The 125150-nt window shown below is 31.8% G+C and overlaps 1 protein-coding gene across 1 annotated transcript; it reads left to right on the top strand.

Moving 5' to 3' along the window:
- The first annotated feature begins 22613 nt into the window (after positions 1 to 22613).
- On the top strand, positions 22614 to 122814 carry LOC145266457 (uncharacterized). Its single transcript, XM_080122136.1, has 15 exons — positions 22614 to 23191; positions 30813 to 31323; positions 78402 to 78484; positions 79776 to 79876; positions 80556 to 80789; positions 82170 to 82276; positions 86407 to 86543; positions 87824 to 88020; positions 92081 to 92227; positions 97719 to 97895; positions 100391 to 100708; positions 105257 to 105500; positions 111365 to 111537; positions 115349 to 115502; positions 117300 to 122814. The coding sequence occupies exons 2-15, from the start codon at positions 30912 to 30914 to the stop codon at positions 117513 to 117515; spliced, it is 2700 nt and encodes an 899-aa protein (XP_079978262.1). The 5' UTR covers positions 22614 to 23191; positions 30813 to 30911; the 3' UTR covers positions 117516 to 122814.
- The last annotated feature ends 2336 nt before the right edge of the window (positions 122815 to 125150 follow it).

Here is a 125150-nt window from a genome sequence, read left to right as displayed (position 1 = left end):
TATGCACTGAATTCTACAGAAAACCCGCCAGCAAACGCCTCTTCGTACATTTCAAATCTGCACTACCTCTCAAGGACAAACTAAACTACGCACATGCCGAAATCTCACGCATACAAGACAAATGCACTAACATCTCCGACAAACATACACACACTAACAATTTCCTACAGACCCTCTCACTAAACGGCTACCCTAATACGATCCTATCCTCACTTAAAAAGAAAAAACGCAACACCCGACCCTTCTCTAACAATTGTTTTCTAAAACTACCCTTCCTCAGTGACAAAATCTCATCTTCAATCCGAAAAGCCATCCGCAGCGAGGGACTCAACATTCAACTCATCCACACTGGATCTACTTTAAGACAACAGCTCAACCGAAAACATCCATCGCGTACACCTTCCCCTTGTTCACTCTCTAATTGCCCAATATCACACACAGGTTTATGCTTTAAGAACCACGTTGTTTACGATCTACAATGCGCTAAATGCAGTGCATCTTACATCGGAAGCACTACCAGATTGCTTCACCACCGCATTAAAGAGCACTTAAACATTACTGCTTCGTCGTTCTATAAACATATTCGCACTTGCATTAATTCAGAACCAGACTTTCACATCAACATTCTTGCTTCTTCAAGAAACGTAGGTCAACTTCGTATCCTCGAATCTTTAATTATTTCAAAAAATACTCCCACACTAAACAATAGACTGGAATTGAGCTCCGCTTTTATAATATAAGTTTAAAACATAAGAAAAACAATAATTAAAATAAAAAAACAAACAAACCTTGCTTGAATAGTCATCTCCCTTGATTCACAAACGCAACAAGTATTTCAAACATCAACTGATTTATTTTAACGTTTTCCTAATGTCATTTTTTGCTCTATATTTCACGGTATCACGTGGCAAACTCTGCGGCTGCTTTTCCAATTTTGAACACTCTTCCGCTGTCTTCTCTTGAAAAAGGACTAATAAGTCTGAAATATATTGAGATTTATAACACCATTGAATACAACAGAAAAAAAAAAATTACTGTTGTTTAGAGTTAAAATTTGTGTGAAAAAGAAAAAACAAACAACAAAAAAAAAGAAATTTATTTCTTTTGTTTTCATTTAATTTTACTCTATATAAAAAAAAATCTCGCATTGTTCTTGGCCTTTAATTTTACCTTATATATATATATATATATATATATATATATATATATATATATATATATATATATATATATATATATTCTGTTAAAAAAATTGTAATTTGCTTTTCTGCAGACTGTTTTGTGTTTTGTAAAATTGTATAAGGACTTTATTCTTATGTTTTTAAAAAATGATAGAATACCTGACAAGTTCAGACATAATAAGTCCCTTGGGTAGTAAGTAAAAAAATAAAATTCCTCCTGATTTTTTTTTTCACCTCAATAAAAGGGCAATGTTGATTTCCTTTCTCTGTTATGAGAAGCATGAAACATTGGGAAGGAGCGTTTTCAAAAAGGAATTGATTTACTGTATTTTTTAAGGATACTCCAATGCTTTTTGGCTGGTGAGAGCAGCATTAGATGCACAGTTGTGATTCCAGTTCAGAAATCACCAGATCGAGTTTTGTTTTATTGTTCTTGTTTTTGGTTGACTACCAAATATCTGCTGTTTCATAAGTTATGTAATATGCATGTGTATAATTTATGTAATATGATTGTATGATTTATGTAATATGATTGTATGATTTATGTAATATGATTGTATGATTTATGTAATATGATTGTATGATTTATGTAATATGATTGTATGATTTATGTAATATGATTGTATAATTTATGTAATATGATTGTATGATTTATGTAATATGATTGTATGATTTATGTAATATGATTGTATAATTTATGTAATATGATTGTATGATTTATGTAATATGATTGTATAATTTATGTAATATGATTGTATGATTTATGTAATATGATTGTATGATTTATGTAATATGATTGTATGATTTTGTAATTTGTGTAACAAATGACAAGTTGGGCATGGGAGGTATGTGATACTATTGACGTTCATACTCTCAAGTATTAGGAAGTAAAAATAAGTGAAAATAAGTTTATCAGTAGAACAAAGGTATAGGAAGTTGTTCACCAAGGCACACAAAGGCAACTTATAATGGGATTGCTAATCGAGATGTACCAATGATTGGAACAAAAGGATCGAGCAATAGAGGCCGATATATTTAGGGTTAGTTACAAACAGTTTTATGAGTGTCAATGAGTTCTGTGACAGGAACATTTTGCAGACAGTCTTTGGTTTGCGACGGTTGAAGAGAGTTTGGAGTTGAGGTGAGTTTCCAGTTAGACACAGTAGAACACTGGTTGTGGCTCAGAACAAATCAAAATGATCTGACATCAACTGATAAATACGGCCTCGATAGTAGACATAGGTGCGAATGTTAGTGCTTAGTAGGTTGTTTCCTGCGATGGTGTCACAACTGACATATGCAGAATATAATGGAGTTTTTTTTTTATTTCTCTTGAGTTTTTGTTTTACTATGTTCATTTTTTATACTTTTGAACTAGTATGCCCCTTCAGCAGTCGGTAATGTAAGAGATAACAATACGACCAGAAGAGATGAAAAAGAAATCCCCAGCATTCATGATAAGGTAAAGGAGTTGATATTGTTTAACTCTTCTCCCTACACTTCTCTCAATTTTGACTCTTTTAGTTGAAACTGATTGTTTTGGAAAATAGTTTTGTGCTGCCCTCTCTCCACACGTACAAGTGACCGTGACATACAGGTTGGGAAATTCATTTCAATTTCAGTTTTTGTTGCCATTGCTCACTCACATTCCTAGAAAAAACACTAAGAGAAATTGGAATCAAAATGAGGATTAACACTATACAAAGCAAAACACTGATAAAATATTAAGAAAAATCAATAACAGATACACTGAACAAGAATAAAACTGAGTAAACACAGCTAGAAACGGAATGAACATAGCACAAAACCAAGGGACCCGAAACTGCCTCGGGAAATCACAATCTGACACCCTGCATCCATCCTTTCCTCTGCAATTGAGCTGATATGAACAATGAATTTCTATACTAGTCAAGATATGGCTGAGATATGTAATATCTCAAACTAGGCTTGTAATGTAGAACTATGTCAACCCCTGATGTCTGTGTCATAGTTTTCTTCCTTTTGTCTTTATTTCTACAGGTGATTGTCATTGGTTTACAAGTTGTATCAAAAATTAAAAAGATTCACACAATAAAAATATGAACACAAATCGATAGTGTATTTGACTTGTTGGTAACAGGCATATATGAGTGTGTGTCGTTTTGTCTGGGAAATCCTTTTTTTTCAGCACTCTTTGCTAGTCATCAAAATTGATTGCATTTGTTTCTCTCCTCAGCCCACTATCTCCATCGCCCTCTGGCCAACACTTAATGATCAAGGCACCATCCAATCTGGGAGTTCAATAGATTTGTTGACCTCTCTTTTGTCGTCTATCTATCTTTATTCTTTATCACTTTCCTTTTTTATGAATCATTTGTCAATGATTTGTCAACATTCTCTGAGGTCCTGACAGGAGGAGGTAATCCATAATATCAGAGAAGACAGACAGCCAAGATAATAAAGTGATCTATATCCGGTTATGCAAATGATGGTTGTGCGTGACCAATCAGTGACATTTTTAATTTCATATAAGCCCATGTATTTCGCCTGTTCAATCAACTGGTTTTCCAATGAATTTGTGCTCAGTTATAGTTAGTTTCTATTGTAAGCTTGCTCCCCGGTGTTTGATTCAGGAGGTGTTCACGAAAGAAAACTTTTAAAGAGATTGTCAGATTTGAAAGCATACAGTAATTACCCAGAGAAGAGATGAATTAAAATGAATCAATTTCAAAGTTTCCCTCAATAGTTACGAGGAAACAGAAAAATGTTAGGAGTCAAAACATGTGGAGAATAAAATATTCGGTTTCCAAGCAAAATGGATGCAAAATTTCATGGCCATGAAAAGATATGTTGCAAAGAACAAACATCAAAATGTGAAAATGCTTAAGGCTATGAATAACCATGTATACAAATTTAAGTTTTATGAACAAAGTAGAAGCTTAATCTTAAAATATTTTCATATTCATTTTTTATGAAAGTAAAGAATTTCTTTCAGTTTTAATATACACACACACAAAATCATTTTCTTTCGTTGAAAAAAATCAAGAACGAAACCAAAACTAATTCATAAAAGACCAATTGACAAGCACACACACTTTTTCTTAGCAATTAATTTTGTCTTAGTAATTTCAAGTAATAAATAGGAAACAAATGACGAATTGATAACCATTTAAAAAAAAACCAAAGCCGGTAATTGAATTATCTATTGGGAGCCATATTATATGAAAGACTCTTCTTTCATATAATATGGTTTCCATTAGCCAAGGATAAAATTTTAATAAGAGATGATAAAAAGATAAAAAAAAAGAAATGAAAGAATTTTTTTCAGTTTTAAAATAAATACAAAAAATTCTCTTCTTTTGTTGAAAGATTACGTTTGAAGTTAAAAGTTGAAAAAATGCTTAAATCTTGTTTTCCAAAAGCCAAAAAAATATGTTTGAAAGTCACTGATTAAAAAAAGGAAGTCAAAACTAATTGAAAATTGAAAAAAAGAATGGACTCATGTAAACTTTTTTTATCGATCAGTTTTGTCTTTTTTTTCATCAATTAGTGTTTGATATGGATTAGTTTTGTTTCAATGATTTCAAATAATGAATAAGAATTAAGTTGTGAAGTACTAGCAAGCAGACTAAAATATTACTAGTTACAAATGAATTGACATTAATTTGATTTGATAAAGAGTCAAGTCATCAGTTACTTTTTAACTTTTAACTGCAATACGGTGTGAAATTAATTATTTTCATTCGTTGTTTCCCGACACCATCACTGGCCGTGAAACCTATAGCACAAACAGCTCTCCATAAAGCTAGCAACTTTAACAGCAAATCAGTTTAGGAGCTGGGAGCACTCTCATCTCAACTTGATGAGAATCAAGTCATCGGCATTCCAAGTCGCTGTTATGGACCAGGGGTGGCTAGCAAGCAGGCTAGAATATTGCTAGTTACAAATAAATTGTAATTAATTTGATTTGATAAAGATTTCAATAAATACAAACATTTAACTTAATTAGCTGATAAAAGCCGGAAAAATAAAAAGATTGTCGTGGTGTGCCACTCCCATAAATCAAAACACTCATATATCATTTAATTATTGGAATTCCACCTGACCACCTGATGAAGGCCAGAGGAATAGTTGGCCGGAACGTCGTGAAACAACAAATATAAAGATGAGGATAGTCTGCAAATAAATAAATAAATAGATAAAACATTCATGGTTGAAACCTGAAACTCCCAGAAATATTCTACAATTATGCATGTTAAAATTAGCCACAACTTTTTCTTAACAACAAAGAGAAAACACAAAACTTCATTTTCCATAAACTAAACAAAAACAAAGGATTATCATTCCAAATCTAGATTAAAATACAGTTAATAAACACCGAAGAAACTATTAACTGTAAGTAATACGGTATGAAATTAATTATATTCATTCATTGTTTTGCCTCACCATCACTGGCCGTGGAGTCTGTATCGTAACAGCTCTCCATAAAGCTAACTGCTTTCACAACAAATCAGCTCAGGAGCTAGGAGCACTCACATCTCGACTTGACAAGAGAAGTCATCGGCATTCCCAGTCTCAGTGGAGACCAGGGCTGGCAAAATGAGACGCTCACTTCATTCTCTACTGCTGCTTGTCTCCTGGGACTCCCCCTCACAGCCTGCCACTCCAGTTCCTGAACCTGCTTACTTCCAGCGACTCCAGCTCATTCTTGCTACTTCCAGCGACTCCAATGGCTCTTTAGCTTACTCTTGCAGCTTCCAACTCACTCTTGCAGTCTCCAGCGTACTCTTGTAGCTCCCAGTTACTGCAGCTTACTCTTGCAACACTCCATCTCACTCCTGCAACTTCCAGCAACTCCGGTTTACCTCTGCAATGACTCCAGTGCCTTAACCTCACTCCCACGGTTCTCCAGCTCACGACTGCAGTTCCAACATTGACGTCCAGCAACTTTAACTACCCATACCATTGCCTGTAACAAGCAAAGCATGAGGTGATATATAAAACCTATTTATTACCATATGTACACACACATGGATTACTACAATAAAGATGGCATATTTTACTGCATGTGTAGAAAGACCCGAATGTTATTTTGTTTTCTCCCAAATGACATCACTTTGCCCAAATATGTTTCACATACTTTACACCCTTTCACCTATAGTTCAGAATTTCATTTATGTGACAATAGTCTTTTAAGTTTGATCTTAGTTATCCCACCTCATCTAATCGTTTCTCTTATTGGAGTCGCATGCTCGATATCCCCCATTTCATTTGTTGTCTCTTTATCAGAAATTAAACCCTCTGGAATACTTGCCTTCGAGGTCAGTGGAATTATCCACTCTGTGTCCAAATTTTGATTTCTTTTATGTGGACTTGTTCTTTCATTTTCTCAAGCTCTATCTGAGTCTGGCTCTGTCCGTTTCTTTACATGGTCCACATGTTGCCTTACCACTGTCCCCAACTCTAGTCCAATTTAATATGAAACTGGACTTGTCCGTCTCCTGACCACTTCTTTTTTCTATCTTGCTCCTGTATAGAAATTTTTTGCAAAGTTTAATTTGCTTTCTCTAGATTATTGTATAGTCAGACATATATTTGTCATGATACATTTCTTTGTATTTTTTGGTGTTTCCACATGCAGTCCCTCACTGTAGTTTCTTGCGAAATGATCCAATGTAAAACTGTCTTTATTTTAAGGAATTTCCCAATGAGGAAAAGGTGCAGTTGCTGGTATTTGATTGGTTTCTTGACCCTCATAGCAATTCCTCACCTTAAATTCTATTTCCTGGTTTAATTTTGGTCACCAAAAATAGGTTTTGCTCAGCCCTTTAATTTTTACAATTTCTGAATCTTCCTCATGGAGCACTTTCTATGGGTAGTTTTACTTGCTTTCCCCACAGCAAGCATTCTTCCACAATTCCCAATTCATGTCTTCTATTGAAGTAAAGGTGCAAATCTTCTGTACACTTGTCTGATCATCCATTTTTTACACCTTTTTGTCCACCTGGCGATTTCTTGGTATGTAACATGAGTTTGATCCAGGAATCCTAGCAGCATGATATGCTCCTCTGGTGTGGGTACTTCTTTCAGTTTTGCAGGCCTGGCCAACCTACTCAACCCGTCTGCATTTCATTTGTTTCCCTTCCCAATATTCTAGCTGGTATGCATATGTGGATAGAATTACCATTAAATGTTGAATTCTTGCCAAACTGATCCCTGAGATTTTTTATTTTGTTTAAAATATCCCAAAAGCAGTTTATGGTCGGTATATAATGGGAAGAGCCCTCCACACAGATATTTGTGAAACTTTATCACCCCAAAAACTACTGTCAATGCCTTCTTGTCAATTTGAGCATAATTTTTTTCCACTGGTGCTAGAGTCCTTGATACAAAGGCTATTGGTTTTTCGGATTCAATCTCCATAATGTAAGATAGTACAGCTCCCACCCGATGTGGAGAAGCATTACATGCCACTGGCACTGCTTTATTTGGGTCGAAGTGCACCAGCACTTTTGGGAAACTTAATTGTTCCTTTGCTTTTTTGGATGTTTGTTCTTGTTTTGACGTCCACTTCCATTTTACTTTCTTCTTCAATAATTGAGGCAACGGAGACAGAATGTTTGAAATGTGCGGATATATATAACCTCAAACTTTGCTAATATTTCTTTCAGTTTATCTTGGTCTGCCTCCTTCAGTGTCTGCACCTTGAAAATCTCCTTCCATGGCAACTTCACGTGTTGCAGCCAGTTTCTGCCCAGGAGTGTGGGTAAATCCCCCTCCACTACAATTAACAGTAGTTCTCACCGATGACTATCCAACTGCACCGGAACTTTCATTTGTCCAATTACATGAATGCAACTTCCTGAATAAGATTTGAGATATACTTTTATGGGCTCCAGCAAGGTTTTATTGTTTATTTTTTTTCCACGTCTTCAATCTCATTATCATTACTGATGCTCCTGTATCTATCTGCATAGACACCCCCTTGTCACAAATTGATATCTACATGATAGGGGTCCACTTTTTCCAGTAGCGCTCTGATTCTATTTACGATATAAACTTCCTCAGAACTATCCGAGTCTGTGCCTCCCACTTCTATTTGTCTCACCGAATTCTTTTTCTTTTAACAATATCAGCAGGATTCTTTTTCATGTTTAATTTAAAACATTTATTCATTATGTGTCCTCATCTCTTATAGTATTAGCACGTGGCATATATCTAAAAGGGCACTTACTTGCTTCGTGTCTTCCCCCACAATGGGTACACGTTTTCCGATCCTCCCTCTGATCTGGGCTCATGTTTTATATTTTTGGTTCGTGGTGCAAAAATTTTGCTTACTTCCACTTTTTTTCTTTGAATGTCATGTAAATGTTTGGAAGCAAACTCCATATTGAGTGCTACATTTAGAACCTTGTTAAACGTGATTGTGTCGCCTCTGCAATGTTGTCATCATTTACTACAACTAAGAGTTTGTCTCATAGCATTTCATCTAAAAATGTTTCAAAAACGGTAATTTTCACACATGTTTTTTAATTCGGCCACATAATCTGTGGTCAACTCGCCCAGTTGAGGTTTCTTGTATAAAATTTTGTTCTCTGAATAATCACAGACGGCTTCGAGCTAAAATAGTTTTGCATCAGTCTAACAAGTTTGTCAAATTTTTTGTCTTTTGTCTTTTCTGGAGCTAATAAACTGGACATTTGTTTATATACTTTACTGCCACAAACTGACAAAAAATGGCATGTCTTTTTTTAACGCCTAGAATGCCATTCACTTCGAAAAAAATGTCCCAAACGTTCAATATATTGATCTTATTCTTCATTTGAACTATCAAACGCTTCCAACCGATTGAATGTAGTCATAATTCATTCTTTGTTCGAATCTTCGTCAGCGATTTGTAATAAACAAACAAAGCACGAGGTGATATATAAAACTGATTTATTACTTATTATTCATTTGAATAAATTTTTTAGTGTACATCATTCATTTGAATAAATTTTTTAGTGTACATCATTCATTCGAATATATTTTTTTTTGTGTACATCAATTCAAATGAATGATGTACACGAAAACAATTATTCAAATGAATGATGTACACCAAATACATTATTCAAATGAATGATGTCCATCAAAAAAAATTATTCAAATGAATGATGTCCATCAAAAAAAAATTATTCAAATGAATGATATACACTAAAAAAATTATTTGAATGAATGATGTACACTAAAAAAATTATTCGAATGAATGATGTACACTAAAAAAATTATTCAGATGAATGATGTACACTAAAAAAAATTAGTCAAATGAATGATGTACACTAAAAAAAATTATTCAAATGAATGATGTACACTAAAAAAATTATTCAGATGAATGATGTACACTAAAAAAAATTATTCAATTGAATGATGTACACTAAAAAAAATTATTCAAATGAATGATGTACACTACAAAAATTATATAAATGAATGATGTACACTAAAAAAATTATTCAAATGAATGATGTACACTAAAAAAATTATTCAAATGAATGATGTCCATCAAAAAAATTTATTCAAATGAATGATGTACACAAAAAAATATATTCGAATGAATGATGTACACTAAAAAAAATTATTCAAATGAATGATATACACTAAAAAAATTAATCAATTGAATGATGTACACTAAAAAAATTTATTCAAATGAATGATATACACTAACAAAATTATTCAATTGAATGATGTACACTAAAAAAATTTATTCGAATGAATGATGTACACTAAAAAAATTTATTCAAATCAATGATGTACACTAAAAAAATTATTCAAATGAATGATATACACTAACAAAATTATTCAAATGAATGATGTACGCTAAAAAAATTATTCAAATGAATGATGTACACTAAAAAAATTATTCAAATGAATGATGTCCATCAAAAAAAATTATTCAAATGAATGATGTACACAAAAAAATATATTCGAATGAATGATGTACACTAAAAAAAATTATTCGAATGAATGATGTACACAAAAAAAATTATTCAAATGAATGATGTACACTAAAAAAATTATTCGAATGAATGATGTACACAAAAAAAATTATTCAATTGAATGATGTACACTAAAAAATTATTCAAATGAATGATATACACTAAAAAAATTATTCAATTGAATGATGTACACTAAAAAAATTCATTCAAATGAATGATGTACACGAAAATAATTATTCAAATGAATGATGTACACTAAAAAACATTATTCAAATGAATGATGTACACTAAAAAAAATTCATTCAAATGAATGATGTACACTAAAAAAAATTCATTCAAATGAATGATTTACACTAAAAAAATTTATTCAAATGAATGATGTACACTAAAGAAATTATTCAAATGAATGATGTACACTAAAAAAAATTATTCAAATAAATGATGTCCACCAAAAAAAAAATATTCAAATGAAAGATGTACACCAAAAAAATTTTTCAAATGAATGATGTCCACCAAAAAAATTTATTCAAATGAATGATGTCCACCAAAAAAATTTATTCAAATGAAAGATGTCCACCAAAAAAATTTTTCAAATGAATGATGTCCACCAAAAAAAATTATTCAAATGAAAGATGTCCACCAAAAAAATTTATTCGAATGAATGATGTCCACCAAAAATATTTATTGGAATGAATAATGTCTACCAAAAAAATTTATTCGAATGAATGATGTCCACCAAAAAATTTATTCAAATGAATGATGTACACCCAAAAAAATTATTCAAATGAAAGATGTCCACCAAAAAAATATATTCAAATGAATGATGTCCACCAAAAAAATTTATTTGAATGAATGATGTACACTAAAAAAAATATATTCAAATGAATGATGTCCACCAAAAAAATTTATTCGAATGAATGATGTACACCAAAAAAATTTATTTGAATGAATGATGTCCACCAAAAAAATTTATTCGAATAAATGATGTCCACCAAAAATATTTATTGGAATGAATAATGTCTACCAAAAAAATTTATTCGAATGAATGATGTCCACCAAAAAATTTATTCAAATGAATGATGTACACCCAAAAAAATTATTCAAATGAAAGATGTCCACCAAAAAAATATATTCAAATGAATGATGTACACTAAAAAAATATATTCAAATGAATGATGTCCACCAAAAAAATTTATTCAAATGAAAGATGTCCACAAAAAAATTTTTCAATTGAATGATGTCCACCAAAAAAAATTATTCAAATGAAAGATGTCCACCAAAAAAATTTATTCGAATGAATGATGTCCACCAAAAATATTTATTGGAATGAATAATGTCTACCAAAAAAATTTATTCGAATGAATGATGTCCACCAAAAAATTTATTCAAATGAATGATGTACACCCAAAAAAATTATTCAAATGAAAGATGTCCACCAAAAAAATATATTCAAATGAATGATGTCCACCAAAAAAATTTATTTGAATGAATGATGTACACTAAAAAAAATATATTCAAATGAATGATGTCCACCAAAAAAATTTATTCGAATGAATGATGTACACCAAAAAAATTTATTTGAATGAATGATGTCCACCAAAAAAATTTATTTGAATGAATGATGTCCACCAAAAAAAATATATTCAAATGAATGATGTCCACCAAAAAAATTTACTCGAATGAATGATGTACACTAAAAAAATTATTCAATTGAATGATGTCCATGAAAAAAAATTATTCGAATGAATGAGGTACACAAAAAAAATATATTCGAATGAATGATGTACACCAAAAAAAATTATTCAAATGAAAGATGTACACCAAAAAAGTTATTCGAATGAATGATGTCCAGAAAAAAAAATTATTCGAATGAATGATGTACACCAAAAAATTTATTCAAATGAATGATGTACACTAAAAAAATTTATTCGAATGAATGATGACCACCAAAAAAAATTTATTCAAATGAATGATGTACACCCAAAAAATATATTCAAATAAATGATGTCCATCAAAAAAAATTATTCAAATGAATAATGTACACTAAAAAAATTATTCAAATGAATGATGCACATCAAAAAAAAATATTCAAATGAATGGTGTACACTAAAAACATTTATTCAAAGAATGATGTCCATCAAAAACATTATTCAAATGAATGATGTACACTAAAAAAATTTATTCGAATGAATGATGTACACCAAAAAAAATTATTCAAATGAATGATGTACACTAAAAAAATTTATTCAAATGAATGATGTACACTAAAAAAATTATTCGAATGAATGATGTCCATCAAAAAAAATTATTCAAATGAATGATGTCCATCAAAAAAATTTATTCGAATGAATGATGTACACTAAAAACATTATTCAAATGAATAATGTACACTAAAAAAATTTATTCGAATGAATGATGTCCATCAAAAACATTATTCAAATGAATGATGTACACTAAAAAAATTATTCAAATGAATGATGTCCATCAAAAAAAATTATTCAAATGAATGATGTACACAAAAAAATATATTCGAATGAATGATGTACACTAAAAAAAATTATTCGAATGAATGATGTACACTAAAGGAATTATTCAATTGAATGATGTACACTAAAAAGATTTATTCGAATGAATGATGTACACTAAAAAAATTATTCAAATGAATGATGTCCATCTAAAAAAATTATTCAAATGAATGATGTAAACAAAAAAAATATATTCGAATGAATGATGTACACTAATAAAATTATTCAAATGAATGATATACACTAAAAAATTATTCAATTGAATGATGTACACTAAAAAAATTTATTCAAATGAATGATGTACACTAAATAAATTTATTCAAATGAATGATGTACACTAAAAAAAATTATTCAAATGAATGATGTACACTAAAAAAATTATTCAAATGAATGATGTACACTAAAAAAAATTATTCAAATGAATGATGTACATTAAAAAAAATTATTCAATTGAATGATGTACACTAAAAAAATTATTCAAATGAATGATGTACACTAAAAAAAATTATTCAATTGAATGATGTACACAAAAAAAATTATTCAATTGAATGATGTACACTAAAAAAAATTATTCAATTGAATGATGTACACTAAAAAATTATTCAAATGAATGATGTACACTAAAAAAATTCATTCAATTGAATGATGTACACTAAAAAAATTATTACAAATGAATGATGTACACTAAAAAGATTATTCAAATGAATGATGTACACTAAAAAAATTATTCAAATGAATGATGCACATCAAAAAAAATTATTCAAATGAATGGTGTACACTAAAAACATTTATTCAAAGAATGATGTCCATCAAAAACATTATTCAAATGAATGATGTACACTAAAAAAATTTATTCGAATGAATGATGTCCATCAAAAAAAATTATTCAAATGAATGATGTCCATCAAAAAAATTTATTCGAATGAATGATGTACACTAAAAACATTATTCAAATGAATAATGTACACTAAAAAAATTTATTCGAATGAATGATGTCCATCAAAAACATTATTCAAATGAATGATGTACACTAAAAAAATTATTCAAATGAATGATGTCCATCAAAAAAAATTATTCAAATGAATGATGTACACAAAAAAATATATTCGAATGAATGATGTACACTAAAAAATTTATTCAAATGAATGATGTACACTAAAGAAATTATTCAATTGAATGATGTACACTAAAAAGATTTATTCAAATGAATGATGTACACTAAAAAAATTTATTCGAATGAATGATGTACACTAAAAAAATTATTCAAATGAATGATGTCCATCAAAAAAAATTATTCAAATGAATGATGTACACTAAAAAAATATATTCGAATTAATGATGTACACTAAAAAAATTATTCAAATGAATGATATACACTAAAAAAATTATTCAATTGAATGATGTACACTAAAAAAATTTATTCAAATGAATGATGTACACTAAATAAATTTATTCAAATGAATGATGTACACTAAAAAAATTATTCAATTGAATGATGTACACTAAAAAAATTTATTCAAATGAATGATATACACTAAAAAAATTATTCAATTGAATGATGTACACTAAAAAAAATTATTCAAATGAATGATGTACACTAAAAAAATTATTCAAATGAATGATGTACACTAAAAAAATTATTCAAATGAATGATGTACACTAAAAAAAATTATTCAATTGAATGATGTACACTAAAAAAATTATTCAAATGAATGATGTGCACTAAAAAAAATATTCAATTGAATGATGTACACTAAAAAAAATTATTCAATTAAATAATGTACACTAAAAAAAATATTCAATTGAATGATGTGCACTAAAAAAAATATTCAATTGAATGATGTACACTAAAAAAAATTATTCAAATGAATGATGTACACTAAAAAAAATTATTCAATTGAATGATGTACACTAAAAAAATTTATTCGAATGAATGATGTCCATCAAAAACATTATTCAAATGAATGATGTACACTAAAAAAATTATTCAATTGAATGATGTACACTAAAAAAAATTATTCAATTGAATGATGTACACTGAAAAAAATTATTCAATTGAATGATGTACACTAAAAAAAATTATTCAATTGAATGATGTACACTAAAAAAATTTATTCAATTGAATGATGTACACTAAAAAAATTATTCAAATGAATGATGTACACCAAAAAAAATTATTCAAATGAATGATGTACACTAAAAAAATTTATTCGAATGAATGATGTCAATCAAAAAAAATAATTCAAATGAATGATGTACACTAAAAAAATTATTCGAATGAATGATGTACACTAAAAAATTATTCAATTGAATGATGTACACTAAAAAAATTATTCAATTGAATGATGTACACTAAAAAAATTTAACTGAATGAATGATGTCAATAAAAAAAAATTATTCAAATGAATGATGTACACTAAAAAATTTATTCAAATGAATGATGTACACTAAAAAAATTTATTCGAATTAATGATGTACACCAAAAAAAATTATTCAAATGAATGATGTCCATTAAAAAAAATTATTCAAATGAATGATGTACACTAAAAAAATTTATTCGAATAAATGATGTCCATCAAAAAAAATTATTCAAATGAATGATGTTCACTAAAAAAATTTATTCAAATGAATGATATACACTAAAAAAATTATTCAATTGAATGATGTACACTAAAAAAATTTATTCAATTGAATGATGTACACTAAAAAAAATTCATTCAATTGAATGATGTACACTAAAAAAATTATTCAAATGAATGATGTACTCTAAAAAAATTATTCAAATGAATGATGTACACTAAAAAAATTATTCAAATGAATGATGTACGCTAAAAAAATTATTCAATTTAATGATGTACACTAAAAAAATTTATTCGAATGAATGATGTCAATCAAAAAAAATTATTCAAATGAATGATGTACACTAAAAAAATTATTCAATTGAATGATGTACACTAAAAAAATTTATTCAATTGAATGATGTACACTAAAAAAAATTATTCAATTGAATGATGTACACTAAAAAAAATTATTCAATTGAATGATATACACTAAAAAAAATTATTCAATTGAATGATGTACACTAAAAAAATTATTCTAATGAATGATGTACACCAAAAAGAATTATTCAAATGAATGATGTACACTTAAAAAATTATTCAATTGAATGATGTACACTAAAAAAATTTATTCGAATGAATGATGTCAATCAAAAAAAATTATTCAAATGAATGATGTACACTAAAAAAATTATTCAATTGAATGATGTACACTAAAAAAAATTATTCAATTGAATGATGTACACTAAAAAAATTATTCAATTGAATGATGTACACTAAAGAAAATTATTCAATTGAATGATGTACACTAAAAAAATTTATTCGAATGAATGATGTCAATCAAAAAAAATTATTCAAATGAATGATGTACACTAAAAAAATTATTCAATTGAATGATGTACACTAAAAAAAATTATTCAATTGAATGATGTACACTAAAAAAAATTATTCAATTGAATGATGTACACTAAAAAAATTATTCAATTGAATGATGTACACTAAAGAAAATTATTCAATTGAATGATGTACACTAAAAAAAGTTATTCAAATGAATGATGTACACTTTAAAATTTATTCAATTGAATGATGTACACTAAAAAAATTTATTCGAATGAATGATGTCAATCAAAAAAAATTATTCAAATGAATGATGTACACTAAAAAAATTATTCAATTGAATGATGTACACTAAAAAAATTTAACTGAATGAATGATGTAAATCAAAAAAAATTATTCAATTGAATGATGTACACTAAAAAAATTTAACTGAATGAATGATGTCAATCAAAAAAAATTATTCAAATGAATGATGTACACTAAAAAATTTATTCAAATGAATGATGTACACTAAAAAAATTTATTCGAATTAATGATGTACACCAAAAAAAATTATTCAAATGAATGATGTCCATCAAAAAAAATTATTCAAATTAATGATGTACACTAAAAAAATTTATTCGAATGAATGATGTCCATCAAAAAAAATTATTCAAATGAATGATGTTCACTAAAAAAATTTATTCAAATGAATGATGTCCATCAAAAACATTATTCAAATGAATGATGTACACTAAAAAAATATATTCGAATGAATGAGGTCCATCAAAAAAAATTATTCAAATGAATGATGTACACTAAAAAAATTTATTCAAATGAATGATGTCCATCAAAAAAAATTATTCAATTTAATGATGTACACTAAAAAAATTTATTCGAATGAATGATGTCAATCAAAAAAAATTATTCAAATGAATGATGTACACTAAAAAAATTATTCAATTGAATGATGTACACTAAAAAAATTTATTCAATTGAATGATGTACACTAAAAATTATTCAATTGAATGATGTACACTAAAAAAATTTATTCAAATGAATGATGTACACTTAAAAAATTATTCAAATGAATGATGTACACTAAAAAAATATATTCGAATGAATGAGGTCCATCAAAAAAAATTATTCAATTGAATGATGTACACTAACAAAAATTATTCAATTGAATGATATACACTAAAAAAAATTATTCAATTGAATGATGTACACTAAAAAAATTATTCTAATGAATGATGTACACCAAAAAGAATTATTCAAATGAATGATGTACACTTAAAAAATTATTCAATTGAATGATGTACACTAAAAAAATTTATTCGAATGAATGATGTCAATCAAAAAAAATTATTCAAATGAATGATGTACACTAAAAAAATTATTCAATTGAATGATGTACACTAAAAAAAATTATTCAATTGAATGATGTACACTAAAAAAATTATTCAATTGAATGATGTACACTAAAGAAAATTATTCAATTGAATGATGTACACTAAAAAAATTTATTCGAATGAATGATGTCAATCAAAAAAAAATTTTCAAATGAATGATGTACACTAAAAAAATTATTCAATTGAATGATGTACACTAAAAAAAATTATTCAATTGAATGATGTACACTAAAAAAAATTATTCAATTGAATGATGTACACTAAAAAAATTATTCAATTGAATGATGTACACTAAAGAAAATTATTCAATTGAATGATGTACACTAAAAAAAGTTATTCAAATGAATGATGTACACTTTAAAATTTATTCAATTGAATGATGTACACTAAAAAAATTTATTCGAATGAATGATGTCAATCAAAAAAAATTATTCAAATGAATGATGTACACTAAAAAAATTATTCAATTGAATGATGTACACTAAAAAAATTTAACTGAATGAATGATGTAAATCAAAAAAAATTATTCAATTGAATGATGTACACTAAAAAAATTTAACTGAATGAATGATGTCAATCAAAAAAAATTATTCAAATGAATGATGTACACTAAAAAATTTATTCAAATGAATGATGTACACTAAAAAAATTTATTCGAATTAATGATGTACACCAAAAAATATTATTCAAATGAATGATGTCCATCAAAAAAAATTATTCAAATGAATGATGTACACTAAAAAAATTTATTCGAATGAATGATGTCCATCAAAAAAAATTATTCAAATGAATGATGTTCACTAAAAAAATTTATTCAAATGAATGATATCCATCAAAAACATTATTCAAATGAATGATGTACACTAAAAAAATATATTCGAATGAATGAGGTCCATCAAAAAAAATTATTCAAATGAATGATGTACACTAAAAAAATTTATTCAAATGAATGATGTCCATCAAAAAAAATTATTCAATTTAATGATGTACACTAAAAAAATTTATTCGAATGAATGATGTCAATCAAAAAAAATTATTCAAATGAATGATGTACACTAAAAAAATTATTCAATTGAATGATGTACACTAAAAAAATTTATTCAATTGAATGATGTACACTAAAAATGATTCAATTGAATGATGTACACTAAAAAAATTTATTCAAATGAATGATGTACACTTAAAAAATTATTCAAATGAATGATGTACACTAAAAAAATATATTCGAATGAATGAGGTCCATCAAAAAAAATTATTCAATTTAATGATGTACACTAAAAAAATTTATTCGAATGAATGATGTCAATCAAAAAAAATTATTCAAATGAATGATGTACACTAAAAAAATTATTCAATTGAATGATGTACACTAAAAAAATTTATTCAATTGAATGATGTACACTAAAAAAAATTATTCAATTGAATGATGTACACTAAAAAAATTTATTCAAATGAATGATGTACACTTAAAAAATTATTCAAATGAATGATGTACACTAAAAAAAATTATTCAATTGAATGATGTACACTAAAAAAAATTATTCAATTATATGATGTACACTAAAAAAATTATTCAAATGAATGATGTACACTAAAAAAAATTATTCAAATGAATCATGTACACTTAAAAAATTATTCAATTGAATGATGTACACTAAAAAAATTTATTCGAATGAATGATGTTCATCAAAAACATTATTCAAATGAATGATGTACACTAAAAAAATTATTCAATTGAATGATGTACACTAAAAAAAATTATTCAATTGAATGATGTACACTAAAAAAAATTATTCAATTGAATGATGTACACTAAAAAAAATTATTACATTGAATGATGTACACTAAAAAAAATTATTCAATTGAATGATGTACACTAAAAAAATTATTCTAATGAATGATGTACACCAAAAAGAATTATTCAAATGAATGATTTACACTTAAAAAATTATTCAATTGAATGATGTACACTAAAAAAATTTATTCGAATGAATGATGTCAATCAAAAAAAATTATTCAAAATAATGATGTACACTAAAAAAATTATTCAATTGAATGATGTACACTAAAAAAAATTATTCAATTGAATGATGTACACTAAAAAAAATTATTCAATTGAATGATGTACACTAAAAAAATTATTCAATTGAATGATGTACACTAAAGAAAATTATTCAATTGAATGATGTACACTAAAAAAAGTTATTCAAATGAATGATGTACACTTTAAAATTTATTCAATTGAATGATGTACACTAAAAAAATTTATTCGAATGAATGATGTCAATCAAAAAAAATTATTCAAATGAATGATGTACACTAAAAAAATTATTCAATTGAATGATGTACACTAAAAAAATTTAACTGAATGAATGATGTAAATCAAAAAAAATTATTCAATTGAATGATGTACACTAAAAAAATTTAACTGAATGAATGATGTCAGTCAAAAAAAATTATTCAAATGAATGATGTACACTAAAAAATTTATTCAAATGAATGATGTACACTAAAAAAATTTATTCGAATTAATGATGTACACCAAAAAAAATTATTCAAATGAATGATGTCCATCAAAAAAAATTATTCAAATGAATGATGTACACTAAAAAAATTTATTCGAATGAATGATGTCCATCAAAAAAAATTATTCAAATGAATGATGTTCACTAAAAAAATTTATTCAAATGAATGATGTCCATCAAAAACATTATTCAAATGAATGATGTACACTAAAAAAATATATTCGAATGAATGAGGTCCATCAAAAAAAATTATTCAAATGAATGATGTACACTAAAAAAATTTATTCAAATGAATGATGTCCATCAAAAAAAATTATTCAAATGAATGATGTACACTAAAAAAAATTATTCAAATGAATGATGTACACTAAAAAAATTTATTCAAATGAATGATGTCCATCAAAAAAAATTATTCAAATGAATGATGTACACTAAAAAAATTTATTCGAATGAATGATGTCCATCAAAAAAAATTATTCAAATGAATGATGTTCACTAAAAAAATTTATTCAAATGAATGATGTCCATCAAAAACATTATTCAAATGAATGATGTACACTAAAAAAATATATTCGAATGAATGAGGTCCATCAAAAAAAATTATTCAAATGAATGATGTACACTAAAAAAATTTATTCAAATGAATGATGTCCATCAAAAAAAATTATTCAAATGAATGATGTACACTAAAAAAAATTATTCAAATGAATGATGTACACTAAAAAAAATTATTCAAATGAATGATGTACACTAAAAAAATTTATTCAAATGAATGATGTCCATCAAAAAAAATTATTCAAATGAATGATGTACACTAAAAAAAATTATTCAAATGAATGATGTACACTAAAAAAATTTATTCAAATGAATGATGTCCATCAAAAAAAATTATTCAAATGAATGATGTACACTAAAAAAATTTATTCAATTGAATGATGTCCATCAAAAAAAATTATTCAAATGAATGATGTACACTAAAAAAATTTATTCAAATGAATTATGTCCATCAAAAAAATTATTCAAATGAATGATGTACACTAAAAAAATTATTCAAATGAATGATGTACACTAAAAAAATTTATTCAAATGAATTATGTCCATCAAAAAAATTATTCAAATGAATGATGTACACTAAAAAAAATTATTCAAATGAATGATGTACACTAAAAAAATTATTCGAATGAATGATGTCCACCAAAAAAATTTATTCAAATGAATGATGTACACAAAAAAAATTTATTCGAATGAATGATGTACACTAAAAAAATTATTCAATTGAATGATGTACACTAAAAAAGTTATTCAAATGAATGATGTCCACCAAAAAAAATTATTCAAATGAATGCTGTACACTAAAAAAATTTATTCGAATGAATGATGTCCACGAAAAAAAATTATTCGAATGAATGATGTTCACCAAAAAAAAAAAAAAACAAAAAGAAAACGACAAACAACAGCTGTGCTATTCTCACAGTGTCAGCAGAAACTGCGTTTGTTTTTTTGTTTTTTTGTTTTTTCAATTTTCTGATCTTTTTGTTTTTGCTGTAGATAGGGGATTTTAGCAGATGCCAGACATTTATCTATTGTTCTACTTTTTAAGAATTTAACCTCATTTTTAAGTGTAATTGTTTCTGTTTCTCTTGCATTTCGTTCACTGGGTATATTTGCCAGGTAGTTTTGAAAAATATTTTTGTGTTAATCTGTTTGTTTCTATAATTACTGGAATAATGGAGATCTTCCTAAGATTCCATTTTTTTTAATGTGATATATAAGTAGTTGGATGTCAGGTGACTCACACTCTCTACTTCTATGTGACAGTACCTGCACTTGTTGTCATTATTGAGACCACTCATTTTCTTAAAACCATTGTTCATGAGCAGCTATTATAATCCTCTCCTGATCATAGTGAAGCGAACCTCTTTTTAGCCCATCTTATGTGTTTGAGGTGGTTAGTTAGAATTGGACACCTGAATTCACTCATAAAATAATTTAATTGGCATGCTGTTAGCGGTCCCATTCTTTTAGTATTTTGCAATGGAAGTTCGTGATTTTTTTCATTTCCGTAGCAGACTTGTTTTCTTATTCTTAAATCATTCCATTGGTTTAAAATCAATTTTATTTACAAAATATATTTAAAATTACATACAAAATAAGGAGAGGAGAAAAGAAAAAAAAACAACAACAAAATAAACCAAAAAACAAAACAAATCAAAAGCAGGTTAATGACACTCTACAGTTTTTCTAAGAATAATACACCCACCTTTTCTGGTTTATTTAGTTGATTTGGTTGGTTTGGTTGTTTTACAGCATATCAACCCTTTTCGGGTTATTTAATGCCAAATCCAAAGATTTTAAAGAAAAATTTTTTAATAGAATATATTTGTTGTTTTCAAGTCGGTTTCTATTTAACCCATAATTGGGACCCTAACAGGTACTAACACTCCGGGTCAGATTGGACCTGGGAGCAATGGTAATTAAAGGGTGGCTTCACACTCCCCAAACCCCACAAGCTGGGGCCTCACTACTGGATATAGTTTAAGGTCATATCCAGGACCAATCTGCTTTATTTAGAACCGGAAACAAACAATTTAATCTCTAAGTGGAAGTGGTAGCAAAAGAAATAGGATGCAGTTATGGAGTGGATAGTGTACAAAAAAAAAATAAAATGAATAAAAAATAATCAAGGGCAAGGCGAACAACGAAAGTGGTGTGTGAGCATCTAGTAAGATCTCTGTTACCCATATATGGAAACAGATGTAAGACCTATTCACTCAATTAGTCTCAATCAGAATGGGTTCCAAAAGGATCCAGAACCATATGAAGCATGTCCAGACAAGCTCTTAACATGCACCCACTTTTTATTAACCCTAAACGTCTAATTTTAACCCTAAACTGATATTACACTTTGATCTCGAGTATCTGGTGATATTGAGCCTGGCCTAAGGTGGGTAGTCTACTTGTGTTAAATATGTCTCTGAGTCTGCATACTTTCTTGAAAAATTTCATTTCTTTTCTTTTTCTCTTTTTTCTTTTTCTTTTTTTTTTTTAGGTATGAGTTACTATGGACACGCTGATGACTCCCTCCCCATTTCTCACACATCCTGGGGGGTAGGTATAGCCGCTGTTGTCTTCTTTTCTTCTTTCTAGTGTGTTATTTTTTTCACAATTGTGCTGTTCTTGTTCAAGTTGATACCCGCCTAAAACGCTGTCCGTTTCTCACCCGGTAAATATATTTTGATTCTCAGAAATCTATCCTTATAATTAGAATACAAAAGTTGAATCAATGTTTGTTACCTAAAGTATATTCTAATCACACAAATACATGCTAAAATATATTCCTTAGTTCCATGATTGAATTATGTTTCAAACAATCATTTCAATTCTTATAATTAACTGTAATTTATAATTAACTGAACAAGTCACCGATCTTTCTCTTTACTATTTATGTATTTCCCTCGCCCTTTCTTATTCGGTTGATTCAACGATTATTTAATATTTCTTAATGTCTCTATAAGCATTTAGAGAAAAAAGTTTCTTTCTTCAATGTAGGTATTTAACTTTCATATACACCACAAACATATGTGTAAATTAGATGGCAAAATAATAAGGCTCTTTACTTCTAAAATAATAATAATAATAATAATAACAACAACAACACAAAATGCATGCTAAAATATATACTTTAGTTCTGAGATTGAGTTACATTTGGAAAAATCATTTTAATTGTTATAATTACCTGTAATTTATAATGACCTGAACAAGTCACCCACCCTTTCCTGTCTTTGTCTCATTCCTGTCAACCATTCTTTAAATATTGTAATATGTCTATGTGAGCATTCAAAGAAACAATGACTGATTTCTATGTGTTGCTTCTTAATTGTTTTGTTTTGTCATCGAATTTTTATAATGTGTTCACGCATATTATAAACAATAGATAATAAAATATAAGTTTCTTTACTTCCATCTTATCCATAACAATAATATGAAGTAAAAAATTTCTTAACAGATTTGTCACAATTTATGATTTTTTGAATTAAATCAAAATAGAATAAATAATAAAAAGTGTCACATGTATCCATTTATTATTATTATTATTATTATTATCATTATTATTATTATTATTATTGCACTAGGAGTTTTCACACAAGCCATCAAAGATGTCTCTTTGATGGAGTTCCCTGGAGTTTGAGTGACAACAAATCTCCCCAGATTTCTAGTGCTCTCCACCTCTTTCAATAACCTTTGCAAAAGAATTTGCGTTATCGCAACAGCCATTTACCACTGATTTCTCGTTGGCATTGGTGTGCACTGGAATTTGGTGGACAATAAGCCTCTCCTAGCGTTTGTAGATAATGTGTATTAGTCTCTGCATTTAAACGTTTTCCTTAATATTTCAACCGTTTTCATTATTGTTATTTCTCAGCAATCCTCCTGATTCAAATCTTTCCCATTATTTATCAAAGATTTTTGAGATTACTGATAGTGTTCATACTATAATTGAGATTAGCTTGACTTTCTTCATCTTCCATATACCTTTCAGCTCTTTCGTCAGTTCTGTGTATTTCCTTCTCTTCTTGATGTTTCTTTTGTACATTTCATGCTGAAACAGTGGAATCTACAATCTGGTAGGATTTTTCCGTCTTCTTAACTAAATATTATGACATCTGATCTTCTTGCTTGGATGGGGTTATCTGTTTGAATACCCATGTCTCATAAAATTTTGTGACTTCCGTTTATAAGTACTGCTGCTGGTCTGCGCTTTTACCATTTTTCTTAGTGTTCAAGATGCAGTTGCTTGAATAATTCTCAGTGTATTACTTTCTCATTTGATCGTGTCTATTCTTTTTTGGGCTAGTTTGCTGTATTCGCTTAATATGTGGTTTATTGTTTCTTCTCTTTGTCCTCAGAGTCTGCATTTGCTGCTTTTTTGTGTCTTGTTAGTCTTTGCTTTAATTTGGTTGGTTCTAATCATGTTATCTTGTGCGGCTGTTATTAAGGATTAAGTTTCTCTGTTTTTGTGTCCTCTTCATAGCCATGTCCAAGTGTTTTCATTAGTCTCATATTTTGTCATTCTTAAGAACCCCTTGTGTAGCTGTGTTGCATACTGTCTTATTAAATGTTCTTGTTAGTAAGATGTAATATATTGTTGTTGTTGTTGTTGTTGTTATGTTCGTCTTAATAGAGTCTTAGAGGTTCATGTTGTGTGCAGATATATCGCGTATATATAAAGAGAGAGACAGTTCTGTATATATAAGGAGACATATTATGAGATAGAGACAGTCTTATATATAAAGAGACAGGGTACAGGCTAATACAGGAGAGCCGAGCATGTAATTCAACAAGAGGAGATTTATGATACACTGACAGATAGACAGAGAGATAGTGCGTTTGGCATTTACGTTTGACAGTTGTACATATAATATAAACACATTACCTTTCTCGTTGGAATGATGAACACAGAAAGACGGCAGTTATAAAAACATGTTGATAGTTTATTCTTCGACCAGTCGGAAATGATTCTGTACTTCAGGATTCAAAGTTGTTTCATGGTTCCTTCTAAGCCTCCCGCTTCCAAGAGGGTGGCCTGACTCTAACTGAGAATCGGTCTGAACCTCTCTGCTTCTCTGATCTGACTGATCTGCCCGATCTGATCTCACCTGATTCATTTAACTAAATTCATAACTCATGATGTCATTGCATGACCAGCACATGCATATCAGACACATGGCATGGCATGCCTTCTCAACCTAATTCACGTAACTCACTTTACAAATAAAATTTTCCATTGTCGTTTTTAAATTCCTTATTTTAATTTCATTTTTATAACAGAAACAAAATTCATCATTACATTCCTTTTTCAATAAACATATCTAACTATTTTGTGTGAGTTAAACAATGGTAATAATAAACAGATATCTAACTTTTTTGTGTGAACTAAACAATGGTAATTCTGCATTCCATTTTATAATAACATTCTGTGTTTATTTTAACTTATGATTGGAATTCTCAATTCCAAATCTAGCTTCGCAAGTTCGAATCCTTGACTATCCTATTTCATATTTACTCACTTACAAGAACAGGCTGCTGTTTGTCTTTCTATTTTTCTTTTTTCATCTTATCCCTTGCCTTTCTGTCATGTTCAGTTTTCTAGTTTCTCTTGCTTCATTAATTATCCTTCCAGTGTCCTGCATTATGTATTTTTTTAATTTTCTTTTCATTCACACAGTCTTCTAGACAAAAGAGTCATGCATTGTGCATGACCATAAGTTTTCTGGTCTTCTGGTCAAGATGCCTCAGTTCTTTTTTAGCAAAACCCATAAACTGCCTCATTATCATCATCATCATTATTATTATTATTATTATTATTATTATTATTATTATTATTATTATTATTGTTGTTGTTGTTGCTGTTGTTGTTACTAGCAGAGTCCGACCTTAACATTTGACTTTGACCTTGAAAAACAATGTGCACCATCCCTAGGTCAAAGACCATCATCATGTCAGGTTTGGTTATGATTAGTGGTATGGCCGGTAGGAGAGTTGTACACACACACACACACACACACACACACACACACACATATATATATATATATATATATATATATATATATATATATAGAGAGAGAGAGAGAGAGAGAGAGAGAGAGAATTTTCAGAATATATATATATACTTATGGGACCTGTTAACCAGCATTGTCCGGTGGAAGCCTGCCCCCCCCCCTCACAAAAAAGTAAACTACGGTTGCTGTTGGTGCCCACTGCCATCCCTGAACAATTGCAGACACTAGCGGCTGTGGCTGAAATGAAATAATCTGCATTCACTGGCGATTAGTGCTGGTTTGGGGCGATAACATGCAGGTACTTAAATTAATCTCAAATTTAAAAAAAAGCAATTAAAGGAATGCATAAATCAGTATAAATTAATAAAATTACGAAAAATGGCCCATTAGAATAATAATGGAAAGTAGAAACAGAAGTTTTAGAAGTTAGGGATTCCTACTGTTTAGCAGTCGTAGTTATTTCCGTTTGTTGTTCAAGTCTCCCTTATCTTTTCAACTCTTCCACAAATAGTATTAAATTAAATTCCAGTTTTATGTTGTCTTTTTTTAGTGTGTAAAACAAAACAATTACGACTTTTTCACTTCACTTTGAGTATTGTCATGTTCAGAATGGCGTTTGGAATAGACATCTCAAACTATCCATGTTAAGAACGGCTTCTGGAATAGACACCACCAACCTCCCTATCTTAAAAACAGCGTTCAGAATACATACCCCAACATCCCCATGTAAAGAACGGCCTTCAGAGTAGACAACCCCTTTTTATTTTTTTTTTTGGTGGAGAGGTGGAAAAATAATTCACCCAAATTTAACCGTGATAATCATTGTCAGCAAACACACCCGCAATTGGGGAGTGGCAGTGTCGGTAGGAGAGAAATAGATTTGTCCCACGTGCATATAAACCTGGCAGCCAGTGAATTACAGTGCATAACACAGGTCTTTATATCTCTATAAGTACTTGTCTCCACAAAATTTGAATGAGATTTTTAATCAGCGTAGTCGAAAACCTTTAAAAGTCGTCATTCTAAAGAAAATTGTGGAGGTGGACCTAATGTACAAATTTACCCTACCCATTAAAAAAAGGTTAACGTGTGCGCAATGTCGAGAATCCAGTAGATGATATTGCTGAAACATTTATTTTTAATTCGGTGACGATCCTTAATAGATTGCACAGGTTTAAATAAAGTATATTTAAATGAAGTACATAAAATTCAAAACGTAATTATGTCTGAAAAAAATATAATTAATTACTGGAATAAATGTACAATGCAAGCGAGCGACAGAGAGAGAGGAAATAAATGTTTGTTGTTTTTTCTTCGACATCACTGTGAAAAAAATATAAAAAGCAAGTGAGAGAAAGAGAGTGAGAGAGAGAAAGAGAGGAAGAAAGAGAGAGTTGGAAAGAATATATACAGAGAGAGAGAGAGAGATAGAGAGAGAAAGAGAGAGAGAAAGAGATGAAATGCAAACCTACGCACTTAAATGTAAGAAAATAAACGCAGTAATTTTCTTAGAGGTATCATTGTGACGCCACATTTGAATGGTACATTAGCGTTAGTTTAGCATGTGAATACGTTAATTTGGAATATAGCAATGGTCAGAGGTCTGCTAATCAGATTTAGCGGAATTAGTCTTGAGAGACTTTAATATTTTTGAATCAGAAAAGGGAGAGATTATGTTATGTCGATTAGTTTATAATCCAGACACAAAGGGTATCTCATATCTGCTGAAATTACAGAATACCCCCCGGTGATGACTGATAATAGTAGGAGGACTTGTTATTAAGAGGGAAAAATTGTAACTACTTCATATAAAGATGGTTGCGATTGTGATGATGTTGCTCCTAGGATGAAATGTAGGATTTTATTAGAACGACTAAATGTGTCTAAAATGGTGTTCTACAGTTATATAAGATAGTGGTTAATAGTCTAGATATAATAAATTTGTATGTGGCATCTGTTGTTGCAAACCTACGGTACTTTGGTCCAGAAGAGAGTTTCTACAATCAAAAAATTATATATATATATATATATATATATATATATATATATATATATATATATATATATATATATATATATATATACTAGCAGGAAGACCCACTATTGCTGGGGATATGAATGAGGATCACTACTATGTACTTTTTCAGTGTAGTCATTATGTAAACATGCACATATTTAGTTGCATGTTTATTGCTGTGCATGTGAATAACAATAAGAAATGTTCGGGAAGGAAGGGGGGGGGCACAGAAAAATGAAAACTTTTCCTATTTTATGTTTAGGCACCCACAATTTTATTTTGCTTTGGAGGAAGACTGAATGTTTCAGTGAACGGGGTTTCATGCTGAGAGATGAAGACTGAAAATAATGTTCATGAATTGCCTGTGGAGAAGCTCTTTTGAGTGGATACTAGCTAGCCGTTATCTCAGGCGGATATTTTGATGGCTGAATAAAGATGACCAAAATCTAAGCTTACTAATCAAAAGTGCATACATTCCAGAAAAGGGCAGACAAGTTAGATTTGGTTCTTTAGGCGTGACAAAGTTAGTTTGGTTTGTTGGGATCAGTTGGATTTGTGTACCTTTCAGAGAGAAATGAACTCTTAACCTTCAAACCTTGTGTTTCTCATTTGCAAGACTATCATTCAATCAAAGAAAACGAATACCATGATACCCACTCCTCAAATAATTGTTCTTGTCGTTTTAATTGGAGGAAGAATTATTCAATTGCAACACTAACTGAGCCATCCAGTTGACACTGCAACGAATATCGTAATCGTGCATCAACTTTGAGTTAGTACAACGATCACAATCTGTGCAGTGGACATACATGGTACACTCCCATAATTATACCATATTACGTTCTTTGTTTTTGTTTTTTTTGCCCCCCCCCCGTTACCTTTTGCCCTGTAATATAGTTAGAAGAATCTGAATTGCTGGAAAACTCCTTGAATTAGTGTTTTATACACATGGTTTAAATTTCATGAAAATAAGTTCTTTACATATTTGAAGTTTTATAGAAGTTTTGTCCCAATGTGTCACTTAGAAGTCGGGGAGGGGAGCATATAGATATTTGACGCAGAGAGAATAACACAGAAATTCAAGGTCACTTCCCTTGTTTGTTCCAAAAACTAATACATATGCTTTAAATTTCATAAAAATAGTTTATATGTCAAGTTTTAAGGAGGTTATGCACATCATAGCGCCCTTAGGTTAATAGGTCACTTAGAGATTTGGAACTACTTCCATTGTCTTCCCCAGAAAAGTTTATAAAGATGGGATATTTGTAAAGTTTTAAGGGGTTATACTCCCATAGCTCCATATGAATGCACTTAGAGATTCATTTTTACACTACTACCAGGGGTTTTCTACAAAATGTTTTATACTGTTTGTCTGTTTTATGGAATATCAAGCAGTTTGGAGATTATTTAATTCTTAAACACAATGCAATTAATCAAAGAAACATAGGACTGAATCAACAACTATGCTATACGTTATGTGGCCTCCCTTTATTGACTTTGTTAATTGGAAAGTATGTCATGCACTTCATTATGTGTGACGTTGTTTCTTATTGTTATGTGTCATGTAGCCATTATCTTTGTTGAAGAGCTTGTAACTTGCCAAAAAATAATACATATCAAAACAAGACTGGAAATCTGGACTTTGTATCTTTTGGTTGTTGATCATTTTCACCAATGAGTTAGCACACAACATAAACTCAAAATTAAAATTGTTTTCATGTTGTTTAACTTTTATTGGCCTTTTACACTCATTTATTTATGCCTAACTAAAGAAACAAAACGTATAATGGCCTTGCTTTTCAGAATTCAGTTTTATTCTTCCGATTCACTGTACATGGAACACTAAAGTTTTGTACAAAGAACAATTGGAAAATAATCAGCATAATTCAATACAAAATTTGCATAAAATGTTTTCCACTAAAATATGTTGTTCCCAAAAAGCATGGGTCATTTATTGTCCTTTAGCGCATGCATACTAATCTGCATTTATTCCCTTTTTACCAAGTTAGACATAATAAAAACTCCAAATGAAAAAGATTGGTGTTACTTAACTTATATTGATGTCTTTTACGCATTTTTTTTATGTGCAACAGATTCTCTACAAGATCCTCTCGTTTTTTCAAATTAAGTTTTACTTTCTGTCACTTTCTGATTAGTTCACCACATTTTTTTACATATTCCTTCAACAAAAGACCCGTTTAATTTACCCCAAATGCGATGAACATCGAATTTCACATTTTCTTTACCTTTCTTTCTTTTAACAGATTTGCCCTTTTTCTTCTTGTGACCAGAAATCTTTAATTTGAAGAATTTGATGCCAACTTTATTTTATTTCTGCTGCACATTCGAGATATAAAAAAACGATGTCTGGATTGGTAATCTCTCGGAGTTTATCCCACATCTCCAACCGGACTGATCTCTACACTTCAAGCTCCATGAGGTCCTCTCTACCCTCGACCATGTCACCATCTCCAAGCAAGAAAACCCCACTGAATTTACCCCAAATTCGACACCCACTATCTGTCCGTGCTGAATCAAAAGCAAGTGATCTGGACATCAGAGGTTCTCAATGTAGTGCAAACTACCAAACTCATCGTTCTAATGTGCAGGAATCTGCGCATCATCAAGAGGAAAATTCAGAAAGTTTTTGCCACACTGACACACAAAAACCTAAAGAAAAACGCCAAAACGAGACGCCATTTTCAATAAATTCCATCCCAGAGGGCGTTGAAGTGACGTTTGGGGACCCCAAAAAAATCCGTTTGCCCGTATTTGGTAAGTTGAACATTTCTTTTGGAAGAATTCAGATGTGGAGAAATATGCTGTAAATCAGATCCTATATTTTTTAGGAGGTCCACAATCCTGTAATGTCCTATAAAACGTGTTGTATGTCTAGTAGTAACAGGGTATGTTCCTTTTAGGCAAGAACGTCAAACGCGCGTGTGCGTGTGATTTTAACACGACTATAATTTCATGGTAAACCCGATTGTCAAAACATATTAGTAGAGAAGAACTATGATGAGTCATAGAGACAAGGAAACAAGTGTCTGGGGATAAGTATAATCTCTGTCTGTCTGTTTGTTTCTCTCTCTCTCTCTCTCTCTATATATATATATATATATATATATATATATATATATATATATATATATATATATATATATATGCACACACACACAAACACACACACAAACTTCCCTGTCGTTGGAGCCCTCTAGGAAATGATGGTTTTCACCGAGCATAAAAGCAATATTCATCAGAAAAAAAGAATTGGTATTTTTTGTTATCAATATCATAAAAATGTAAAGAAATAAAGATTTTCATTTAACTATGATTTAATTTCTTCAACTTCCAACACACAGTTTGGTTAGTAGAACATCAGACCATCGAATTTGATTTTTATTTCCAATTGTATGAGTGTTTCTCTAATTCCTTATCTCTGTTTCTCACATGCAGATATAATTTTGAATGGTTCAAGTACTTTCCCAAGAATTGAAGCTTGATTCTTTTATTTTTTACTAGCAGTTCTGCTCGGCTTTGCTCGGACCCTATGTACTGTTCATAACTTTATGCTCATATGTATATATATATATATATATATATATATATATATATATATATATATATATATATATATATATATATATTAATAAGTTTGACTCATGCCCAGGTAACCTACACCTAAAATCTCAAGTGTTTAGACACAAAATTGGGTGAGGAGTTTGGTAGAGTCTGCAAAAGTCCATTCTTCTAACTTTGACCAAAACTGATTAAAAAGCTTGCTGCATGTTTGAATACTCTTTTTGTAAAATTTCAAATGTTTAGATCCAAAAATTGGCTGAATAATTTGCTAGAGACCTCAAAGGTAAAATCTTTTGAACTTTAACCCCTTGGCAGCCAAATTTTCGGCCAAAAACCGATTAAAAAGCTTGCCCTAATATTGAATAGCGTGTTGGTTATCTCTGGGTGTATGTAAATTTCAGTGTTTATATACTGTGTGTACATATATTGCAGAGTGTATATTGTCGGGTGGTTATTTATCGGGCTTGTGTATATTTCAATAATGACGAGGATACAGTTTTAATAAGGGGGTGATATTTATACTGAGTGCATCACGATGATGATGATGATGATGATGATGATGATGATTATTCTTTTTACATCAGAGGGGGAAGATTCATTATTTAATGATGATGGGAACGGGACAGACAGTTAACACTTGAAGCGTGTTGCACAATGTTCATTTAGAGATATGATAGACAAAGACATTTACTTTTCATTTTCCAAAGGCGACAACGAAGAAAAGTTTACAAATAAATGATGATTCTTTATTCTCCATCCGGATGATTGATGAATCAGGAACGCAAGCTCATACGATTACATGGTCTCATCTTCTCCCCTTCGTCTCCAAGGGGCATCAGCTCCCAATCTGATTGACTCGACTCTGACTCTTTACTACTCTCTACGACCCTGTCTGCCTAACTGACTCAAATCCATCTCAATATATTAGGAATTCCCTTTCCTTTATGACGTCAGAGGCGTGTACAACAATGTTATTCCTTCACGTATTCAAATTACACATGCGCCTAATCACGTTTGATAACAAAAAAATTCCTAAATGAATTGTTTCAATTATAAACTATTTATTTCATCATTATCTAACTTATATTGTCCATTCTTTTAACTGACATCATTAATATATCCAGTTATTTCTAAGACCAATGAACAATCGGCTGCATTCCTAGAATTGCAATATGTAATTGCTCTTAACTTTTGAATGCTGAGTTCAAATTTAACCTTTTCCTTTTAACAAATATTATTTTCAACTTAAACTACGTTGTTCCTTTAATTACTGGGGCCTGTCCGCTTCCATGTAACACTATGTCTGAATACACTTTATGTAAAATTTCAAATGTTTAGACTAAAAATTGGCTGAGTAATTTGGTAGAGACCGGAGAGGTCAATTTTTTAAAAAACTTTAGCCTCAATTTTGACTCCTTAACATTTATTGTTTTGGGCTCAAATCAAATTAAAAGGTTTGATCCATATGCATCTAAAATTTCAAGTGTTTAGACCCAAAATTGGCAGAGGAGTTCGGTAGAATTTTCAAAGGTCAAATCGTTGAACTTTGAGCACTTGTCAGCCAAATTTCTGACCGAAAACCGATTAAAAAGATTTTGCCAAATTACAATTACTTTGTGTTTGATTTTCATAAACCAAGATGGATGTATTTTAAATCCAACATGTGGTTACTTTTCGTAACAAGTTAGTATATTCAGAATATCTTAAATAGTATGTGACTAATCCCTGTGTCTATTGTATATGGTTTGTTTTCAAATCTCCGAAACAGTGTTTCATGGTAAAGAGATGATGACCCCTAAAATAATATTAAGACTATCGTGAATTCTTGGAAGCAAACAAATACCGTAATTATAAGAGATTTATTGACTTACAAGCAATATAGTTTACCAACGAAGCACTTAAGATTCATATTTTAAATTTTATATTTAATTTTTAATAAAGTTTTAAAGGTCGAATAACTATTAGAAGACGCATCAACTTTATGATAAAACCACAAGTATTACATGCCTACAGAATATTTTCACTGTATTATTGTAAAACAATTTGTATGCCATTGTTATTGTTCGACAGCGAACAATATTATCCAATCGGTGCGAAAGCGACGCAAAAACAAAAGTTTATCCTACGAATTCTTTGTAATAGTGATGATGAGTAGAATCAGAGTAGATACTATATAGGGAGTGAAAATACGACTACTTACCTCTAAAATCTGTAAACAAAGAGAAAACCTGAGCAGAATAAAACGAGCAAAAGTAAAAAAATGTTTTCTAACAACACAGATCAATTAAAATTACCAACCGAAGATTTATGTGTTTTTTGTTGCCGAAATTATCTCATACAAATCTAAAGGGAAAAAAACTAATTTTGCTTATTTTATAAAACTTTTTTTTACGAATCTGCAAATATTTTCTGAAGAATGTTTTAATGCGTATACGTTTCTTTTTGTTGTTGTTTTTTTTTTACTAACAGAAATATCTCGTTTAAACAAAGGTATCACTCTGAGAGGTATACATCATGTGGGATGACCGTAGATTTGTATTCTGGAGTACACTGGCGGAGAAAAATAGCACATGCCGCCATGAAATGATAGTTAAGGTAGAGCGCTTCCTTATTCGGCAGAAACGAGAATTAGGTTGTTATTCAAAATAAGGGTTAGGGTTAGGAAATGTGCGATGTTTTTTGAGGATCTGTGCCGAGTTTGCCGAGATTCCAGTTTGATATATTATATAACAAGTACCTTGTGTAATTGTGGGTTGACCTGTGCAGAAAATGTAAGTAGGGGGTTTCTGTTTTGATCCCCAAAACGTAACGAGTATGGATGAATCTATAGTGATTGATGGGATTGATGGCTAGGGAATACGAGGGGCCTAAGAGTTACCAACACCCATGGGAGAGAGAGGATCAGAAGAACCTTAGACGAGATGTCAAGTTGTGTGGTGAGAGGAAACTGGACCTCTGATTAACTATGACAAAAACGTTGCTGGAGAAACAGCCGACATCGATCGTAGGAAGTAAAACCTACACCCAGGAAAAAATATCATGGGGCCAGGAAGGAGCTTTCCAGTTTAAATAAAATAGGGGAGCAGTCAATGGGCGATGAGTGTCCCAAGAAGAAGAAATAATAATAATAATAGGAATAATAATAATAATAATAATAATAATAATAATAATAGGAATAATAATAATAATAATAATAATAATAATAATAATAATAATAGGAATAATAATAATAATAATAATAATAATAGGAATAATAATAATAATAATAATAATAATAATAATAATAATAATAATAATAATAATAGGAATGGAGGGGGACTTACCTTTTTAGCCGAGGGGAGTTGTGAGTAAAAACAAAATCTAACATGAATTCATATTAATAGGAAGAAGGGATGCAGTAGAAAAATCTAACATCTATGAATTCATATTAATAGGAAGAAGGGATGCAGTAGAAAAATCTAACATCTATGAATTCATATTAATAGGAAGAAGGGATGCAGTAGAAAAATCTAACATCTATGAATTTATATTAATAGGAAGAAGGGATGCAGTAGAAAAATCTAACATCTATGAATTTATATTAATAGGAAGAAGGGATGCAGTAGAAAAATCTAACATCTATGAATTTATATTAATAGGAAGAAGGGATGCAGTAGAAAAATCTAACATCTATGAATTCATATTAATAGGAAGAAGGGATGCAGTAGAAAAATCTAACATCTATGAATTCATATTAATAGGAAGAAGGGATGCAGTAGAAAAATCTGCGTAGATTTTTGAAAAAGTGTTGAATATTGGATGACCCAATTAAATGAGAATACAATGGTGACACTGCAATATGTTCACATGTTATTGAATATGAAAGGTTCAACGGTAGAGAGGTGTATTGAAATGGGAAAATAGTTTAGTGAAACAATAAAATAATTGCGGGGCACTTATATGCTCAGTCCGTTAAATCCAAAGTAGCTGAGCAGCGGCTTGGTTCCCACTAGTTTTGGCAAATAGCAAACAGAATCCTGAACAGAAGCGTGTGTTCTATCCCAACCATCATCAATGGACATGAGGTCATCTCATCAGCATTAGACAAAGCCAAAGTATTTGCCAAGAACTTTGCAGCTAATTCTAACCTATGCGACCAAGGCCATCAACTTCCCGTATTTCATCAACCACTCGTATTTCCACCTGTAACAGACAACATGCTATGCGACATACAATTATCTGTACGTGATATTGCCAAGCTAATCAAGAACCTTGATTCTAGTAAAGCAACTGGCCCTGATGGCATTCCAATTATAGCGTTAAAAAAAACTTAAACCAGAACTTGCTCCCATACTTAAAAAACTGTTTAAGCGTTGTCTTAAGTAGAAGTGGTTCCTAACACGCTGGAAAACGTCATCAGTATGCCCTGTATTTAAGAACTCAGGTGATGGGTCATCTCCCTCTCAGTACAGACCAATAAGTCACCTGTGCGTCATGAGGAAGTTGTTGGAATCTATATTAAATAAAGAAGTAGTTAACCACCTCAGCAGAAATAACCTTCTTAGCGACATGCAATAAGGCTTCCTTTATAGAGCAATTGCTCTTGACATATCAAAGGCCTTTGATAAGGTATGGCATAAAGGCCTACTTCACAAGATCTCCAGCTATGGTATAGCTATAAATGTCTTCTCAATTATTAAATAATTTCTCTCTGATAGGCTCATAAGAGTAGTGGTTGATGGGCAGAAATCAGAAGCTCACAGTATTAATGCTGGAGTCCCTCAGAGGTCCATCCTGCGCCCAACTCTCTTCCTGATCTACATCAATAATCTCCCAAAACACATACTTAGATAATTCGTTGTCATTTATGTTGATGACACTACCATCTATGGCAACACAACAAAGGCTGTAAATGACCAAGTCTCTGATTCTCTCTCCTCTGATCTTGAGTGTGTGGTACAATGAGGGAAGACGTGGCTGGTTGCTTTTAATGCATTTAAAAACAAGCCTCTATCTTTACATCATCAACGCTCTGATCCTCATCTTGCATCAATTGAAATGGATGGCTCTCGTCTTGGGGAGGCTCCATGTTTTGACAATCTTCCGGGCTTGACCTTTACTTCCGATCTGAAATGGAACACGTACATCAAATCTGCTGCAAAGGTCGCTGGAAAAATGGTGGTATCATTCTACCGCTCCAGTAGATATCTCACTGCTGATGCAATTCTCTATCTATATAAAAGCCAAGTACCTTCAAGGATAGAGTACTGTTGCCACATCTGAGCAGGAACTGCTAAAACCAGCTTATCCTGCCTTGACAGAGTACAAAATAGACTTTGTAGCTTAGTGAGGGATCCCTTTTCTCTTCTCTACAAGCTCTTTCCCACAGAAGAGACGTTGCGAGCCCGTCTTTGCTTTATCGTTATTTCCATGGCAAGTGCTTGTTTGAGCTCCAATCTCTGGTCACCCCTCGCCAATCTTTTACAAAAACACCCGTTTAGCTGAAACCACTATCAATAATTTTCCCTACTCTTTATCTATGCCTAAATCAAAACGTAAATTCCATGAACAAAGCTGCTTTCTCAGAACTGCACACCTGTGAAACTCTCTTTCATTTGCCTGCTTCCGAGCTGATTACAATTTGGTTGTCTTCAAGTCCAACATAAACAAATTCTTGATGAATCCAATTTACCAAATACCCATTACTATCGATTACAATATTATCTCATTGACTACTGTACACTCCATAACCCTTATCCTCGAGTGACATCCGAGCCTTGATAATGTAGTGACTCCTATGTACAAAAAAAAAAAAAATACAAGATTGGAACTGAACCAGTTAAAAATTTGTGTAATAAGAGATTTTGGAATTTTAGTCTCATAAACAAAAGTTAAGGTAATTAACAATAAAAAGGATGACCTTGACGTAAGACTGACCTGGTTGGGGATATAGCGAACAAAGAAAATGAGTTATGATAGATTCACGGAACAGACCAGGCAGTTGGTCAGAGAGTTAATTAAAGAGCGGACGGGATCAGTTGAGATTGGAGTTTGGATTGAAAGAGATTTAATCTCTTGAGGTCCACGGAATCGTTCAGTGAGCCAACTCATACAACTCCCAAAGATATGAAATTAATGTTATATATGAAAATATAACTTCGTGTATCGCGTTTTCCTTCCTAGGGAAAGTTTTTTTTTAATCTTACAGACTCTTCAGTCAAATCCGCTCAGTGAAAGAAGGTATGTTTCCCTTTTGTCTGATGTGCCCCATGGAAAAGACGTTATTCGTCCTGTTAAACGAATTGCCCCTTGTTATGTGATATGTCCCGTTTGTTGAACTGTATATGAAAAATTATATGTTTAAACACCGCACACACACGAGCACCCACAATTGAATATTATAAAACAAAGAAAAGAGAACATTACATATATACAAATTGACCCGCATACACACGCGCGCATACATATCAGAATTCACTCAGTATTTGGAAGTTGTAATTTAATAAAATGACATCCCATCTTTGTAACTTATTTACGGGATGGGTATGAACACCTTTTTTTTCGACCCCCAAAAATCGACAATAATGGTTTTTTGATTAATTTATAGAATGGATATTCTTTCATGAATAAATCTATGAAATCTTTTTCACAGCATACGTTATTGCGAGTCCCTCTTCTTAATTTGATTTCTCTCCGCATATAATAAAACTCTTGAAGCATGATTATGAAGTTTTGTTACTCCATCTTCAAATTTGTGTAGCAGCACGACCCCTATGCCATAATCATTTGCATCTGCAACTACAATTAATTCCTTTTTCGGATAGTAGTGTGCTAAAGCTAGATCTGATAATAAGCACCTTTTTATTTTATGAAATACGTTATCGTATTTTCTCGTCCAGCACCACTTCTTATTTTTACGCAACAATTTATTTAATGATTCTCTCAATTCGTGCATATTAGGAATATATGAATTGTAGGAGTTTGCTAAACTAAGAAATGATTGTAGTTTAGTTATGTTATCCGGAATAGGCATATTTTTTTATGGCTTCCGTTCTTTTTGGGTTCGGTTTTCTTCCTTCATGATCGATTATCTGGAACAAATATTCGATTTTGTTCATTCAAAAGTCGCACTTTTCAAGTCCAACCTTTAACCCGTATTTTTTAATTAGTTTTAAAAACTTCTCGGACGTGACTTTTGTTTTCTTCAAAATTTTTCACTCGTTATGAATATGTCCCCACCTAACATCTTTTATAAACAGAGTAATCTATTTTCAGGGTGTGTCAGGATTTTCCACTATATTTTTAAAATGACTGTACATACGCCGTGTTGCTCGGCAGCCGTTTCATTTTAATTTTCTCTTTTTTAAACCAATTGATCAAACGATAACATAATATTTAACTATTTAAACCCCATTTCTTTGAATTTCATTCAATAATTAAATGAAAAGAGCATGAAACTTTAATCTCACCTTTTATGGCACGTGAAATTAATAAATGATGATGATGATAATGGTGATGATTTTTTAGAGAGGGATCCTAACATACATACGCACACAAAATGAACGACAAACAAAATGAACGACAAAACAATGTAGGTAATAGGAATTAACCTGTAATGTTTTCGTTTTAAAAAGCAACTATAAACAAGGCCCGAATGTATTACAACATTGGAAGTTTTTCAAGGGTTTTTTATCCAACGATCCGGTCAGACTGTTGGCGAGTTTGCTCTGCACTAACGCTCCCGCAGATTTAGTACCAGTCGTCCGCTGTATCTTTCCGCATTCAATGGCGTAATCAAATTCTTAATTCTGCCAGGTTCACACCAATCTTCGAGCCGGCCAACATGATGCTGTTTAATTTTCGAACCAGGAAGTTACTTATATAGAACATTGTTTGTTCTAGCCTTATCAGTGATGTGTTACGAGCAACATCTATATATTCGTAGTAAGTAAGGACAACCGCCGCGGCGCCGCACGAAAACAACGAAAGAGTTTATCCAATTACCTACACCATTTGGTAAAGATAGAAGAGAATTGTATAATATCCAAATGAAGACATAAATAGTTAAGTTCTCTCAGCCCTGAAATCTGTCAGTAGTTATATTCAGGTGAAGACAGTCGATACTTGAGTGTTCAGTAGACAGTGGCGAGAGTGAGTGAGTGAGTGAGTGTGCGTGTGTGTATGTGTGTGTTTGTGAGTGTGTGTGTGTGTATGTGCGTGTGAGAGAGAGAGAGACAGACAAACAGACAGATACAGAGGGGGTATGCTTTATATCTTCAAATATTTATTCAAAGTGTTTAGCTTGATTGTTTTGTAGAGAAAAAATTGTTGTTTTTGTTTTTGCCGTTGCAGAACATGATTGAGTTTTACAAACGGAGAGAAAAAAAAGAAAACAATAACATCAATGTTTAGTGCATTTTTGTTCAGGAAGCTAGTATTTGAAGACAGTTTGATTTGTTAACACCAGTAAACAGAGAATAAGTGGCACGAAACAAATAGATTGAAAATCCATCCAAAATACTTAGATAACTATTGTATGGACGACGAGAGTAGGGACGAGTATTATCACGCAAGAATGCAAGTCCATACAAGGAAGCGATGAATTCCTGATAAATTTGAAAAACGAAGATGGACATTTAAAAGAAACGCACAATCAACAATAGAAACGGCTTTTAAATAAAACATTAATAGCTGCACAATGGGCATCAAAACTGATGAAAACCAAAGCAGGATATTCAAAGCACGACTAGTGACAAAGGTTAGTCTAAAAACTACACGCAGATCCAAAAAACACACGCTTGTTTGCAGTTAAAATGACTTCCAATACAAATGCCGATGCAAATTTCAACGCAATAAAATTTACAAGTTCAACAATTTGACGTGAAATCAGCATATCGGAATGCATCAATGAAAAGGGAATTGTGCAACGGACGCAAAGGATTTGAAATAGAAAATAAAAACTAGGATAAGTGGACTATATATATATATATATATATATATATATATATATATATATATATATATATATATATATATCGCATAATCACGTTAACATGCTGGCTCCCATTTGGTCACCGAAGTTAAACAACGATAAGCTTGGCGAGTACAGAGATGGACGACCATTTGAGAATGCTATACGCTGTATGCATTATGCTGGGACGTAGAACTTTCGAGATTTGTCTCTAGGGCGTGTTTAAAACTACTAGAAGAGGCGCTCCCTAAGTGTGCGTTTAGACATGGATCTAAGAGAAAAAAAACTCCGATTTAAGATCAGAGATCTACTGTCTGCAGCGATGAATTGCACCGACTAAGATTAGCCGTTTTATAGGAAAAGTGTAGAGGGTTCTATCCAAAGCCTTCCCTAGAAACAAATAATTTTGTGCAGATTTCGGACAAATATATATAATGGACTCCTCCATCGATTTCAATGTATGATGTTCACACATCAATTATGTGTGAACATCATACTTTGAAATCGATGGAGGAGTCCATTATATATATATATATATATATATATATATATATATATATATATATATATGTATATATATATATATATATATATATATATATATATATATATATATATATATATATATATATATATATTAAAGAAAGATTAATAATGTTCTGTTAAATTAATTATGATGATATTTAAATTCTGGTAGAGTATTCGTATTTTATTAAAGATCTGTGGATTGTATTATTCGAAATCATTTTATTGTATTAATATCATTTTATTGTATTAATATAATTTTATTGTATTAATATCATTTTATTGTATTAATATCATTTTATTATATTAATATCATTTTATCATATTAATATAATTTTATTGTATTAATATCATTTTATTGTATTAATATAATCTTATTGTATTAATATCATTTTATCATATTAATATCATTGTATTTAATTAATATCACTTTATTGTATTAATATCATTTTATTGTATTAATATTATTTTATTCAATTAATATCATTTTATTCTATTAATGTCATTGTATTATATTAATATTATTTTATTGTATTAATATAATTTTATTATATTAATATCATTTTATTCTATTAATATGATTTTATTGTATTAATATCATTTTATTGTATTAATATCATTTTATTATATAAATATCATTTTATTATATTTATATAATTTTATTGTATTTATATCATTTTATTATATTAATATCATTTTATTATATTAATATCATTTTATTATATAAATATCATTTTATTGTATTAATATCATTTTATTCTATTAATATCATTTTATTATATAAATATCATTTTATTATATTTATATAATTTTATTGTATTTATATCATTTTATTCAATATCATTTCATTATATAAATATCATTCTATTACATTAATATAATTTTATTCTATTCATATCATTTCATTGTATTAATATCATTTTATATATTTATACAATTATCTTGTTATTATATAATTTTATTCAATTAATATAATTTCACTATATTAATATGATTTTATTATATTAATATCATTTCATTGTATTAATATAATTTTATTATATTAATATCATTTTATTATATTGATATAATTTTATTATATCAATTTAATTTTATTATATTTATATCATTTTATTGTATTAATATCATTTTATTATATTTATATGATTTTATTGTATTAATATCATTTTATTCGATTAATATGATTTTATTGTATTAATATCATTTTATTTTATTAATATCATTTGATTTTATTAATATAGTTTTATTGTATTAATATCATTTTATTGCATTAATATCATTTCATTGTATTAATATAATTTTTATTCTATTAATATACTTTTATTGTATTAAAATCATTTTATTCAATTAATATCATTTCATTATATTAATAAAATTTCATTGTATTAATATCATTTTACTGTATTAAAATCAGTTTATTGTATTAATATCATTTTATTCAAGAATTATCATTTTATTATATTTATATTATTTTAATGTATTAATATCATTTTATTATATTAATATCATTTTATTTTATTAATATTATTTTATTATATTAATACCATTTTATTATATTAATATCATTTTATTATGTTAATATCATTTTATTGTATTAGTATAATTTTATTGTATTAATATAATTTTATTATATTAATATCATTTTATTTTATTAATGTAATTTTATTGTATTAATATCATTTTATTACATTTAATATAATTCCATTATATTAATATCATTTCATTGTATTAATATCATTTTATTGTATTAATATCAGTGTATTGTATTAATATCATTTTATTCAAGTAATATCATTTTATTATATTTATATTATTTTATTGTATTAATATCATTTTATTTTATTAATATCATTTTATTTTATTAATATCATTTTACCATATTAATATCATTTTATTATATTAATATTATTTTATTGTATTAATATCAGTGTATTGTATTGATATCATTTTATTCAAGTAATATCATTTTATTAAATTAATATTATTTTATTATATTAATATCATTTTATTGTATTAATATCATTTTATTTTATTAATATCATTTTATCATATTAATATCATTTTATTATATTAATATCATTTTATTTTATTAATATCATTTTATTGTATTAATATTATTTTATTATATTTATATCATTTTATTGTATTAATATAATTTTATTATATAAATATTATTTTATTATATTAATATCATTTTATTGTATTAATATCATTTTATTATATTAATATCATTTTATTATATTAATATCATTTTATTATATAAATATCATTTTATTGTATTAATATCATTTTATAGTATAAATAACATTTTATTATATAAATATTATTTTATTATATTAATATCATTTCATTATATTAATATCATTTCATTGTATTTATATCATTTTTTTGTATTAATATCATTTTATAGTATTAATATCAGTTTATTATATTAATATAATTTTATTATATTTATATCATTTGATTGTATTAATATCAGTTTATTATATTAATATGATTTTATTGCATGAATATCATTTTATTCTATTAATATGATTTTATTGTATTTATATCATTCTATTATATTAATATTATTTTCTTATATTAATATCATTTTATTATATTAATATAATTTTCTTGTATCAATATAATCTAATTATATTAATATTATTGTATGATATTAATATCATTTTATTATATTAATATAATTTTATTGTATTAATATCATTGTATTATATTAACATCATTTTATTATGTTAATATACTTTTATTATATTAATATCATTTTTTTTGTATTAATATTATTTTTATATTAATATTATTTTATTATATTAATATCATTTTATTGAATTAATATCATTTTATTCTATTAATATTATTTTATTATATTAATATCATTTTATTATATTAATATCATTTTATTATATTAATATCATTTTATTGCATTAATATAATTTTATTTTATTAATGTCATTTTATTATATAAATATCATTTTATTTTATTAATGTCATTTTATTGTATTAATATCATTTTATTCCATTAATATAATTCCATTTAATTAATATCATTTCATTGTATTAATATCATTTCATTGTATTAATATCATGTTATTGTATTAATATCAGTGTATTGTATTAATATCATTTTATTTAAGTAATATCATTTTATTATATTTATATTATTTTATTGTATTAATATCATTTTATTATATTTATATTATTTTATTGTATTAATATCATTTTATATTATTATTATCATTTTATCATATTAATACCATTTTATTATATTAATATCATTTTATTATATTAATATTATTTTATTATATTAATATCATTTTATTGTATTAATATACGTTTATTTTATTAATATAATTTTATTTTATTAATATCATTTTATTTTATTAATATCATTTTATTCAATTAATATAATTCCATTATATTAATATCATTTCATTGTATTAATATCATTTTATTATATTAATATCAGTGTATTGTATTAATATCCTTTTATTCAAGTAATATCATTTTATTATATTAATATCATTTTATTATATTAATATCATTTTATTCTAGTAATATCATTTTATTATATTTATATTGTGTTATTTTATTAATATCATTTTATTATATTAATAGAATTTTATTGTATTAATATACTTTTACATTATTAATATCCTTTTATTGTATTAATATCATTTTATTATATGTATATCATTTTATTGTAATAATATTATTGTATTATATTAATATCATTTTATTATATTTATATCAGTTTATTGCATTTATACAATTTTATTCAATTAATATCATTTGATTATATTAATATCATTACATTATATTAATATTATTTCATTGTATTTATAGCCTTTTATTGTATTAATGTCATTTTATTATATTAATATCATTTTATTATACTGATATCATTTTATTATATTAATATAATTTTATTATATTTATATAATTTGATTGTATTAATATAATTTTATTGTATTAATATCATTTAATTGTATTAATATCATTTTATTATATTATTATCATTTTATTATATTAATATGATTTTATTGTAGTAATATCATTTTATTATATTAATATCATTTTATTGTATTAATATGATTTTATTAAATAAATACATTTTATTACAATTATGTCATTTTATTATATTAATATTATTGTATTATATTAATATCAGTTTATTATATTAATATAATTTTATTGTATCAATATAATTTTATTATATTAATATTATTGTATGATATTAATATCATTTTATTATATTAATATAATTTGATTGTATTAATATCATTGTATTATATTAACATCATTTTATTATATTAATATCATTTTATTATATTAATATCATTTATTTATATTAATATCATTTTTTATATTAATATTATTTTATTATATTAATATCAGTTTATTGTATTAATATCATTTTATTGAATTAATATCATTTTATTATATTAATATCACTTTATTAAATTAATATCATTTTATTGTATTAATATCATTTTATTGTATTAATATAATTTTATTGTATTAATATCATTTCATTGTATTAATATAATTTTATTTTATTAGTATAATTTTATTGTATTAATATCATTTTATTCCATTAATATCATTTAATTTTATTAATATAATTCTATTGTATTAATATCATTTTATTGTATTAATATAATTTTAATGTATTAATATTATTTTATTCTATTAATATCATTTCATTTTATTAATATCATTTTATTCAATTAATATCATTTCATTATATTAATATAATTTTATTGTATTAATATCATTTTATTCAATTAATGTCATTTTATTGTATTAATATCATTTCCTTGTATTTATTTCATTTTATTATATTAATATCATTTTATTGTATTAATATCACTTTATTATATTGATATCATTTCATTGTGATAATAGCATTTCATTATATTAATATCATTTTATTATATAAATATCATTTTATTCTATTAATATCATTTCATTGTAATAATACCATTTCATTGTATTAATATCATTTCATTGTATTAATATCATTTTATTATATTAATATCATTTTATGATATTAATATCATTTTATTGCATCAATATTATCATCATTAACTTTAAGTCTTTTGACGTTTACAAGATAAACAATAACTAAAGAAAATATTTTCTCCTTGATTTAAAATAAATGAAAAAATTCTATATAAAATTAATTATAATCAGCAGAACCCGTGGAAAAACCACAGAATAAGAAATATATTTTATCAACAAATAGGTTTTGATAAAACCGATATTTTTAATGATAACGCAAAAAATAACATGCACAAAATATAAGTTTATTAACATTTCTATGAAAATAGTGTCCATTGTATTCGAAATATAGAATTGACTCAAATGAAATAAATTAATAAGTTCTATTAAATAACGAGAAAGTTATATTGTGCTACATACTTCAATACAAATAATAAAATCATATTATAACAGATAATTTTTATTTCTTCCATCAGTTTAGCACTTCTTGGCAGACAATGTTCCCTTTTTTACATAACGTTTCACTGACTTCTTTCTTCGATGACGAACCACTGCGCCTCGAAATTACTAAGAATTCATTTCTCACATCTTTACAAAAATGGTCATATATTATTGTAATTATATTCGAAAACGAGGCTACATCAAAAAGAGGCCACTCTGATATTCTTGTTCGGAGTTGCCAGATTGGTCCTTTTAAAACAAATTTCGCGAATTGTCGGCCTATTTTTTCAAAGCAGTTTGAGCCTTCAAAAATTGTATTCGGCCTTTTTCAAAGGATTAAGTACAGACAAAGAACAGAACAAGCACACTATTATAGAGATCGATACTTAATGTACACAAAGAAAGAAAAGGTATACCATGCATTTGAGATTATGTTTCAATTGTGTAGGTTTTAATGTCTCACATTCAACGATCAATTTGGTACCGTGCCAATATCAGAGCTCCACTAAAGAAATCATTATAGTGCTGAAAACAGAGCGACTTAAACTGGAATAATTTATTAGACATGTTTAATAAACAAAAGTTATTTTAATCAATCACCATGAGACGTTGGTATATATTATACAAAATGAGATGATAAATATTCAATTATAATACGCATTTCTTTGTTCTGGGAACAAAGAAATGCGTATGCATTAATACGTTGACACATAGATAAGTTATATATATATATATATATATATATATATATATATATATATATATATATATATATATATATCCATGGCGATATCATTCGATATTATACATACGTATATTTAAAAACACGCAGTGGGGTTTGTATATAGATTATTATGACAACATAGCACGTATATATAAGACATACATGGATGTGACGGTATGTAGCAAGTGTTCGTGGGAACTGAAAACTGCGAGCGTTCTCAGAATCATCAGCACGCACGCAGGGAATCGGGAATTCTCCGGGATAACGTACTGATTGGAGATTGGTCTGGGGAACAACCTACCCTACCTATCACTTCACTGTATAAGCGCATCCCCAGGCCAAAATCAGTGAGTTGGAGAGTTGAAGCTGGGTCTAATCGAAGTGTCGTCACCACACCCCTTCTACTGTCCGTCGCTACCGCAAACCATGGAGAGTAAGATTCAAACGTGTGTTTTGTAAGAAATCAACACTGGACAATTGTATATAAGTTATATCATATTTTTGCAAATTTGACTTGAATTAACTCGTAGAATAGAGACATCTGAGTTTGTCTTTCTTTTGTATGCATGAAAATCTATTCACTTCCAGCGTGATACGGCATATCAACCCAAAGGTGAAATCGACACTGACCAACTGACCAACGAGGTCCCGCTGCGCCGAGAGAACTTGCTGAGAATTCCCTAAGAAAGGCGATCAGGACGCATGTGTGAGGGTTCACACCTGTTACCAGTGACCCGGAAAGGTCACATTTGGTGACCTGTGACAAGGACCCGTTCACATCAGAGAATAACTTACATATAGTTGTTATATGATGTTCGAAATAGATTATTGCTGAGGTAAGAACAATCAATCTCAATAGCACATGTCTTAATAGCGTTTTAAAAAAATCCTCGCTACCTTTACATATTAGATTAAGATTAGTTTCATTCAATTAGAACACCACACACTCTTGTTTTTTTTTACAAAGGAGTCATCACTTATCAAGGCCCAGAGGTCACTCGAGGATAAGGGTTAATAAGTGTACAGTGGTCAATGGGACAGTGACGTAGTAATCGTTAGTAGTGGAAATTTTGTAAATTGGATTACTGAAGGGGAACGGCTCATCAAGAACTTGTTAACATTGGACTTGAAGACGACCATATTATAGGCAACCGGAAAGCAGGCAAATGGAAGAGAGTTCCACAGGTGTTCAATTCAAAGAAAAAGCTTTGTTCACGGAATCTACGTTTAGGTTTAAGCATGGATGCTTTGTCTCATATGTTTTATTTTCATATATAAACTCTACAGTCACCATTTATCAAAGGTTAATGAGTGTCAAGATAACATGGTGATCATAAGTGATGGCTGAAATTGCGTAGAAATTAATTGTTTAAAAGGACGGCTCAACAAGAATTTATTTAGATTGGACTTGAAAATAACCATGTTATAAGTTGGAAAGAACCTCCGTGGTATTGTATTTCAAAAACAAGCAGTTCAAGAGAAAAAAACTTTGCTCATGGAATTTTCGTTTAATTTTAGGTCTAGATAGAGACTAAGGGAAATTGTTGATAGTCGTTGTAGCTAGGCGAGTGTTTGCTGTGAATGTTTTACAGGGATGGGAAAACATAGAGTTGAGCACTTGCCATGAAAATAACGATAAAGAAGGGATACATTTCTTCTGTGAGAAAGAGGTAACAGGGAGAAGAACAGGATATCGCTCACTAGATTTTGAATCAGTTTTGTACCCTGTTCACGTTAGAAAGGCGGTTCGCTCCTCCTCAAATGTGGCAACAGTACTCCATTTTATGACATGTTTACTTTCTTCTTCCCATTGGAGTCGTCTGTCTGAAACCGAAATTATATCATTACTTCTAATAATTGTTCTATTTTGTTTCGATTTCTAAGCCGAAACTATATTATCGTTTAATGTTCAATTCAGTTTACTCTTTCAGACAAATGTATTATCTTTCTAGTCAGGTATATTTATATATTTCGTATTATTTGGAATCTCCGCACTACTGTTCTCATCTTCACAACGTTTCGGTTGATGCAACTTCCGCCCTTCTTCAGGTCGAACTCAAAAATGTTTCTGTCGAACTCGGGAATTTCAACGGAATTTCGAACGGAACCCTTTATTTACTTCACGGGGTAGCATGTTCTCGTGTTATAATTCGCAAGTGTATTTTTCGGTCGCTCACACTGAGAATTAACCATTCAAACTTCAGGAGAATATCACTGTTACAATTGTCCGCAAAGAGCGGGGGGGGGCAGTATTTAGAGTACGTAGAAAAAATGTACCATTTGCCTCATCGGAGAAAATTAAAGAGGAGCTTGAAAGACTTGAAAAAATCGGCTTCCTATCAAAAGTTGAATTCAGTCAATAAGCAGCTCCTGCCGTCTATCTCCAAAAAACGTCAAAAGGCATCCGCGGTGGTAGGATTGGCGAAAACAAACAAACAAACAAACAAACAAATAAACACACACACACACACACACACACACACATACACACACACACACACACACACATACACACACACACACAAGATGATTTACATAATAGCAGAAACAGACATGCCAGGAATTCTGTGAAAACGTCTTGGAGTAATCGCAGTCGAATGCGTGATCGTGGTCGAAATTTTCAAAATAGATTCACTCCACAAAAATTGAAAACGAACGGCCAGTAACCGATTGTCTCTATTAAAATCCAGCTTAAAGGAAGTGTTATGGGAACTTACTAATTCACTCATAATGGACTCTGCTAACCATTATGCAAATCGCGAGGTTAAAACTCTCGTGACGAAAAATAACATGACCTAACGCGAGACTACAAACCGTGTAACTTAACAGTCCGAAATACAAACACACTTTCTTTGTATTCCACTTTTTACAGTACAAGTTTTTCTATCTAAATCCGTTTGTTCGAGTCTTTTTTCATGAACCTTTCCCTTTCATAGGGCCACAACAAACACCAAATATTAATTAATTTTGAACTGCTTAAAAAATACTTTTGAAAAATAAACATTCAAGTAATTCGCTTTAAATCGTTCATCTCTACTATATATTTGAATATTGTTTTATTGATTCAAATAGGAGTAACCTATTTTGGTGAGACTACAGGAGTTATATATATATATATATATATATATATATATATATATATATATATATATATATATATATATATATAAGCAGGCCCCTTCAGTTTTGGACAGACTGTGGATACCCCCGAAGGGTTGCTTGCGCGTGAAATGTTTGTGGCAGGAGGTGCGCAATCTCCAACCACACCTCTCCTGAGATGATATTGCTAAACAGTGAAGTACAGGACGACTGGAAACAAATGCCGAGATAAGCGGAGGGCACATACAGCGCCTAGCCTTCCCAAATGGTCACCCAACTGGTACTAACCAGACTCAACGTTGCTTAACTTCGGTGATCTGACTAGAAATGGTGTATATATATATATATATATATATATATATATATATATATATATATATATATATATACTAGCAAAAGTACCCGTCGTTGACTGGTTTCAAAAACAGCCTACAGAAAATGGACTCTGATTTATGAAAGTATGATAAGTTATGAAAAGGAAGGGTTGTAAAGAGATAGCTTCGAATTCGGGGTATCAAAACCAAAGCAAAATATGATGAAAGTAAAAATAAAATAGATAAACCATAATTTATTATACCATACCTGTTCATACTGAAACACTTATCACAATATTCTGTGGATCTATATTAAAAAACCTTGTTAAACTTTGTGACATATTTCCATTCTATGGAGGTCAGGCGCGAACGAACGCCCCATAATTTTATTATACCATATTTCTTCAAACTGAAACATAATTATCAAAGTATACTTACGCAGATAGATATGAAAAGTCTTTATTAAAGTTTGTGCCTATTTCCATTCTATGGAGGCCAGGCGCAACGCAGACCCCACAATTTTATTATACCATCCCTATTTAAGTTAAAACATACCTATCAAAGTATTATTATGTACATCTATATCAAAAACACTTGTAAACGTTTTTTTTTTTTTAATTTTTTATTTCCATACTGTGTGGACCAGGTGCGTGCGCAGACCCCACAATTTTAATGAATCATCATTATGCCAGATCAAACATACCCATTCCTGTGTCTCGATACATCTTCTATCATTATATGTGATCAGTTTTCTATAATAGTCAACCATATATGAGCCTATTCGTGACCAGGTATTTATTTGCTCCCCCACCGAGCAAATTAGGCCCAAGGCCGATTTTTAATGTAAGGAGTGAAGGGGAAATGGGGACCAACTCCCCGGGGAGTAGGGGAGCTGGATAGTGACAGTTGGTATGAAGGGTTGTCCCTATATTGACCAAGGTCTTATCTGTTGGGTCGCCCCCACATAGGGTCTTTGCTTGCAGTATCTGCCGGAACAGATACTACACTTTGATCTTGGCCCGAAGTCCACGAAGGTGGCCTGTTCGTGACCCGACACACACAGACGTTCAGTTATATATATATATATATATATATATATATATATATATATATATATATATATATATATATATATATATACGAAAGTATAGATTTATGCGTAAACTTTAAGTATTTACTTCAAAAGTGCTCAATACGTAGGTAGAGCTAGTTAGTAATTTATAAAACTATATATATATATATATATATATATATATATATATATATATATATAAAGCCTATGTATCGCTTTATTGCAGGTCAATATTTTTTTATTTTGAAATTGCTATGAAACGCAGAGATAAGATGCTTTATGTCCCTGATTTTTGTGACATTTTAACAAATTTGAAAATTACGCTAACTTTTCTATTTTCTGCTAATTGTAAGTGTGTATCACTTTATTGCAAGTGTTTAAAATGTATATTTTCGGTAATAGAACAATATTCAAACTACATATTTCTATTTATATGAAATAAAGAACATATCCAGTAACAGTATTAATCAAAAACAAGCATAAATTTCACATTTTTTTTGTTTAGGGAAATGTTTATTTATCAACATAACTCCCATGCTTCAAAATCACTTTAAATAGCCTCTTGTCAACTGATGATGTCAATCGACGGATTTGAGATGATGTGATGCTATAGGAAACTTCCAAAATCATTCTCCAAAGTTCATATTTCAATGAAAATTGAACAGCTCCTTCATAAACTTTCATCTTTATTATTGACCAGAGCTGCTCAATTGGGTTTATATCTGGAGAACAAGGTGGCCATATCATTAAATTTTCTCCACTAATGCCTAATAACTTAATGTTGTATAGCTGGGTGTTCATATTGTGGAAAGACGGATACATGTAATACAGTGAGAGGGGAAGAAGAGAGAGGGGGTATTTATACATTTTACTGTCTGTGGTTTTTATAACATATATTTAGAGAGGAGGGTTATCAGTTCTTATGACAAAGAAAGGAGACAGTCATTACTTAGATGGAGAGGGGACACATTTCTTAGATGAGTTATACACAAAGTTCATTATAACGATGAGTGGGAACAAAGTTCATTAAGATGAGAGGACACAAAGTTCATATTAACGATTATTTCACATTACATTCAATTTGGTAGAATTGATGACACAAGACGCAGTTACAAAATATGGTGTGTTCTTTTATTACATTCAACCGGTCGCAATGATGATGACATCCAGGAATTCAAAGTCGACTACATGATTAAAACTTCCTCCCTCGCTTCCAAAGGGACCCTCCTCTGACCAATCTCAGCTCTGTCTCCTATCTTCGCCTCCAACTCTGTCTCCCGTCTGTCTAACTCATCTTCGACTCTAGTTCCTATATTGAGAATTCATGTCTGCCATAACGTCATACGCATGTCCAAAAACGTGCATGACCCACGTGGCCTGAATATGCGTGCTTCGCACATGTCTGCAGACAAAAATTCTTACTAACCTATTTTTAGACCTAACAATTTTTCAATATGTTTTTAATTTTCTATTGTTCGTTCTTCTAACTGACCTTATTTTAATTCCGTTTTCATAAAAGAATTGAACAATCAACATATCTAAACTATTTTATGTCAAAACTGAACAATCGAAATTCTACATTCCATTTCTGACCCTATTTCTGAACCTTGCTTACAAGGTTTGAACCTCGGTCTATCTAATCTCATTTTTACTCAACTAATGTTTTTCTTACTTACAAGAAAGGGACCTTTTCTTGTAACATCAAGATAGGATGTCATAGCCTTGGCTGAGTGGGATGGCGCATTGTTGTCCATAAAAATCAATTTGCGGTGAGGCACCAATGGAAGGTCATCAAGCCATGGTGATAGATGCTCATTTAAAAATAAAATATAAGACTGGCTTGTCAGTTTCACACATTCTGGCACTCGAAATGCTCCAATTAGTTCATCATAGATTATTCCAGCCCATAACATGACACATCTACCTCCCTATTGACGACGGAATCGATGAGGGTGAAAATTCAAGAGGACTCCAAACTTTAGCCCACCCATCTGGTCCATCAAGAATTGCTCTGGCCTCATCAATGAAAAGAACATTTTCAAAGATGGTTTCCATGTATTTCTGAGCCCAAGTCAAACGTTTTTATTTATGAGTTTGGTTTAAAAGAGGTCTTGCTATGGTCTTAATTCTTCTTGCAATTTCGTTTAAAACATTGCAGCGTGTCTTTCTGGGCAAGGAAGGTATTCCAGCCTTGTCAAATATAGCAGCACTGTTGCTACCCGGCTGCTTGATGAGTTGACGGCGAATTTTTTAAACATCACGAGCAGAAACTTTCTTGTGTCTTTGTCCTTCTTTGGTTTGATGTTTTGATTTTCAACGAATAAAGACAATATTCTTCAAACTCTTCCAAGCTTCTTGGCTTGATCTATGAGAGATAAACCTTCTGCAAGGCTTGCAACAACACGTTACTTTTCACTAGATGTCAATCGACCCTTTCTAGGCATTTTCGGAGACCTGCAAGAAAGTGATACACATTTAAAATTAAGAGAAATGAGAAAAATTGGCATAATTTTCCAAATGCTTTTTCGAATTGCACAAAAATCAGGAAAATAAAGCACCATGTTATGCTCTTCCAATGTGCGAGGGGCGTGCAATAAGTAATGCTCCTGACCCACTTCCCATAGCAGTAGAGCAACGAAACTTGGCACAGTCATTAGACTTTCTCTACATGGGAACCACCCAGAGTTATGCATTTCTCCCATCGTGTGATGCAGCTCTGGAGACCGTTTTTGTAGAACACCCCAAGTTGGTCCTCCAACAACGACGTGACTTCAGAAATCAAGGCTGCATCATCTAGGAAACGCTTTCCTTTCAAAAACAACTTCATGGCTGGGAAGGGGAATGCCGAAAGTGCAAGGTCAGGAGAGTAGGGAGGATGGAGGAGGATTTCATAACCACACGCCAGTGCTTCTGATCTGGCGACATGCGAGTTGTGGACCGGAGCGTTGTCCTGCAGGAGGAGAGTACCTTTTGCTGATCTTGCCCCGCCTTTTGATTTTGATAGCTTCCCTTAATTTCCTCAAAAGTGGAGCATAATAGGCTCCTGTAATTGTGGTACGCTTTGCCAGGAGATCTGTCATCACTACTCCGTCCTGGTCCCAGAAGACTGCGAGCATGACCTTGCCAGCGGAGGGTTGCACCCTTGCCTACTTTGGAGGTGGTGAGTCCAAGTGCTTCCACTGCATTGACTGGGCTTTGGTCTCTGGATCATAGTGATGGACCCAGATTTCATCCAGTGTAACCAGTCTTTTGAAAAACTTTGACTCATCTTCTTGGCACATCCCCAAATTCATCCTCGATCACTCGACGCGTTCTCGCTTCTGGAATGGTGGGAGCAACCTGGAAATCCATCTGGCAGACACCTTATGCATATGCAAATGGTCATGAATGATAGTTTCCACAGATCCTGTACTAATCTTGACATCTTGGGCTACTTGGCGAATAGTAATGCGCCGATCTTCAAAAATGGCAGCCTCAACTTGACAGAAAGATGCCTCATCAATGGCAGAAGGGGACCGAGCAGGTCTGGGAGCTGTTTCCGCAGACTTCCGGCCATGTGTGAATTCACGATGCCAGCGTTTTACAAGGTCATATGATGGGGCATTATCACCATAAGTTTCTTCCATTTCATCAAAAGTCTCCTGTTGTGTGCGTCCTTTCAAATACAAAAACCGGATCACTGCTCGACATTAAACAGGCTCCATTTCACACCTGACTCAGTTCAAATACCAGTTAAACAGAAACCACAATTAGTTCAGAGCTGTAATTTGCCACATAACCCGTAGAGATATAAATCATTGCACATGCAAAATTTCAGCTAGATCAGACAACTGGAAGTGGGCCAGGGCATTACTTGTGTGTGTGTGTGTGTGTGTGTGTGTGTGTGTGTGTGTGTGTGTGTGTGTGTGTGTGTGTGTGTGTGTGTGTGGCATAACAATAACCCGTTTTGATGAGAACGCAAATAAAAATGTTTCGCATTTATTTATTTAACAAAATCATTTTATTCAACTCGGTGGGCAAATAAGACAATCTCTGTTGCTAAGTATTTTGGTTTTAAAAGTAAATTTTCTGCCCGAGTAAATTTAATACGTGATCATCATGAGTATTAGGCGACGCCGTTCCCTGTTCTTGTCATCTATGGAGCGTCTCGAAGCTTGTACCCGCTTGTCGTAACACCAATTTGATCTGTCGTGTGTTGTGTGTTTGCTAGCGATTAAGTAGATAATGGCCCACTCAGTAAGCAATCATCTGATCTGTTATTGTAGACAAAAAGAAAACAGAAAACGGCAAAAGATTAATGTGTTGCAAAGTTTACACTCGTTAGCTTTAAGGTGTCAAAAAGTAGTTTTAAAAATTTTGTAAGCTATCATGCGATCTCATTGTAGGCACATATAACTAAAATAATAAATAACATATATAACTATAAAGTTGAGATTTTTGTCGCCCTGACATTGATATTAAAAGCATACTTGTTCTATTTAAAATCATTAAAAAAGACTAATATACGCAGTTACGGATATGCGAGCTACTTTATGAAGGTTAACTAATTTGCATATTCCTTTGAAAAATGAGCGTAAATTAATTACTTTTTTTTTTTTTTCTTATTAGACGATTGGTTTTATTTCACTATTACGTTGATTTACATTCATCCAGTTTCTAAATTCTGCATAATTGCGTAGAATTTTAGATGGAAGCCTTCTATCACATGGACATATTTTAGAATATATCTATATACTAACAGACTCTCCGGCGTTGCCCGGTCGTAAAATACGCTTAAATATGATATTTTAATTTATGCAGATTTCGTATTTATTATTATTGAATTATTATTGAATTATTATACTATAGTACCGATTTCGAAAACTAAAAAAAAAAATAAATAAAAAATAAAATAAAATAAATGACTTCGGTGCCATCAGATAGAATTGAAACCAAAACAGACAACTATCCATCCTCATTGCTGCTACACCCATATATAATAAAAGAACTTACGTTGTTTAACCTATGAATGTAGTTTTGTGTATGCAAACAGGTTTATTCGATTACTTCTGCGAAGGTCAACTGTTTTGCTTTCAATTTTGACCCCTGAACGACAATTTGCTGATTTTTAGCCCGTAAAATAGCGGTTAAACGGTCAAATTTAAAAAAAAGAAAAAAAAAAAGAAAAAAAGACCTTGTTCTCGCGTAAAGTCGACCGTTTCTTTTTCTGCGCATGCGCTGATTAACCAACGTTATTTTTTGCAGTTTTTGTATACGTATGAATTTAGTTCATACGCTAACGGAGAGCCATGTTTTGGTTTCGATTCTAACTGATGACAAAGAAACAGTTTTTTTTAAAAAAAAACTTTTGAAATCACTAATATATATTAGATATAATATAATAATGAATAGAAAATTAGCTCTATAATAGTAAATACGAAATCTGCATAAATATACTATTTAAGCGTATTTTACGATCTGGCAATGCCGAGCGGCCAGCTAGTATATATATAAAAGTTCCATTATCTGTGTATGTACAAAACGTCTCTAATAAACTACTCTCTGAATATTTGGTTTACACACTTGAAACTTTATATAGAGAGTATTTAGACCTCGGGACTTTCGATTTAATTTTTAGTCTATAAAATAGCTGCTAAAGGGTCAACGTTAAAAAAGCAGTTGATCTGCGCAGGTATAAATCGACAAACTTCTGAGCATGCATACGTATAGATTTTTAGCTTCAACTTGATTAATCTTTAGCGTTTTTATTCATCTAGCGATAGTTCACACGGAAACGAAGAAGGCTTAAGCGCTGAATGTTTGGTTTCAATTCCAGATGATGGCACTGAAGTCTTTTTTATCATTGGTCTATTGGTCTATCTAGGATTGGGCTCTATGCTCACCTGAGGACCCACAGAAGCCACAACGGAGGACAGTCTTACTCGGACACGAGTGACCGCCGATGATGATGATAAATATTGGGTACAATATAATTAGTAGAGAATTTGTTCTATAATAATAAATGCAAAATTTGTATAAATTAAAATATATTAAAGTGTATTTTACAACCGGGTCATGCCGGGCGGCCTGCTACAGTTCTTTATATATATATATATATATATATATATATATATATATATATATATATATATATATATATATATATATATATATATATATATATATATAGTGCAACACTGCAACACTTTGTTGAAATTCAAAGACTTACTTTTTCTTTTTTATAACTCGTTTATTTTCTCCTGGATTTCTTTTTCATTACAGCCAGCTGTTTCGTTAGCGGGAAGGCAATTTTACGATTTATGTGTCCATAAAAATTTCCTGTCGCCATCAACTTTTTCAGATGATTTTTCCATTTGATTTAATATATATATATATATATATATATATATATATATATATATATATATATATATATATATATATATAAGGCTCCATCATATGATGGAGTCTCCTGTTGATTTTCGATGTATAAGCTCCACCATAACAACTAAGTTTTTCGGAGATTCATACAAATGATTTGTTTATAGTGGTGAAGGTTTTGTGAAGAACCAACCACTGTTTTTGATATAACTGCTAATTTAAGTCGGTGCAATCGCTGCCACAAGTCAGAGGGTACATAGTTGACGTCAGGATTTTATATCATAGTGTTTCTTGTCCTAGATGCATGTTTTAGGGTTTATCTCTCCCAGTTGATTAAACGCGCCCCCAGATATCAACCTGAAAATTTCTACGTCTGGCACGGTACACACAGCGCCTAGCATTCCCAAAATTGTCACCCATGTTGTACTGTCCAGACGCATTTGTTGCTAAACTTCGATAATCTGGTGGGCATCAGTGTTTCACCGTGATTATATATATATATATATATATATATATATATATATATATATATATATATATATATATATATATATATATATATATATATATATATATTCAAGCAAATGTTATTAAATGCAACGGAGACACTTTGCTTAATGATTATTTTTTTTAATTTTTCAATTTTCCATATATAATTATTTTTATATCAAAATCAAAAATATTAATAAAAGTTTCATAGTTGTTGCTGTCATGAGCGCTTTCGATTCACCCACGAATCATCTTCAGGTGTTGAAGAAAAAGTGCGAAGGAGCGGAAATGAGAATTCTAAGTGAACACTAAAATATACAGTAAACGGCGTTAGGTGATGATAAGTTAAAATATACAGAGCCGATGAAAAGTCGATTTAAAATATAGCTCAATAAAAATTCGAGTATTAAAATCAGCTAGTTCGTAGACACTGTTAACAAAGTCCGTCCACTACGAACTGCGCAAGATATTTTAGAAGGTTACTGTATTTCTCGAATTCGATATCATTTATAATGGGTTCAAGAATTTTTAATTTTTTAATATTATTTTCATGTTGTATAATTTTTATGTTGTCAACGAGGACCTTTCTAAGATTGGAGGAGAGACAGTTATGTTCTTTTACCAAATGTTTATATATAGCACTAGTATTATTTAGATGCATGGTTATTCGCCGGGACAACGTTGTCGTTGTATGCCCAATGTATGTATTATTTTCGGAGTTACATTCTCCCATAGAGCATTCGAATTTATACACTGCATTGGTTTGTTCCAATGTTTTTTTTTAAATAATTATAGTAATAATTATATATCTATAATATAAAGCTGAATGTGCGCACGCGCGTGTGTGTGTCTGATGAATATTTTAAAAAACTGATTACATAGAATGATAGAAGATGTATCGAAACACAGGAATGGGTATGTTGATCGGGCAGAACGATGGTTCATTAAAATTGTGGGGTCTGCGTCTGCGCCTGGTCCACAAAGTATGGAAATAAAAAAGTTAAAAATTAAAACCCTTCCTTTTCATAACTTATCATACTTTCATAAATCAGAGTCCATTTTCTGTAGGCTGTTTTTGAACCCAGCTAACGACGGGTACTTTTGCTAGTATATATATATATATATATATATATATATATATATATATATATATATATATATATATATATATATATATATAATTTAAAGGAGATTAGAACAATAGTCTAAAGAGCTGAGTTTATTTTAATGTAACAGTGAAATTACTAGTTTAATTAAAATACAGGAAATAGAAAGTGCTCGTTGTAATTTAGATATATAATAAGCTCGATAGTTAAATGTCCTAGAGCTAATTCAATATTATATATATATGTCTTTATATAACACACACACATTCAGCTTTATATATATATATATATATATATATATATATATATATATATATATATATATATATATATATATATATATATATATATATACCCCATGCCAGAATTATATGCAAATCAATATCTTTGTTTCAACTCCGATGGTTTTCAATGAAAATTTGTTCAATTCAGCACGCTATATGGCAACACTAACACAAGCTCAGATTTATAATTTTAAGATAATATTCACAGTAATAAACAATTGGAAGCCATTTTGGTGACTTGCATTTTTTTTTCAGCGTGCCAACTTTATATGCAAACCAATGCTAAAATATGGTGAAGTGCTAAAAGATCATCGAAACATTGATTATTCTAGGAATTTGTAAATTGAGAACAACAATAATAAACAAACGACTTCAATGTGGTGTCATAGTACAATCAATATCCTGTTTAATTGCCATTTTTGTTGACAAGAGCAAAAAGCCTTTGGTACACTGAAGATGTCAAACTTTCGATTTCATCTGATGAAATGTCTTTGGCAGCAGTCAGAATAGCATTCCAGAGGTCATCCCTGGAGCTGTACTGCCTTCCTCCGGAGTAAATATTTTGTTTCAAGATGCTCCACAGATTTTTGATGGGATTTAAATCTGAGAACAGGCTGGCCATCGCATTATTTTCCCATGTCTGGCAAAAACTCTCTCCAAATATTCAGTGGCTATCCTTGCAGAATGAGACGATGCATTATCATGCATGAATACCATCTTTTTCCGGAATGCCAAATTCTTCTTCTTGTGCTAGGGTTCCAAGTGTTTCTTAATGAAATAAATGTTTGGCGGTAATTTTCATTCAATCGGCGACTTTGAATGGTCCTACCAGCTCATTGTCAATGATGGCAGCCCAGAACAATACACCACTACCCCCTTGTTGACGCCTGATCTTTGAGGATGTAGACCTTCATTATGATACCATCCTCCCCTCCACCCATCGGGTCCATCAAGGGTCGCTCGATACTCATCTGTGAACAAAACAGTTTGAAAATTCACCTTCATGTGATCTCTTACCAACTCCATTCTCTTTTTTGTGTGGATATCCTTCAATTGAGGGCGGACCTCTGGCTTTCGAAATTTTGCAATCGCCCTCAGGATACGGCAACGAGTTGATTTGGGCACACCAGGAACGCCAGCTTTTTCAAAAACTTGTTTGCTAGTTTCAAGTGTGTTACCGTGAACTTCTCTCTTTATCTTGCTCATTGTTCGACGTGACAGATATGATTTCTTACGAATTTTCCCTTTGTCAGAACGTCCGTTGAGATGTTGACGGTCAGTACAATATTTTTTTATTGTACGATGATCACGGTGTAATTCTTTGGCAATTTCTAAGGTGGAAATCTTATTATGGAGCCTTTGAACAATTTTAGACTTCTCAACTTGACTTAAAGCACCTTTACTACCCATCTTGCATATAAAGTTTGCACGCTGAAAAAACTGCAAGTCACCAAAATGGCTGCCGTTTGCTCGCTATTGCGCAGATCAGCTTAAAATTTTAGATCTGCGCATGCATTAGTGTTGCCGTATCCCGTGCAAAGTTTCACGAATTTTCATTGAAAACTATCGGAGTTAGAACAAAAATATCGGTTTGCATATAATTCTGTCATGGGGTGTGTGTGTGTGTGTGTATATATATATATATATATATATATATATATATATATATATATATATATATATATATATATATATATATCGTTAGTCAAGCAGTTTGTTCCTTGCTAATGAAGTCATAGATGGCTTCGTGGCCGTGTTCGAATCTCCCGACCAAAGGTATCGTGACTCTCTACACTGATGATTCTTGAAAAGATTAAATACTAGTGTTTGTAGGTAAAAAATAATAACAATTCTGATTTCGTTTATGGACGTCTCTCTGGAAAGGGATGGGATTCATTTCCAGAGGATTTCCCTTAATCCCGGCTTCAAACCAGGAGCTTCAAAGATCAAGAGTGTTCCTAAGGATGTTGGTGGTATCTATAATGGCAGAGGTTTGAAGGCCACGTAAAACATCGGGGATTTGTAGTTTTTTCAATTGTCCTTCCAGACGACTTGATACTACTCCTAGTGTACCAACTACGACCGGGATTATTTGTGTTTTAACCCCGTGTATACGCCTTATCTCCAAGGCCAATGGAGCATAAATGCTCCACTTCTCATTCTCCTTCTCTCTCACATTCCTGTCCCAGGGTACTGAGAAGTCTACAATCTGCCAGTTTTTTGAGACCTTGTCAATGACGACCAAATCCGGACGATAATTTTCCAATTGCTTAGTCGTTATGACACTTTTTTCCCACCATACCTCTACCTTGCCATCCTCACTTGTTCTCACTTCATCAGACCATTTTCCAGCACACTTCACCCCCAACCCTCTTACACACCTCCCAATACATCCGGAGTCCCATGCGATCGTGTCTTTTGCGGTACTCTCTCTGGACCAGTCCACTACACCCTGCTGCAAGGTGCGCAATTGACTCTGAGGTCTTACCACAAATCCGGCATTCTGCAGCAACTTCCTCTCCAAGACCACTTTTTTGAACAATCGTGTTCATAATGCCTGCTCTTGTGCTGCACAAACAAAAGCTTCAGTCCTCTTAGCCAGATACCCAGCTGTAAGCTATTGTCATGATCTTTATCAGCCACTTTTGCTATATCCTGGAAGAACTTTCCATGCATTTTCTTCCTAGCCAGTTCCTTTGCCCTTTCTCTATCAGTATCATTACAAAAAGAGTGGCGATAACGAATCTCCTTGAAATATCCCACGTTTAATGCCATCCTGTCCCATATCCTCTCTGTTTGCTGTCAGTGCCGTTTTCCATTGAGCCATACTTGTCTCCAAAAGCCCTACCACATTCTCAGCAACCTTCATCATCAAAAATATTTCCCGTATCCATGAATGATGAACCATGTCATAAGCCTTTCTGTAATCGATCCATGCTACACTCAGATTCCTCTTCTTCTTCTTCTTCTTCTTCTTCTTCTTCTTCTTCTTCTTCTTCTTCTTCTTCTTCTTCGCATCTTGCATTATTGCTTTATCAATTAATAGTTGCTCTTTAGTACCTCTCGAGCCTTTCCGGCACCCCTTTTGTTCGTCAGGAAAAACACCATTGCTCTCTAGATGTTCATAGATTTTCTCTGCAAATATTCCAGTCAACAGTTTCCACATCAATGGCAGACATGTAATTGGTCTATAATTATTGACATCTGTTCCTTTTGTAGGATCTTTCCTAATCAGTGTTGTTCTTCACAAGCCAATCAGGGACAACCCTTTGTAGAGCAGCAGCTATAGGTGGATAAAGGCATGGAAACTGTTTAAACCATCACTCCATCAGTTTGTCAGCCTTAACGTCATCGATGGTTATCTCAAAATTCTTCATCTGCTGCATTTCTGATAGCCTTTCTCTGACCTAATCCCAACCAGCTAGCCTTCTTATTATATCGCCCTTCGACAGACAAAATCCCACCCCAGAACTTCCTTGCATCTTTTGTATTTGGAGTGTTGTTATTTCCTGCCTGTTTACTACCATTTAATTCTTTATACAGCTGAGACTGATTTTTCCGGAAAAGGTTGTTCTGCCGAAATGCAACACTTTTTTCAACAAAGTTCCTAATTTTCATACCACCAGTGTGGACCTTCTCTTTCAACATTGTTAGAACGTTCAGCGTTCCTTTTTCCAGCAATCTATATCCTTTCAAGCTCGTCCTTGTTTAACTCCTTTTCTTAGTTCTTCGATTCTACCAATGTCTTTCCGCCACCGTTTAATACTTTCTTCAAGGCGCCTCTGCCAGTGTGGCCTTCTAACCTTCATTTCTCCCTTTTTCTTCTGTAATAAGACAAGACAAATCGCAATAACGTATGATGCTGCATACAGAAGCCTGTTAAGTTCCGTAATCGATATGTTCTTTCTTATGATGTTGTGAATTACTCCTTGAATTATTTTTACCTCGTTTTTCACCTTCCGCCTATCACTACTCTTCATACTTGGAATCTCTATGATATCGTCTCTAAGAAGAACCTCTCTTAACTTCTGAAGTACTTCTTTTTCTACAGAAGTCAAAGTTCGAGCTTCATCACCACTTCTCCATACATCTGCTCCTTTCACTGGCTCCATTTTTTCAGAGTCAATGATCTCATCTGCCTTAGATCCATCAAACTCTTTCTCATTATTTCCCCTAACCATAGGATTTCATACCTCCTCAGTTGTCCGCCTCCCATCATCGCTTACATTTCCCTTCTGCACTTCCACTCTCTCAGTTCTTTCATCAAAGCTAATTTCATCAATTTTACTTTCGTTATTCATTTCATTCCTAACCATCCATTCAATCTCTTCTCTTGCAATTACTGAAAGTAGGTTGTAATTTTCATTTGTTTTAACTGGGATACCAAACTCGCGACACTTCTAGCTCCTCCTCCTCCTCCTCCTCCTCCTCCTCCTCTCAATTCCCATTCTTCCGTCACTTTTTGGATATATCCACCAGATTTGGTACTTCCACTTCTTACAAAGCATTCCCACAGTATTCTTCTTTCCTCACCCGTCCACGTTTTTTTTTTTTTTTTTACATTTCCTGTTCCAACTCCCTTCGTGTCTTGGGACCCTCTCTGGCAATTCTCACTCCCCCTATATCCAGCCACATCCTCAGAATTTCGAACAGTTGTATGATGACGACAGGACCCACCCTGTTGACCAGTGGGACACCTACCTGACGTGAAACCATCACAAGATGTTCTAGCCTCATTCACATCGTTATTTTCAATATTTTGATTCGACATTCTCCCATAAATGGGGTTAGTGAATTTAAGGTTACACCACCACCGATAGTTTTATCGAGGCATTATCTCTAGGACGGTTCCCCACCAAGGTCAAAGATCCTTCCCAAACTTTTTCCTCCCTCACCACCACTATTCCTATTACCACCACCAACAACAATAGAAATAAAATCTACAATGATAATGGCAACACTAATATCAGTAGCAATAATATTAACAGCAAAAACAACAATAGCAATGACAGCAAAAAACAACACCTACCATTACAGCTACAGTAATAATAAAATATACCATCACTACTGCCATCACCACCACCACTACTACTACTAGTAATACTATTAGTGATAATAGTAATAACCAATAAAGTAAATTTTGTTTCTTTTTTAAATAATAATAATAATAATAATAATGATAATAATAATAATGATAATGATAATAATAATAAATAATAATAATAATAATAATAATAATAATAATTTCAGTTGGAAAAGCTTACTTTGTTCGTTTTTTTAACTCCTCAGCCGATGTTGCTTTTGGCAAGAAAAATGTACACAAAAACAGAAGTATAAAGCATCCAAACATGTGAAAGACAATTTCTTGTTTAACCGTGAATTCAAGTTTTAAATTCTAATTTCAGTTAGAACGCTTTTTTCCCACTGCTATTTTTTAAAACTCCGCCACTGATGTTGCTAACGACCGGAAAAATGTACACAAAAACAGAAACATAAAACATCCGAACATGTGTAAGACAATTCCTTGTTTAACCATGAGTTTCAAGTTCAAATGAAAATTTCGGTTAGAAAGTCTTACTTATTTCGTTTGCTATTTTTTAAAATCCGCCGCTGTTGTCGCTTTTGGCCAGAAAAAATGTACACAAAGTCAGAAACATAAGACATCCGAACATGTGTCAGACAATTCCTTGTTTAACCATGAATTTCAAGTTCAAATTAAAATTTCGGTTAGAAACGATTATTTGTTTCGCTTGCTATTTTTTAAACTCTTAATTTGAACTTGAAATTCATGGTAAAACAAGGAATTGTCTTACACATGTTCGGATGTTTTATGTTTCTGTCTTTGTGTACATTTTTCCCGGCCAAAAGCGACATAATAATAATAATGATAACAACAACAACAACAACAACAACAACAACAACAACAACAACAACAACAACAACAACAACAACAACAACAACAAAAACAACAACAACAATAATAATAATAATTATAATAATAATAATAATAATTATGTCTGCCCTTTAAGAACTAAGTTCTTACTGTTGAGTACTTTACGTTGAAATGAAATAAGTCAGTCACTTAAGCCCACGTGCGCAGATTGTGATGGTAAAATCACGTAATCATACTCGGCCTTCTTGAATTTATACAAACGTTAATTTCAACTATATTCTTGTGGCGGTTAAAGTTGGCCGAACAATTTGTTCTTTACTAATGGAATCAGAAATGTGGCCGAGTTCGGCGGTAATCGTGGCTCTCTGCACTGATGACTCCTGAAAGGATGCACAGATTATAAAAAAATAATTACAATACAATAATAATAATAATAATAATAATAATAATAATAATAATAATAATATATATATATATATATATATATATATATATATATATATATATATATATATATATATATATACTAGTAAAAGTACCCGTCGTTGACTGGTTTCAAAAACACCCTACAGAAAATGCAATCTGATTTATGAAAGTATGATAAGTTATGAAAAGGAAGGGTTCTAAAGAGATAGCTTCGAATTTGGGGCTATCAAAACCAAAGCAAAATATGATAAAAGTAAAAATAAAATAGATAAACCCCATAAGTTATTATACCATACCTGTTCATACTGAAACACTTATCACAATATTCTGTGGATCTATATTAAAAAAACCTTGTTAAACTTTGTGACATATTTCCATTCTATGAAAGTCAGGTGCAAACGAACACCCCATAATTTTATTAGGATTAGGTTCTAAATCTACGGCTATACAGATGTTATCTTTGACAAGCAAAGAGCTCGTTCGTCCATGTCATGATAAGTTTATAAATGACATATATCCTGAATTTTGCAATTACCATCATTAAAAACGTCTTTAATAAATTTACTAATACACAAATTAATGAATCAACATTAAATGAACAAACGAAAGAGAAATTGATATTGAGGAGGTCCAAAAATAACCGATTTTGTTTAAGATAAAACATAGCTATTAAATGATGCCACCTTCTCTTCTACTTTTCTTAGTCCCTTTTTCTTCTTCCCCATTCCATCTCCCCCTACCACCTTCCTCCCTTTCTCTTTTTTACGCTTCTAACCCCCCTTCCCTCCCTTCAACCGTTCACTGGAAGCCCAGACAACATTCAACAGATCCGGGTAAATTCCTGACCTCTTCTCAGATATAAGCAAATTAAACTGAAATATACTTTTAAAATAATTTTATGAGACACTGACCCGTGAAAGTCTCAGACATGGACGAACGAGCTCTTTGCTTGTCAAAGATAACATCTATATAGCCCTAGATTTAGAACCTAATCCCCTCAACCCACAAACTCTAACCCCTAACAGTAACACCAACACGAAATTCAATAAAGTCACCGATAAATAAGTAAATAAACAAATACGAGAATGAATAAACTAATGAATTCGCACCCAATTCAACCCTGTTCTTCACACACACATAATAAAATAAGCTTTCTTTTGCTAAGGATAGATTTTCGCTCTTCATTTAGAATTCCGTTTTCGAAAATAAGGGTTGTTGCCTGATGAGGTCTCTAGTTAGTAAATACTATTAGACCGAAACATGCTCATGACTGTGTAGCAACAAACTACTGCTTATGTAAAGACAAATGTAATCTACTCTACTTCTGTATTGAGCACTCTTGTATGAACCTCGTTATATTTCACTTGTTACCCTACCTTTGGAAACCTCAAATTATATATACATATATGAAATAAAATTGAGGTAAAAGGACCTGAATACTCAACGGTTCGCCCGATTTATACAGGCTTTTTCAAGAGGGGTGGTTGACCATCCCTCTTGAAAAAGCCCTTATAAATCGGGCGAAACGTTGAGTATTCATGTCCTTTCACCTCCATTTTATTTCATATCGTCGGATTTAATCCAGCTCAACAATCATATATATATATATATATATATATATATATAGCATTTCAGCCCGGCGTAGTCCGGGTGTTTGGAGGTGCATGTGGAGCAACAAAAAAAAAAAATGGTAATAGAAAGGCAGGCTCGAACCATTACCGCGAAGGAGGAAAAGAATGGGGAAAAACGTGACGTCTTTGCTGTTATGACCACCGCCAAACCGGAAATAACGTAGGTTTAAATTAAGGCTAGATAATCGAAAAGAGGGAATTACTTTCGACAATATCGGCGACAAAGCGGCTCCCCGTAGAAAACTGCCCAGTTGAAGGTAAAGATATTAATGGTTTTAGCCAATTTTTCGATATTTGTCGTCTGAAAGGTCGAACTTCAAAACGATACTGATCTTGTAAAGATCCGTCGCCTCTGTAGAAAGTTTTAGGCAGATGTGCAAACATACATGCATACATACATTTATATATTGGTAACTAAAAATTTTCGACCCAAACCGATTAAAAAGCTTGCCCTATCTCGGAATACCTTTTATGTAAAATTTCAAATGTTTAGACCCGATATTTTCTGAGTAATTTGGTAGAAACATCAGAGGTCAAAGTTAAAATTTTTAAAAATTTGACCCCTATTATGACTCCTTAACATTTATTCTTTTGGGCTAAAATCAAGTTATTAAGTTAGATCCATTTCCAAGGAACCTATATCTAAAATTTCAAGTGTTTAGACCCAAAATTGTCGGAGGAGTTTGGTAGAGTTCTCAAAGGGCAAATAGTTGAACTTTGACCCCTTAATAGCTACATTTCTGGCCGAAAACGGATTTCCCCAATCTCGGTTCCCTGTATATCAACTTTCGAGTCTGTAGATTGAAAATTGACAGAGTTATTTAGCATAGGGAAATGTACATAGACAGACAGACACATACACACAGATACTTTCACTTTTATAGATATATAGATATATAATTATTATTTACTATAATAATTATTAAATACCTACAGACACTAGTTTTTCATCCTTTCGGGAATCATCAGTGCAGGGTGTCATGATTAACACCAGTCGAGAGATTCGAACCCCGGCAACAGAAGTCATGTCTGGCTTCATTAGCTGAACCATTCGGCTATCATCAACCGCGAGAGATAAAGTTGAAATTAAACATTTATTCTTATTAACTGCTTATAACGTCAGTCAGACAGAACAATACTACAGTTCTTTTTAAAAAAATTTATTGAAAAAATCAATTTAGGTAACTTGGTTATGTAGTAGAGATGACATCTATTCAATGTAGCAGCTTTCAACCTCAATCACTGTCTCGATACGGGTTTAGAACTCGGAGCATGCCTTTTCCACAAGTGCTGGCGGGAGCTCATCGAATACTCGGTGGATGGCGGTGATCAGGCTGACTTTGGTGTTGTAGGAGATCATGTTGGTGATGTTCTCGACGTATGACCAAACGAAGCAGTCCAGCGGGTTCAGGTCGAGGGAGGTGGGGCCAATGAGAGAAGGGTACAAAGTCGTAGCACTCCTTCTGAAGCCAAGCCTGGACCTCTTTGGACTTCTGAGCCGGTGCCGAGTCCCGCTGCCACACCCAGGCCAGCTGATTACACTAGGATCGGATAGATGAATATGTTATTTTTTTTTTGTTATTTACATATCTTGATTCTCTCTTTTCTTTTCTCCTCCTTTTCTTTTCTCCTCCTTTTCTTTTCTCCTCTTTTTTCTGTTTTTCTTTTTTTTTTGTAACCGCTATGGTGAAGAGTTTTTATATTCTTTTTTTGTACATCAACAAACTTTACGAATGTATATGTGGAATATTGACAAAGAAATAACTCACAGGTTTACTTCGAATGACGTTGTTGCATTTTTTTCGGAAATCGTCCTCACCTTTTTTTTTTCTTTGACAACATATTTTCCGATCTCGAGGTCAATTTACGAAAGATTATCAGTTGTGCGTGGCCGGGCACGACTAACCGAATTTTCCTTCCAAATTCTTAATTTCTTTGCCGCCAAAATGAATCTCTCCCCAATCAATGGATGACACTTGTAGCGACACGAAAGAAACATAACGTCTGTATAAGGAACGTTTCAGTTGCGCGTACAGCTGTTGACTACATCCACGCAAGCTATTTTTCGCGGAAATTAATCGCGCCCACCGGGCCAAACCACGCTCAACATTTTAGAATGAACTCATCATCACTTGCACCTCGGATTCTTAAACAATCCCGATACGTTTTCATGCATGCACGACTACATCGCATTTCTTCCACAATGCCAATAATCACACGCATGCATACACAATGCCATTCAAGCCATCGATACCGCCGATCTCTAACAGATCGCAGCCGAACTAAGGAATGAGACATTCTTACTTCGCTCAACTCAGCTGTATTCTCTCCGATACAAGCATCAACTATACCTCGTTACACACGCAGCTCATTTCCTTCGATATTGCACCATATTCTCTGTTATCTACAGCCACGCAATCTCTGTGCACAAAATTAGAATTCTGTCTTGTTTTGCCGACATAGCTGGAAGCACCTCACGTGACAAAGATGTTTTTTTTTCATCCAATTGGATTGCGAAGAAAGCAAATTTCAAAAATATATTTTCCGACACCTTTCGTTGGAGTCGGATTGGAACCTATAAAGAAGGCACGCGCGCCAAAACCAATTAGTCGCAGTAAAAGCAAGCTTTTTATTGGACGGTTTCTCCGCCCACGGATTTGTTTTGACCAATCAGATTGCATGTTACAACTGGCTGCCGAGAACGTTCTCTCGGCGCCAAATTTCCTTTCAGATCAGATTCCAGGAAGATGTCGAGCTGAACACACCTGGATTTCTAACATTTTTTTTTCATTTCTCAGAAAAGTTTAACTTTCACTTCCTTCGAAATACATTGAATTTTTACTGGCATGCTACTCTCTGCTAGTCAATATTAATTTAATAATAAATATGAGAATGGGGTGGGGGGCTCTGTCATTAATGTACTATTGCAATATTAAGAAAATCCGAACTTTTTTTTAATGGAAACTTCTCTTGGGTGCAATGCGCAGGCGCGAAAAACAAGTGAAGGAGATACAGCATACACAAAGAAGATAACGTGTTTAATGCTCCATTTCTGATACACCTGAAGAAGGTCGGAGGTTGCATCGATCGAAACGTCGTAAAAATGATACTCAAGAAGAGAACAGTAGTTCGACGAATCCAAGTAATACGAATGTTTAATGCTGTTTTGCTCATTAGTTTTGCTTTTTTAGTGAAACTTTTTCTGCAAAACGCCATTGTTTTAATCTTTTTTCTTTAAAAACAAAAGCAACGACAAAAAAAAAACAAAAAAACACCACACTATTTTTACTACTTTTCCATATTTAAAATTTTTCATGAATATTTTTTTACGTTTTCCATAAGAGCTCCGCGGGCCGGATTAAAAACCTTAGTGGGTCGGATCTACAATCAGTAGTGTGCAGGAGTTTTTTAATACCCTGGTGATGCCCGGGATTAATTACTCGATTGAATGTTCCGAAGATCGACTATTGAGAAACAGAACTAATTTGATTATTGGATGTCTCTTTCCAATTTGAATGGCTGAGGTAACCGTCCCGTTACCCCTTCTGCACCCACTGTATACAAGCTAGTAATATTTTTACATTCACTTTCATTTCAGCTTTCGTACTTATAAGTCTATAGAAATAAAATCCAATCATAAACCCGCCTTCAACAGTGATTCTAACCACAAACAAAAGAAGTCGACAAACAGATGCTTCATTAACTTTGATTTTGACACTTTTCATTATCTATTTTTGTGCCTATTAGACTTCCGTACTTTCAACCAACGTCAGCAAGTCATAACAGAAGAAAATCCAACCACCGGAAACAGACTTGTACAATCAAGTTTCATCAACATAAAGCAATTAAACTATTCATCATGAGGCATGTAAAAAGTTTCGATTACAAATAAACAAATAAATTCCCGGGCGTCTTTCTTTATTATTTTTTTCTTTCATGATCTGATTTATATCGGCAACTCAATATTAGTAACGCCATGTCAAGTCCATGACCAGCCATGGGCTTTTGCCAACTTCTATTGCATTGAGATAATACCATGCTTCCTATATTTCATTCGTAATGGTCTGATATTGGAAATTAGATCGCTTCTTAACCATAGAAACTTTGTCAGAACAAAGAGGAACACCGGTTCTTTTGGTAATATTCAAGTCTATGCAAGGTGTAACATTACCGTTGCCATTTTCCTCTTCGTCGTCAACAGAAACAATTGTCTGTCTCTCTCGTTGACAAGTCAACTCTATTTTTTAATAATATTGTCGCGAGCGGTTTGATGTCACTTTTTGAACGTCACAACGTTCTGTTAAGTTGTATAGGGATATATATATATATATATATATATATATATATATATATATATATATATATATATATAAGTTAAGTTGTATAGGGATATATATATATATATATATATATATATATATATATATATATATATATATATATATATAAGTTATATCTTCGTATGATATTTTATGTGGATACATGAAATAATATATATGTGTATATATATTTATATATACTTATATATATTATTTCATATATGCACATAAAATTTCATATGGATATATACATACATACATGCATACATATATTAATATAGTAATTAATATATGCATGTGAGTATTTGGCAGGGTGGCATTGTGTATGTGTGTGCGTTGGTTTACATTCTTGTTACTGCGTGCATAGCTGTAAGTAGCAATTAGTTTCTGTTCGCCTGACACTTGTTAGTGTGTAAGAATATGTGCGCGAGATGCAAAAAGCTGGTATGTGAGTCATTAAGTACTTTCTTTTGCTACTTTCATCCTCGGCCTCAATGGCACAGTGGGGTTCTTTGCGATGTTCTTAGGTTCTTTCAGGTGCAGCCAGCTGGTGAAACGCTGAGGAAACTGATTTTGTTCATCAGATCTTATGTGAGTTTTTAAGTTCGCACTAGCTTTCTATTTTGATATAGAATTGATATTTTATTTTCATTTGCTGAAAATATTTTGAGTTCACACATTCCCGTGAAAATTTTCTTGCTTTAGGAAGTGACGACGAAAGCGAAGATAAACGAAACGAAGAAAGAAAACGAGTAACATTTAAAGCCATTTGCTTTTTAGCGTTCGTAGCAATCAATTTGTGATAATAAGTCTATTTCATTCATAATGATAGAAATAAAATTCCACTCGTTGATTGAAGTGACCTAACGATAATTTACTGTTAATTTATCAAACATAATACATTAATTTTATGAAGAAGAATATCTTATTTTTCATTTAACATCTTAACTAGTAATTTGCGCCTAATATATAGTATAGTCTCCTATATATAGTATATAGTATAGTCTCATATATATAGTATATATTATATAGTATAGTCTTATATATATAGAATATAGTATAGTCTTATATATATATATATATATATATATATATATATATATATATATATATATAGTCTTATCATAGTATTTTGTGCCTCAAAAAGGGTTCTACTGGCGCGAGACAACTTTAGATGCGTGGCCCAAGTTGATAAACGCGATCAAATCGGCTTAAAATCGACCCTAGTTGTATACTTGTTTGGAAATAAACAAAAAATATTAATTTAGTATAGACAACCGGTTAACACAATAAAAAATAAATAAAGGATTCAATTAGACTTCAAAAAATCTGAGAACGTTTTAGAGAAATGGAAGTAATGTTTGTCTGTGCCAAGAAATTAAGTACACAGGTTTTTGGTGTTGTTTTGTTGTTGTTTTTTTTTGTGTTTGTTTTTTTTTCCGCCGTGTGTGTTTACGTGCGTGTAAATGCATAAGCACGAAGATATGTTTGTGTATATTAATATGTCTAGTTTGTTAGTGATAGAATGTATGTGTGTACATTTCGGTTGACACCATGTGCGTTTATGTGTGAATATGAACTGCGCATATGCGTTCGTCTAACAGCGTGTATGTATATGTTGGCGCTGTGTTCAGTAATCTTTTTTTTTTTTTTACAAAGGCATCACCACATTATCAAGGCCCAGAGGCCACTCAAGGATAAGGGTTAAAGAGTGTACAGTAGAAGTTGGTCAATATAGTAATCATTAGTAATGAAAATTTGGTAAATTTAATAACTTATATGGAACGGCTCATCAAGAACTTATTTACTTTAGACTTGAACACAACCATATTGTAGTCAGCCGGAAAGCAGGAAAACGGAAGACAATTCCACAGGCGTGCAGTTCTAAGAAAGAAGCTTTGTTCATGGAATCTATGTTTAGGTTTAGGCACAGATAAAGAGTGGGGGAAATTATTGATAGTGTTTACAGCTAGACGAGTGTTTCTTGTGAAAGTTTGGCGAGGGGGGACCATAGATTGAAGCTCAGTTGAACACTTTCCATGAAAATAACGATACATCAGAGACAAACTCGCAACATCTCTTCTGTGAGATAGAGGTTGTAAGGAGGAGAAAAGGACATCTCCTACGAGGCTACGAAGTCTATTTTGAACTCTATCAAGGCAGGACAAGTCCTTTCTAGCAGCTCCTGCCCAGATGTGGCAACAGTATTCCATCCTTGGACGTACCTGGCTCTTATATAGATAGAGAATAGCATCAGCAGTGAGATATCTACTGGATCGATAGAAAGATCCCACCATTTTTCCAGCGGCCTTGGCAACAGATTTGATATACGTGTTCCATTTAAGATCAGGAGTAATGGTCAAGCCCAGAAGCTTGTCAAAACTTGAGGCCTCCTGAAGACGAGAGCCATTCATTTCAATTGATGACAAATGTGGATTAAAATGTTGATGATGTAAAGAGAGAAGCTTGGTTTTAGATGCATTAAAAGTAACCAGCCACTCCTTTCCCCATTGTACTACATGCTCAAGATCAGAGGAGAGAGAATTGGAGAGTACTTGCTCGTTTACTGTCTTAGATGTGGTACCATAAATGGTAGTGTCGTCAGCATAAATGTCTACAAATGATGTAAGGATATGATTTGGAAGATCATTAATGTAGATCAGGAAAAGAGTTGGGCCCAGGATGGATCCCTGAGGGACACCGGCATTAATACTGTGAGCTTCTGATTTTTGCCCCTCAACTACTACTCTTATGAACCTATCAGAAAGAAATGATTTAATAATTGAGAAGACTTTTCCAGCTATACCATAGCTAGCGATCTTATGAAGTAAACCTTTATGCCATACCCTATCAAAGGCTTTAGATATGTCAAGAGCAATTGCCCTAGAAAGATTGCCACCGTCGAGAGATTTGCTAATCCTATGCGATATAACTGTAAGGACATCTGCTGTAGATCTAGCAGAACGGAAACCATATTGAGTGTCACTAAGAAGGTTATTTTTGTTGAGATGTTTGATTACTTCTGTATTTAACACAGATTCTAGCAACTTACTCATGACGCACAGGAGACTTATTGGCCTGTACTGAGAGGGGGATGAGCGATCACCTGAATTCTTAAATACAGGGCATACTGATGAGATTTTCCAGGGAGATGGGAAACTATTCTCCTTAAGACAACGTTTAAACAGTTTTGTAAGTATGGGCGCTAGTTCAGGTTGAAGTTTTTTGAGTACTATAATTGGAATACCATCAGTAAATCTGTAAAAGTATCTCGTTCGTTTGTTGGGGGTTCTTCAAACAAAAAGAAATCCGTTTTTAAGAACATACCCAGAAACTGCTTATTGTATTTTTGTCCAATCAGGAGTCGATGCGTAAAAACCAGGTTCACTGCTATCGCTACTGCTGCTGTTGTGCAGCATAATTCATTTATTTCGTACGAATCAGATGGTTATCGTAGACATTCGTTTTCCCTATATCTTTTTTTATTTGGAATTATTTCTAGAAAGACATTGGGTGCTTACGTGATGAACCATGTGAAGGTTGCCAACATCCCCAAGTAAAAATATTTCTCTGGAACGAACTGGATTTGAAGTTGACACACCCAGGTAGTCAGTCCGTATTATTAACCACTGAGCTCCCGTCACCTCCTGTAGAAAACGCAAGAAACATAAAAGAAAATAGAAAGGACAATTATCTTTATTTTCATAAACAATATTTATTAATGAAAAGAAAAGTGTTGTGAATTTTTTTGGTTACAGATGTGTGCCTTTATGACTTGTGCATTGAAAGTTCAATTAAAAGGGGATAGATTAGTAATATGTTCAAGAACGTTATCATACTTGATCGGAATTGTGTTAAATACATCTTATGCACGAGAACGACTGGTTATAGTGTTGTAATTCTATGTTTAGAATTCGCACTCCTCTGCTAATTTGAATCGCTGCCTTAAGCCACGCCTACAATTACCTACTTGCTAATATTTTTTTCAACCTGTGTAAATGGCGTATTTGTTGACTATTGCGATTCTTGCATAAGACTTTTATCCCATTAAATCGGCACGAAAAACATTTATGTCTATTATTAATCGTAATACAGTTAACTAACAGTTTATTTAAATGAAATCGTAATATCATTAGTCAAAAATTAATTATGTTGTTAATATATGGTGTCATCATCAGCGTCTGGCCACTGTCCATTTTTACCAGAAAATTTAATCCGACTGTGATCCGCTTTCTGCTCAGTAGTTCAGCTCAGAACGCACAATAACCTTTCGCATTAGGACAACATTTTCAGGATAAATCTTCAACTATTACTTAAATGCAAACCAACTGCCATTTCAGGGCAAATTTCCAACAACAGGACTCCTTGTTTTACCCTCTTCCTTCCTTTTAACTTGGCCATTTTCTTCAGTTCCTGGCAACGTCCCTCGGTCTCTCCAGTTCCTAGCGATATCTCCCCGCTTTTCAAACTCCCGACGAAATTCAGCTATTCCAGTCTTTGATGACGTCTACATTGACCAGAACTATTGAGACACCTCTCTATACTTCAGGGAGGCCCTTTTAAAGCTTCGATAATGTCCACTTATTTTTCAGTTCTGTTACCGTTTCGGCTTCCAGGGACGCCCTCTACTCCAGCAGAACGCTCCTAAGAACCATACTTACCAAGCAGATTTTTTATTCTTATGTTTATTGCACTGTTGACGTATTGATGCTCTCTTGTAGTTGCGATGGTGGTGGTGGTGGTGATGGATTTAGCGTGCAGCATGGCGTAAGATAGCTGTTGTTGTTGTTGTTAAACAGGAAACAATAAAAAAAATGGATTGTTTCTAGTGTTTGATGTTGATAGTAAATCTGTTGATCGAACGGGTGAAAAATTGATTAAAACTCGGGCGTTTTTATTAAATTATATAACAAGTAATCTTGAGATATTCAAACAGAAAATAGCAATTCGAAAGAAAGGTGCATGGTACTACGCACAAATTAACGTGTGCGCAAATAAAAAAAAAAGATCGAATCTAAAGGCTTACACAAATTCTCTTTTTTTCTTTCTCTCTCTCTCTCTCTCTCTCTCTCTCTCTCTCTCTCTCTCTCTCTCTCTCTCTCTTTCGCCCAGGACTACTTGCAGACATCAGTCAAACCCGCTCTCTTTTCTCTCGGTCAATAAATAATAAACACCTAGCCAACGTGTGCGTTCCACGCTAACACACGATTGGCATGCTTTTATTTAAACATGAATATAATAAATATAAACGCTACCAAGCATCGAACACACATAATTATCTTTCAAAAAGCTAAATTGATTACACTGTCACACAAAACTACGGCACTCATGACGGGCACTTTCGCCTATATAAAAACGCATAGATCTTAACAAATTTTCCATCCATTCGACCAAAAGATACACTATAAATAATCAACCTCGCTTATTTTTCCTTTTGTAACAACAACAACAACAACAACAACAACAACAACAACAACAACAACACCAACAACAACAACAAAAAACAAAAAAAAAAAGATTCTTCTTTTAGATATCAAACAACAATGGCGGCTCATTATAATAAATTTATCTTATTTGTAAATTAAAATTTTGCCATAAAAGATATAACTTCTGTTATAACATTTGCTCTGCTTGTAGGTAATGCGTCAAGATTGTCCGGTTCTATAGAAAATGGTAACACAACTTCACGTTCTGCACAAGCACGAATTGAGGTGGATGAGGTTTGTAGAAAACATCTTTTTTATCACACACACGCGCGAGCGCATGCACGTACACGCGCGCACGCGCGAAATATACCACCTCTGAACGTGAAAAATTAATTCGCTGAACAGAACAGTTCGTGAAGATTCAAATCACGGTATTATTATTGATTTATACTATTTATGTCTAGAATCCTTAGTTCAGTTTTGTTCAATAACTATTAAATAAATTTGATTGTAAAAAATGTCTAAAATCTAAAACTTAATGTGTCTTAAAAGGCAATTAAAATATTTAGAATTTTGATTGATTTGTCTCTAATGACTATGAATAAAATTTATTAAATATCTGAAAATATTTGCATTTTCAAATGGAACTCTATGCACATGTTATGCTTTTTAAAATACTCCAAAGAAAATGAAATTTGGGGATTTTTTTTTATTAATTGATGTCTCATATATACTGTTACAATTTCACAAAAATAAGAGGATTCTGAATTTATTTATCAGTGGCCAATTTCATTCTAATGACCCACTTCACCCCATCTAATAAATTTTCATTTGTAATTTTCGTATCGAAAACGACGAAAATGTTCTCTTTTATTAGTCGAAGTAGTCTGGATTGAAATTGGCTCGGATTAAAATGAAGATAACGAATTTCTTAAAGATTATTTTACAAATCAAAACAGACAATCACATAATAACTATTTTTTTTTTTTTTTTTTTTTACTAAAAACAACTTTAAAATCGTATTTTTATAAAACCGAAAACATACGAAAATTTTAAAAAAAGACACCATTTTGAGTATGTGAAGTGTTTGGTAATTTAATCAATCATTCTGAAGAATGGTAAAAAGTAGTATGCAAATCTAGATTTCACTTATAAAATAAAACGATTCCGATATTCGTTTATTCTGCGAATACATTCAAAATGCCAGGTGGAATGTAAGCAAAATTGAGGGAGCATTTATTATTTTTTGATAAAATCTAGTGTATTACATCATAAACGGTAACTTATAAATAATTATACTTATTAAAGAATGAACCAGAGTTCAATGAGCGCGTGAGCGATTTTTCTGGGAAATGAGTTGCGTCCTGCTTGGAATAGCGTTCATCGTTAAATGCGCAAGAAATCAATGAATGAATCTTATTTTCGATTCAGACAAACATTCTTTACAATAGGTTCTGTCCACATGTTGCTCCGTCACGCCCGAGTAAAAACTTACATTTTACTTTACCTGTCACGCTTAATGTTAAAATAGTATTTCCATAGCAACTAATTGGATGTTAAGGACAAATATATATTTTTCAAACAGATTGAAATGTTGCTGAGAAATCGAGTGAATAGACAAAACCTGACAAAAATCAAGAAACGCTTCAAAGATAATGACCCGGATGGAAGAGGATTTGTATCTCGGTAAGTGTTGCTTTGTTATATTCTTTTGGGAGCCATACGCCGCTTTCTGGCGACGGAAATCAGAATCAAAATGACAAGAGTGCTGAAATCTAAAAAGAAAAAAGACATTTCTAACACTCCAACGACATTATCTCGGCTTCTTAAACTCGGCATGTTAACTTCGCTGCTAAATACTAGTTAAGTCTGGTCACGTATAAAGACCATGGGAGCGTGTGGTTTTAAATATGCATATGAGAGGAATGGCTGTGACAAGAGGGATAACTAACACAACTGAAATATCTGTATGTGGACACGTTTCCCAGGCATATTTGATAAAGAGGTACTCAACGAAATATTAGTTTTATTCATATACTACATTAAAATTGAAAAAATTGCAACAAGGGTATTTTAACCATAATATGTATTCGAACGAGAGTGATAAACGAACATTTTAGCTATCCTATGTTGCTTGAGAATCGTTATTTTATTCTATTTAGTTTTTCAAATGCCCACGCCTTCCTCTTCGCATTGTTGTGACATTCTATAATAGAAACATGTCCTAATTTTGTATGCTTCATTTCTTATATATTATATATGCTTTTAATTTTTAAATTTTTCAATTATAAAACTAGACTTTTTAATTAAAAAGAAAATGTTAAATGATTTTTTAAACTTTTATTTTTGTCTATTTTTCCTCCAGGGAAGCTTTACATCGTATCATCATAACATTAGTAAAGAAGGTTTTCTCGCAGACAATATTTGTACGCCTTCTCAGCAGACTCGGTTTGTGCACCAAATCATGCATAAGTATCAAAGAATTCTGGAGATCGTTGCATTCTGACGATGAGGAGAACTCGTTTTGGTTAGATCCGATTCAAAGACACAATCACCAAAATGATAGCGACAGTGCCATCCATTACGATTCTCCCCGCAGGTAAGAATTTTGATTTTGGTAATCACCCATGCACGAAACAAGTAAATTGACAAACTTATTATCATTAATAATGAAGATAACTATCATAGTGATCGGACCGATCTAAGTGAGGTGATATTTATTTTTCTTCTTTGGTAAATTGGACAATCACTCAATTAAGAATAGAAAACGGCATTTTTTTATGGTGGAGTAATTTTTAAATATCTGTTGAACTATTCGCATTTGAAAAAAAAATTCTATTCGTGTATAAATGCACCCCTCGAAAGGTCACTCATAGAATCGATGAATATATCGGCAATCCTTTCTGCAATCCAACCATATTCGATACAAATAAACTTTAATATTTGCCTGACTTGGCTTTCACTTATGAATGTCCAACAATCTTTGTTTTATTACTATTCAGTGATATGTGGGCCACTTTGGTGATCGCATTATCAGCAAAAGGCGTGCTTCTGAAGGGGTTTCACGCTCATAGCACCTCAACTTTCCAGACCTTTATCTGTGGAAGTTTACTCAAAAATAATGTTTGTTAAAACTATCCCCAGACTATTTTTGAACTGATGAGTGACACCACAGTCAAAAGCAAAGGCATGTGTCAAAATTATTATTTTGGTATACTTATCACTGAACGACGATCAAATAAAATTTGGAGTCGTATTTTGGTATACTTATCACTGAACGACGATCAAATAAAATTTGAAGTCGTATTTTGGTATACTTATCACTGAACGACGATCAAATAAAATTTGAAGTCGTATTTTGGTATACTTATCACTGAACGACGATCAAATAAAATTTGAAGTCGTATTTTGGTATACTTATCACTGAACGACGATCAAATAAAATTTGAAGTCGTATTTTGGTATACTTATCACTGAACGACGATCAAATAAAATTTGAAGTCGTATTTTGGTATACTTATCACTGAACGACGATCAAATAAAATTTGAAGTCGTATTTTGGTATACTTATCACTGAACGACGATCAAATAAAATTTGAAGTCGTATTTTGGTATACTTATCACTGAACGACGATCAAATAAAAACTGTTTGAACATTCCTGAGTGAAATTTGGTGGATAAGTTCAACATAGACGGAAATTTTACCAAATGGGATTGAATTATAGAAAAGTTTGTGAATTTCATTAACAACTCCTTGTGGCATTGGGGTGGGGTGGGGGGTAATCAAATTTCAGAATTATTAGAAGGGTGAGAAAGGAGGAGGTAGATTTTGGGAGGAAGAAATAAATATTGCCCAACTCTACATTAGTCAAACATTTGTAAATAATTCATATCTACTTAAAGGGGAAGATTTTTTATTCCGTATTTGATCTCATGCATTTTAAAGCTTTTAACATTGATTTCTTATAAATGATTTTAGTGCCACTAATCCTAAATTGGAATCAAACGAGAATGGAAACCCCGTCTCAACCACAAGAAGACCAGATTCACTTGCAGAGGGGAACGATAAAAATAGGAATCAAGTTGGTAAGTATTAGAGATTTCTTTATTTTTTATTTTCGGTTTGTTACCAGCAAACATTCCTGGTAGTCCGGGAACGAATGCTAGCTCCTACTGATTCAGGATCTTAGAATCTCTTCATAATATCAACGACATTAGGAGCCAGACTCCATCAAAGCATAAACGGCTTCAATAATTTTTCTTTTAATTGTTACAATTAATTCACGTTCAAACGTAACGTTTTAAATTCATTTTGTAAAAGTATACTATGATTTTTAGCTAATTTGTTCAATTAATATAATAACTGAACAGCTAATGGTTTATCTCCCCATTAACCCCTATAATGTTTTTTACTAAATGGTCGCCAAATGAAAGAAAACCAAAGTTCTTCTATAAATAGCAAATATATGTTTATCTCAGTGACCTAAACTGTTAGGTGTAGGTTGTCAAAAGTTAAACATGAATAAAGAAATACAAGAGTAACAAAGTTGGTGGACTGCCAAAGTTTTCATGAAGCAATGCTATCTTCGGCGTCTAGGCAAAAGAAAAAGAAGGTCTTTCTTTGTGGATGTCTGCAAGTTCTTTGTTTGACCTGCAAATACCAAAGGGTCTGGATGTCAAGAGTTCGGTTGAAACTTACACGTCCAGATGACTAATCGCTCTTCGTATGACCAAATCACCTTGCAGGAATTACTCTCCACGGGAAGAAAGAAATGTTAATGTGTATGCATGCTGCATGATACCAAAACTAATTCAATATGTTTCGGTTTTAGATAGTCGTGGCCCGATCGCATCATCTTTTGGTGGATTTTCAAAAGATGATTTATAAGAAATCAATGCTACTTCTCATCAAGCTCCAGGCGCAATGGGTCGCGATTGCCATTAACAAGAGGAAAAAGTCAGTAAGAATTCAGAGGGCTATGTACAAAGAGAAACTATATAAGGCGAAAAACGTGGAGGTCCGACCAACATGTCCAAGGCCGCCTTGAAGCCCTTTAATGTGGGATAGTTTACGACCTCATCGGGTAGATGGGAGATGCCACCCGAACTGAGAACGTTGCTTGGTGTGGAAGCTTCTGGAATCGTTGAAAGTAGACCTTTTTCCCGTGCCCACGGAGCCCGCGATTCGTGACAGGAGTGAAGAACAGGTCCCGGTTCAGGCTGCACCATCCATGAAAGATGTTGTAGACGAGAATGAGGTCTCCTGGAAGCCTCCTGCGTTCTAGGAAAAATGATTTAGAGCCCTTAAACGTTGTTCATAGGATAGACCTCTGAGGCCAGCCACCATTCTCGTCGCCAGGCGCTGAACAGGATTCACTATTAAACCGATCATTATGAATTTTGAAACACAGTTGCTAGGTATAAGGAGTCGTAATAGGGAGTATATTCAGACACTTCCGATTTTTGTGAAAGTTTAACAATCTCAATTAATAAATATTTCCTAAATTTCAGGGTTTTTTTTTTAGTATTTTAGAGAGGTTTTTAAGGCTATGAAGTACAGTCTCCCATTTAAAAATTCAACTATTTCAGATTTACATTAAATTAAAATCCATAGTCGCTAGACATAATTAAAAGAAAAATTGATTTACTGGCGTAATTCTATGGTTTTATATGGCTATTTTAGTGAAATATATAAATATATAGCGAATGCGAACACTGGCGAAACATAATTTGTTCCTATCATATTTTTTTCCTGACAGGGTATGTACAATAGCTTATTACATTGTAGCAATTCTGTTTGTGGATGCGTTTAGGTTGGTTGTCGAGTCATCATCATCATCATCATCATCATCATCATGTCGTATGAATCCGCAGGCATCGGTTTCCCCGATATTTTTCTGGTCAAAATTCTTTCTAGAAAGACATTGGGTACTTACGCGAAAGTTGTCAACTGAAATTGATTATTTTATGGAGCAAACTAGATTTGAACTTAGGATACCTACGTCGTCAGTTCGTGTCATTAACCACCGAACCACCGTCACTTCCCAATAACATTTTGAATTCATTTAGTCCCGACAATAACAAAACCATTCTGACAGCAACTGTTTCAAGCCAAACGTCACCTGCACGTTTTTTTTTATATTATTATTATTATTATTATTATTATTATTATTATTATTATTATTATTATTGCTACTACTACTACTACTACTACTACTACATCGCGTGGACTAGATTCGTCTCACGAACTGGATAATGTTCCAATCTGACCTTTTACTTATGGAGGTAATGTTTTACATTTCAAGTTGTTACATGTGTTGCGGAAAAAATGCACGCAGCCAGACATCAATATCTTTAATGCATTCGCTTGGGTGAAAAGGCGCAATTGTCTTTGATCTTTTGTGTTTCCGATTAAAAACTGACAAGCTGAAAATGACAGCCGTTCAGACGAGAAAGAAAAATGAAAAAGAAAACAGAAAGAAGAAAAATATTAAATATAATAGGCAATCAAAATTCAAGCAGTTTTTTAACAAAAAAAAAAAAAAATGGAAACCTGTGGATTAATACTGATTGAAAAGCAATCCACAAAAAAATCTGAGAATTATTTTATGACATGGCATGAAGCCACTTGATGTAAGGAACTAAAAAAAAAAAGCACTTCAAGGTTAGAAACTAGTCAACAATGTTCTTATTCCAACCTAGAAAAAAATAATTCTTCCTTTTTTGTCAGAAACGTCGCTCATAGAATGTGAGGAATAAAAGACAAAATAATGGAAGCGAGTGTCACGAAAGCTGTCGAAAGTAAATCCTCAGTCTATTTTCTAATCTCCATAAATTATTTGATGTTAACGAAAATTTTAGTATTTAGCTTCTATGTATATAAAACTTTATGTCCGTGTCTATTGGAGCTTTATGTGTTCCCTATAGAAAAAATTTAGAGAATCTACATAAAATCTAAAAGTATATTATTATATGTATCGAGCAAAACAATGAAAGTGCACCCATATGATGACATTTATAACATATGTATGAATTTCTCCAGGAGAGATTATGTAAGTTACCTCAAATCTCTACGTTACTATGTGCCTACACCTCTATATGGCCCCTTCAAATATGTATATCCCATTTTAATTTGAAATTTAACGATATGTACGACACTAATTCAGAGAGTTTTACAACATTTCAGCTTCTTTCGGCTATATCAGCGGGTGAAGCGAATAGGTGGGAGCAGTAAATAATGTTATAATATCATTCTCCCAGGAATTACCTCCTTTTTATGATTGCAAAAATTAGGAGTGGATGGAGTAAATTAAAGGAGTTTCTACAGAGTGTTACCCTTGTCGACCAAGAAATAATTTATCAGAAATGTGTATGCAGTATGATGACGGATGGAAGTGAAACCTGGCCAGTGAGGTTTGAGGATATGTGTTGCATGGAGTGAAATGATATGAAAATGTTGGGATGTAACTCTTAAAAACAGGTTTCGTTTTGATGACTTTAGTGAAAAATTAGATATGGACAATATAGGGAGATGTGTATAGACTTCAATTGTATGGTTATGCTGAAAAATGATTGAGAGTTTGTGTTAGTAGATGCAGAACAGTTGAAGTATCAGGTTCAGTTCATAATCGAAGGCAAGGGAATGATAGAAATGTGATCTAAGAAAAAGAGGAATGCACAAAAATCTGACCAGAAATCGGTTTCTTTGGAAGTCAATTTCGTAAAGACGTCAAACACAAGGTAGCATGTGAAACAGACGTTAAATTGATGATGATGATGATGATGATGATGATGATGATGATGATGACGATGGGGTTAGTGTAGTACCTGTTTTGTCATGATACCATTCTTCTACGTGTTACCTTCTCTTTTTAAGGGTGTAGTAGTTTAGTTCTGTTTTGATGAGATCATCCTCTCAGGTGTTTCCTCTTTCTTTGTGGGGGTTAGTTTAATATATGTTCATTCGTCAGTATCTATCCTCCCAATCATTACCTCTCCTTCGTGATAAGTAGTATGTATTCGTTTTTTTTTTTTTTTTTTTTTTTTTTTTGATACCATCCATTCGACCTAGACTGGAGGTAAGATATATTTGCTATTTTACTCTAATAGATTTGGGCCTTGGTGTGATGTGCCATATTTTAGATTTGCATGAGTTATATGTTCGTATTTCTTCACATTTCGTTTTATTTTTGTAAAAATTTTATTTGAATGTTTAGTTTATTCGCCACGGAAGATAATGGCGAAACACAAAAAAGCAACGAATATCGAAAAATGGCTAAAAATGAAATTCCGAGAGGGATTCAAGAACATGAAACAGGAATTTGAAAATCGAGAATCAGAACATAAAGAATTGGTAAGTCGAAGTTTACGTCACAATGTTTATTCGAAAATTTGAATTCGATTTGTCATCACCGGTAAGCGTCTGGTCGGAGTAGATCACAACGAACGGTCCATAACTGTTTGCTTTAGTTGCAGATTGGTAGCCAGCCCTGAGATCACTAGAACTGGGTTTTACATAGTGTTGAATAACGAATATGAAGTACCAGACATAATAATAGAAGAAATAACATTCTGCTGATTGAGGCAGAGACACCTGCTTGATTGGAAGCATAAACATCCGGTTGTTTGATGCAGAGATACCTATGTAGCACCGCTCCTGGCTACAGGTGGTGTATTTTGGTGAAAAAGTGCCAAGAACTGCGCTCACAATAAATATACATGTAGTTAAATTAGCGAATGAAAAACAGACAAAAACAGCAACTCAACAATGGCATTTCGGGAATGAAATGAGAAATTATGAATTAACAAACAAAATATATTTATATGAACAATTTTACAGAAATGTAAAATATACTTTGAAAAAAAATAAAGTTTGTTGAGAAGTTTTAAAGTTCTTGGATAAAAAGTAGACTAACTCGTCAGAAAGTTCATTTCAACGTTCGTGTGAGTTTACCTCCTTGGTGGCTAAGTAAACTGAAGAAATAGCAGCAGGCTTAAAAGAATTTCAGCGTGAAGCATACCATTTTTCTAGGGTGATAATGTTGGATGTCGAGACGCGTCGCATCATAGATGACCCCCGAAGAACTCTGATTTCAATTTACCAAGCCACTATCTTACAGGCTTGATTCGTTTCACACACAATTGTTGCTTTTTGGTTTTTAAGCGATTTTCATTGGTTGGAAAATATTTTGTATTTACGCGTTTTTATGAAAACTGACTTGAAGAAAGCGAATCTCAACAAAGCGAAGAAATAAAGACAGTAGCAATAATTGGATTTTGTCTTTATATTTTTATATTTGCTTTAAAAACTCACTTTTCTTTCTTCAAACAATCTAACCGAACTCAATTGGGTGGCCCAACGGATCACATCTTTTCTAGTACATAGATGAATTGAAAAACAGGCAGACTAATACAATACAATATTAGTAGTAGTAGTAGTAGTAGTAGTAGTTGCTTCAATAGTAGTAGTAGTAGTAGTAGTAGTAGTAGTAGTATTGGTGGTGGTGGTGGTGGTGGTGGTGGTGGTAGTAGTAGATTTATGTTTTTAATATTGGCAAATATCCATTTTTATCCCCAATGTTGTAATCAAGCAATGTCGATTATCTTCTTCTTTGCATTTATCTATTTTCCTAGGTGACCTTTGACCACTTTTTAGAAGTTCTATCGCTTTTTGGTTTGCATCTTGAGAAACCCCTTCTTCGTGCATTCCTTTCTCGGTGTGGGGTTAAACCACGACCAGAAGGAGTTCCGTATCGAGATTTCCTCCATCGATTCCAAGATCGAAGTGAAGCAGGCATGACTCATCAAGTTCTGGCGAACACAAAACATAGGTATACTATTCTAATAGCTATATACAGAGCAAATTTATTCAACATAATGACATTAAAAAGTAAAATATGAAAACTCCAGTTGACCGGTTTCATACTTCACTCAACAGAGCTAAATTGAGGTTAAATTGCCATTAAAAAAATATGAAAATAAAAATATGGCAGAAGACAAAAAGGAGGAAGACAGAAAAAGACTCAAATAGAAACCACATTAGATCCGAAAAAAAAATGTCCCTCTTACACCATCTATTGTTTATTGATTTAAACGTAGTTGCAGTTTGTACTACATTTGGCGGACGTCACAAAGATGGAACTCCCGCGCCACACAATACATTCCATCCAAGATTCCACATACAAATTATTTACTATCAGTTGTTTTGAATCATAATTATGGTTCAGCCATCTATGAACACCTTATAAGTAACTGTGTTTGTGACTCCAAGTTTGTGTCTCCAGACTTGTTCTGCATTCTAAGAAGTTATCATTCGTTTTCTCATTTGAAAATTTTGCAAATCATCTATATTAAGTCTTTGAGATCTTCTCTTTGTAAAATAAATCTTTTCGGATTCAATTTTTACTCCGCTTTATTTCCATTTTCTAATTTTATAATCGTAATTTAACGTCAATTTAGCCCTGTTTAACGAGGTTTTTTTTACTTGGAGTCACAACTTACCAAGGCCTGAAGAATAAGAGTGATGGTATAGTAATCAGTTATGGTGTGAATTGGGTAGGTTTTTTTTATTTATAGGGGACGGCTTAACAGGGACTTGTTCACATTAGATTTGAAAGCTACCGTGTTGTATTCAACCGGGAAGCATGTCAGCAGAACAATGTTCCAAAGGCGGGAAGTTCTGGGAAAGAAACTTTGTTCATGGTATCTGCATTTAGATTTGGGCACAAATACAGTGTGGAGAAAATCATATATAGTGGTTGTAGCTAGTCGGGTAGTTTTTGTGAATGTTTGGCAAGGGGGAAGCACAGATTGGAGTTCAGTCGAGCCATGAAAATAGCGATAGAGCAGAGACAGGCTCGCGATGTCTCTTCTGTGGGAAAGTGGTTGCAGAGAAGAGAAAAGGGCATCACCTACTAGATTTGAATTTTATCGAAACCAGTCAGATAGCGTTTTCATATTATATTTTTAATGTCATTATGTTGAATAAATCTGCCCTGTTATATATATATATATATATATATATATATATATATATATATATATATATACTCAATTTACTCACATAAAATTAATATACGAAAGTATAGATTTATACGTAAACTTTAAGTATTTACTTCAAAAGTGCTCAATACGTAGGTAGAGCTAGTTAGTAATTTATAAAATATATATGGCGATTAAGCTACACTGAATATTCCGCGTTTTATCCACTCTAGGACTCTTCAGGCTTATGCGCGAATTCTGTGGTTGTTTATCGTTTTTATATGCTCCTCTTCTATTGAGATTTTAGTTAGCCAATCAGCTTTCTAGTATCCACCGTGTCCTACCTATCAGCCAATAGGCATGCATTTATCGGACAAAGGATCTGTTTTAAAACTAGGTTAGTGTTTTTTTTGTTAGTTTATATATGAATATATATATGTGTACATACATATATGCACATATATATACATATATATATACATACATATATGTGTGATCGTTTATGTATATGCATATTTATTTAATTTATTTATTTGTTTATTTTCTATTGTTTTTGTTAGCTAGAGTAAATTTTATCTTGTGAACACAGTTATTTGCTATTTCGCTTCTGCAGTTTAATAGATGTTGGGGTTCTTTAAAGTACAGGATAGAAAATTTTTCATGAAGGCATAATCTATATGGGTCGTCTAGGTCCCTACACGTGGTAGCTTGTCTTATTATTTTCCATTCGACTACCGGCGAATGTCCGCTTTCTTTGAGTTCCCAGTATTTATTCGCTAGTGTTGTTTTTATACGGTGTTTTTTATTATTGAATGTACTTTTATGATCATAGCATCGGGTTTTGAAATCTAAGGAAGTCATACCTACGTAATATTTCTTGTTATTCGGATTTTCTTTCGCAAATATTGTTGCCTGATAAACTACGCTTTTGGTTAGACATTTATATTGAACTGGGCAAAGTGTGCGGTGTCTACAGTTGCATTTATCTTGTTCGTTATTAGTATTTTTATTTATAGTATGATTGTTCTTGTCCGGGGTTGGTTTATTATTATTATTATTATTATTATTATTATTATTATTATTATTATTATTATTATTATTTCTGCTAGTGATAGTTTTATTTTTGTCATGGTGTCTACTTTTTATTGTTTATTTTGTTGTTGTTTACATTGTTTTTATTCAATATTTTGTTATTATGTGCTTTAATTATCATCTCTAAATTTTCCCAACAAGCTTTAATTATCATCTCTAAATTTTCGCAACAACTGTAGGATAACTTTAAGGTATTTTTATTGAAGATTTTGTGTAAGGGTTGGTTGCGGGAAAGTGTTTTTCAATAAGATCTAGAAATTTCTTGCAAAGTTTTGTTTTTAACATTTGATTGTATGGGGCCGTATACCAAATTATAGTTCTTTTTCTTCTATTTTTAATTTTATCATAGTTATTGGTGTTTTGTTGCTTATATTTGATATCGATATTTTTTTATCCACTATTTTTAGGGCTGTTTCGTAGATATTGGTTGACCTGTTAAATGCATTTTCATCGCTTGAGTTATTACTGAGTCTACTTACGATTGAGTTAGGAATCTGTTTTATAATTGATGGTGGGTGATTGGACTGAGGGTTTACGTATATTAGAGTAGCGTTATCTTTTAAGTAGGGTTCGTATGTGTTTTTATCTAAATTTAACGTGGCGTCCAGGAAGTTTGTTATTTTTATGTTAGCTGATACGTCTGCTTTTAGGCCTAATTTTTTCATTTCCTTGTGTATGATTTTCTTAAAGTTATCTCCCTTGACTTTGTTGGAGTTTTTTTTTATTATAGCTAGTCCGTCATCTCTATATAGGCCGATATCTGTAGTATCAAGTATGCTTGTGAGGGTATATAGAATGAATAATCCCACAAGATCTGATGTCTCTGCAGAATCCCTGGCACCCATCGCCAAATCAAACGAATTTTTAATTTTAGTTTTTATCCATTGGTTATTGTTATTTATTAGAACTGATTTTCTACATTTTTTAATGATGTTGATTTCTTCCGAGGATATATCAGCGTATGCCTCGGCAAATTCTAGGGCAATGTTGAAAAGTTCTTCAGATATCGAGGGATAAAAGTCTATGATGTCAAACTGTATAAACGTACATTTATCTTTGTTTTCTATATTTTTAAACCAGGTGATTGCTTCGGTAGTATTTGCCCACTGGTTTAATTCTAGGTCTTGTTTGATTTGTTTGTTTACTCTAGAAAGTATTGTTTTGCTAATTCTACCTATTTCTGACGACCCATGTAGATTATGTCTTCATGAAAAATTTGCTATCCTGTACTTTAAAGAACCCCAACATCTATTAAACTGTAGAAGAGAAACAGGAATGCAACATTGCGGTGATGGGACAATGAAGTTTGGTAGACAGTGTTTAACCTATTAAGTTAGAGTCTCTTTTTTTAGACCTTTTCTTGCCTAGATGTCGTAAGGGCAAGGTGCTGTCCATCGCAATGAACAAGATTTAAAGTAATAGGTAAAATTATCAGAATTTGAGTTTTAAGTGAACGATTCAACAAGACAATTTGACAACTTCAATAATCTTTATCCTTGAGTGGCATTTAGGTCTTGATAATCGTTGATATATTAGTAAACACAAAACAGAAAATTATCCTTCAGAGGAACATCTGATGATTGGCTCTAAGTTATATGAAACCCTGTGTAATGTTGGGGCCTGGAAAAATGTACCAAGTGCTGTTTGAATCTCGTTTTTTTCTTTTTTTGTCTGTATTATGTGCCAACCTCATGGGTAATTACCATCCGTTCATTTAATATAGTATTTGTCTGCGCAAAACATGGGCATCATTTTAATGAAAATGTTTCTCACAAATATATTGCTGTTATCATCATATCATATTTTTTATTTGGAAAGATTTCATAAGGACCCCCACATGACTGACAAGGAAAATAACGAGAGCCCTAGGCGTCCAAACAGACCAATAACATCGCTGAGTCTCGCTGAGACCCGACTGGTCCATCTTTTTCAGAAAGATTTCTTGTTACTGCTGGGTATTTTAAAGTAAGAATTTCTTTCTCTTTCTTTATCCATTTATTTATCCGAGTTCATATCGGATTTTCATCTCTATATTTGTATTTCAGATATGATCGATGTTTCGACGTAACCGACGAAATAAAAAGAAAAGACGGTCTTGTTTAAATAGAAAATACATTTTATCTGATACATAACCAACATAACACCTAGAATATAAACAAAAATATGAGCAAACGTATCTAAGAACACTCAGATTAAAATAATGTCACCTTTTAATACACAAAGAAGAATGACCCATTCCTCTCCGAAAATAAACAAAGAGATAGGTGAAATCCAAGTCAACTGAACATTTGTCTGATAAAAGCCCGACCACTGCCTGTTGAAAACGGAAGCGGGGTTAGCAAGGAATCTGATTGTCAACTAGAAAATTTAATACCACATCTATGTGGTAACATCAATTTCATGGATTAACCTAATTAGTCTTTACGAGGATGAAACGAGGAAAATTTTCATAACTTACAAATATATCTATACAACATTAATATATATATATATATATATATATATATATATATATATATATATATATATATATATATATATACATGCGGCAAAAAGAAAGTCCGCACTTGTAATTTTTTCAAAAACTTCAAATTTAAGCTAAATTTGATGTAACTGTTTAAACAAACTATCATTTGATTGGCCTTTTATTCATCTGTAATTTTACCAGTTCATATTTGACTTTTGATTGAAATATCCTAGTGTTCACGTCAATTTAAAAAAAATTTCAAATTGAGGAGGCAAAAAATGTCCTTAGAATGGAAAATTGTTATTTAAATGTAAGTTTAGGATATTAATGCAACACAAATATAACAGGAACACAATGAACTAGTTAATATTTAGTAGCATAGCCCTTCTGCAATTTGACAGCGTGCAATCTTTGGGGAATTCCTTGAACTAGACTGCAGCAATACTCCGAGGAGAGGGCATTCCACTTTTCTTTAATTTGAAATTTTATCATTGCGTAGCTGTTGCTTGATGTAATGCCATACGTTTTCGATAGGATTGGGGTCCGGAGATTGTGCAGGCCAATCCAAACCGGAATATCATGCTCTTCCAGAAACCTCTTGACATTGCCAGCTGTGTGAATGGGAGCATTATCCTGCATGACTATGGGATTATCATCTAAATTCAGACCAAAGTAGTGTAGAAAATGTCCAGTCAACATATTAATGTACTTGCTCGAATTAATTCGACCTTGCAAATGAACAATAGGTCCTGGACCATTGGTACTAATAATGTCCCACACCAAAATTGAACCTCCACCACCTTGCAGCGTTGAAACTGAGCACCTAGGATTAAATTCTTCGTCTTTCCTCCGACGTAGTCCTTACCATCACTGCCTAGCCTATTGAACTTGCTTTCGTCGCTAAAAAGCACTTTTGACTAATATGAAGAGTCATGATTTTCATTGCATCTGACGAAGTCCATACGGCGCTTTCTGTTCTTCACAGAAATCATTGGCTTGCGTCTTGCAACATATCCTCGTAAATAAAATTCCTTTAACCTGCTTTTGACAGTAGAAAGAAGGCACTTTTTAACAAGATTGCACTTTTGTTGCATTTGGGGAGCCGTTTCAAATCTGTTTTTTATGCTGCGGATCTTGATAGTATTGTCTTCCCTGTTAGAAGTAGCTCTAGTGCGACCAGATTTAGGGGCATCCCGAACACTACCTGCGTTTTGGTGCTTTTACACAGTCTTTCGTGCCGTTTTCTCATCATATTTCAATCTGCGGCCGATTTCTCGATTGGATAAACCAGGAAGGTGGAGTCTAATGATTTCCTGACGATTACTAAGAGAAAGTCGTGGCGTATGGACAAAAGGTTACGTTGTATAACCTGAAACAACAACAATTACAATTATAGATGCTTTGTTGCCTGTTGGTGGATATTTAAAACTGATTTAGGGGCAATAATTTAAGCTGATTTTATACGAATTTGTTGCTGCGGACTTTCTTTTTGTCTCTTCAATTTGAAGTTATTTTTTATTGACGTGAACACTAGAATATTTCAATTAAAAGTCAAATATGAACAGGTAAAATTATAGAGGAATAAAAGGCGAATCAAATGAGGTACAGGTTGTTAAAACAGTTACATCAAATTTAGCTTAAATTTGCAGTTTTTTAAAACAAATTACAAGTGCGGCTTTCTTTTTGACGGCACTGTATATTACAAACGATATTTCAATTTTCTACATTGCGTCAATGTGTAAAACGAAACGCAATTTTAGACAAAGTCGATTTGCCATGTATTATTTGTCCCCAAATAATATTTAATTCACATTTGAACATGTCCATTACGGTATGACTATATTATTATTATTATTATTTTTATTATTTTTATTATTTTTATTATTATTTTTATTATTATTATTATTTTTATTATTATTATTATTATTATTATTATTATTATTATTATTATTATTTTTATTATTATTATTATTATTATTATTATTATTATTATTATTATTTTTATTATTATTATTATTTTTTATTATTATTATTATTATTATTTTTTTTATTATTATTATTATTATTATTATTATTTTTATTATTATTATTATTATTATTTTTATTATTATTATTATTTTTATTATTATTTTTATTATTATTATTATTTTTATTATTATTATTATATTATTATTATTATTATTATTATTATATTATTATTATTATTATTATTTTTATTATTATTATTATTATTATTATATTATTATTATTATTATTATTATTATTTTTATTATTATTATTATTATTTTTATTATTATTATTATTATTATTTTTATTATTATTATTATTATTATATTATTGTTATTATTATTATTATTATTATTATTATATTTTTATTATTTTTTTATTATTATTATTATTATTATTGTTATATTTTCGATTATTATGTTTACCTTTTCGTTTTTATTTCTTTTAAATTCTTTAAATTTTGTTTTGCATAAAAAATCAAATTTTCATCCTATAAATATAATATCACTAAAACAAAAACTTTAAATTATATTGAAAGTAAAGAACAGTGGATTGTCATACCTTAAATTATGATGAGTTGATTTTTCATTTTATGGTTAATAGTTTTTCACTCCAATCTACATAAAAAAATATGTGGCGTCAGTAATTTACGACACATATTGGTCATTGATACGTGTTACTAAAGCATTATTCTTTTCAATTGATTTAATCGATTTTTATATTTCATCCTTATCAATATTTTATTATTAGTCATCAATAAAAAAATGTATTAATTTAATAGCATTTTTTCGATATTGACTGGTGAAAAAGAGTCTTCTTCCGTTCCATTTGGATAAATCTAAAAAGTGGGAGTAAATAAGTAAATAAGATACAAAATACAGTTTAATTGATGGATATCAATAATATAATATCACCATTTCGTACTTAACAATATCGCCAGTTTGCATTTGACAATATCGCCGTTTCGTACTTAAGGGTAGCGCCATTTCATATTTGCCCCGTGGGTCAGTCGGTTACTGAGTTTGCGAGTTTGAACCTTATACTTACTTTTACTCTTTTTCTTTTTTTAAGCAGATTGTTTATTTCTACTTTTTTTTTTTTCGGTAATCAACGTAATTTATGGAAATAAAAATCCTGGATGATGTCGACTAGCCCTGCCTGTTTTACATAAAATTCCCCAGTGCCAAACACGTTCAAATTTGCATATAACTTTTTATACGCGCGTCATGTAGTATAAAAATATGTGCCAATGGCATTTCTGAAAAGATCTAACGAAAAAACAAAAATGAATAAAAAATGTATTTCTGATAAAAATACAATAAATTTTGGCAAACCATTATTATTTATAATAAATGGCTTGAAAAATAAAATTGAAAAGAATGAAAAAATTACTTATAATATGTGTTTGTAGCAGCAGTAGTCATGACTACAAGAACAACAACAACAACAACAACAACAAGCAGCAGCAGCACCAGAAAGATGGTGGTGGTTAAGTGGTGAACTGACCACCTGGGTGTGTCAAGTCGAATCCAGTTTGTATAAAAAGATCAAGTGCATACATTTAAAATTGTGTGAAACCAAAAACTGCAAACTGCATTGAATTACATTTTGAAACACTCTTGGCAACCTTCACATAGTCCAACTCGTAAGTAGTTGTCTTTATATAAATAATTCTAACTATAAAGATATCGGGGGAAACAAATGCCAACAATAATCACCTGATTCATACGAAATTGATGAATGATGGTCAACAACAACAGCAGCAATATCAACTGCCATTAATGAAACATCTACTTGTAAGCCTCGCGCTGATTGGAGCAAAAAGTAATTTAATTCTAATTCAACCACACTGAAACAGTCTCTTATGCAAACAGAGCAGTTATTCTCAAAGACTATTTAAGGAAGTGAATCGACGTTATTCTCTCTAGCCGCGAGAAAGCCCATACTGTGTAACCAATGCAAGTCACTCATTCCGCCACTAAACTTCTTTCCTGAGACACAAACCAAATCCACCCTTAGCCACTGATTATCGGCGTCGACATGAAGATTTCACTATCCAAAATACGACTTGCTGCACGTGGGTTAATCTCAATACCATTCGACACGTAGGCTAACTTCCAAAAAATAATTATATGAACTTTTCTTCGTTCTCTACAAACAGGATATCAATTCTACGTATCATGGATTCTCAAACCTTTTTCCTCACCCACACTCGTGAATTTATCCTTTTATCTTATTAAAAACACCTTGTCTATTATCAGGTTACACGAAGATGGCCAATAAAGTTGAAATAAATGTTTGAATGAGACTTTTTTATATACAAATTAAAACATAAAAGGTTTCAATCACAAACAGACAGAGAGACAGGATGCTAAATGACCATGTTGTTCCATGAATCATAAACTTATCTCCCGTGAACAATAGCAACGACTTACACTGAGAAACGAAAGATGCATTCTTCTATTTCCAGAAATCAAAAGTATATAATTACACCCCACGTAGCTAATATTGAACCGGATTCATTTTCTTTTCGGTTTGAACGGCTAAGCAATCGGACACAATTCGACAGACTGACAATCTTAGCAGGTCTTTCACTGATTCAGTTTCCAGACTCCCCTTATTTTAATCACAGTCAGGCCAAAATATTTTGATGCTGAAACTTTTTGTTGATGGTGACTGTTACATGTCTCTACTCTGATGATTTGCTATTTTAATACTTTCGTTTGTTGGAATGGACCATGAGTATAAACGACTTTTTAATAAACAATTAATTTATTAAGAATTATTTCAATGCATTTCTATATCAATAAACTATCGGTGTTTAATAATATAGAAACGTGATGGCTCTAGCTTATCAACGAATAAGATATTGAACTTTCTTATTCTACATGTCTTGCTAAAAAACATATGCGTATATGAAACATTTAAAATGAATTTGAATTAAATTATTTACAAAAATTTCACTTGTGTCATTTTCTGTAGGTCTTGTGATGTTTTAGAGAAAGGTTCTGTACCAGCAGGAACGTTCCGAAAAATTCTAAAAGAGCAATATGGTTTTGATTTCTCTGACAATGGATTCAATCGATTGATGGAGAATTTGCCTCTCGACAAAAACGGCGACGTTAAATATGTGGACCTCATGAAACAGTTTGATACACGGTGAGTAGAACCTTTATAAAAAAAGGATTATATAACAGATTACCTACCCTTGTCTATTGTGTGAATAAATATGTGGCGTCAGTAATTTACGACATATATTGATCATTGATACGTGTTACTAAAGCATTATTCTTTTCAATCGATTTAATTTACAATCTTCTACAACAGCTCCATTTTGATTGGCCAATCACCTGACATTTAATTTTGGTGAAACAAAGACGAAAAGTCTTTTCTTTTCATATTTCTGAAATAGTTTTCGTATAAATTAGACACTTTCTGCCATGCCGTCCTGTCCAAGTTTTAAAGGAACCATCTTTCACAATATTAGGTAAGTATTACATATTAGGGACCCTACGTTAATTGTGATTAAGTTAGCTAATGTGAATTTTGATAAAGATCACACCGAGTATATGGTAATAACTTAGATCTGCAAGACAGAATCGTTCCCAGAAATGAATGACGTAAAGTTGAGTCAGGAAGCAGCAAGTCGAACCCCGTAAACAAAACAGAGTGATATGATGAATGACGTCATGTTTTTGAATTGAGATGAACAAAGGTTTCCAAATCAGTCTCTCCGTAAAAGTCGTTCCAATGAGACATCGTTAATAATGTAGAATAATTTAAGTGGAATCTTACATCGACATATCTGTCCGGGTGCGTCACTCATTTCAGTAAGTTAAGAAGTTAACAGAACAATAGTCCTCTCTCTCTCTCTCTCCAGAGTCAAATCGCTCCAAATAAAACCACTTATGAAAACTTTCAGCGAACGTCTCCTTGTGTCGACTATAAAAGAAATGAAGAAAGAGATCATATATGAATACTCTACACATATAAAGGACCTACGTATGTATAACGAACTTTGGATTCTGTTATTGAAAATATTACATAAGTTAGTCTTTTAATTTAGCTGCAAACGCACGGAGTTTGCAAGACATAATCTGTATTATACTTTAATATATAATTTTTCTCTGTCTAATGTACTTTATAGTCAATGATTTTTTAAGCTTATCTTTCAAACCTTCTGACGACGACGACGACGACGACGACGACGACGACGACAACAACAACAACAACAACCTATTCACTTCTTTTGCCACTAATTTTTCTTCTTATTTTACGTTATATTTTGGGTAGTTTAATGCTGGATGTAGCCTTTATAATAAATTTACAATGTACAGTTTTATACTGCCCGAGACTTACTTTTCTCAGCGATTATTGCGTAAGACTCAACTGTAACATTTTCAATAACAAAATAAAGTTTTTATGCATTCGCTGGGGGTGTTTATATGGCACAATCACGTTAACATTGATTCTCGCCAGATCACCGAAATTAAGTAAAGCTGAAACTGGCCCGTACCAGATGGGTGACCCATTTGAGACTACCAATAGGCTGTATATAGGTGAAATATCAAGTCAGTCCTCCTGTTTCCAATGCATGTAGTGGCGGTGTGCACACATATTACCAGCCATATTAAAAGATGATGGAGTTTATCGAACTCAACCATCTCAACTGCGGTCGCAAAATGATACTGAGTGATGATACGTGCTTATCGGGCGTATCCACTTCTTTTCATCGTCGCCATTTTTTCATGAAGAAGGAGGAGACATTCGTTGAGTTTTCTGCAAGTATTTTTGGAAGAAAATGAACTAGGGAGAGATTTATGTTTTTTCTTAACTAATTGTTTATTTCTTAGCTTTACTTTCTAACCCACTGAAATGTTTATTTCTCTCAGCTCGAAAACATGACACCATCCGCCATCGTTTAACTTTGTTTTGTCTGCTCCATTTGACCTGTTGCCCTCTGTCTCAACTTTACATCATCCATTTTCTATTCAATCCTGAGAATGATTCTGCTTAACAGATTATCATGGATTATCATGTACTATAATGTGACCTTTGTTAAAATTCGCACTAGCTAACTTAATTGCCACTTACGTAGGGCCCCTAATATGTAACACAACAAACACAGTATTACAGAAATGTACACTTAGTCCACATATACATGTTTTATATGACATTTTTTTAATAGTTTGTATAGACAAATTATTAATAAAATGTTATGTTCTTCTTCAATACCTGCATCTTTACCGTTTTTTCATCACGTGTATTAGTAGCAGGGTTACACACGGCCATTTTAGTGTGCAAAAGATAGCGGAGTTTCATTTTAACTACAACAGTTAAGCAGTATTTTAAGCATTAGTTCCATGGTCAAGTAAGTATTGGGAAAATCGATCATGACTAACTTATCACATTTTGTACCCTATTAATGTGTAAAGGTTAAACAAACACAATAAGAATGAAAATGTTTTCTTTAGCAAATCTTCTTCATAAGAAGTATGTGTGTGTGTGCGCGTGCGCGTGTGTGTGTATTACTTTTTTATATTAAAGAATAAATAACATTTTTAAATCAATGTTAGCATTAACTTTTTACAGACATTATTTTTGGAGATTTAAAACCAGATATTTAATTAATATGGTGTCTTTTTATTCTACAGTTGTCCAGAACCAAGTTTATTCAAAGAGAAGATGAATGGTTCTGTCATAACCAAAGATACTAAGACGCAAGTTTCTCCTTCGCTTTCTCCAAAAAGATCCGAGAGTCCAGAAATTCGTACCAACAAAGAAAATACAAGCCCCAACAATGATTGCAACGTGAAAATGTCTCCGGCCCGACGCTCCCAACAACAGCTGTACATGATCATTCGATCTCTTATAAACCAGAAATATCGAAAGGTCGAAGAGGCGTTTTATGAAATTGATGAGGCAAACAGTGGTCGGCTTACACAGGAAATGACGTATCAATTGTTACGAAAGTAAGTTTAACATGTATAACTATTATATTATGTAACAAACGTAACGCTTCACTTCATGCATTCTCATGTCCCACCTAATAACAGCTGTATTATATTGAAGTGGATTATTCTGTGGTAACATATGCTATTCTTTTCGGTTTCGGTTTAACTCTTTTTCTTTCCTTTTCATGTTTTTCATGGCATTTTTAATAGCGTCGAATTTTTACAAAGTTATTTGAACAAATGCGAAAAAGCTTTAAATCATTTTTCTTTCTCTGCTTTGTTGAGATTCAATCTCTTCATCGTCAGTTTTTATTAAAAAAAAAAGTGTGAACTCAAGATATTTTCCAAACAATAAAAATCATTTCAAGCAAAAAACGTAATAATTCTGCGTGAAATTAACCAAGGCAATAGGACAGAGACTTAGTAAACTGAATTCAAAGTTCTTCCGAGAAAGACACCTGCGACACGACGCTCCTCAAGTATCAACAACGGCCGTCCTAGAAGATTGAAATGCGCCACGGTGAAATTCTTTTAAGCCTGCTGCTATTTCTTCAATGAACAAAGCTACCCAGAAGGTAAACTCCCATATAGACGTAGACACATACGTGCGAGCGAAACGGAACTTTAAATCGACCTGATGTTTTTGTCTACTTAACCAAGAACTTTAAAACTTATCAATAAACTTTGCTCTTTCAAAGTATGTTTTACATTTTTGTGAAATTGTTGATATCAAAATATTTTGTTCGTTTATTCATGTTTTCCTGATTTCATTCCAAAATTGTTGAGTTAGCTCTTGATCCATTTGTAACATTCATGTTTTACGCTTCTGACTTTTTCAGATGAGAATTCAAATGATACTCCGTATTCTTTGGATTTTTATTAGGGTCTAACGCTCTCATTCCGTCAACCATGACGGAATAAAAGTCTTAAATAATTCGCAATTATATTTTGGGGTCATCGCACTAAGGCTTTAATCTTCAATCTCCAGAAGTAAAACTTTTTCAAGTGAATTTCATAAAATACTCTATCTACTGCGTGGATTACATAAAGGGTTCCGTTTGAAATTCCGTGCAGATTTGACATAAAGATTCACGAGTTCAACAAGATGCATCTGAAAAAAAAAAAAAAAAAACAAAAAACGTTGCGCAAATAACACTCAAGATGACATTAACCCGAATAGACGAAATAATCTAAATAATTCATGTTTTATTCATCTTTTTCATTCGTCAATGGATATTAATTGTTATCGCTGTTACTGGCAATTTTCGAAGACGTCACTATCGTCAAAAACACACTATCCGAAACAAGGCAACGAATTTACTTTAGGGTGTATGTGCCCGCTTGTATTCAATGGTGGAAAATGTCTCAAGAGGTCAAAGGCCAGATGACTTAGAAACATGGGCACGATAGTAAGTAGAGACAACCAGATACTGAATGGCGTCATCGATGTTCAATATCAAGTCTTTAGATTGTCCTCGTCCTTTCGGCCACATTCGGGTAGAATTGTTAATTTATTATACTTAGGTACTATCACCTGTAGTAAATACTGGAACTTTAATCTCTAGAAAACTATCACTTAGAACTAATTGTTAATTAACACTTTTATCCGTTGCCCCACAAACCTGTGTACCTTAATTAAATATACGCTATTTATTTGTTTATTTTACATGTGATAATGTTAAGTAGAAAGCACTATCAAAATGATAATTAGGGATAGTTTTCTTTCGCCAGTGATGCTTCTGGGGAGCAACAATTATAATTATAGCATCAATCGAAGAGCAAACCGGAAAATTTACAATACTTATACGCGTGATGTTGACTTTTACACATTTTTTTTATCCATATGAATAGTGTTATTGTTGGGGGGTATATTTTTCTAATGTGTGGAGTTTGAGATCACGTGACGATGGGGCAGTCAATCATTGGTTGATCTGATTGCATGCATAACCATATAAAAAACGTGACTCAGAATTAATTTAGTCTTAAAATTAGTAGTTGAAACAAACTGAGGTTTTCTCTCTTTCTCTCTCACAACCAACTTATGGATGAGAACCCGAATAAAAGAAAAAAACTACCAATTTGAAAACATTCTGTTTATTTTGTTGAGTTTAATTAAGAATGTGTGTGTGTGTGTGTGTGTGTGTGTGTGTGTGTGTGTGTGTGTGTGTGTGTGTGTGTGATAGTTGGATGTGTGTGTGTTCGATTTGCCCAGATGTCGAGAATAGTGGAAGCGGTAGTAATCGAATGGCGCAAGGTCAGGTAAATAAGGTGGATGGGACAGAGTATTCCAACGAAGTTGCTGTATAGTATCCGTGATAACTCGAGTGGTAATTTGTTTATTTAATTATTTTTTGTTGATTTCCTAAATTCATAATTTAGTTTTTGCAATATTTGATTGTCTCCTATATTATACCGAATTATGTAGTAATATATGTAATTTTACATACGTATATCTTGTTTTTGTTTTTTGTTTAAATTTACATTGAATAAAGTTCAGTTTCAGTATAAATCGAATCTTTTTATGCATTTTTAAAGTAAATAATAAATGAATTAAAGTCTTTTAAGTCCATGAAACAAGAAAATATTTATTTACAGAATATTGTTTCGAAAGAAACAACGCGCAACTTTTCCCTTCTTGTTTTTCTATTTTTTAATTAATAAGTTTCATTTTAGATAAGTTCAGTTTCAGTACAAATCACGTACTCTACAGATTTTGATGAGAATATGGAAAAATATAATTTATATATTAAAATTAATCTTGTCATTCCTATTTTTAGTACAAGATAAGTCATTTTAAATATTTGAATGCAATTAAATTCATATAAATCTATTGACACTGAGTAAGGTTAATTGTTCCATTATTTATGATTCGTTTTGAGTTTTAAAACTATTAATCGTTTGGTTTTAATTTGCTTTTATAATAATTGTTTATTGCTTTAATTTATGATTAAGGTTTTGCAGTATTTGATTGTCTTCTGCTTAAAACATACTTTATTTATTTATTTTGACGTTTATTTATTTATTTTGAAGTTCAGTTTCCGTAAAAATCGAATTGTGTTCCTTTTCTTCGTTTTTTTACTGCAATTTTTTTAAGTAAATAATGAACGAATTTTTGTCTTTTGAATCCATGAAACAACGAAATATTTACTTCTAGCGCATGGACATACAAGTTTTTAATTGTTTTTTTTTTGTTTGTTGTTGTTTAAATTAATATTGAACAAGTTCAATTACAGTAAAAATTGTGTTGTTTATTTTTCTAATTTTTTAATGCAATTTTAAATTTTCTAATTGTTTTTGCAAAATATTTTTCTGTTCGACAGATTTAGCTTACTAGGACCTCCGACAATGAACAAGCCTGAATCTATATTTAAGTCAGTCGTGACAGAACCCATTTTTCATCACTGACAAGAATTCGATTGAATAAGGATGCAGTATCCTATATCTCTACAAAGCCACAATTCACTCATCCATAAAGTATTGTTATCACATTTGTTGCAGAAATCTAAATGTTATATCAACAAGCATTTTGCTGCACAACTCCCCCATTTAGAATGCCTTATAAATCTGACCCCCAATTCGCAGAAGTCTCCTTACTTTTCATTGTAAGTGTGCCTTGCTTGGACACACACACACACACACACACACACACACACACACACACACACACACACACACTATTCTTAATTAAACTCAACAAAACAAACAGCACGATGGCGAGAAAGTAGCGATACACAAGCTGCTACTCGTTGTCCCTTGTCAGCCGCCAACAGTGTTTGCTGAACCCACTTGTTCAATTTGTACGACTTACCTAGGCGGTGCAGGGCCGCAGGGGACGTCTACCTGTTTCATCGGAAAACGTCAACTTTTTGCAAGTTCACTTCTTCAATGGCCGTTATTGAACTCCATCATTCAAGATTTGCGGTCGTCCACTGCAAGGCTCATCACGGAGAGATAAATCTTCCTTGAATTTTTTTTAAACCAACGCCTTACAGTACATTCATCCACAGCAATATCCCCAAACGCTTAACGTATACAGCAATTTGATGTAGCTACTGATATGCCCACGTTGAAGTCATAAAACAAACAGCCCGAACCAAATCTCCAGACACTCCCATCCATCTCACAGCTGTCCAGCTTTTAACTGATGGCTGGGTAAGGTGCACGTTTTTTTTTTTCTTTGTAATAATGTCTGATCTTCCTACTTCCGGCTGTTCGAATTTGAAAACAAATGCTACACGCATTTTTATATATATATATATTTCAACTTCATTTAATGTTTAATCAAAAAATGAGCATAACTTTTTGGTTACCTAATATTTTAATGCTAACAAATTACAAGAACACTCACACACAGAGTCCAGTTTTAAGAGTTAAACCCTAACCCTAACCCGCGCCCATTAGACGATAGACCGCAACGATGCTATACATTTAACGTCTAATTTTGTTGAGAAGAAAATAAATAGAGATTTTTTTGTGTCAAAATTTAAAAAAAAAAAAAAAGTTTTAACTGAATATTGCAAAAACATATTTCATGACAAGTTGAAATATTATTTTAATTATTTTCAGATTTGATATTATCCCCAAAATAACTCGAGGTGAAATCCGCAGTTTATGGGAGATGTGCATTACCAACATGGACCACACTTTAGACTTCCATGAGTTTGTACGCCATTTTAGTTTCTCACCGAAAACAGCTTCATACCCGAATGCCAAAATTTGTCCTCCTGTTAAGGGAGATGCAGATTTCATGATGCGCTCAAAGAAACTAAACTGTGCCTCGGACATGTTAAGGGATGGACTCCGTGCAAAGGTATGACACGAGAGGACAGCTCGTCCTTCTCTTGCCTGCCGGGTGTTAAACTTTATGTAGTTTTAAGTGGGCAGAAAAAAAGTTGCTATTTTATTTTGATACACAATTCAGTAATCATTTCTATAAATACATATATATTAACGGATTTGAGCTGATACACAATTCAGTAATCATTTCTATGATAAATACATATATATTAACGGATTTGAGCTGATACACAATTCAATAATCATTTCTATCATAAATACATATATATTAACGGATTTGAGCTGATACACAATTCAATAATCATTTCTATGATAAATACATATATATTAACGGATTTGAGCTGATACACAATTCAATAATCATTTCTATGATAAATACATATATATTAACGGATTTGAGCTGATACACAATTCAATAATCATTTCTATCATAAATACATATATATTAACGGATTTGAGCTGATACACAATTCAATAATCATTTCTATGATAAATACATATATATTAACGGATTTGAGCTGATGCACAATTCAGTAATCATTTCTATGATAAATACATATATATTAACGGATTTGAGCTGATACACAATTCAATAATCATTTCTATCATAAATACATATATATTAACGGATTTGAGCTGATACACAATTCAATAATCATTTCTATCATAAATACATATATATTAACGGATTTGAGCTGATGCACAATTCAATAATCATTTCTATCATAAATACATATATATTAACAGATAGCCAATTGGAACCTAGTTTAGTTTTTTTTTTTTTTTTTTACACTGTTAGGACATTAAAAATTATATTTGGCTTTTTTTTTAAATTTTGATTAAATTGGGACGATTTTCAATTATTTTGGTAAAATATCTATTCGATAGTAATTATTAAAGAAAATACTAAAATTAAGTAATTGTTTCATTTAAAAATATTATTTGATTCAAATAATTTTTTTTTTGTTATTACATCTTGTAAATGAAACGATTCGTATCCTTTAGAAAATGTCTTCAGGGTTCGTGCAAAATGAATGACCGATCACCAAAACGTAAAAGGATCACTAAAATTCAAGAAATCAACCAATTTTAATGCAGTTTTCAGTATTTATTTATTCACCATCACGAAATCTAATGATTCTGTAAAAAATATTATGAAATGTATTATTTTGTGTAAACAAAACATCTTTATTAAAGTTAAATTTTTAAGCACTAAAAATGCGTGAATTTATTTTTGTTTTTTTATGAAAAAATTATATTTCTTGTATACTGCTAAAAATTCCCTTTAAGGTCCTTGTTAATGAAATTAATATAATTCAAATAAAATTAATTTATCGAACTAATGATATTATAATTGAATTAAGAATTGTTTATTCAATAGTATCACAAAAAGCAATATAATTGTAAGAAATATTTCATATAATTTTAATGATAACAGTTTCGAGAAATTTTAAAATGTAATTTTATAATATTTCTTTTGTGCTCATGAACGTGTTAAAATCAGCGTAAGAATTTTTTTAATAATCTTGAAAATAAACAAAATAAAAAATTGAGGTTCTGGTTCACTAAAAAAGATAGTTTAAAAAATGGAATAAGTTTTACGAACGATTAATTTGAAGAAGTATAGGTGGACAGAACGGCGAAAAAATAAAATACAAGTTTGTAACTTTCATTGATAAATAATAATTTCATTCAAATTTGAATTATATTAAATCATTAATAAAGGATTGTCGTAGCTGTTTAATGAATAATAAAATTTAAGAATAAACTGAGTAATGTAATATTTTAATAACATAAACGACAATTATACAATTTATGCAGTTCGTACCAAAAGAAAACAAAAGTTTTGAACAATATTTTACTAATCTTTCATTTCAGATTCTAAGGAAACACATTGGTAATAATCAATAATTTAGAGTAAGAAATATCAATAATTTAGAATATTACTGAATACAAACACTTATACCAAGTTAAACATGAAACTTTTTTAGATAAAAATAAATTTTTACTAGTGTACATAAAAATATTCTAATTAAATAAGCGTTTCCTTTTATTACAAAATTTAAATCAATTAAACAAAATTAAGCGTGTTCTGTACTTTTGTAAAAATCGACGGGCATTTTATATTTAAATATGACTTCTAACTTACTTTTTGTGCAATTTTTGATAAAAAGTGTGCACGTTTTTAATTAAGTATCTTAATACTTTAATTCACTAATTGTTTTTTAAATAGTTCCAGAAAACTGATAATTATCTTTCCAGAGATTTTAAAATTTGAAATATTCAAACTACAAATTTCAATTATTTTTTTTTTTCATCGCCGCAACATTTTTCACTATAATTTTTTTTAACACGTAAATATACAATTTCTTCCTTTTAAAGATTAACTTTGAACTTTTTATCTTTCAAACACAATCAAAATTTAAACGTAAACTCAAAAAATAATTATAAAAAGCCTCTTTTAAGAACCATAGGCTGTACAAAATCACTACTACTTTGAACGTACCTATCAATTATTGTATGGCCCTCTCTTCACTTTGTCATTGGCTAAAATAACATCTTTTGTTCGTCAAGTTCTTCTCTCATTTCCTGTACTTATTTAGAAAAAGGAAGATGATGTCCATTTCTAATATTCAAAGTCACTTTATTTGGGTCGTCTTTGTTTTAGTGTAATAAAAGGAGTGGAAGAAAAGGGCGTTAGTAAAGAAATACGTTGTGAATATCGTCGAAGATAAAACGTTAGAAAGTCTTGTTTGTAGACAACATAAGAGTCGTGGAATGAGTCAGCTCGCTTTTGTTTCCTGGTCGGAAAAGAGACAGAGTCTCTTTTGATCCTTTTGCTTTTTTTTATTAACTTCCATCACGTGCTCAGTTCACCTGCTATATGGCCTTTGATTGGGCAAGCTAGAAAAGAAATTGAAAAATTGCACTAATCAACGCCGAGCTTAAACACAGTTTCAAAATTGTAATGGCCGTGTTGTTGTCACGTGTAGCAGTGTTACTACATTGATACACATTTTGTTCTCGTAAAGTCTTAATTCTGACTGGATTTTAAGTTCATTGTTTCTTGTTATATTTTTTACAAGAGAGTCATTGTTTATCAAGATCCGAAGGCCACTCGAGGATAAGGGTTAATGAGTATCAGGTGATCGGTGAAACAACATCATAATGATTGGTAGTGGTAAAATTGGGTAGAATTTGATTATTTAAATAGGCGGCTCAACAACATCTTATTTATATTGGGCTTAAAAGCGATCATGTTTTAGTAAGCTGGGAAGCAGGCTGCAATATTGTGTTTCACAGGCGGGCAGTTTTAGGAAAGAAACTTTGCGCCTGGAATATTCGTTTAGTTTTAGACACAGACAGAGTGTATGTGAAATTATTGACAGTGATTGTAACTAGACGAGTATTTACTGTGAATGTTTTACATATGTGAGGGACATAGATTGAAGCTCAGTCGAGCAACTGTCATGAAAATAAGGATAAAGCAGAGATAGGCTAGCAACGCCTCTTCTATGAGAAAGAGATAGTAAGGCGGAGAAAGAACATCGCCTTCTTGTCAAGGCAGGAAAGGATGCTCTGGGCAGCTTCTCCTCACATGTGGTAGCAGTACTCTATTTTCGGATTTGTTTGGCTCTTATACAGGCAGAAGATTGCGTCAGGAGTAAGATGCTTTCTGGGGCGGTAAAGTGATCCGACCTCTTTTCTAACGAGCTTGGCAATGGATTTGATGTAAGTCTTCCATTTTAGGTGAATAGTGAAGGTAAAATCCAGAAGCTTGTCAAACCAGGTTGCTTCCTCAAGATGAAAGCTATTTATTTTAATTGGGGCCAAATGGGGATCAGAGCGTTGGGAGAAAGTTATGTCCGACATAAAAATGCTTAGCGTGTCCGTAGGAAATACGACTGATTTTGAAGTCTTTAAAGCAGTCAATTCCAAAGTTTTCAATTTGGATTTTTTTCTTTAGTTTGATTTTTGTTTGTTTGTTTGTTTGTTTGTTTTGTTTCGTTTTATCGATTTTTTTTTTCTATATAAAAGTTTAGTTTGAAGCATTTATTATAATCTGGAACCTTAGACCAGATAAATTGAACGTAAAATTTTGAAGAATTCGTTTCCGCAGAGCATCCTGAGTTTGAATAAAACACAAAGCTCTAACTCTTTTGTTAACTTTTACTGGAATTTTCCACCTTCTGCTAACACTAGCCTCGTGTGAAAAATACAATTTCTAACATTATTTTTACATGTCCGTATTTAAATATGGCTACATGATTTGTGTGGGGCATCCATAAACAGCAAAGATACCGTTTAATTTTAGTTTATTTTATTTATACCATGAAAATTATAGAAATAAAAAAATAATTAAAAATGTAATATAGGGTTCAGAGTTGGGATGAGAAATACATATGGTTTCCCCTTCATCCATGGCTGAATTCCGAAATTGAATATTTTTAGTGTTATTTACTTTTTTGATACTTGATATTTTTATTTGATACGAGCAGAGCACTCTTGTGCTGCAATAAACCATCCCTTTTTACCAATAACAATTGATTTCCTACTACAGTTGAACACGTGCCATGAAAATAACGTTGTGACCCTGTCTCTGCTGTATCGCTATTTTCATGGCAAGTGTTCGACTGAACTCCAATCTATAGTTTCCCCTTGCCAAACTTTCACAAAAACACGCGACTAGCTACAACCACCATATACAATTTTCCTTTCACTCTCTAACTGTGCCTAACTCTAAACGCAGATTCCGTGAACATTCCCAAAACTGCCCGCCTGTAGAACACTGTTCCGCTGGTCTGCTTCCTGAATGAATACAACATAGTAGCCTTCAAATCCAATGTAAACAAGTTCTTGTTGAGTCGTCCCCATAAATAATCAAATTCTACCCAATCTAGACCATTAACGATTATTACATTACCACCTTATACTCACTAATCCTTATCCACGATGAGTAGTGACTCCCAAGTAAAAAAAAACAAAACAATTTTTAAAAAATTAGTACTTATGCACTTTTGTTACCGTGCTGAAATAATAACGTTATTATTTTGAAAGCCATTTTTAACATGGGGAGGGGAGTTTTTTCTAACTAGTCTGCGCTTCCACCTAACAATTTAATAAAGAAAAAATATCGTGAAACTTGAATTCAACCTGAAAAAACTATTTTAAAATAGTACGGTAACAAAAGTGCATAAGCACCAAAAAATTTCCTACTTTTATCAGAGAAGTAAATCTTTCCATAGGAACCTAAAAAATTCAAGGTAAAATTTACAAAAAAAAAAAATAAAATAAATAAATACAGCTAATAAAGAAGTAAATTTTACAAAAATTAAAAAAAATATATATGAAATAAGTTTTACTGAAAAAAGCAAAAAACCAATAAAGAATGTCCGTGTCCGTAGACTAATTCCTATTTTAGTCAGAAAAATATTAAGGACAAATCAATATTTATCTTTTGTGTCTCTTAAAAGCAAAATAAATCACTTCCTTTATTTTTTTATTATCAGTTATTAAGATTAAGCTCCCTCTTCATTGCTCATAAAACTCAAATTTGCATATGTGCTTATATTTTCCTTTATTATTATCAGTTTTTATTAGGATTAATCCACACTTCTTTTCCCATAAAAATAAACTTGTATACGTGATTATTAAAGCATACGTTAACGTTCACTGATATGGATTTCCTAATCGTCGTTGTCATTTCCTACTCGTGTCCCAACATTATGTTCTGTGGTTTGTTTGATATCCTCTTTATTAATGTTTGTGTGTGATGATGGACGAGCCGCGGACTGTGTTCACAGGAAGGAGAGGGAGGAGGGGATAGTTCACGTTGCTCTTCTTTTCATGTTTTGGTGTCTTTTATCGTTGTTTTAGATTGATTATATGTGGGAGGATCTGCAGCGAGAATTTCTTGGAATGGATCCTTATCGTACAGGTTTCGTTTCAAAAGAAGAATTCCAAGAAGTTGTCACGGAACTATGTCCGCACATCAGTGATTATGAACTGGAAATTCTTACCAGAAGATTTCAAGAAGAAGCCGACAAAAGGTCAGTAGAAGGAAGCAAAATTATTCTCCCTCTTTTCATCGAGATTATTAGAATTTGTTCACAGAAAGTCTGTTTTGTTCTTATGTGTTAGCGTATGCAACCGAGATGAAGATTATCGAGAGAGAAATAAACGTACGTGAAAATGCCATGGCATCAGGTAAAAGCAATGACATATGGGAATGAACGTTAGCCCCCCCCCCTCCACAAAAAAAAAACACGATTCGGTAATACCTGTTGTAGCTTTACCGGCTTCCTCCAAAAGAGGAAGTCTACATGGAATATGAAATTCACAGCTGTTCATCAGTGGCATATATATATATTTTTCACGGGAAAATGACATACAGCGCCTAGCATTTCTAAATGGTCACCCATCTGGTACTGGCCATGCTTCATGTCACTTAACTTCGTTGATCTAACAAGAACCGGTGTGTTAACATGATTATACCGTATACATAGTTGCTAAAATCCATGAACGCAGCAGCAGCAGCAGCAATAACTGCTGGTAATGATGGAATCGGACTTCTGTACAGAGTTCACGATCATGTCAGATCACCATGAAGTCCTCATCACTGATCATATCTATTCGTTATACCTTTAAGAATTCCAGTATAATCCAACACACAGGGCAATAAGGCCCAGCAGTAGCATACAAAGTCGGGGATGGTTTGATCCTAACATACAAAAGAAAGACATGCACGGAAGCAATGTTCTTATCCTAATTCCATGGATTTGCGGTTCTGCATCAGACACGTTCTTGCTTGCTACTTGCAAATGAACATATTAACAGAGGATGCTGGATTTTGATATTGATTTCTTTTGGATTTTACCTAAACCCCTGTTACTGTTAGCTGTGACAGTATTATATTTCCTTGCCACAGTAATAAGGAGTTGGAATTTTGGAAAGGGATTTACTGCTTTATTAATCAATATCAAAATTAAAAATATATATATATTTAACTAGATGTCCTTACCCAGTGTTGTTCGAAAGTTTTTTGTTTTTTTTAACTTTAATAAATAATTTATGTGATTGAAATAGGATTTTGATGGCAAAAAAATTATTTGGGTTATGAGTAAAAGTTAAACAAAAAATTGTGACTGCTTTAAAAAAAAAAGTATAAAGTCGACCATTTATTTTTTTAATTCCGACTAAGCGTCATAAATTCTAACGTCGTTTTTTAATGTAAGGAAAATCCAGCCCGCCCTCAAATGTTTTGTACTTTACATTAAAAAATAAATATTTATTCTACTACACATTTTCTTAAAATAAAACTTTCCCTATATTAAAAATAACTGATTTTTTTTCTTATTTAAAAATTAAATGACTACAAAAATATAGCTATTAAAAGTAAAAACAATTATCCCTCGTTTATTTACTAAAAAGTTTCGTTTATTTAGTTTTATTCAAAAGTTATATATATAACTAGATTGAAGGGAAAAGAGAATTACACCTTATGGAATACAATTTTGTTTAAAGTTTTTTTTTAATTTTCTATTTTGTTAATGTATTTGTGATTTCAATTAATATGTCAACTAATATGTCACGGTCTTCATTATTTTGGTTGGCACATGTTGTAAATATAGTATTCTATATTGCAGGCTTTTTAAGATATACATCAACATAAACATAAATAGAATGATCAAACATAGCAAATATTTTTATTTAAAGAAAAGACAGTGAGTGTTTTGTATTTTTGTGTGTTAAGTCGCAATAGTATGAGAACATTTGTGTGTGGAACTTTTTCTTACGTTCAGTAGACACATGTGTATGCATGTGTGTGCGTTATCAGCAGCGTTAATAGATATTATGGCTGCTTGGTTGGTTTATCAGACAGAAGTTGCTGATCATGTATGTGCGTTATCAGTAGTTAAATTTGTGTTTGCAGAGGATGAAAAGAAAGAAGAAGAGTAATAATGAAATGGTGATTATCAAAAAGTGCGTAATTAAATTTTCATCCAATAATTGTGGAAAGATTCAAAGTACATCTGGATTAGTGAGTGAAGATTCCTCCTACTGCCTTTATTTATATGAAAACAAATACTGATCTGGACAAAATATCAAAATCGATGAAATCGATTTAAAATACTTTTTACTTTAACAATATGAACCAATGCTGATCCTATCTGACTAATGAAAAAGATTTCTTGTTTCTAATAAATTATTGCATGTTTGTCGATACAGGTATGTGATTTTTTTCTTACATATCTTTTTTTCTAATTTCCCATGAATAGTTTTGTGTATTATCTTCTTGTTTGTCATCGACAATTCATTCTCTCATCCTTTCATTTTTGTTTTCTTCTTTTACTTTCCTTTCCCTTTTTTTTGTTATTTTTTGTTTTTTTGTTTTTTGTTATTGTTGTTATAATTTTGTTCTAGCTGAGGATGGGGTATCCTACCAGATGGCAGACATTCACTCACTACCTCAGACATTTCAACCAAGAAATCTTTGTAAGATTCTAACCGTCCTTTTTAATACAATTGCTTTTATCTCTTGCACTTGGTTCACCGGGTATATTTGCCATGTAGTTTTTGGCATTTTTTTTTTCATGGTTGTTCCTATAATTACTGGAATGATGGAAATCTTTCTAAGATTCCAGTTCATGTCATACATAAAACCTTTGTATTTTGTTATCTTTTCCTTCTTAGCTCTGTTTAAACCAATATCATTGTGGTACTAACTTCTACTAAGGTTGCTTCTTTCTCCTGGTCCCATATCACTATGTCAGTTTAATAGTTCCATTTTCTAAGTACGTAGTAGTAGGAATTGCATCGTCATAATGGATGGCGTATGACTGATTTCCAATTTTTCTTTCTGATGTTCCCATAACTTTTTTTGTTTAAATTTTCTTATCACTTTGTTTAAGCTAAGGATGAAGCATCCTACCAGATATCATACATGTCTGGCATCTCATACATTCCAACCAAGAGATCTTTTTAAGATTCTAACCATCCCTTTGATTACCATTGTTTGAATCTCTCTTGCATTTACTTCACTGGGTATATTTGCCAGGTAGTTTTTGACATTCATTTTCATGAGTTCACTTGTCCCTATAATTACTAGAATTATGTAGATCTTCCTAAAATTCCAGTTTCTTTTATTGTCATACATAAGACCTTAGTATTTCGTTATATTTTCCCTTTTAGCTCAGTTTAATCTAACATTATTGAAGACACTAACTTCTACCAAGGTTGCTTCTTTCACCTTCTTGTCTCATATCGCTATGTGAGGTTTTATGGCTCCGTTTTCTAGGTACATATTTGTAGGAATTGCATAGTCACAGTGGATGGTGTATGACTTATTTCCAACTGTTCTTTCTGGTAAACATGTTTCTAGAACATGCTGCTGCATTTGATATTCAACTTTTTACAGATTGTCCAGAAAAGATATTAGCACACTGCATTGTGCTGCATTGTATCGTAGCAATCTCCCAGTAGAACCGTACAGCTGCATTTCAGGTGGCTCAGACTCTCTACTTCTGTGTGGCAGAACCTGCACTTATCATTGCTGAAACCACTCATCTTTCTAAACGTATAGGTTATCAAGCCTTGATCTTGGGCAGCCATAATAATCCTCTTTTTAGCCAGTCTATAGAGACTCCTTTATCGATATAGTTCTTGTTAAGTAGTGATTAATTGAGAAAAATATGTATGTCCTCTTCAAATACATTATGCACTCTGTATAAATATATTAGAATGTTCATATATGTTCACTTTTGTTAGTTTAATAGAATCTTTAAAAAATATTTTTCTGTCTTTGTAAAATTTGTATGGAAAAGATGTGTTAAACTTATGTTTAGTATTTCTACTTAACAGGATTTCTTACGTTCAGTTCTTGAAGCCGTTTGCCATGAAGCATCAACCCTGGCGTTACGGAAAGAATATGTTCTCCCTGCTTCATCAGGCCAATTCCACAGAGAAGAAACCGATTCCACAGAAAAAAGCACTGGATTCTAATCTGAAACATAAAGTAAGAATAATTCTAAAACTGCCTTGGGCACTCTTGGCCAAGGTGTGTACCCCTCACCCCTCAACCTACCTTTCACCTCACCCCTCAACCTACCCCTCATCTCACCCCTCACCTCACCCTCAACCTACCCTTCATCACAACAACATCTAAATTCATTTTTCCAAGTCCTTTTCTTAGTTTTTAATTTTTTTCTCTTTGAGTTCCCAACCAGAAACAGCAGCTCCCCCCACTGGACATTGAAATAGAGAGGAGGGAATAATATTCAAAGTATCTTCATTTCTTATAATCTTTCTTGACACTAGAACTTACACTTGAGGCTTTTGCTCATACATACAAGGATTTTGTGCTGCCGGGCACAATCAGGGCTCTGCACATAATTGTTCCCAACCCTATCAATTACTCAAATGCTTTCGCCCTCAGCCAACTTCTTAATACGAATATAATCTTGATCCGTTGCTGACACCCATAAGTGAAGAGATTGGAGGAGTGTAGTGTGATCTCTTAGTTGCTATTACACTCAGGTCCACCCTGCCCTACTGTGGTAGTACCAGTCAAGGTCCCAACTAATCAAAGATAAGTGCTAGATGGATATATTTCTATTTAGAAAACAGCAATTCTTCTCTCTTTACCAGAAACATCATCCGTCGAATGTGAGAACTAAACAAAAACAAGATAAGAAAAGCAAAAGTAAACCCAAGATCCATTTTCTGCTCTTCTCAATTATTAGGAATTTTCATTTAATTAAAAGATTGAACATTTTGCAACATTTTTACAATGATGTCATAAAAGCAAATTCATACAACATTTACAGCTGAACAATGATTTATTAAAAAATTTGTTCAACTAATAATTTAATGACTAAAAGATATTCAAATAATTAAACTTAAAAATCATATCGCAAAATAAAAAATGATATTTTGGGAAAATTTTTTTAAAGTTTAAAAAATAAAAGCACAATAAAATGAAATAAAAACAAACAACAGATATTACATAGTCGCTACACTGAACTATATATATATATATATATATATATATATATATATATATATATATATATATATATATATATATATAATGTACCTACTTTCAATGCCCAAAACGGTTATTGTAATTTTTTATGATTTGGTTTGTTTTTGTTTAAGACTTAATTTTCCAACACTGCTAGTGAAGAAAAGATAAATCTGTATTGATTCTAAAATACAAACAAAATTAAAATCTATAAATCATCCACACGTATATATTTTTACGTTCGCGAGAATATATCGCGTTATATCAACATGGGTTTTTACGGTAATCTAAAGAAAACAAAAACTCTATAGCTAAATATTTAGTGATTTTAAAAGAATCAGAATCGGTAATAGCAGTCTCTTGTTTATATGATTGCTGATGCATGGTCAGATATTTATATTATATTTCTCTTAGTCTGTCTGTTAGTCTGTACATTACACTTTTTCTTTGAAACTATTGAACTCATCTGAATGGACTTTTGTATGGACCTTTGTGATGATAAGGTGCTGTGAACTAAATATTATGATATCCGTTCAATGCGAAGTTAAGGATTAATACGGATTAGTATTTAATGCAAAAGTTAACACAAATTTAACCACATTCAACCATCAATTTGATATAAAACACTCATTCTAAATCAACAGACGATAACTTTTGGCCGTTTTTAATGGGCTAAAAAATCTAATATGTTTATACTATCTATACGATGCGATTTGTTTGTTTTTTTTTGTTTTGTTTGTCAATTGTAAGTAAATATTTAGCAAAAAATCATTTTTTTTTTTTTTTCAGCTGACAAGTGTATGGAAAAATCTACGCCATGCTTTCCACAAAGTGGACAAGGAAAATAGTGGAGTTGTACCTTTGCCAGAATTTAATGCCATCCTTAAAAAGAACAACATCGTTTTGGATAACGAAGAAAAATATCAGTTATTGGATAAATTTGATGAAAAATTGAGCGGAAAATTTGCCTATGAGAAATTCTTGAAGGAAATTATGATTCCATAGAATTTGAATTTTATTAAGTATTTACAAAATTTGGTACCTTTTTTTATTAAATTTGCATTTAAGAAAGTGTAAATGATTTATCTAATATATAAAATTGTCTAATTTATAAAATTAAGTTCTGTCGTATTATCGAATTTAGACCCATATAGCAATTCATCTGCCAAATCGATATTTAATTCTACCTAGCCATTTCCTTTTGTTTAGTAGTTGTCTATATTATTAAGATAAATAACATGCATTTCTAATTATCTTTCTTAAATTTATTTTTAAGAAAATTTAAATGATTTATCTCCTATATAAAACTAGCATAACTTACATTAGTAGGCGAATGCTTTTATCAATGGACTTACGAGGACATAGCTGTTATAACGTCACAAATTTAGCTATTTAAACGAGAAGATCATAATGACAGCGCATGCATGGTTTGTAAACTGCGTCAAAAACAAAGTTTTTATCTGACCCACTCTTTAAACAAAACAACATTCCTACGCAAAATAATCAACGATTTTTTACATTTTTCGATATTTTTTGTCCAAGAAATAACTCTTTCTAACGATGCCACGTTCGTGCCTGTATCAATCAAAATAGCAAGGAGTGCCCTAGCGACTGAAAAAAATAAAATGAGCCATGTCTGGGCTCGAACATGAAACGTGAAAGAGGAGAAGAAAGCAAAAACTTATGGATTAACTATTTTATCCATATGCTTATGACGGCATGACGTTGAAAAAAACTTTTTAAACATAGTTTTAGTTTAATATGCATGTGGGACTTGCAAAAAAAAAGCGATGGGAAAAAGGATCCCCTACCAAAAAGTGATCCAGTTGATCACAGAATTAATCTTTTTTTCTAATTTTCACATATTATGCATCCAGGGCATTCCCTTTTAGAGGGTACCAGTTTCGACCCAATCGGATGTGGATGACAAAAGTTTTAGCAGACATACAAATACACTCACACAGATGACGTCCCTTTATATAATGGACTAGCATGGATACCCGGTGTTACCCGGGTGGATATGTAGTTCGGTTTGTATCAATTAAGATAAAAATGGAATGTAATAAGTCCTCAGACGTACTTCTCCATCGTACAGTATATCGATACACTATGGCTGACTAGGATAACTTCCATACATTTATATCGGATCTTCCTCTGCGTTCCATGTTTAAAAAGGATGTGTCGTCTATAGTATCAGACCTGACAGAATGGTTAATTGTAGGTATAGACAATTTCATACCCTCAAAAAGTTCCAGCAAACAGCCAGCCATGGTTTTCTCCAGAATGTGCTGCTGCTATTGCGCACAGAAATCACTTTTTCCACTGCTTCCAATGGAAATGGAAACTAAAGCCGCTTTTAGGACTGCCAGCAACCATTGTAAGAAAGAAATAAAGAACGCAAGAGAGTTATATGCTCAGTCCGTCAAGTACAAAGTAGCTGAGCAGCGGCTTGGTTCCCACCAGTTTTGGCAAATTGCAAACAGAATCTTGAACAGAAGCGTGTGCTCCATCCCAACTATCATCAATGAACCTGAGTTAATCTCGTCAGCATCAGACAAAGCCAAACTATTTGCCAAGAACTTTGCAGCCAATTCTACCCCTTGCGACCAAGGCCGCCAACCCCCAATATTTCCTCCTGTATCAGAAAACACACTATGTGATATACAAATATCTGTATGTGATGTTGCGAAGCTAATCAAAAACCTTGATTCCAGTAAAGCAACTGGCCCTGACGATATTCCAATTATAGTACTCAAAAAACTTCAACCAGAACTAGCACCCATACTTACAAAACTGTTTAAACGTTGTCTTAAGGAGAATTGCTTCCCATCACCCTGGAAAATCTCATCAGTATGCCCTGTATTTAAGAATTCAGGTGATCGTTCATCCCCCTCTCAGTACAGGCCAATAAGTCTCCTGTGCGTCATGAGTAAGTTGCTGGAATCTGTGTTAAATAGAGAAGTAATCAACCATCTCAGCAAAAATAACCTTCTTAGTGACACACAATATGGTTTCTGTTCTGCTAGATCTACAGCAGATGTGCTTACAGTTATATCTCATAGGATTAGCGAATCTCTCGACAGAGGCAACCTTTCTAGGGCAATTGCTCTTGACATATCAAAGGCCTTTGATAGGGTATGGCATAAAGGTTTACTTCACAAGATCTCCAGCTATGGTATTGCTGGAAATGTCTTCTCAATTATTAAATCATTTCTCTCTGATAGGTTCATAAGAGTAGTAGTTGATGGGCGAAAATCAGAAGCTCACAGTATAAATGCTGGAGTCCCTCAGGAGTCCATCCTGGGCCCAACTCTTTTCCTGATCTACATTAATGATCTTCCAAATCACATCCTTACATCATTCGTAGACATTTTTGCTGATGACACTACCATCTATGGTAGCACATCTAAGACAGTAAACGACCAAGTTCTCTCCGATTCTCTCTCCTCTGATCTTGATCACGTTGTACAATGGGGAAAGGAGTGGCTGGTTACTTTTAATGCATCTAAAACCAAGCTTCTATCTTTACATCATTAACGTTCTGATCCCCATTTGGCATCAATTAAAATGAATGGCTCTCGTCTTGGGGAGGCCTCAAGTTTTGACAGGCTTCTGGGCTTGACCTTTACTCCTGATCTTAAATGGAATACGTACATCAAATCTGTTGCCAAGGCCGCTGGAAAAATGGTCGGATCCTTCTATCGATCCAGTAGATATCTCACTGCTGATGCAATTCTCTATCTATATAAGAGCCAGATACGTCCAAGGATGGAGTACTGTTGCCACATATGGGCAGGAGCTGCTAGAAAAGACTTGTCCTGCCTCGATAGGGTTCAAAATAGACTTCGTGGCCTGGTGGGAGATGTCCTTTTCTCTTCGTTGCAACCTCTGTCTCACAAAAGAGATGTTGCGAGTTTGTCTCTGCTTTATCGTTATTTTCATGGAAAGTGTTCAACTGAGCTTCAATCTATGGTCCCCCCTCGCCAAACTTTCACAAGAAACACTAGACTAGCTGAAAACATTATCAATAATTTTCCCCACTCTTTATCTATACCTAAACCTAAACATAGATTCCATGATCAAAGCTTCTTTCTTAGAACTGCACGCCTGTGGAATTGTCTTCCATTTTCCTGCTTTCCAGCTTTCTATAATATGGTTGTCTTCAAGTCCAACGTGAACAAATTTCTGATGAGCCGTTCCACTTAAGTTAACAAATTTACCGAACTTCCATTACTATCGATTACTATATTGTCCTTTTGACTACTCTACACTCTTTAACCCTTATCCTTGAGTGGCCTATCGGCCTTGATAAGTGGTGACGTTTATGTAAAAAAATAAAAAAAAAATACACCTGCTATACTAAGGTTACTGAGCAACCCCCAGAAAAGAATGGAATCACTCAAAAAAAGAAGTAGGTGACAATCGCCTTAAAAATAAATAAATGAATCAAAATATCTTTTCTTTCAATCAAAATAGCAGTGAGTGTCTGTACGACTGAAGAAAAAAAATAGCCACAGTAAGCAGGCTCAAAATTGAAACGTGAAAGAGGGAGAGAAGGGAAAAAAGTTACTGGCAAACATTTTTGCCCATCGAACCACAATGACCCTGCAAAAATAATGTTTTTTGCTATGTATGCATGACTTGCAAAAATCTTGTCACAAAAAGTGACTCCCTCCCTTTGAAGAAATGATCCAGTTGACTACCACAGAATTAATCTTTTTTCTAATGTTCACATCCAAGGGAAAGCTCTTTCAGATAGTACTGGTTTTGACCTTGTCTGATGTGGTTGATGAAAGTTTTTAGTGGACATACGAACACACAAACACACAAACTAACGCACAAACATACAAATACACAAACTAACACACAAACACACAAATAAACCGAAATTTCAGATTTATATAATAGATTCAGTCAATCGAATTATCGAAATTAGACCCATGTAGCAATTCATCGGCTAAATCAACATTTCATTCTGACTAACCGTTTCCTTTCCTTTATCAGTCGTCCATATTCATTTCGAATTATTTCCTCTCAGATAATACTTTTCCCAACTAGGATCATTGCTCTGATGATGGCCATCTTGTTGTTGCTTTATTTAACAGAACAATTCTTTTTATAAAGTTATTTGGATTTCACAGTTTGGAGCAGGAGTTTTTGGGGGCTACTTTACTTTCCCAGGCAACAAAAGTCAGATACTCCTGGGCAAAGAATTTATTATAAATCCGTATTAGTAAAATCTTTAGTGACCTTATATTGCTAAAACAAATCTGGTTCTTATTTTAAGGCGTTTTTATGTGTTCTTCAATGATATCATTCTCACTAATAATCTTCTGATATCTACGATACATTTAGTATGTTCATTTTCTTCTTTATTTACGTCATTTATTTACAACACTGTCTTACTCTCTGCCTCTCTTTTTCGTATTTCTCTTTATTCGTGTAAAAAATAAATGATGTATATAAAGAGGAAAATAAAAATAAAAAAGAAAGTAAGAGGACGGTGTAAATAAAAAAACAAAAAACAAAAAAGAAAATGAAGAAGGGAGTACGAGGACGGCGTAAATAAATGCCGTAAGTAAAATGAAAAGCAAAACTAAGAAAGTAAGAGGACGATGTAAATAAATAAATCATAAAGAGGAAAGGGAAAATGAGAGTGAGAGTAAGAGAAGGACGTGTTTATGTCATTTAACATAAAAAAAAAAATAGGAAAACAAAAAAGAGAAAATGTGGTTAAGAGGATGATTTAAATAATTAAATAACGTGAATAAAAAGGAAAAGAAAAGAAGATTAAGAGGAATACATAAATTAATATGATAAATTCTAAAGAAATTACGATTTCATAAAAAAAAATTTTAACTGAAAATTGAGAAAAGATTTTATTTCTTTTTATGTATTTTTTAAAAATTGTAAACATTTTTCTGTTATAAATTTACATCAGAAGTGTCTGCATATGCCTATCTGCTAGAACAAAATTGACTCTTTGTATTATTGGGATTATTTGGACTTTTCATCTTAGTTGTTAGTTTCACCACATTTCAAACAATATCACTTTGGACTTTTTCAGGTGTGTGTGTTTTTTTTTTCAAACTAGGGAATCTGTATGTTGAATTCGAGAACCTATATGAAATTTCACACTGAACTCTTTATTTAATCCATGGAGGTAAATTGTTCTTGTTCTCTCAGTCATTACCATGTATAACTATGAATTATTATGCTATTTTTAGTTATTATGCTCTGTACTAAGAATTGAACCCTTCAGAAGACTCTCACTCAGAATTGGTTGTTAATCAATGTCTTTTAATGCAGATAAAATAGATGGTTCGTTCAAAATTCCGTGTAAGTTCCTAAGTTCAACATGAAGATTACCAAGTTAAAAACAATGCACCTAATGACGGTTAAAGGTCACATTAACCAAAGCATGAAAATATCAACCAAAATAGGAGTAATCATCTGAATAAAAAATAATACAAATTATTAATCCTTATTTACAAAATCTTCACATAAACAATTGACTTCTATTTTAATACTAGCGGGTGTACTCGGCGTTGCCCAGAAACCCCAAGGGTGAACAGAGGTGTTAAAAAAAAGTGGTAGTAAGCAAGCAAGCTCAAACCCGCAATGTGAAGGAGGAAAAGAAGGTGAAAAAAAACTAACATCTTAGCTGATGCATCCATTGCAAAACCGGAAGTCACGAGTGTTTGAATTAAGAGTAGTCAATCCAATGATGACTTTGCAAAAATGTTGACGAAAAAAAGCGACCCCTCCTTGTAATAAACAGTCCAGTTGAGAGTGAAGGAATTAATGTTTTTGGCCAATTTTTCAATATTTGTCGTCCGAGGGACCGAGCTTTAAAACGATACCAATTTTATCATGTCCCGACACGTCTGTTAGAAGTTTTAGTGAGACATACATACATACATACATACATACATACATACATACTAACAGACAGGTGAGATTTATATAACAGACTAACAGGGCTACCCGGCGTTGCTCGGGACCGTATAAACAATGAAAAAACAAAAGCAGATATTGAACATATGTTTTATTCTTAGGGGAGAGGAATCTTTCATCTCAAGTTTTAGCGTTACAAACAAACATTTGTCTTTTATATATATAGATAATGACAGGTTTTTTTTGGGGGGGCCCCTCGAAGATAACTGATCAGTTGACCAACTTCTAGTGGTCCGTTTGACGTGAAATTTCGATATTTGTCATTCAGGTGATGGGGCTTCGATATGATACCAAATTTGTCAAGTTTGGTTCCGTCTTTCAATAGTTTTAGCGTTACAAACAAACATACATACATACACACAGACGTTTGGCTTTTATATATATAGAAGAAGATGTTTTAAATAGTTCTTTAATTATATCATTCTTACTGTGTGTATAGCAGAAATGGAGTTATGTAATTTGAATAAATTTTTTTTTTTGGTTTAATGAATATTTGCATTATTTATTTAAATATTATATCTAAAAATGTATATCCTATCGTAGATAGGAATAAGAAACAAAGGACAGAATAAATAGAATAAAAAGTTTTCATTGAATGCATCTGTTGATTTCATACTTCGTTTCAGTTACAAAACTTTGTCATAAAAGAAGCATTTATTGAACAGAGTCAGCTTAAATATACAAAATGTTAGAAATGGTAATAAGAAGTGAAAACGAGGCTAGTAGTAAATATGGATGTGTTGAAAACTATTGGGGAAATATTAAGTAGTAAGTGTGTCAAGGGGGTTCGTATATTTTGTATATTTAATCTGATTTTTGTTGCATCATATTTTATGATAAGCTTCATCACTAAAATAAAATATCGAATCAAAAGAAACATGACTCTATGTTAATTTTCTTGTTCTACTTAGTTTGTTCTTTGTTTTTTTTTTATTATATTAACCCATACATGCACACAAATGTGTGTGTGTGTTGCATGCTACTAAACCTTGAAGTAACTAACACTACTAACACAACAACGACGCTCTGCAACATTATACAAACCCATTGGTAATGTTACACCAAATTTTGATCAAGATATTTTCTAAATCATCAAAATATTAGACAAGATTTTTTTCTTGAATGTGAGAACCCTGAAGACATAAGGCATTTGGCAATTACAACAACAACTGCGGCTTTATTAATCTTGTACTGCAAGCAACTGGGGGAATACAAATCCTGACTCTTCAGTCACAAAAACGAATGCAATTTATAGACCAAAAGAATGTTGATAAGAACCCAAAAGTAAATGTTCTAATAAGGCAGATATGTGAAGTTTCTTTCAAAACGCAGTTATCAATTTTTTTTTTTTTTTAATGTATAACAGAAAAGAAGTGCATTAATATCTCTTTGTGTTTCTCGCATCTACGTGACATACAGATTATGGTTTTCTTTTTTTATTTAATAGTATATTTTTACTCCCCCACAAAGAAAGCGTATTGCCACTTGGATAGGAGGGGCTACTAATTGGGATCATATCTACAGAGGATTACGTGTGGAGTTGAATTGCAAGATGTCTATTTGCATTACATTTAAACTTCTGCATCTTAGTACAGTCAGAAAAGAAAGAAACAGGGAGGGAATTTCAAAGTCTAGCAGTCTGTGGGAAGAAACTGATTAGAGTAGAAGGCTTTTCGGTGTCTA

This window comes from Euprymna scolopes, chromosome 41, assembly GCF_053919585.1.
Source record: "Euprymna scolopes isolate OS-2025 chromosome 41, ASM5391958v1, whole genome shotgun sequence".
Lineage (NCBI taxonomy): Eukaryota > Metazoa > Mollusca > Cephalopoda > Sepiida > Sepiolidae > Euprymna > Euprymna scolopes.
Note: the sequence above shows the minus strand (reverse complement) of the source record. Positions and strands in the feature narration are given on the sequence as shown.

Bases quoted from the DNA above. Each gene is read 5' to 3' on its own strand.
- LOC145266457 (XM_080122136.1), top strand. From the start codon at position 30,912: ATGTCTGGATTGGTAATCTCTCGGAGTTTATCCCACATCTCCAACCGG. The intron at 31,324-78,401 runs GTAAGTTGAACA...CTCTGCTTGTAG, and splicing joins AATCCGTTTGCCCGTATTTG to GTAATGCGTCAAGATTGTCC. The intron at 115,503-117,299 runs GTAAGAATAATT...TTTTTTTTTCAG, and splicing joins ATTCTAATCTGAAACATAAA to CTGACAAGTGTATGGAAAAA.